The sequence below is a fragment of the Adiantum capillus-veneris genome, chromosome 15 (assembly GCF_014529385.1).
Source record: "Adiantum capillus-veneris isolate H3 chromosome 15, ASM1452938v2, whole genome shotgun sequence".
NCBI lineage: Eukaryota > Viridiplantae > Streptophyta > Polypodiopsida > Polypodiales > Pteridaceae > Adiantum > Adiantum capillus-veneris.
The window spans coordinates 16,167,739-16,311,917 of record NC_140945.1 but is presented as its reverse complement, the minus strand read 5'-3'; the positions used below and the strand labels follow the sequence as shown (position 1 = coordinate 16,311,917).

General features: G+C 42.7%; 1 protein-coding gene across 1 annotated transcript; it reads right to left on the bottom strand.

Moving 5' to 3' along the window:
* Positions 1 to 53,214: 53,214 nt before the first annotated feature.
* NRPC1 (nuclear RNA polymerase C1) lies at positions 53,215 to 135,858 on the bottom strand. Its single transcript, XM_086530108.1, has 27 exons — positions 135,389 to 135,858; positions 95,265 to 95,397; positions 94,692 to 94,847; positions 94,202 to 94,361; positions 93,841 to 94,043; positions 93,618 to 93,730; positions 93,407 to 93,506; positions 93,027 to 93,245; positions 92,788 to 92,933; positions 92,542 to 92,686; positions 92,275 to 92,415; positions 92,000 to 92,188; positions 68,459 to 68,657; positions 68,287 to 68,380; positions 67,871 to 68,105; positions 67,525 to 67,716; positions 67,343 to 67,441; positions 67,062 to 67,265; positions 66,661 to 66,936; positions 66,430 to 66,577; positions 66,134 to 66,285; positions 65,897 to 66,052; positions 65,589 to 65,705; positions 65,415 to 65,482; positions 65,139 to 65,343; positions 54,139 to 54,341; positions 53,215 to 54,012 (listed from the first exon to the last, which is right to left on the bottom strand). The coding sequence occupies exons 1-27, from the start codon at positions 135,487 to 135,489 to the stop codon at positions 53,961 to 53,963; spliced, it is 4,206 nt and encodes a 1,401-aa protein (XP_086386234.1). The 5' UTR covers positions 135,490 to 135,858; the 3' UTR covers positions 53,215 to 53,960.
* Between the last annotated feature and the right edge of the window lie 8,321 nt (positions 135,859 to 144,179).

Below are 144,179 nucleotides of genomic sequence, written 5' to 3'. Positions count from 1 at the left end.
CATCATGACACCAATTATAGGAGATGGGCTACAGAGGATGGTAGACAAATGCCTCAATCCCCACAAATAAACAAGGATGAGTATGTTGAAGAAGCAGATGTCAGATAATGCTTGTCAAGATACTTGAAAAGAAAGAAGTGCACACTCCAATATCATAGAAGGGGTTGAAAAATATATATACAAGGAGACTTATTATGTAGGCTCTAAAACAAAGCATCTTGTGCTGACCACATGGAATCTTTTATAATGCTTTGACTATAGGTATGGCTATCGGATGGACTCGTCTGAGCTGTGTCTATATGGCTAGGGGGAAAAGACACAAGTTATCCAAATTGAGGCTTATCTACAATATGGTGAGCTTGATGATGTCCTTGAGTTCCTAACATCCCCATTACAAAGTTGCTAAATGTCTTCTTTGGGGGGAGCCCAACATGGTTAAAAATTTAAATATTGATCAATAGATAAGGACCATACTTATTTATGTAAAGCCAAAATTAGTAATGATGGACCATAGTTATTTATTTCATGATGGAACCGATCATTAGCAAGGCACTCCACTGATTTAATTGTTCATTACAACAACCTCACAATGTGTGCCTTGTTGGCATCCATAATGTAGGCAATCCCAATCATGTCTAGCTTCTCCTATAAATATAAATGTGAGCACTCAATTCATGCCATGATAAGGATGGCATAGCACACCAAATCTCTTTCCCATTTGTGAGATCTGCACTCTTGGCATAATTTTGAGAAATTCCTCCTATAGGTGACCTTTGTCTTCTTGATTACTTTGTCTTTGTATGTCGCATCTAATCCCTTGGTAATATCCTCAATCTTCTAAGCCATCTCGTCTTCAAACACTAGCCATGTCATGATTTGCTTAGGAAATGTGTGAACCAAATCCTCAACTGATCATTATAGAAAGTGTGAACCAACTCCTCTTATGCCCTGCTCTGGTACTACTTGCATTTAAATCTCAATACAGGATATATCTTCGACATCCAAAAAATCAAGGGAGGTTGTCTTATTAGCCCCTCCGAGTCTTCTTAGTTGGAATAGTATGTCTCTCTAGATGTGGTTGGCACACATGTATAATCATTCATCCTAAAAGGCAATAAAATAACAACACATTGAGCCCGACAAAAATAAAAACCATTATGTATTGCTATCAACTTAATCAAAAGAGTCTCACTTATTCAATATGGGCAAAGAAACATCAACTCCCCCACATTATTCTTATTGAAGCTCAATAAATTTCAAAGTACTGATCAGGTCTCCCCAAACTCGAAAAAAGAAAATCCTTTCAAAACATCTTGGTCGCCTAAGTGAAGGGTGAGTTAGGAAATGAAAAGACCCATGAAGGTGGAAAGTCAAAAAAAAAAGTGTCCATATAAAGAGGTGGTCGAATTCACATTGGTACATTTGTGTTTCTCTTTTGCTTTATTTTCCGTTTAACATTTTTTTCTCTTTAAAGTGTCCTTGCCCTATGTCCTGGCACTATGTAGATTGTGATTTTTTTGTGTGGAAGCCATTATGAGTATTGAGTAGTGTTTGACATATCAATCTAAAACCCTACATCAAAGTATATGAAAAATTATGATAAAGAGAGCTCAAAAAGCAACAAATCAATGGGTATCGATATATTATCTTGCCTAGTGCAAACCCCTACATCAAAGTATATGAAAAATCATGCTAAAGAGAGCTCAAAATGCAACAAATCAATGGATATAGATATATTATCTTGCCTAGTAGTAGCAAGATCATTTCTTCCCATCACCGATAGTTAGGTCTCATTGAAAATGCTATGTGAAGGATATTGATCCATCGGTGACATACTTCTACGCGTCATGTCACTCCAATCATCAATGCTTGCATTATATCCACAGAGTTTGGATGTTTCAATTACGTGAACATAGACACAAAAATTTTGATATTGAATTTGATGCTGATAAAGAGAAGCTACAATTTGCTGAATCTAAACCTGCATATTCAACTTGAAGGTGCTGAATCAGACTTTGTTCCAAATTTGTTGAGATTTGGAGCAATCTCGGATAGAGTGCTTGCTATCATTATTGGTATGTTGATTTCTGTTTAATTTTCTCCATATTGCTAACATGGGGGAAAATAAGAGATGTGAGTTTTGTATGAGCATTAATCATGATAGTTATGGGTGTACATGCATGGTTGATGACCGCTCAAAGCAAGAGAAATGCAAGAAATGGTGCATGGTCACATTGTCTAGAAAGCTTTAGAAAGTTATCAAAAATTTGCATAAAGCATCATGTTTGGAGGAGATGGAGAGTGCATTAGACAAGTTAGATGACTTTGAGTATGAGTTGGAGAGTGTATATGAATGGCTTGAAAATCATAAAGGGAAGAGTCGTAAATCATATGCAAGTAGGAAGAAGGTGTGTCGATTGCGTAAAGCATGTGGAAAATCAAAAGATGTTTTTGAAGATAAGTTTGAGTCAAGTAAGGAAGAGGATAATGATGCATGTGATTGCATGGTGATCATAAACCAACAAGAGGTGACAAAAAAGATGGTGGAGAAGGAGGTGGTTCAAGCGACCACACAAGAGGCTTTTCATTCTGTTATTTTGCCACTAGAGGGTAATAACCATGGAGTGATTGAGGATCATCCATTGGTAAATTTCATGCCTGTTATGTCTAATGCATATGCAAGGTCTTGTTTTACTCATGTTGAGAAGAGGCATAGTACATTCATGGGGGATATTTCCAATAAAAAACATGTGGGGAGATGGATGATGTGACTGATATCTCTACCCTGGGACATGAGATAGGAGAGAGGATGGAGATTGGGCCAAGAGAGCCAAAAGGGTACCCCACATAATCTCATACTCACACCTACCACTATTCATCCATTGGTTGAGAGTCATACTCACAATACTCATGTGAGCAGTGTGTTTGAATTTGATGTGCTTTCACTTATGTCTTATGGTATGGATGATGATGATGATGTTAATGGAGAGTTTCTTCATTTTTGTGATGATATGGATGGATCTAATGTTGATGTGTGTGAAGAAAGAAATATTTCTTGCTTAAATGAGGAATATTTGGTTAAAGAAAATCAGGTTCTTTGTGATGAAGCTCATGAGGAGTTAGCTTACATTCTAATTTCTCATGGTGTTTTGCTTGATGATATATTATGTGATGGGATAAGTGTATCTATCCACACAATGAATTTTTTGAAGCATGATGGGGCTTGTTTGCTTATCCATGCTATGATGTTGATTGTCAAGTAATGCTGATCCTGATTGACAATGTAAATGCTTTTATTCTCATTGAAGCATGTTATTTCAAAGCTAGTGATTATATTGAAGTTGAAGCTTATAAGGGATACGGATATGTATGCAATATGGAGATGAAGTCCATGTTTGTTAGCTATTCTTTTTCTAACAAGGTTGAAGTATGCTCATGGAAGATGGTGTCTACTCATTTCTCACGGAGTAGCAATATGCTTGTTTCTTTGTGGTTTTACAAGTATATTTTGTATGATTTGAGATGGTTGTATCTCTTTATGATTTTCTCTCAATCTTGGCACAATGATCTATATTGGCTCACATATATCTCATTAACCTTTGTACTCAAAAGCTTCATGAATTTGCACATTGATGTAATCCCTTGGGGAAATTTTGGACGATGTTTAGTTTCTCTCTATGATGTATTTTGTGTACCTTTTTTAATTGGGTTCTAAGCACTATAGTTTATGCTATGTAGTAACGAGATATTTTTGTCAAATAGAATAAGGCACTTGACTTTGTTATCAAGGAATGTGTGGATACGAGTCGGATTTCTACGAAATCCACCACCAGGACGTGCCATGTGACTGAGATATTGCTGAGTTGGATATTTGCTAAGTCCGATCATTTGCTGACTCTGATTATTGCTGAGTCTGATATTTGGTCAGTCAGTTATTGGTGAGTCTGATATTTTAAAACCTTATAAAATGTCAAGTTATTTGTACTTGAATGGGGCATACTTTCTTAAAGTGAGAAGTTACAACTGCTCTCTCTCTCTCTCTCTCACACACACACACACACACACACACACACACACACACACACACACACACACACACACACACACACACACACACACACACACACACACACACACACACACACACACACACACACACTATGTCTGTGTGAGGAGTGTGTGTTTCCCATAACACATTGGCGATCCTGTTGGTTTCTCTCTTCATGGGAGAATTGTGAGAGTGCCTAGGTCTTTAGGGAAGTGGCTGACAGCCATGTAACAGGGATCAAGAGGAGGTTTGATAAGGGTCCTCACCTGGCCTATGATTTTTTTCAACACGGTGATTGGGTGGCTTCCTTATGCGGTAGGCAATGCTTAAACACGAGAATCTGCTATTGTATGAATGTTTTGAGAGCATTGGATGAACAAGCTCTACTTGTGGGCAACACGACACAAGCGTAAGAGAGGGACGCTGAATTAGAAGTGCACGGGCAAAAGACGCGGTATGTGTATCTTGCGAGGGGGTGCTATCCGCAAATGCGAGGGCTGGTGAAGGTTGATTTAAGGACACTGCAGAGATCTTGCCCTATGTGGAGAATATATCATATGAGTGGAAAATGCAAGTGAAGTAGAGGAGTGGGTGCTCAAAAAAGTTATGGTATGGAGTGAGGGACAGCGGGGAAGAAGAAGGCAGCACAACTATTGAAGGGAGAAGCAGAATCTTGTGCAAGTCATGAGGAGGGCAAGCACACATTCAAGCTGATTACTTAAAGTAAGATTAGGGATATTCGTCTAATTTAATTATTAAATCGTATTAAGACTAAAATTAATCTTTTAGTCTTAAATTAAGGGTAATTATACTAATTAAACTTAGATTAATATAAGATAAATATTAGAGTTATATTAGACTATTAAGAAGCTAAAAAAGTTATATCATAATTTTTTGATTAGTTAATATAATTAATTAGGTAAAAATTAGCCATTTTTGAAAAAAAATTAATGGGAAAACTAGTTAATTAACTGAAATATTCTTAAGTTAATTATCAAAATAAGAAAATACTATTAGGAATAGCGAGTAATTATCTTATTAACAAAAAAATAAATTTAGTATTTAATTAGCTAAAATTAACTATTTTTAGCCACAATTAAAAGGGGAAATTAGCAAATCAATTTAGATAATTATGTGCAATTTATCATACATTATAAGTAAGTGGTGATAATTATCTTAAAGTCAAAAAATTAATTTAGCTATTTCTCTAAGCCAAAATAAACTAATTTTAGTTGAAATTAAAAGAAGAAAATTAGCAAATCAAGTTAGATAAACATTTACTATTTATATGAGTTAAATACATTATAAGTAAGCCATGGTAATTATCTTAAGGTCAAAAATTTAATTTAGCTATTTTTCTAAACCAAAACATACTAATTGTAGTTGAAATTAAAATGAGAAAACTAGCTAATCAAGTTAGATAACTACGTTCTTTTTATCAAAGTTAATATACACCATATGTAAGCCATGATAATTATCTTAATGTCAAAAAAGTAATTTAGCTAATAATTTAAGTCAAAATAGATCAATTTGAGCTGAAATTAAAGGGAGAAAACTAGTTAATCAAGTTAGATAATTATTTCATATTTATCAAAGTTAAAATACATAACAAGTAAGCTGATTTAATTAGCTTAATGTCATAAAGTTAATCTAGCTATTTATTTGAGCCTAAAATATGAATTTTAGTTAAAAATGAAAGAGAAAAATTAGATAACTAACTTTGATAATTCTAAGGTAATTACCAGAGTTAGGAGATATCATTATATACTTGTGATAAATATACCATAATTAGTTAGTTAGTTTAAGTAATTATAATTGATCAAAAATCCTATTTTGATCTAAAGATTAATTATGATAAATAGAATCTACTATCAAAAGTCTCTAGAAAAATTACTGTAAGTGTAAACCATTGGTTGAAAGATGACGAAATGCAATTTTTAAGAGAAAATGAATATAATAAATATTAAGCTTAAAACAAGCAGATTTCAAGCTTAACACTAGGTTGGTAACCTAACAGGACATAAAAGTGTCCTTTCAGGGTTTTGAAAAAAACCTCCAAAACCATAGTAGATCCACTCATTTTGTAAAATCCTTTCATGAGGTTATAGTTCAAGGCCTACTTCACATGGAAAAAATAAGAAACTTGTAAAATTTGTCATCTTTTGGTCACACCAAGCCTCCAAAGTTGATGGACCAGTACATTTTCATCAAAACAGTCATTTCTTACGTTTTGTTGCATAAAAATAAGATTAGGGATTTTTGTAGGACTTGAGATAAATTCCCTAGTTAACTTCAATGGGTTGGTGATCAGAACATATGATTGCTTCTCACTCACTATTTTTTGTTTTGCCAAAAGAAATAGGTACAAAAAAGTTGAATTTTTACCATTCTACAAACCTATCATCAAAGTTTCTATAGCCACGCTCAATACAAATAATATATACATGTTTTCTTAGTTCCCTATTGTCCTTTAAGTTCATAAGGAGCCATGAAGCATGTCAAAAGCATAATACATCTCTTACCAAGGGGAATCTTGGGGACAAAGATGAAGTACTAAATACAACAACCATGAAAAATCTGGGCTCAACATTATGAGTTGTAGAATCCCATAGAAACTATTCAATATCTAGCCAAATTTGATCCTTATGACTAGATATGGTTACTACCTACAAAATGCATGTAGTTGTCACAAGAAACTAACAATATTGAAAAAGCTATACTTGATTTACTAGAATGTTTCGTTTTCTTCTATAATTGAAAAAATCAACCATCGTTGTCTACTATGCAAAATAGGGTATTAGGTGCCCCAAAAATCAAGGAATATTAGCTTTATGTTACAATATGCGACATAGAAAATCAAAACTACATTTGGATATCATGAAAGCCACCAAAAAAATAATAGAAGAGCTAAAATTGGCTAAAAAACAGGATTTGACAATTTTTGTAATTTGGTCATAACTTACAACTTTAACATTTATTTCTCCCTAGAAGCATCAAGACATGTTGAGGACTACTAAAGATAGTTTTCTAGCATTATAGACCTCAAAAAAATGAATTCGAGAGTGCTATAGTTGCAAAAAGTTGAAAAAAGCCAAAAACAGGACCCGTTTTTTCACACAGTTTAGGTTGTGAAATGTTGTGCAAGGACAAGGTTAAAGATGGAATTGATATTCCAAAAAAATTTCAAGTTTTTTTCAGCTCATGAGACAACTTTCTCGACAGATAGCACCTCAAAATCCATTTTGAAACTCTTGACATAATTCAAGGAAAATGGTCACTAAACAGAACATAAAAGTGTCCCAGGACATAAAAGTGTCCCATTACCAACCTAGTGTTAATAGAGATGGGGAAATTAGGAAAAAGATGTATAAATTTATAAGAAAATTATGGGAGCTTAGAAAACCCTTAAGAAAGCTATGATAATGTTATCTTGTCCATATAAGTAATTAAAAAATTACTAGGTCAAGAAATTATCCTCTAGGACTACAAATTTTAAAGTTGATTGAGTTAGAAGAGGAATTAGATTGAATATGAAGGTTAAGTTTAGCTTTTGGATGATTTACCCAATAAGTAGACGTCCTATTATAAGAAGTCATGGAACCCAAAAGGATCCTAGTCAATCCTCCTTTTGATAATGAGGGTAGTGTTCCTAAAAGAGCTAGAGCGTCGCACGACGACGAAGCCAGGCCTAGTACTAGGCCCACTGATTAGAGCGTTCAGGCCCCGACGCTACAACAAATGCATGATCGGTCCCAAGGGGGATCTTCGTTATAATTAAGTGTAACTAATTCAAGTTTTTCTTGAAATTTTAACCTTGCAAATGTAAGGAGGGAGTAAGGAATTAGAAAAAGTAAAAGTGGCTAAAACGGAAGACATCTTTCAAGAAACCTATGAGCACTTGTTTGTAAATTAAGAAGGAAATGTTTGGGATAAGGCTGGTTGAATTAGGAAAGAATGATTGGTCATCTTTAAGAGAGCTTGTCTCAAGACACCTCTGATTCTTTGGAATATTTTCACTTCAGGTGATGAGTAATGATGGCTGGTCATCCATGGATGGGTCGGTTTCCCCCATGTACGTGGAGTATGTACCTTCTACATGTGTATGTTTGTAGATACTACTTAGGATACCATTTTTATCCTAGGGGAACTGCCCAATTGTATGGGCAACTGGTTTGGCATATGGGCCTCCCGAACTTTTGGGTATGAGTTTCCACCCTGTTCATAAATAAGGAAGAGTGTTGTTGTTCACCCAAGGTGTGCTTGAGACAAGTGGAATACGTGTCAGGATTTTCAAGATATGTTATAAGTGACCGTACCTTGTCTTAAGTCTAAAGATGTTTGTTTTCTAAAAGACTGTTTTCAATGCTGATTTCAATGACTTGCCTTAATGAATAACACTGACACAAAGTTAAAAAGGAATCCATTATTTTAAGTGCTAAAACACATGTGGTAGTAATTAGGAAACAAGAGGATCATGCGGAGTGAGGGGTGCTAAGTAGGGATTGACTAAGGTTGTCAATCATGGATGGGTGGACCTGATTAGTCAGGTAACCATCCATTCCCACACACTAAAATCATTTAATAAACTTCTTCAATTGGAAGAGGAGTTCACGATCGGCTGTGCCCTCACATTTGTTAGGGGGAAAAAAAGCGTTGAGTGAGAATACCTTAGCCCAATTTGCGAAAGTTATAGAGTTGAAATAGTCTTAGATTTTTAAGAAGTCCCGTTTTCGCTGTGAGATAGGACTAGGTCTTCTTCTAGGGCTATAGACCCAAGCCATTGTCAATGGTAAAGGTCTATTCCTTGGATTTTTCTTGTTTATAGACTCTGACTTTTAAAAGTCCTAGAGACTTGTCAAGGATCCCCATCCCAATCTGGGTATTGGTGGGTTGGGGATCTCACAAGTGGTATCAGATCAAGGTTAATAAAGGTCTTGGACCTAAAGGAAAAACATTAAGGTACTAGGGAAAACTGAGTTTTGACAAAAAGTGATTAAAAGTGTATAATTGAAATGTGAGAGAGAAAGAGAAAAGAGAAACATTGTCCCCATCTGTGCAGGAAGAATTCCATTAGGCCTTCCGCAAGTTTTTGGTCTTCAACCTCATGTTTATGGGAGCATGGACATCCCAAAAATACACAGTACGAAAGAGTGTAATGAAGCTATTGGATTACATGTTTTCCCCACCCACTTGGGGAATTAGCTGGGGAAGGTCTGGTGGTGTTTTTCTCATAGATGCAGGAGAGATGGAAGGGTTTGCTTTAAATCTCAAAAGACTCAAATGGGAAGAGGAGAGTCATTGAATATGAATTGAGCCTTATGATCATGCTCCCAGCAAGCAAGATGCACAAAGAGGAAAAAATTTCATTCCATGAGTACTCGCTATAGTCCTAATGTGAGCCACAGGTGAAGGTATTCTCACCCTCGCCTTTCCCAACCTCTCCTCTTCGAGCATACCATCCTCCTACAACCAGCGTTTTTTTTCCTCCGCTCCAGGTGGTCACTCTTCTTCTCTCCTTCGACTAGCGACTGATTATTGGCCAGCTTTTTCCAACCCCTCACGATGACGGTTAGCAGGCGCCTCATTGCATCAACAACCCATGTTTGCTCCCGCCCTAGTCATGCCGCATCACCCACTTCCCCCAGATTTCTCTCTCGAAAAAAGGGCCATTCACTACTCCTCCCACTCTCTCTTGCATGGTGGTGCCCAGTAAACTTGTACTCGACTATCTTTTTGGCTTTCCCTCTCCCTCTCAACCGCACCCATCATCCATTCTGTGGCCAATAATTCAGTTGTATCTCCCTCTCTTCTTTTAGTGAATCGCCACCCTATCCTTAGCCAGCTCCTGCTTGCTGCCTAGGCTGCTTGAGGGACTCCCACCCGCCTTTTCTCAACTAATCTTGCCCTTAGTTTTCCCATACAAACTTACTTCACTATAGCACACTGCAGTGCCTTATCCCAAGCTGCACCTCCACTCTTGCATGCTTTCGTTTTGGTGGTGGGGCTATTGGGGCTCTACCAGATGGTGCACGTTTTTCTTCGGCGGGCCCCCTTTCTCAACGTGGTTGGGAAACTTCCACCACCAGGAGTCGCACAGCCTGTGCTGAAGCCGCTTTCCCCACCTCCTTAACTGCCCGAACCACACGCACTCATGCCATCACGTTCTCCCACATGCTATTAAAAACTAGTCTTGCTTGGTGGGCCTTTCTCGTACATAATCTGATAGATTCTGGAACGCATCTGGTTACTTACTTAGTTGGTTGTGATTGCTATCGCCTTGGGTTTATTGTGGGGACACGAGAAAATGAGTAGAACCAATTGATAGGCACCAATAATAGCTTAGCTTGGGACTTGATGAGTATTGGGAAGAAGCAAGTTGTGTCTCATAGTGCTCCATATACAACAAAGGGCTACTAAAGAGGGTAATTGAATGGAGTAAAAGGGTTACAACTTAATCTACTTTGGTAGTTGTTTGTAGATTGCACCATTCAACCTAGTAATATCGCTCATTTAGTCTCTAAACCATGGAACCATCTTTGAGACACACATATTATTCTCAATCAAGCGTAGTTAATTTTCCTATATTTCAATATACACGTTGAATTTCCAAACCGTGAGAAAAGAAATGCATGTCTATTTGATATATAGATACGATGATTGAAATTGTGCATGCACTAGTGAGGAAAATACATGGCTAGACTACTTTGACAAACTTAAAAATACAAAAAGCACAAACAGACTATAAACATTGAACTACACTACCGACCTGATAATCATGTACGAATGTCATCCAATTGTGCAAGCTGGAGGACCATGTCTGAATCAAGCTACAAAAAAGCAATGTGAATAGTTAAACATATCGTCTTGCAATGAAACATCACAGACTAAAGCTGCAAAGTATACAATGCACATTATGCAGAGGTGCCATACAAAAGTATGGAGCTGGCACTGTGGTCTCTCCAAAAATTATAAGAAACGGAAGCCGTGCCCCGCCCCGTAGCGTTTATGTGTTGCGCCAAGCAAACGCATAGTCATGGGGTGCCAGATATAGATAACAAACCTTGTAGTGTTGTTAAGCTGGAGTCACGGTTGTGCAATTGAAACATCGATTTTTGTGAATATATGTCCGAACTGTTGCCAACAAAATATATTAATGGAAAAGAACACATAATGCTGCCAATAGTGCACTTTAATTACGTCAAAGAAGACGACAGGGGAATGGGGGATGTCGTCTGTTGATCCATGGATCTACGTCTATCCGTGTGCAGGTAGATGTTGAGACTCAACTCCATCTCTCTAAGCACACTGCTCACGTAGCTCTGTGTGTACCCTAGTATCCCTCGTAGCCATGATATCCTTTTTCAGTCTCCCTCGCATGCAGGTGTTATCCACCATCTCTGTTTGTCAAAAATGCTATGAACATAAAACTCCTTTTTCCATATCCAGAGAGAGAGAGAGAGAGAGAGAGAGAGAGAGAGAGAGAGAGAGAGAGAGAGAGAGAGAGAGAGAGAGAGAGAGAGAGAGAGAGAGAGAGAGAGAGAGAGAGAGAGAGGTCATACGGTGCTTGTTGATTGAGAAGCCAAAGCCAAGGTGAAGCAAGGTGCAGCCGGTGCTTTTTCAGAGTGCTGGATACTTTTTCACAACATTGGATGCTCTTTTCACAGTACTTGTTGTCGCCTTGGTGGAAGCCACTACAAGAGGTACTTAATAGTAGCGACGCTCGCAGTGCGACGCTCAAATGTGAAAAACCACGACGTTGCTAAATTACAAGTAACTTAGCGACGCTCATAGCGACGCCGTCAGGGCTAAAAAAAATAATTGAGAGCGTCCGAAAACTCAGATCTCAGATTTGAGTTTTCGACGTGCGCTCAAGCAAGCAAGGTAACGCGCGCTCTCCCTCTCTCTCTCTTTCTTCTCCACACACACAACACACACACACACACACACACACACACACACACACACACACACACACACACACACACACGAGGAGAGGAAGGAGAGCCAGGTATGCTCCTTCCCTCTCCTCACTCTCATGTTCCCTTCCCCTCTTTCTCTCTCCCTCTCTCTCTCTCTCTCTCACACACACACACACACACACACACACACACATTGTGTTTTTGAGAGAGAGAGAGAGAGAGAGAGAGAGAGAGAGAGAGAGAGAGAGAGAGAGAGAGAGAGAGAGAGCACAAGCACAAACAAAAAACGCACACACACATGCATAAACAAAGAATGCACACACACATTGAGAGAGGAAAAGAGAGAGAGAGCATGCATAAACCAAAAAATGCACACACACATGCATAAACAAAGAATGCACACACACATTGAGAGAGAGAGAGAGAGAGAGAGAGAGAGAGAGAGAGAGAGAGAGAGAGAAAGAGAGAGAGAGAGAGAGAGAGAGAGAGAGAGAGAAGAAGAAGAGAGTCTTAACATCGTAGGAAACTATCCCAAGAGACCTTAAAGATCTAGTCGACAGGAGTTGAACTCAAGACCTGTTATTCATGAGGGAAATGGCATAACCAATCTATCACACTTCGGTGATAGAAAAGTTATACCATTTTTCTCCTTTTTTTATTGGCGTGAACACACACCCCCACCCCCCACCCCCCGAGAAGAAGAGAGTTTAATTTAACGTCGTAGGAAACTAATTAAAGAGACCTAAAGATCTAGCCGACGAGGAGTTGAACTCAAAACCTGTTATTCAAGAGGGAAATGGCATAACCAATCTACCACACTTGGGTGATAGAAAGGTTATACCATTTTTCTCTTTTTATTGGCGCACACACACACACACACACACACACACACACACACACAGACACAAAAGAAGAAGAGAGTTTTAACGTCGTAGGAAACTATTCCAAAAGACGTTAAAGGTTAGGTTAGATGTAGACTTAGGTTAAATTAGATTTAGGTTTATTTAAGTTAAATTAAATTAGATTTATGTTTATTTTTAGTTAGATTTACGTTTGATTAGATTTATGTTTATTTACATTAGATTTAGATTTACGTGATATTAGATTAGCTTTATGTTTATTTAGGTTTATTTACGTTAGATTTAGATTTACGTTATATTAGATTAGATTTAGGTTTATTTAAGTTATTTACATGTTATTGAAGAGGGAAATGGCATAACCAATCTATCACACTTGGGTGATAGAGAGGTTATACCATTATCCTCTTTTTATCGTTTAAGATAAGGTTAGATTTAGATTTACGTTAGATTAGATTTATGTTTATTTAAGTTAGATTAGATTAGATTTAGGCTTATTTTGAGTACACCGAAGGATTATACTGCCTACGCGGTTGAGAGTGGCCGGTGTCTCAGTCTTCACTGGGTCGGAGATACTTAGGAGTGGCTCGAACACTGCGTCGGGGTCACCTAGATGCCTGGATGATGAGCATTCATCGGACATGATTGCTATAGTTCACGGGAGGGACATGCCAAAGTGATACGCCTACCTCATCAATCGTATGTCCGATGAGACCATTATGACAACAGCATAATGGTGTAAAGGTCGACATTTTAGGGTGGAACGGATCGACAAAAAGCGTTTTACTCAAGATTGTGGAATCATGGCAAAATTTAAACAGTCTAGTCGACGACGGTCCTCTGATGCAGATCATGTGGTGGCGGAACTCACTTACTTCGGCACGCTACAAGAGATTTTGAGGATCGATTATAGAGGATTTTTTGTCGACTTGTTCGACGTGCAATGGTTCAAGATAATCATGGAGGGTCACAACGCTATTGTGCGTAGAGGAGAGTCTGGTTTTCTTGAGGTGGATTCAAATAAGAAATGGATTGACCTAAGAGACACTTTCGTACTACCCGAGCATTGTGAACAAGTAAGTATGTAAATAATTAACATCCCATTTTAGAATTTATGTGCTTGGAAGCTCTCATGTAAGTTATGTGGCTCTGGCAGGTGATATTTCATCCTACAAAGTCTGTATCAAACTGGTGGTACGTCATAGAGGTAGCCCCTCGTAGTGCACGGATGTATGAAGGCTACCATGTGCCAATCACAGCCGCATCAATGGAGGAGATCGGAGGAAATGCTCTGTCAGAAGCCGTTGAGGTGGTGCCAGACGAACATCAAGCTACTACTCTCTATGGGGTGCATGTAGAGGATCTACAAAATGAAACGGAGGACATCTGTTTAAACGGAGAGCTCTATATAGATATAGGAAGTTATGCTGAGCTATGCGATGATGAGAGAGAGATCTCTTAAAGCCATAAATATTGTATTTGAATAATTTTGCTACGTTTTGTAAAAACTCTGGCTCTCTAAGTACCTTCCATGTTGTATAACGCTCTTTTGATTTTGCGCGGCTGACTGCCGTCTTAACGGCTACACACCACTAGCTACTCCTCCAGGAGTCACTCCAGTGGACACTCTTTGCTTCGGGGCTCAGACACTTGACGTCCTTACCCCCGTTGACACGCCGCTAGAGACCCCTGCCGGGACACCCAGGTTCACGCGTCAGCGGCGAGAGGGCTTACCTTACTCCGTCGACTTCAGCGACGGCATCATCTTGGATGATGAAGGCAAGTAGGTGATTTCGCGCATGCGCGGTCTTTGCTCTCAGGTGTTTAGACGCTATATACTAAACACATGGAGTGAAGTACCGAATGATTTAAAAGACAAAGTCATCAACATGCTTCATGACGAGTTTCCCATTCCAACATGGGATGACCGCTTCAATAAAGACGCGATGAAGGTTCGAATGCGCGAATATTGCAAGCACAAGCGTTCCGAAGTACAAAAAGCAATCAAGCATGGGTGGAATAGACCAGATTGGCTGGCCAAAGAAGATTGGAAGAATGCGAAGAAAGCAGCACGTGAGAATCCTGACAAGTGGAAGCAACAAAAGGAGGCAGCCAGAGCGCGAGTAGAGGTAGGGAGCTCGCACCACTCGGGGAGCGGCGGGTGGGCATCATTTGAGGCCGATTTTGTAAGTGTTTTCGCATTGCTCTCTATGTTTGATAGTTTAGGGTTTATGGGTTTTTAAATTCTAACATAATGGGTTCTTTGTATGTTTTGACAGTGGTCGATGACAGGACATGATTCCACACCGTACGAGCGTGAGTACGCAGGCAAGAAGGGCTTAAACGCTCTTATGGACATTCTGAGTTCTCGCGGTGGCATGGTTAGTATTAGGGTTTATTCTTTTCTATTTGTTGTATTGTTTTATAAATGTCGCTATATGTTTATACTTACAAAAAGCTGTCTTATTGTTTTTTTTTGTAGAATCCAACAGATACGCCGCTTGGACGCGATGAGACGTCTGATTAGACGACGTCAGTTTAGCCATAGCTAGATAGCATTAATTTATTTTTGTCATAGCTTATGTATCATGAGACGACTTGTATACGTCTTTTTGAAAACCATGCATATTTTTTAAATAATGACAATGGTTTGTAACTATTACATTTGCAAAGTTTAACAATCAAGTGATTTTGCCTATGTGTACAATTGTCATTGATTTACTTTCATCAATTCACGCTTGTCAGTTTTGTATCTTTCTTTTGCAAACAATACGCACTATGGATGATGGAATTAATGGTTATATTGTCTTGTGGGTGACTATTTTGGGATCTACCTTTGCACTTTTTTTCAAAGGTGAATCAATTAATGAAACATTCAATATGGATGCCCTGCCACCAAGTTTTTTTTCTCTCAGGCGTCGCTATGAACATCGCTATATAAGGCTCTGTAGTGTTGCTATAGATGGCTCTACAACGTCGCTATAATCGTCGCTGTTATAGCGATGCTTATAGCGACGTTCCCTTATCGACGCTCTTAGAGACGTCGGGGGTTATAAAAACCTAGTGTATTTCCGTCGCTAAAAGCATCACAAGAGCACACAACCTCTTGTAGTGAGCCGAGGTACAGAAGGGCGCGCAACGAGGATCTAGGCTCACCAAGCGATAAGCAATAAGCAATAAAACAAAAAAAGTATCCAACATTGTAAAACTAGATCATCTAATTCCAGTGAAAAGCAAATGGCCTGGATTGTGCCAAGCGGCCTGCTTGCTCCAGCCCTCGATGTTGCTTGATGATGATGATGATGCCCTTGTTTCCTCCAGTCAGGTCCCTCTTGTACGTCCAATCAAGCAACTTAGCCATGCTTCAACAACGCCATCCCTCCTTGCAGCCATGCTTGAGGCCCTTCAGAGTTGCTCACCTCTTGGGCATGATCTCCTTTTGCCATTTGATGCCCAATGTTGACCTAATTTCATCCCTCTAGTGGCTAGCTATCATGATGATGACGCCCAATCTACTATTGCTCTAGTGTACCCTCTATTGTGCTGTCGAACCCTGTCCAAACGGGCCTACCTTGCAAGATGCCTCACCTTGCAGAACCTCCTCCAATAGACGAAATTGTGCCACATGGCCGCTTGCGAGCTCAAAGAGTCGAAATAGGACGTTTGGCTCACCAAGTAAATAAATAAATTAGCGCTATGCTATGTTCAACACTCTACTTTTGTCTAGAGCTCTGCTTTTTTCTTGAAGGCCTGATTAGATAGAATTTGGATGTCAATGTTTTGTTCTTGGACAAGCAAAAGAGAGGCAAAAAACATTTGTAGGAATTGAGGGGTCAAGGCCATGCCACATCAACCACGCAGCCCTCTACTTGGAGCTCTCTCAAAGAATTCTTAAGATGTGTCGACAAGTGCAAGTCTTTTGTAACTGAATGCCACTTGAAGAATTCTTCTCGTGCTAGTAGCATGCTCAAGCTTGTTAGTTAAGCTGATAGATGCATATGTGTCAAAAATACTCTGCAAATCAGGCTCAATGGATATGTTAATTTTCTATTTATCGTGTAGTATGACAAAGTATTCACGAAGTTCAATGCCATTCTCTTCAAGGATTTCAACAAACATTACCTGCTTCTAACTCTTATGAGCGAGGGCAATGAGATGAACGCTATTAACACTTTATCAAAACAGGCAATGTTGGCTTCGAGCTCTATGCTCAAACTGACCCAATGCTACATGCGCGGAGTGCTTTGCCATCCATCTTGTGCTAAGCTATCTAAGACCATGTAGATGTCACTATTTTTGTGCTCGAGGAATGCAGGTATAATATCCTCATAATCAACTTAAGTGGACTAGTTTTTGATGGGAAAAGTTTCCTGACATTGAGAGGGTAGCTCCACCGTGGAAGGTCGTGATCCTGGTTTGAATTTTAAAGGGGGTTCAAAGGGCTTGCAGGTGCATGCCGAGCGTGTGAGACTGCATCACTGAACAATGAAGAAGGTTATAAAGTGTATGCAGGAAAAGCGATCTTTGGTTTTAATTTTGAAGGGGGTTTAAAGGGATTGCGGGTGCATGCCGAGTAAATGAGGCTGCAGTCTGAACAATGGAGGAGCTGCTGATCTGAAATGTAAAGTCCTAGGGCTTGTTGGCCGTGCAACATTTGGCATACATGTCGATCAAGGCAGTGCCAAGCATAACATGTTTTTTTGACGGCCCAAAGCTTCCTGGCCCTATTACTGTTGAGCATATCCCGCAATCAGCATGTTCCAAGACATAACATTATTGACAGAAGCACTTTTTGTGTCTTCTCAAGCACGTCACATCTGGCATACATGTCCATCAAGGCAGTGCCAAGCACAAAGCTCCTGTCTAACAATACCATTATTGCAACATGATTTCAAGATGCAAACAGAGGTGATTACATCCTAAAATAGCCAGCCAGAGCTCCTGTATCCCTCGCTTCGCATCCTAAAAACAGCCAGCCATAGAAGTGCCCCCGTTTTGCATCCTAAAAATAGCCAACCAGAGCTCCTGTATCCCGCAATTAATGCATTTCAAGAGAAGATATTCCGGACATACATATCAACCAAGGCAGAGGCACATGCAATTAAGAGGAAAGCGTAGATGATTGCATCTGGAGAGATTCCCTCGCTTCACATCGGTTGAAAACACCCCAAGCTTCCTGGACTTGCCATGTTTGACGTACATGTTGGCCAAGGGAGTGCCAAGCATAGCTTTTTGTCGACAGCCCCTGACTAACACTATCATCGAGAGTTCTATTGCCCATCTCAACGTCTTTGAAATTGCCACATGCCTTCAAGATGCAAGTATAGATGATTGCATCCGGAGGGAGGCACTCGCTTCACATTAGCTTAAAACAATCCACAACTTCGTCTATAAGATGTTGACCAAGGTAATGCCAAGAACAACTCCTTTCGTTAACAGCCCCCTTGACTAACAATATCCTCATGAACTTGTTGCTCATATCAGATTCTTTCTCAGTGCACCATGCCTTAAAGTTGAAATGGTTGCTTCGCATCTGCTGAAAACAGCCCAGGGTTTCCTGGCCAAACACATTGGGCATACATGTCGACCAAGGCAATGCCAAGCATAATGTTTCTTCAGTCCCTGACTAGCACACCTCTTCAGGCATTCGGCAAACGTTTCCTGCTTCATAAGTCTGCAGGTGTTATTCCCTCCAACCTGTTTTCTTGCTTTTGTGAAATCTCTTGTAGCATTTCTTCCTTCTTTATCGGGTATGCTGTGCTGCACATCTCCGACCCAAGCATGGCCACATTCTTGCAGACAGACTCCGAACCAACCACATCTACTGGCGTTTGCTTTGCAATAGCCTCCACCTCATTCACAAAGATTGCATCCGATGGCATGTCTGGCATCTCCAGTCTGTCAAACAATCAGACGACCAAGGTTCTGCGCTCGCAGCTTTTGCCAGGCCCGCGGCTGTGTTGGGGCCGATTTCTTCTTTTTTATTTGATCAAGTTTCGATAACATGCTTTTATTAACTGCTTCCTATATTGTGGATGCGCCACGTGGTCAGTTGTGGGCTCAAAGAGTCCAAAAAGGACCTTTGGCTCACCAAGCAAAAAACACAGAGACACATAAACCACTACAAAAAATATATAAACCTTAAGGGTCCTTACACACACATACACTCCACTCTTGTGCCTTTCTATCCTCTATACACACTGAGGGGTTCTTACACACACACACACACACACACACACACACACACACACACACACACACACACACACACACACACACACACACACACACACACACACACACACACACACACACACACACACACACACACACACACACACACACATCCTTCATGTTGATTTCTTTGGAATGCTTCTTTGCCTTCTCTCCGGCACACCTTTCTTTGCGACATGAATCGACGCCATTGACAAAGCAACACTACGCATCGACTTCATTTGGAGAAACCGCAACCGCATCGCACTTCATCGATGCAATTTGAAGTAACCTAGCTGCATCGACACTTCTCAAAGACGGAGCAAATTTGCTTTGCATTGCATACACATACGACGTTGTGCATACCGTCACACACTTTTGAAGCGCTGCATCATGCCAATTGACGATTCTCTTCTCCTTGACCCACTTTCTATCGACCAACAGATCGAGCTTCTCTAACAAGATGTCCAAGAGCTCCAGCATCAACTTGCTGAACGTGACAAACGGGACCGTGACATAGAGCTCAACGATGAGAGACTTACCAAAATTCTCAAGACCACATTTGACAACCAAGTCGACCGTAAAGAACAAAAAATCAGTCGTCGTGCCTTCACTTTCTCCCGCTATGATGGCCGCAAAATTGGTAACATCGTCCTCTCTTGGCTTAGTCAATTTGATGATTACTTTGTTGAAGAATCCTTCTCCGAGAAGGACAAAATCAAGTGTGCCACGAACCACATGACCAGTAAGGCTTTTCTTTGGTGGAACATCACCCGCAACAATGCCCAATGCCCAACCACTTGGCTTGAATTTCAAAACCAAATCAAGCACAACTTTCTCCCACCCCAATTCCACTTGCAGGCTCGACGTGCCTGGTCCGATTTTTCTTGGATCGAAGGCGAGACAGTGAGCCGATACACTGACCCATTTTAGCAATGCCTACTGCTCCTACGCATGATGGAGGATGTTCTCAAAGATACACTTCAAATCAAGTATGCAGACGGACTTCAATGCGGTATTCAAGCCAAGCTACATTCTTTGAAGTCCACCACTCTCTACAAGGCAATATATTATGCACATGATGCTGAAAAGGAGATCAATTTGATAATGCATATGCTACAAGTTAATCCACCACGGCATCAACCACCTCCCTTTACCAATTTTTTGTGCCTCAACAAGAATCGTAGGTATAACCCCAATAATTATCAAACATTGTGCACTCACAATTTTGTACCTGCACGTGCTTTGACTGCTCCACATAATACCCCACATCCATGCATTGTCTTTAACTCCGGTCCACAATGCCCTACATTTGGGCAACCACCTCATAATTTTGCATCTCCACTATCTGCACCCATCGTTGCACCTTCCACACACAATCATCCTCGCATAGTGTGTCATTGTTATCACAAGATTGACCATGTCATGGACAATTGCCCTCTCAACCGCCAATGTCCCAATCAAATGGCTCAACTACACAATCTTGACACCAATACAAAACTCTACAATGATTGGACTACCGATCCCTCACCTGCTGATCTCAACGCTGCAGATGCAACATATATGGATTTTTCACATGCCTGGTTTGATTTAGTTGCCAATATTTACTTGCATGTCAGTGACTATTCTTTTGCAAATGGTTTTGTCTTTTATTGTCAAAAGCTTTGTGTCACTGCACACTTTAGAGAACTTGCTATTCACGAAATGCATGCACCAAAGTATATGTGTCACCGTGGTATTCAAAGCACTCTCTCTGCTTGCACTGACTAATTTTTTTGTCCTGACATGAAGCACGATGTTGCACAATTTGTCTCACACTGCATTGTTTGTCAACGTGTCAAGAGACACCATGGTACAACTCATGGACTTCTTATGCCACTGCCTATTCCAAAGGGCCCTTGGAAAGAGATTTCCATGGATTTTATCACAGGTTTTCCACCCACCTCTTTGCACAATGATATGATATGGACTATCGTAAATAGGTTTAGCAAGCAAGCATATTTTATTCCCTGTAAAAAGACTCTAATTGCACTTCAAGCTGCAAAAATGTTTTTGAATCTCATTTTTCCTCACCATGGTTTTATTAAAGTATTTATTTTTTATCATGATGGTCAATTTTGCAATCATTTTTTGTTTGCATTGTGCACTAATCTAGGCTCCAAAATGGACTTCACATATGCTTTCCACCTGAAAACAGTGGCCAGACCAAAGGTACCAATAGTACTATCCTTGACCTCATGAGGGCCTACACAATAGACAATGCAGAAAACTGGGACCAACACCTTCCTCTCCTCCAATTTTCTTACAACAACACTCCCCATTTTGCAACACACAAAGCTCCCTTCGAGATTGTGTATGGTAAGAAGTTGCATATCCCTATGACCACCATCACTAGTAATGTTTCTGTAAACCAACACCCTTGCACAAGATCATGTTCTCATTTTGCAAGAAGTCACTAAAGCTATCCAAAAAGCCCAAGCACACTACACCGCATAAGAAAACAAAAAGCATCAATTCATTGAGTTCACTTTAAATGATTATGTTTGGTTGCATATTGAAAAGCGTCGTTTGAAGAACAATGAAAAGCACCCCAAGGGAAAGTTAGCCCTTTGCTTTTAAGATTCCTTCAAGATCACCAAAATCATTAACTCCGATGCATATAGGCTTGACATTCCACATCACTGGTGCATACACAACTCCTTTCATGTTAGTTTGTTGCGAAAATTTAAAGGTACCCACCTATTGCACCTGTTTTTGATGACCCACCCTTACTCAAAGACGACGAAGAATTATTACTTCCAAAATCAATTATTGATAATGATTTCACTACTACAAGCTTCGGTACACAATATCATAGATATCTTGTTAAATATAAGAATCCCTATGTCAAAGAATGTCAATGGCTTCCTATAGCCACTTTAAGTCCCATGTAGCAGCACTTGATTTATACATACTACAATCACAGTAATGTATTTAGGCCTGACGAGGCACCATTAGGCAATGCATAGCATCACAATTTGGTGGAATGGTTGATTGTCTCTGAATGGAATGGAATACAATGACTGGACTTGATTGGTACATTGGTTGGTTTTTATGGAATTGATTCAAACGCTTGTTAGAGCTTGTACACCTTTGATAGGCAGGTCTCTCCATTATGCAAGTGATGTGGAAATTATAATTGTTACCTACATGTGTGTTAGAGTTTCTACGCCTAATGAGGCAAGTCTCTCTATGATTTTTACATGTGGAACTAGCCCACCACATATTACTTTGCTATTGTTATGAACAACTGAGGTCAGTTGCTTTTGTTACCCTGATTATATTATGGAATGGATTTTGAGAAGTTGGACATTAACATTTATGGTATGTGAGCGTGGTGTAGCAGGTCAAGGTAGCTGAGTCGTGGGCAAGTGGCTAACAGCAGATAGCAGGACATGGAATAATCCAATAAGACTTAGGGTTTTTAGTTAGTTCAATAAAGTCCTCGATCCCCAAATTGGAATTTAAATAGCCTCATTTTATGAGCTGTCCCTTTTTGGAATTAATATAAATACGTACCTAGAGGAAGCCAGCTCACTCTAGGCATGGGGGATGATTGTACCCAATGCTCTCTTTCTCTCGCTCCCTCGCTCCTCTCTCTCTCTCTCTCTCTCTCTCTCTCTCTCTCTCTCTCTCTCTCTTTGTCTCTCTGTGTGCATGGCATCCTTGATTTAAATGAGCATGTATGCAAGTAATATGTGTGTTGTTGTCATTACGACGGTCCAGTTCACAAAAGAAGCAAGTTTGGCAGCTATGGAAATAGAGGATGAGTGCTACACTCAGTCAACTCGTGCCACAAAAGAACAAGTTTATTAGGCACCTCCTGATGCAACATCGGTTTACTTTATTGCAAACCAGCGAGCTAGGCCACCCATGATAAAGCCAATGTCTAAGCCAAGAATAGGGAATTACCACAATTGTGGCTCAGACGACCATTGGAAAAATTATTGTCATGAGTAGATAAGAATGCGAGACCAGTCGAGGCTTATTGCATGCAATGTGGTTGCAAGGGTTGACATTTTCCAGATGATTGTCTTAGGAATCTAGCTAATAAAGGAAAGGGAGCCATTTAAGTAGTTCAAGTCATGCCAATTGGCTCATTAGAGGGTGAACTATTATTCTGATTCAAAAGAATTTGTTCAATGATGCAACTCAACGAGCAAAAATGCCAACTAGAATCAATATTATGCCATTGCGACCTAAGATGGGAGCACACACATTACTAAGTGGGGTATAGACTTTGTTGGTCCAATACAACCACATGCATACAAGACTTAGGCACAATACATTATTGTGGCCACATATTACTTAACCAAATGGGCCAAAACAAAAGCCAGTAGGAAGAACAATGCTCAAACCACTGCAACATTCCTATATGAGTGCATATTTACGTGGTACAGCCTTCCTATTGAGCTTAAGTGATCAAGGAACACATTTCCTCAATGAGTGGATATAACATTTGTTGAATGAGTTCATGGTAATCCATAACAAATTTGCACCCTATCATCCTCAAGAAAATGGTCAAGCCGAACATACAAACAAGATCTTAAGCTCAATGCTTACTAAGGTTGTAATCATGGGAAGGACTGATTGGGAAATGAATCTTCATTTATCTTTGTGGACTTATAGAGTGTCATTCAAAGGGCTTTGAATGCCACTCCCTTTAACTTGGTCTATGGACATGACATTGTATTGCCAATGGAATTCTTATTGCCAACCCTCAAAGTTGCACACGTGTTAGAATAGAAAGGTCGTGAGTTGCTAGAATGACTTAAGGACTTGGAAAGTTTTACCAATCAATACCCTTCAGATTCACCATCACTACTTTACTCAGTCTTTAGCAAGAGATGAAGTGGAAATAGATGACGAATGGCTAGATGGACTAGACATGAGAATCACGGTTACCTTGAAAGATGAGTTCAAAGTCAAAACGCTAGCTGACACAAGTGCATGACTCAATGCAGTAAACTATTCAACTTACAAAAGAGCGTCAATCCAACCATTGGAATACTGTCGAGCTAAGGTCAAGAACTACCATAAAGAATTCACACCAACATTGGGGTTGATCAATCTCAATATCTTTGTGTGTGGATTTATGTGCCCACACAGGTTTATTTGCATTCCTGATGAGCATATGAATGAAGATATTGTATTAGGATTTCCATGGATGAGAACTTGTAAAGCTATCCAGGATTGGGATGATAAGGTTCTTGAATTAAAACTCAAAGATAGGCAATGACAAGTACCATTTTCTCGTAGCCGTGAAGAGTGGAAGGTCGCTCTCAAAACTCCATAGCTACTAGACCACATGATCAACTCAGCTCCAATGACCACTACTCAACACTGAATTTGTCTTGATAATACCAGCATGCAAGGAACCATGCAATTTTGGGTACCCAAAGCTCAACTCACTAACAATTCTAAGCAGATTTGGGTGCCTAAGCAATTATTGAGTACTCAAAAGAAATCACTACTAGCAACTCCCCATCAATCGCAACAAAGGACACCAAAGTTACAGCCAACTAAATGGATGTGGAAACCAAAGCAACAGACTGAGGCCAAACCCAAACCAAGGATGGTGTACAAATGGCAACCCAAAGTAGCACCAAGCAAAGTGAACTACAAATGGGTTCCAAAGCTTCAATCATTACCAACAAAACCATCTGCTACAGTGCCACCTGATTCAAGGATCACTGACTATTGTACACCAACCACTATCAAGGAACAAGAACAATTGCTTCAAGATCTACTCTTCAAGAGAGTCGATCAATAGGATGCTTCGTCATCGACAACCTTGATCTCACCGCTCAAGACCCACCTCTTGCACTGCATAGTGTTTTCAATTGCATTGACCTCAATAGCATGGTAAAGCCAGCCTCGTCTATGCCTAGACATGATTTGACTGCTAGTGGACTGCAAAACTGGAGCTACACTTTGTTATCCTGGAGGATTTGGGCAAGGAGGAGGGGAGACATTCTCAATGTGACCCAGATATTTGAAATAGATTAGAAAAAGGGTAGTGTTTTGAAGTACTTGTATGTTAATGCATGAATTTTTGCAATTTAAAAGTAAGATGCCTTTAGAAGTAAAGAGAATAGAGACTATGTAATATGATAACCCCCAGGTGTGTATAAAATATAAATATCATCAAAAAAGTAAAAAATAGTGTAGTTTTTAACCTTTTTGCGTGTTTTTCGACCAAAAAAAGTGATCAAGCTAGAGAAATCCACAAAATATACCCAAGTCTAGTGTTTATGCAGCTTTAGATAATTTTTTAGATTGGTTTTCTATTTTTTTGGATTACTTTAGTATTTTTCTTTTGATTTTTTAATAAGAAGGTTCAAAATTAGAAAATAAATAGTAAACACGGTCAAATGAAAAAACAAAAGATACCTTGATGATTAAGAAGGGGAGAATGACGAGCATGTCAAATCTTGTTTGATTTTGACCACGATGACAGAAAGCCTAAATTGGGTCGATAATGCCCGATTTGGTGAATTTCTCGAAAATGGAGCAATCAGAATTCAAACGACAATGTTTTTGAAAGGAAAGTGTACTATACAGTCTAGTAGGACTAAGTGGGAAGTTTGAGAGAAAATGAGTCGTGGAGCCCAGGTATGTATAGCCCAAGTAAGCCAAAACTAGTTTCATTTCTACTTTGACCTTCTTGGAGAGAGCTCTCAGAGCTAGCTTTCTGCATGCTTTCGCCCACTTCTACCAGCCTCTACGCTACACAGTTTTGCACGAGACATGAGGGGGTACATTCTTAAATTACTAACGAATCTGTTTGTACACATTTTTGGGGTTAGGGTAGCTCAGAAAAACCCTAGGCTAGTAGAACCTTCCCGGGAAAGAACAAAGAGAAAACTCACCATAATTCTCAGATCTATGGACTAGATCATACCAAACTTGAAGGGGAGCATATCGACCACTGATATAATATTCCCAATGAGTCGTATGACCATTTGCCTTAGGACTAGGGGGTTCTATAGACAATAAGTTGAAATTTTGCCCAGAGTCGGAATTGCATTATGACTTCATAGAGAGCTTCCCCATTATAGGTATTATGACCAATGTACCTAGGTGGAATCAAAAGGAAAGCTTAATTGAGGCTATGGGTATAAGAAATTGGCTCTGATTGCCACGAAGCATCATTTTTAAGCTAAGGCCTCAAAACTACTCCAAATCGGACCAAATTTGACACGACCACTCCTCGAGGCATATGGGACATTAATTCATTCAAAGTTTTGGAACAAATAATCTATTTCAAGTTTCAGGAGCAAAACTGCCAAACTAGAGAATCAAGGACTGAACAGACTCCAGGTGACCAAAATCAATTCCAATTAGGGCTAAAAGCTAGACATTAGGCTTATAGGACAAGTGCATGGCACTATAAGATGGAAAAAAAATGAAAATTTGCAACCCTAGATAATAAGCGCGTTGATTATCTCCTGATCTAAACTAGCCTATTTTCACCTTTTCTTTGCATGCATACTATCCTTATGATTCATCAAAGCCTTTAACTTCCTTACAAGTCAAAAATCACTCATTTCTTGTTCACAACACAAAAACATGATCTCAACCTGGCATCCATGCATCCAAATCCACCCAAAGTTCAAATTCTATCCATTTTCATTGCCTTTTAACCCATGTGCATAGCCAAAAGCTAGTTTTGATGCCAAAAATGTAGCCCCAGATAATAAGCGCGCTTAATATCTTGGGATATTCATACTTTGTTTTTATCGGTCAATGTAGTAATTATTTGGCTTTAATTGTGAATTTGGCTTGCAAAGGCTTGATTCCAGCTTAAAAGGAAATGTTTTGCTCTAAAATGCACCTAATGCCTATACATGTTGTAATTGCACCAAGATCAATGCAGAACCAATCCTCTAGCCCCAAGAAGAAGACTCAATAACAAAGATTGCTGGATCTTTCAGGGTATCATCTCGAGGAGGAATCCATCCGCGAAGCCAATAAGACTTTTGCTGGAGACCTCTTAGAGAAGAACCATGTTGCAATTTTCCAAGGGATATTTTGAACAACAGACAACCAAGCAGTAGAGCTCCGAATACCCCCTAAAGAAGTTCATAATGTGGTTCAAGCGCAAGAGTTACAAGCGGCACATAGAAAGCTTGGACTCCAAGAGTTATACTAGATGGAACCATGTCGAGTCAATTTGCAAAGAGCTTATGAGATTTTCAACTCAATCAAGGAAGATGGCGTATCCCAAATCACAGACACAATTGGACAGCCCACTGAAGTGAATATCTCTAAAGAGATAGTGGCTGAAGCACTCAAGCCTCCTATAGAAAGCGAGTTTATGCACTCAAAAGAGAAGAAAAGAATGGGAGTATTCACTAGGAATACCGTTGCTGCCACATTCAAGGACATGATCCATAAACCGGTAGAGGAGCCTACATGGCTATTCCACCAACACTTCCATTTTTCTACGAAGCGGCCACCCTGCTATACATGTTCGAATCATGCAAGCGAGTTGATGTGCCAAAAGAGAAGAAAAGAACGGAGTATTCACCCTGAATACCACTGCCTCCACATTCAAGGACATGATCCATAAATTGACAAAGGAGCCTACATGGCTTTTCCACCAACACTTCTATTTTTCTACAAAGCGGCCACCCCGCTATACATGTATGAATCTTGTAGTGGCTTCTATATTTACAAACGCACTAAAATGCAGGCTACCAATGCATATTGAGCATGCATCTTATATGCTCAACACACTCAAGAGCACAAAGAAGACCAAAGGAATCAAGTACCTTAGAGCTCCAGAAGTTCTCACTAGGATTGCCTATCATGCGGTGGGAATGGCAGACAATTTTCCATTGGCTCTAGAGAAAAATTGTGGTTAGAAGCCGGCCTGAAGAATGAAGAGAGAGTGGAGGAGGAAGAAGATGAAGAGGAGCCACCTCTTCACTTAGAAGATAAAAAAGAAGGCAACCCTAAATTGCCCAAGTAGAGAGCGAGGAAGAGAGTGATGAAGGGCCAATGGAGGAACCAGAAGACAAAGAGTCTGAAGAGAATGAAGCAGACTTAGAATTAGAAGAAGGAAAGAGAAAGAGGGCAAAGGGAAAGGAAAAGGTAGAAGAAATACCATCAAAGCGAGCTCGCCACCCCACACCAACAAATCTATCACTCTTGGATTCGGAAACCTGCCTATGTCCTATGTCACTCCATTCAGTCATCGACACATTTTAGCACTTGAACAAAGTCCAAATGTTGCAAAAATTTGAGAGGAGGTCTAAGACACTTGGGGGCACTAACCGACCAAGTTTGGTCTCAATCCGGTGAGGTACCAAAATCACGATCCATCATGATCAAGGGCTTGGAAACTGCAATATAACATATCAAAAAGGTTGCCCTAGGGTCTAGGAACACTCTCCTATGGTCAGAATGTCAAAAAAGTCATTAACACACTCAAAACAACAGATTTAGCCTACTTACACGTAGTTGTAAATCACACCAGAATCAACAATGATTGTACTTGAATGAAAGAGCAATAAACAAGGAACACATTGCAAGCTTTGAAATTGAAATGTGATTACTAGAGCTCAAGATATGAGGATTACAAGGTGCATGAGAGTAGCCGCTCTTAGTCGTACGCTCCAAAACTCAAAATTTTGATAAAGATAAGTGTCCCTTTCTTGTTTTACAAAATGAGTTTTATACCTAGGGCTCTCTTGGTCAGTGACTGCTGACTTTACAAGGCTCACACTCGTTTATAAATTATACAACTTAGATGTAGCACAGACAGACTCAGGGTGATCTGAGTAAAATCAGAGACTCATATAATTACAAAAGCTTTCCAAAAAAAAAAAGAATATCACAATTTGGGGTTCAAAATGAAGAGGTCGACTTGAAGGGCACCCTTCTGGTTTGACTACCATCATTCCTCCCTTCTTAGTCGTTGCACGTCCTCTTGCAAACTGTTTTGATCTTCATCTAGATTGCTGTGATTCTATTTTTGCTTATGCTTTGGCGACTGCTTGAGTTATCTATTTGTGGGAGTCTTTAATAATCTAGTGTGTGCTTCTCTGGTGTGCAGGTGAGTAAGTTGAACTTCTCAGCCCTTGCTTCAATTTCGATCTTTGTTGCTAGTTCTCTGAAGGGATTATTACATAATGTACTTTGGTAGGCTATATGGCGGGCATACATATTTTTTGTCATTGGGTTGAAAATTAAATAATCAATTTCAAAGAACCGTGTTATGAATGCCTCCTCGAATGTTTGCATGTACTGAGAGGGCAAAAACATGATTAGGGCATACATCCCCATAATTACATTGTAGCGTGGAATCTCTGTCTCAAGGTTCTAGCATAAGCCTTTGGTTCCTTCCAGGAACACTTGCCAAGGATGTTCCACTGCCTATATATCCTTAAATGCAGTGATGTAGGTGGCTATCTATGTCCGTGTGCGCGTGTACGGAGTGTGCAAGAGAGGGGAGGACAAGGGGGAAGGGGATGAAGGAGAAGCTCTGCACAGGGACTTGGGTTAGTGGAGAGGAAAGTGAGAGAGTGGTCAACTCTCTCACTTTCTCTCCCTATATTCATTAGGTAAAAGAAAGTGGGTAAGTGTGGTTTCCCACGGCCACCTGCCCAACAACCTCCCACTTGAAGGTCATGGTGGCCAATAGTGGCATCAGTATAGTTAGTCTATACAAAGGTAATGAAGCATTGCCTAGGTTTCATCCTACACCCATAAGTTCTATGCAATGTGTAAATTGCTCCGAGGCTAAGATCTTCGTGAGAGCATCCACGGGTTGTCGTTAGTGTGAACCTTGACAAGTTCGATGTGCTTGCCAGCCAATGCATCTTGTATGACATGGTATTTGCGCTCTATGTGTTTTGACTTTGAGTGAAACACCGGATTCTTTGTCAAAGCAATGGCACTCTGACTATCACTATGCAGTACTGGAACCTCGTGAATGCCCAAATCTCCCACTAAACGAGCTAACCATATGGCTTCCTTGCTTGCGTCAGACGCAGCAACATATTCTGCCTCAATGGTAGATGAAGATGTGCAATCTTGGAGACACAATCTCCAAGAGATAGCTGCTCCTGCAAACATGAACACATAGCCAGATGTTGATCTTCTACGATCCATGCAACCAACCTGCATAATCCGCATCCGTGTAACCTACAATAGATGCATCACTGTTTTTGAAGTGTAAACACTTGCTAGCTGTACCCTTCAAGTATCTAAGGATTTTCTTCACTGCTTTCCAATGCTTCTTGCTAGGGTTTGCCATGTACTGACTAACCACTCTCACTGCATGTGCAATGTTTGGTCTTGAGGCTACCATAGCATACATCAATCTGCCAACTGCTGAAGAGTATGGCACTTTCGCCATTTCCTCTTTCTCAGCCATTGTCTTGGGAGAATTTTCCTTGCTAAGTTTGGAATATGCTTGCATTGGGGTACTCAGTGACTTCCCCCCCTGCATACTAGAACGTTGCAAGACTTTGTGGATGTACTTTTCTTGAGATAATTCAAGAATTCCATGTTGCATGTCTCTCTTGATTTGCATACCAAGAAAGTGATTAGCATTTCCCAAATCCTTCATGGAAAATTGAGTGCTTAACATCTTTTTCAATTGATTGATCTCATTAATTGATTTGCCTGCGATAAGCATATCATCTACATACAAGATCAAGATGATTTAAGAACCACTGTTCAATCTTTTGGTGTATAAGCAGTGATCCTCTTGACTTCTTATGTAACCCTGAGACTGCATGAATTTGTCAAATTTTTTATACCATTGCCTTGAACCTTGCTTGAGGCCATAGAGTGCCTTTCTAAGTCTACAAACCAATTTTGCCATCGTTGGCTTTTGGGTTTCACATACGAAGCCCTCTGGTTGTTTCATGTAGAAATCTTCATCTAGATCCCCGTGAAGGAATCTGTGTTCACTTCCATTTGGACAAGTTCCATGTCCTGGATAGCAACCAAGACAAGCACAGTGCGAAGTGTAGTCATCTTGACTACTGGAAAGAAAATCTCATCAAAATCCACACCTTTTTGCTGCTTGAAACCCTTGGCAACTCGACGAGCCTTGTACCTAGGCTCGGGATCTTTCGCTGTATACTTCTTCTTGCATACCCATTTGCAAGGTAAAGCATTTTTTCCTTTTGGTAATTCAACCAAATCCCATGTCTCATTAGCCACAATCAAAGTGTATTCTGATTGCATAGCCTGCTCCCACTTCTTCTTTTTGGCTCAATGTTGATCTTTCGCTGTATTCTTCTTTTTGCTACTGGATCTCTTCTTCTTTTTGGCTCTGAATTGCTTGATGTCTCATAATCAATATCTGACGGTCATATATTTCTTGGGCCAAAGCTTCCTTGATAGTTTTGAGCTCTTGCATTGTTGATGTGGGAACTGATGAAGTAGAGGCGGGGGCTGGTGTGTCATGCATTGCTAAAAGTTGCATTAGGGTGCTTTTGACTACAACATACGACTCCCCGAGCTTAACATTTCTTTGGCGTTCTTGTTGACATCCTCTTCCAGCCATTATTGATCAACTTGTAGCTGGGTATTCGCCTCGTTGAAATCTTAAGCTTCTTTGTAAAAGTGGGTAGCATTTGTTTTTTCTCTTTCTAGTTCAGCCTGTAGCTCTAATTGCATGCTTTGAAGCTCTTCAACCTTGTGTTGTAGCCCTTGATTTGCTTCTTTTGATTTTGCCTCTTTAGCTTTTGTCTGTTCCAAATCTAATTCTCTGATGTTATTGAGAGCCCTTGACATTGGAATTGCAGTTTGCTATGCTCTAGATGCTCATCAATGTCAAAAGAATGGATGAGATTATTTCCCTCTTCCATTATGGCCTTTGTGTGAGGAGATGAGCATGAATTACAAGAAGATGTGGAGAGGAAGGATAGATAGAATTGGAGATCACCACACAGAATAGATAGAACAAAAGTGCAAGCTCACCTGAAAGTTATGTGTAGTGGAGGTGGATTCCAGCATGAAAGAACAATGGGAACACAGATGTATCTATCAATAGTAGTAGCATTTATTGACATATTTTTGTCTCCAACTCTCTCTTTGTATGAGAGAGTGAAATTTATCGGCAAGGTTTCTTTCTTTTCACGTACTCCTAGTGCTAGTATCAAGGTACATTTCTTCCATACATTACTTAGCATGTTTGTAGCTAGGTCTATGTGAACCACAAACTAAATTTTTAAGTTTTTCGTGTTGTCCCTTCAAGATTTGGCGTATGTGGATCATGAAGCAAACCACACACACTCTAAAGGAGAACTTCAATTGCAAAGAGACATTTGTAGATATCCACCTTCTTGCCACTTTGTCGTTCTTTTGCTAAAGTATTTAGAGAAAAGTTTTATCACCTAAAAGTTCCCCTCTCTTCAACGCGGTTAGACGCTTGTTAGAATTTCCCAATAAAGTTGGGAGTGTGACTAGGAATGAAAGGTGCGATGATGGGACTCATCTATTGAGTATTGCAAAGACACTGAGATGCAATTTTGTTCAGCTCTTGTTTTTCTAGCAGCTCACTCCCAGCAAGAAACTGTATGGGGTACTATGAATCATACCCATGGTGTATCCGTGGCTGATTGTGGTGACTATACGTCCGCCTTTAAAGATGAGTATATAATACATGAATTAAAAGCAATTTTTTTCTGAAGCAATGAGTGTTTGTGAAAAGCTAGGCATGAAAAATGATTCTTGGGGTCGTGCTTTATGGGAGGAGAAAGATCTTCTCAATCTCTTTACTTGTAATACGGAGGACGAGTTTACTAGTGAGGAATATCTTGATGGCATTCCTCTAGGGATGACCAAAGATTTAAGTGAAGACAGAACATTTGAGGATCATGAGGTAGTTGTGGCTGAGTGTGAGTTATGTCATGTTGTGGACCTTGTTGTTGATGAAGAGGAAAAGATCCACAACTCAATATCACCTTTTGTAGAGGTTGATGGAAAAAGGATATGCAAGAGTACTCTTGTGATACTATTGAATGAAAATCACACTCTATCCAAGGACATACTCACAAGGGTAAAAAGTGGGGTGTATTATACATTGGATAAGAAGCTCAAGATTCAAACAAGAACTTATCTTGTAATAGGCTCTGATTGTGATGTTCTATTTGAAATCTCATCTTTAAAGAATAACTCAAGGTGTAAGAGGAAAGGAAAGGTGGGAAACATGAATGAAGGTGTAGCTAAAGGTCCTTGGTACTTAGGAAGACTTACTTGTATAAGGATAAATTTGGATTCACTAGCAAGGACATGACAGGGCACTAGATGGTGGCGTTCCAAAGGAAACATTGAGTGGAGAAAACCTTTAGATAATACTTGGAGAGTGTTTGGCTATGAAGAGTTTGTATATGTGCCAAAGAACCTTTGAAAGAAGCTAGCTGGAACTAAAGTCATGGAAGTGTGTTTTCCTTGACTATGGAGAAGAAGACAAGACAGTCTATCGTTGTGAGACCCACTTTCCTGTAATATAATCCATGCCTTTGATGTCATAATCAATGGAAAGAAAATGGAAAAAATCCTCTCACCGAGATTGAGGTGAGGAAGATTACTTATCATGAGGTTATGCCACCCATTCATGAGCAAAGACCAGAGGTAGTCCATGTACCATAGGGTGAAGAGAGTGTGTAGATTGATGCTCCCATGAATTCTAGGATTCACAAAGTGAAAAAGAGAAAGGATAAAGGAGGGAGGTAGGGAATACGTCTTTCATGTATGGAATTTACTAATGTCAAAAGGGTAATAAAAGCGAGAAAATGGTTAATCTATGAAATCATTCAAAACCTATATAGGTTGCACTTGTGCCTCATTCGGACTTTACATTTATAGTCCCACCAATAAACAAAGGCAAAACTGTATCATATACATTTTATGAGCTCGTCTATGTCTCCTTGGTACATGCTAATAAGGGGTGAGCTACATCTTCCACAAACTCAACATCTCTACTAATCAAGATGTGCTTTGCTTGCGGATGATACAACCAATTACCTTTGCCTTCAAGATTGTAGCCAACAAAAATACATGTCATAGCCTTGTCATCCAATTTTATGCATGGTTGCTCAAGCCAAAGCATCAGCGAAGAAACCAAACACATGCAAGAGACAAACAGATGGCTTCTTGCCATGCCAAGCCTCATATGGAGTGATAGAGTGCAATGCTCTAGTGGGACACTTATTTAGTACATACAGCACGCATAATAGCCTCAAGGTAAAACACGTGGTATAGCTTGGGCTTTTGACCACACATCATGGTACAGCTTGGGCTTTTGACCACACTTGGTGCCATCTCTATCAGTGACCCTTTTTTCCTCTTAGGGAACACCATATTGTTGACGGGTATACAACACTATACATTGGTGTTTTATCACACAACTCGCTAGAAACACATTGAATTTTTTAGACATGTACTCCTCCCCTCGATTAGAAAAGAAAGCACCCACAATACAAAAGAAAGAGTGAATGAAGGAGGAAGAAAAGGTGGTTGTCTTGACTACTGACATGCATTGCCATGCATGCCAAGAGAAGATCAACAAGTTCTTAAATGATTTTCGTGGTATTAATCCTTGTGTGTGTGTGTGTGTGTGTGTGTGTGTGTGTGTGTGTGAGAGAGAGAGAGAGAGAGAGAGAGAGAGAGAGAGAGAGAGAGAGAGAGAGAGAGAGAGAGAGAGAGAGAGAGAGAGAGAGAGAGAGAGAGAGATTGTTTGAGTAAATTTCTCTTGAAGGTTTTAATGCATATGATGACCACACCCCACATAACAACCAGGTTTTGAAGAGATTGTACTTGTCATAACATTACTTTGATCCATCGGCAACAAGGATTTCAGCTGCATGATACTAGAATCAAGTCCTTTCCTTTGATCTTGGATTTTCTTCTATTGCTAAAGCTCCTTAGGTGGACCCTCTATGTTTTGCATAGCAAGTGTCACTCCTCCGGTCAGACTTCACTACAGGGTACATGGATCGCGATCCATGGTTTGATCTAGTCTTCAGATTTTGGCATCGGTTAGTGTACTAAAACACACACACACACACACACACACACACACACACACACACACACACACACACACACACACACACACACACACACACACACACACACACACACACACACACACACTCAATTCCTCCTATACAACCCTGATGCATTGAAAAGGTCAACTTGACAAACTTAAGTGGAAAGTGCTATGAATCCATAGATGGGTTCTTTTGAAAAGAATCAAACTTTGGACTTCGTTCTTTGCCAAAAGGAAAAGATATATTATTGGATAAATGGGCCTACAAGTTGATCACACCCAATGATGAGAGAATGATGAAAATCCCAAGTACAAACTCAATTGATGGCCAACTATTTCAAGTGCAAGCAAGGAATAAATTTTGATAAACAGTGCTTGCGTTGGTTGCCATGGAGTTGGTCCAAATGGATGTTAAAACGACATTAATACAACTTCCTCGTGGTTGAGCTACTCCTCTCTAGCAACCATCAAATGGGCCTATTATTGTCTCTCAAGGGTATGAATTTTGGTTTTTTCCCCTATAGAGAGATCTGGGAATCCTTGTTACTCATGTTTGTTTAGTGCATGTATTATAACCTACTTGTCGTTCGCTATCCCCAATGGCAGTACTTGTTCAACAACTTTGAGGTGCCCATCTTTCACAGGCTACTGAGTGTCCCTTCTCTATCCTAGCTAGTCAAGGGGGGTTTCCATTTCCCGAGCTAAAACCCATGAGCTAACGAGCTGGGAGTCAAAATATATGTGAAATATATTTGATAATTGTAAAAAATATCAAAGGTGGTAAATCATATTTTGAAGAGAAAATATCTTTGAAAATTATTTCTTATTATTTGCAACAAAAAATTCTACTGAGTGTCCCTTCTCTATCCTAGCTAGTCAAGGGGGGTTTCCATTTCCCGAGCTAAAACCCATGAGCTAACGAGCTGGGAGTCAAAATATATGTGAAATATATTTGATAATTGTAAAAAATATCAAAGGTGGAAATCATATTTCAAAGAGAAAATATCTTTATTTGCAACAAAAAAATTCTAAGTTTCACATGATATACATAATGGATCTACTAGGTTGGACAACTAAAAGGAATTGAAACTAATCCAACATAAGGTCTCTAGAAAAAGATGATTGTGTTGAAAGCTAATTTCTCCAAAGAAATATGGTTTTGAGCTAGCCTAGAACATGAATCTATGGAAAAATATGGTTGTGGCATGTCTTGAAATTCAATTCCTCCAAAGAAATATGGTGTGAGATAAGATTATACACAGTGTCTATGGAAAGGTATGATTGTTAGCTTAGAAGACAATATCATATTTTCTTTGGCAAAAAATGGCACTGAGTTAAGATGAGATATAATTTCTCTAGAGAAATATAAAGCTATAATCTTCATTTCATAATTTTAACATATTATATGATTTTTAATGTAGCTTTTAACCCAAAAAACGTGTTCAAATGTCATTTTTCCTTTGATTTGAGTGGTTTTTGGACCTTGAACATGAAAGTTACGACACTATTAAAGTGCAACCCATAGTAATTTTGCTAGTATATTGGCTCCAACAAAGCCACATTTCAAGTGGTATATGGCTCTAAACATGAAGGTTTTCATTTTGGAGAAAATACTTTTGGTGGTGAGTTGGTATGAGATTCGATTTCTCTTGAGAAATATAATTGTTTGTGGGTTGGATTGAGGCTTAATTTCTCCAATAGAAAAAGACGTGCTTAAAATCTAGGGTTTTTATTAAAAAATATGAAATTTTCCTAGACTCCAACATAATTTTTCCAAATAAATATAATTAAATTATTGGACTTCCCAAGAAACACATAGCAAGCAAGACCTCCCAAATATTATTTCTCTAGGAAAATATATCTTTTTGCTAAGCTCCAATACAATTTCTCCAAAGAAACCTAGTTGAATGCTTATAATTCTTCTAGAAATATATAGCAAGTAGTATCCCCAAATATATTGCGCTAACAAATATTAACTTCTTAACAAGTCTCCATCTCCGTCCACTATAATAAGCTATCATCCTCTTAACCTTATCAAGCCTAATTTCTCCAAAGAAAGCTTTTTGCCTGGATTTGAGCTTCATATGTTTGCAAACAACTATGGTTGTAGCATGTGTGGAAACATAATTTCTCCAAATAAATATGTTTTTTTCTTAGATTTGAGCTTCATCTTTGCAAACAACTATGGTTGTATCGTGTGTGGCAACATAATTTATCCAAATGAATATGCTTGTGAGCTAGCTTAGAAATTAGTTTTTCTGAAAAAATATGGTTGTGGTATGTCTTGCAAGATAATTTCTGCAAAGAAATACAATTGTGAGTTATGACTTATATACACTTTATTTGAAAAAGTATGATAAAAATAATTCTTTTTTAACTTGATAAGAAGGATGCTATGTCTTCTTCTTATAGTATATAATGGTTATGCAATTATACAATAGTTGAAGTACTTACACATCTTTCTCAATAATTCATATTTCTAAGGGAAATATGTATCTTGTCAAGATGATTTATTTGAAGCTCTTCATTCCTAGCTCGAGTGTTTTAGGTCATGAAAATAACATACCCCTAGCAACGAAGACACTTTTTAATCTCTTCAAGGAAGGTTTTTTCTCTGGTCCAATTTCCACTTAATAGTCTCTAGCTGAATTGAAACAGTTTTAACAAATTTTCGACTTCTATCGTGTGGGCATGTAGTTGAGCGGCCAAGCTGGATGGCTCAATAAAAAAGGATGCCCTAATAAGGCTGTGTATGGGTTGCTTGTGGTGGGCCATCCTAAGTAGTGCCTTTGTAAAAGTAGTGATCTGCCTTTGGATGGATCCGTATAGGTCCTCTGCTTCTGATGGTAGTCTTTTGGAGTCTATAGGCCTCCAGCAAGAGAGAGAGAGAGAGAGAGAGAGAGAGAGAGAGAGAGAGAGAGAGAGAGAGAGAGAGAGAGAGAGAGAGAGAGAGAGAGAGAGAGAGAGAGAGAGAGAGAGAGAGAGAGAGAGAGAGGCCAAAGTCGGCCTATCAGACAAATCAAATATACATCGGTGTGTGTCCTCCATCTATTGAGAAAGGACAAAAGTACAAAGTAACAAAATGTGGTCTTGTACTACAGGGTAGGGGGGAGGGACTGATTGGGAGAGGATACAAGATACATGTCGTATGAGGAGGGAGGGTTTTTCTTTTTTTTGGGGGGGGGGGGGGGGGGGTAACTAGTTGTATTCGACGTCTCCCATGCCAACACATCCTCGCGAACACATCCTCTCCATCCTCCCAAAGCTACATTTTCTCTCATCAATCTGGTCTCTATTGCTCTCCTCAAAGAGAACACTGGAACAATGAAGACCACTCCCAAGTAAGTGTATGTGCTTGTATACTCAATAGTTTCCTAACCATATGTGAAGATTGGTGCAGATCGCCCGACTGCTTTGGTGTTGAACACCATAACTTTGATCTTGCCAAGGTTCACCGACAAGGCGCTATTGCTAGCAAATGTGTGCAATGCATCCAAGTGTTGCTACATCCCCTCGAGCGAATCTAAGATCAACACAATATCATCTGCATACAGTAGTAATGAAACCCATGCCCCTGTTAGTTGTACTCCTTTGTTGCCTCCCCTCTCAATGTATTATGAAACCAAACCAAATAATGTATGGAGAGTGGGCGTCAATATATGATCTAGAGTAAAAAAAACAAATTCTAAAACATGTATGACAATGTGCCCGAATGCCTGTTCTCTCTACCCATCTACTTAAGCTATTGCTCAAGAATGGATGCATACAACCGTGCTAGTGTGTGCCCAATCATGATAGTACGGTAATTCCCTCATATCATGGGGTCTCCTGCCTTGAAGATAGGCAAAATAGTAGACATGCTCCAAGTATCCAGAAAACCCTCATACATGGCTCAATTGAACATTACTACAATAAGCCTTGCAAGCACACCTCTAGTATGTATAAAGTGCTCTGCCACCAATCCATCATGATCACAATCTCTCCTCGTCCTCATCCTGTCAAAAGCTTTCTTTACCATCTCAAGGGTAAAGAAAGTGTATATCTGTGGGAATGGCTCCAAAGTATCGTGAGGACTGCTGCTATCACAAAGTGATGATGTGGCATGGTCGTCTGGACGCACCCTAGTGCTCACAAGACAAGCTGTCAAAGGAGTGTATTTTGGTGCGAGGGGCTTTTATGAGGTTGGCAGATATGGAAGCTCGCTCGCAACTGTTGGAAATGTTGCCTTTGTTTTTCAATATGCAAATGACGCATGTATTTCAATGGATACTCACTAAGGATTACCAAAGTTTGATCCGTCATCACAGGTGTCCAGTTTGGGTGGAAATAGTGGTATTTCCACGTACTTGGAAACATTTTCTACCTCTTTTGGCAGCACAATTAGGCACAATCATATGCCGTCCTAACTGGGAAACCTATTCCAATCGATTTTGTGTGCTTTGGAATACAGACACACCTACACCTACTAGAATAATGGTCAATTCTGGGGATCTTGTGGTAGGCAAAAGGCCTTTTAAACTCAAATGGGGCAAATTTGTGGGTGTTTGTTTTGGTTGTGGTAAAGTTGGACATATGAAATCTAAATGTCCAAAGCCTCTGTTGAAACTACCATCTTCTGTTGTTCCTTTATCTATAAAGAATGATGTTCCTCCTTCTGCTTCGTCTGTGAAGACAGAGTTGGGTGATTCCATGCAATCTCCTTTCAGATGTTTTACATACAATCCCCTCCCAGTTGTTCTCTTGTAAATATTGTACAGATGCATTCTCCTCTAAGATGTTTTACATACAATCCCCTTCTAGTTGTTCTCTTTAAATACTAAACAGATGCATTCTCCTCTCAGATGTTTTACATACAATCCCCTTCTGGTTGTTCTCTTGTAAATACTATACAGATGCATTCTCCTCTCAGACGTTTTACATGCAATGTGTGTAGGTTGTGCAATCACGATAAGTGGAAGCTAACCTGGCTCTGTGTACATATACATAAAGCAAATATTGTAGTTTTGTAGGATTTGCACGTATATGGGTTGGTTGTTGGGATTCATGTAAACTCTCAAAAATCTAAGCTTTTGCCATAAAACCTGTCATAAAATCTAATATCTAACTAACCCAAATGATTTTCTCATATTAAATTGATCACTTAATGTGGGAGAATAAACGGGAACAAGTGTTAAGATATAGGTATGTGCTTTTAGATCTATCTCAACACGGGGCCAATGTAAAGGGGCCCAAAAGGGAGATGGTCTATCAAAGAGCAAGGCTAACCAATGGAGCATAAGACCTTAGGGTTAGCTTCATTGAAGACCTCCAATAAATGTGTGTAAAAGTCCTTTTGACCTTAAGTAAGCTAGGGCTGAGCTTGAGGTGGGGGTGCCCAAGCTCGAGGTGCTTGTCATGCTTGAGGTGTTTTTCATGCTTGAGGTGCTTGATTAAGATGCTTGAGGTGCTTGACTGGCTCCATGCTTGAGGTGCTTGACTTGCTGCATGATTAAGGTACTTGAGGTGCCTTGAGAAGCTTGCCTGAGATGCTTGTGGGAACACCCCCTAGTTCAAGTGCTTTGTCATGCTTGATGAGTAAGGTGCTTGATCACCTAAAGTCAAAATCATTCCTACAAGAGGGGGGGCGAGCCCTTTTCCTAGGAGCTAGAGAGAGAACACCCACTCACACACACAAGGGAAGCCCCAACTTGAAGAGGCAGCAAGGACACATGTCAGGCCCCTACCCATGTTACCTTCATGTGTTGCTTAAAGCCTATTGGCTAAGCTTCAAAGGGGTCCAATGATAAATTACATGAATTATCTAATTGTTTTAGCATTTATCAAGTCCTCTCTCTCAAAGGGGAAAGGGGGACACTTGTCCCAAGGCTACCCATGTTGCTTGTAATGGCTCCTGCTTGTGATTGGCTAGGCCTGGAGGGGTCCAATGAGCTTCAGGCATGAGCTACAAGGGGGGGTCGACCCAAGCAAGCTAGGGGGGTGCCTAGGGGGTATACTCACCCACACACACTCACAATCACTCTCATTGTGTGCTATGCAAAGTGCAAGAGCTCCCTCTCCAAGCAAGTAGAGGTTGAGAGCCTACACCAACACTCTTGGCTATGGAGTGCAAATCCAACCAAGAGCCATGCTTCAATGCTTAAGCTTGCCATCTCCTTCTTCTTCATTACTATGCTATTATGTATGCTAGCAACAAGAGTATGATAAGTGAGGAACTAATTCTTTCTCTTACGAAATGTTTCTTCTTCCTCTTCCCTACCCTCATTCCCTGCTAGCTCTCTCCACCTTCGAAGGTGTTTGAGGTCTTGGGACTGAGGCTTGGGATAGTTAAAGCTTTCTTCAAGTTTATGTTATGTTTGTGGTGCATGAAGCCTTCCATCTTCATGGCATCACCTAGGTCACAAGGAACACAAAGACTGTATTGTAACAAGTCTCTCTTTATGGGAGAAATCATAATACAAATGCCTATTGGAGGGGGGACCGGCTCCACATAAATCCGGTCCTCAATTGTTGTCATGTTCTCTAAACTCTCTCTCTTGCAAAAGTATTGTCTATGCCAAGTTAACTAATTGCTATGATTATGTTGCTATCTTCAATTATGTCTACCCGCTATGCTCACAAAATCATTTCTTGAAAGTACTCTCATTAAATTCCGCTATTCTCAAATTGAATAGGCAAATTCCATTACATTGGTATCAGAGCATTTGGTTTCTCTTTTCTTGCTTAAGAAGAGAGGTCCTTAAGTAGCCTATAAATGGTTGATGTTGTTAATTATAATAGAGTAAGTGGAACTGGGATCTAATACCGGTTTTGTTAAGCCCACTATGTGGGGGATGGTGCACACCTCGGGAGCTTTGGACTTCATAATGGAGTCTTTTTAGACTTGCCTACGGCTTTACCATTATTGAGCCATAAGAAGTCCGAAAGGAGCTAGCCCTTGGCAACTCTGCTATGTTAGACCTACTCCTCTATTCTCTATAATTAACCACTTTGAGCCGTGGGTGTAGATACTTAAGAGCCGATTTTCAAAGGCTAAGAGGAGTGGCAACTAAGGTTTTGAATTGCCAAAGCATACACTAAGTACATACATAAAATTTTGTTATCATGGCTGACAATAATCAAGAGAGTAGAATGAACATTGATAGCTTTGATTTTGCACATGAAGGTGCTAATGATGATGCTCCCATGTTTGTGAATTATCTTGTGACTAGGTTGCAACAAGCTATGGGCAACCCTACCTTGCAAGCCGAAGTTACTCAACAACTTCGTGCTTATGGAATTTCCCTTCCTCTCCAAGAGGAGAGAGAGCTTAGGAGGCCTCTTGAAGAGACTCCCAAAAGAAGACTCTCTCCCATTCGAGAGGAGGAATCCAAAGAGAAAGAAAGCAATGAAAGTCTAAGTTCTTCTGAAGATGTGGCTCCACGAAGAAGGCGGTCTAGACGATCGCCTACTCCTCCCAAGAGGAAAAGAGCAACCCACAGTCCTTCTCCTCATCACTCTCAAAGGCAAGAGAGGAAACAAAGGAAGAAAAGGGCTAGGAAGAGGTCACCCTCTTCTCCTTCTTCTTCACCTTCCTTCTCTTCCGATGAAAGTTATGGCTATTCTCCTAGAGAATACAAGAGGGGAGGACATCGCAAATCATTTCCTGCATGGCGAAGGTCACAAAAGCTAAAGAAGTTCAAGGAGGGAGGAAAGAGTATCTCTTTTCTCACCTACGATGGCACCTTTGGTGCTACCGACAAAGTGTTGGCCTTCATCCAGCAATTTGATGCGGCCTTTGGGGACGAGGGCTTCACAGAGTCCTCCAAGCTACGCCATGTATCTATGCACTTCCAAAAATCAGCTCGTCAATGGTGGGCTAGCCTTCGTGGCAATGGAGAAGCCCCAAAGACATGGAAAACTCTACGAGTTTCCATCATGAAGCAATTTCTTCCAAGCGATACTAAAGATAAAGTTCTTACCGAATGGCGCGGCTTGAAGCTCCTCTCTCATGAGTCTATCAACAAGTATGTAGATAAGTTTTGGGATTTACATCTCAAAGCTACTGTCTTTCAAAAGATAGACTTTGCCGAGCAAAGACAACAATTCTGTGCGGGATTACCTGAAGAGATGGCCGAATATATCAACTCTCAACGGCCCGGTACTATTACCGAAGTAATCCACCACACCATGGTTGCTTCACGCATCAATTTCCATCAAGGGGCTAGACGTAATGTCAAGCCCATGGAAAACAAAGATAAAAATGATGCAAAGGGGAAATCCAATGCTCAAAATAATTCCCAAGGCACTTCCAACAACAACAACAACAATCGGTCCAAGGAGAAGGGAGTTTACAAAGGTAAAAACAAACTCTCTCCTGAAGAGCTTGAAGCTTTTCGCAAGGACCATAAGTGTTTCAAGTGTGGGGAGCAAGGACATGGCTATCGTTCTTGCCCCAAGAAGAATACTCGCAATGAGACTCCTAGGGCTTCCACCATCGAAGCTCCAAAAGAGGATGCTCATTGCAAAGGATCATCACTCTCCTATGCTTGGGGAAAGGTAAGAGAGTATGATGCCTTCATCTTGTTTGATCCTGGCTCTACTCTCAACTTCATATCAATAGAGTTGGCCACCAAGTTGGGCATTCAAGCTTTTGAGATGGGAGATATAGTAACAGCTGATGCAGCTTTCAAGGGACAACAAGCCTCCGTTACTCCCTTGATTGGGAAGTTGAGGCTTCATGTCCAAAGCTATGTCGACAAAGAAGACTTCTTCATCTCTCCCCTCCAACATCAGGATGTTATCCTAGGGGCACCATGGTTTGATCGCATGGCTGCCAACATGAAGTTCCCTGAAAGGAGAATTTACTTCACCTACAGGGGAAAGAACATGTATATAGATGCTAGTGAGCGTGGTCGCACTATTCCACTTGTAAATCCTCTTTCTTTTGATAAATCAATGAAGAGCTCAGTTTCTGCGTACATGATTTATGTCAAAGAGTCTCTAAAAGCTAATAATGTTTCATCAAATGAAAATGATAGGAATCAAGAAGAGTTAGACTTGTCTACTTTTCTAAAAGGATTCCAAGATGTGTTCATCGATGATATCCCTATGGACCTACCTCCAAAACGAGGGGATGATGACCATCGTATTGAGCTCCTTCCAGGAAGCTCACCGCCTAACAAACCTCCTTATCGAGTCTCACAAGCTCAACAAGAGGAGATCATGAGGCAAGTACAAGAGCTGGTAGACAAAGGGATGGTGAGGCCTAGTTCCTCTCCCTTTTGTTCTCCAGTCCTTTTAGTGCAAAAGAAAGATGGTACATACCGTATGTGTGTGGACTATCGAGCACTAAACCATATCACTATCAAAAACAGATTTCCCGTACCTCGGGTAGAAGATCTGTTTGATAAGCTACAAGGCTCTACCTACTTCAGTAGGATTGACCTTAAGAGTGGCTATCATCAAATAAGGATAGTGGATGAGGATATCTTAAAGACCGCGTTTCGCACAACATTTGGTCTTTATGAATATCTAGTCATGCCTTTTGGCTTGACTAATGCACCAGCTACGTTCAATCGTTTGATGGAGAAAATTTTTAGACCATATCAAAAATTCACTGGAGTGTTCTTCGATGATATCATCATCTACTCCAAGTCTTTGGAGGAACATAAGCAACATCTCCAAGTGATTTTTCAAGCCTTGAGGGAGAACAAACTTTTTCTCAACCAAAAGAAAAGTGAATTCTTCCTTCAAGAGATTCAATATCTAGGCCATATTATCTCTCACGATGGTATTCGTATGGATCCATCAAAGTTAGAGGTAATAAAATCATGGCCTAACCCAAGGAATCTACATGAGCTAAGAAGCTTTATTGGTATGTGTGCATACTATAGACGCTTCATAGCAAAATTCTCTCAAGTAGCAGGACCACTACACGACTTAACCAAGAAGAACGTTAAGTTTGTATGGTCTGCTAAGGAGCAAAATGCTTTTCAAAAACTCAAAGAGAAGCTTACTTCCCAACCAGTCCTCGTGCTTCCGGATCTCTCAAAGCCATTTGAGGTCCAATGTGATGCTTGTGGCGATTGCCTTGGAGCAGTTTTGCTTCAAGAAGGGCATGCCATAGCATATGAGAGCCGAAGGCTCAATGGTGATGAACGAGTCTTGGGCATTTATGAGAAAGAGCTTTTAGTTGTTCTACATGCCCTAGACACATGGAAGCACTACCTATTGGGGACTCCATTTATCCTACGAACCGACCACCAAAGTCTCAAGTATTTCATGACGCAAACCAAGCTTTCCGACAAACAAATGAGGTGGGCAAATTTTCTTTCGCAATTTAATTTCCATATTGCTCACATAGCTGGTAAGCACAATCAAGTTGCCGATGCACTTTCACGACGACCAAAAGTTAATGCGGTGTCTATAGCTACTCACAATGATCTATCCTCTATGATAGATGAGTATGCTACTGACCCTGACTTTAGAGACATAATGTCAGCCCTTGCTTTGGGGAAGAAAGAGGAACCATTCACCTTGCAGGATGGTTATCTTCTCCACGGCAATAGGCTATGTGTTACCCATTCCCTTCGTGAGAAGGTTATGTATGAATCCCATGCTCCTCCATATGCAGGGCATAGAGGTATTCAACCTACTCTCCGAGGAGTAGAGACGTATTTCTATTGGCCTACCATGAAAGTGGACATACAAGAGTATGTTTCAAAATGTGTAGTATGCCAAAAGACCAAGTATGATAGAGGGAAGCAACCTGGATTACTCCAGCCATTGCCTATTCCAAATTCACCATGGGAGAGTATATCCATGGATTTCATCTTTGGATTACCCAAGTCTATCCATGGGAATACAGGAATATGGACAATAGTCGACAGGTTTAGCAAGCAAGCACATTTTATTCCTGTCAAAAAGACTATTAAGGCACATCAAATGGCAACTCTCTTCATATCTCAGATTTTCAAACACCATGGATTACCCACATCCATCGTGTCAGATAGAGATCCTAGAATGACCAGTAATTTCTGGAAAGGTCTCTTTGAAAATCTAGGAACAAGATTGAATTTCTCTTCGGCCTATCACCCACAAACGGATGGCCAAAGTGAGATAGCCAATCTTACGATACTCGATCTACTCAAGACTTATGTTACCGAAGTAGATCAACGCTCACAATGGGAAAAGTATTTACCGCTAGTAGAGTATGCCTACAATAATACTGTACATACTTCTACGGGCAAAGCACCTTTCGAGATCATAGAAGGAAGACCTAAAAGTCCCTTGCTACTGAAAGTACATGGGAAGATCTTCGCCGCCGATGAGTATAGCCGTGACCTACAAGAATCTTTTCAAAAGATTAGGGAGGCTATAGCCATCTCTCAACAAAGGCAAAAAGCTGCTGCTGATAAGCACAGAAGAGCCTTAATGTTCAAAGAAAATGATTGGGTCTTACTCAAGTTTCCTAAGGCTCGATTAAGGCAAACGACGGGCAAAAATCCTACGGGCCATCAAAAGTATTATGCTAAACTAGCAAAAAGATACTATGGTCCTTTCCAAATCTTGAAGCCTATCAATGAGACGGCTTATCAACTCAAGTTGCCCAACCATTGGCTTATACACAATGCCTTTCATGTAAGCTTACTTAAGCCCTACAAAGGAGAGCCACCAATTGAACCAATTATTGAAGACCCTCCCGAAGTTGAAGACCAAGAAGAGGTGCTACAACCCGAAGCTATCCTTCGGCATGAAGACAAGGTACTACGACATGGTAAGATTATCCGACGGTATCTTATTAAGTTCAAAAATTATCCTTTTGAAGATGCTAAATGGATGCAAGGAGTACAACTTAAGGATAGTATGAACCTTGTCAATGCTTACAATGCTACATTAGAGTAAGCAAATGTACAAATTTCTTTTAAATAACTCATGTTTTTGTCTTATATGACTAGTCCTCTTTTTAATTGTGCACAAATTTAACTAGTATGCATGCTTAGAATCATGTTTGTGATGACGACGTCTCTCAAACACCAAGTAGAATTTGTCACTCTACTTTGGGAGAATGAAATGGACTAAAGAGCAGACATGCTTGCGGCAGCTATGTCTCCCAAGCACCAAATGGATTAGTCATCCATCTTGGAAAGATGTCGTAGGGTAAAAAGGGATCCTTTACCCGCTAAGTACGATTGACTAATGACTAAGACTTTATCTCTTCTACCTCATAGTCGAGGACGACTATGATTTCAAGAGAGAGGTAATGTCATAAAATCTAATATCTAACTAACCCAAATGATTTTCTCATATTAAATTGATCACTTAATGTGGGAGAATAAACGGGAACAAGTGTTAAGATATAGGTATGTGCTTTTAGATCTATCTCAACACGGGGCCAATGTAAAGGGGCCCAAAAGGGAGATGGTCTATCAAAGAGCAAGGCTAACCAATGGAACATAAGACCTTAGGGTTAGCTTCATTGAAGACCTCCAATAAATGTGTGTAAAAGTCCTTTTGACCTTAAGTAAGCTAGGGCTGAGAGCTTGAGGTGGGAACCCGGCCCAAGCTCGAGGTGCTTGTCCTGCTTGAGGTGCTTGTCATGCTTGAGGTGTTTTTCATGCTTGAGGTGCTTGATTAAGATGCTTGAGGTGCTTGACTGGCTCCATGCTTGAGGTGCTTGACTTGCTGCATGATTAAGGTACTTGAGGTGCCTTGAGAAGCTTGCCTGAGATGCTTGTGGGAACACCCCCTAGTTCAAGTGCTTTGTCATGCTTGATGAGTAAGGTGCTTGATCACCTAAAGTCAAAATCATTCCTACAAGAGGGGGGGCGAGCCCTTTTCCTAGGAGCTAGAGAGAGAACACCCACTCACACACAAGGGAAGCCCCAACTTGAAGAGGCAGCAAGGACACATGTCAGGCCCCTACCCATGTTACCTTCATGTGTTGCTTAAAGCCTATTGGCTAAGCTTCAAAGGGGTCCAATGATAAATTACATGAATTATCTAATTGTTTTAGCATTTATCAAGTCCTCTCTCTCAAAGGGGAAAGGGGGACACTTGTCCCAAGGCTACCCATGTTGCTTGTAATGGCTCCTGCTTGTGATTGGCTAGGCCTGGAGGGGTCCAATGAGCTTCAGGCATGAGCTACAAGGGGGGGTCGACCCAAGCAAGCTAGGGGGGTGCCTAGGGGGTATACTCACCCACACACACTCACAATCACTCTCATTGTGTGCTATGCAAAGTGCAAGATCTCCCTCTCCAAGCAAGTAGAGGTTGAGAGCCTACACCAACACTCTTGGCTATGGAGTGCAAATCCAACCAAGAGCCATGCTTCAATGCTTAAGCTTGCCATCTCCTTCTTCTTCATTACTATGCTATTATGTATGCTAGCAACAAGAGTATGATAAGTGAGGAACTAATTCTTTCTCTTACGAAATGTTTCTTCTTCCTCTTCCCTACCCTCATTCCCTGCTAGCTCTCTCCACCTTCGAAGGTGTTTGAGGTCTTGGGACTGAGGCTTGAGATAGTTAAAGCTTTCTTCAAGTTTATGTTATGTTTGTGGTGCATGAAGCCTTCCATCTTCATGGCATCACCTAGGTCACAAGGAACACAAAGACTGTATTGTAACAAGTCTCTCTTTATGGGAGAAATCATAATACAAATGCCTATTGGAGGGGGGACCGGCTCCACATAAATCCGGTCCTCAATTGTTGTCATGTTCTCTAAACTCTCTCTCTTGCAAAAGTATTGTCTATGCCAAGTTAACTAATTGCTATGATTATGTTGCTATCTTCAATTATGTCTACCCGCTATGCTCACAAAATCATTTCTTGAAAGTACTCTCATTAAATTCCGCTATTCTCAAATTGAATAGGCAAATTCCATTACAAAACCAAAAGGAATGGTATTCTATATTATGGCCAAGTGAAATAGTAAAGCCTGATCAGATAGTGAGGCCTCTTGGATACCCCTTGGCTTGGTCAATGAACAATATTAAATGTTTGGATTGGGTTGCGCACAAGATTAAGATCCAGTTACAGTATTGGAAATTGTCTACCTGGCCATTACATGTGCATTTCAGAATAGTGCAATCCATCTTGATAGCATATATTCAATTTTTCTTACCATTGTTGCATTAGCCAGCTCATTGACTTTGGGCCTTGATGTCTCAAATCTTGGATCATTTTTTGTCTACTTCCTCTCATAAAAAGAGGTTGCGATTGCTTGCTATGGATAAACTTCGTACTCAAAAGAAGTGTGGTGGTCTGAATATCTTGCATTGGTATCCGCATGTTATTGCAAGGAAGGCCACGTTGTTACTAGTAGCGATAGAAGAAAAGCAGCCTTGGATGTTGATGTTTGTTTTTTTGTGCTCTCATGCGGTTTCTACATCCGCCTTTGGCCGTTTGTTCCCTTCTTATTGGGATGTTGTTTTTGAAAAAATTCAAGCTACGATTCCAAGTTGTCCCCTTGGTTCCAATCTGGTAGCGGATTGGAAACAAGTCACAAAGCAGTTGTCATGGCATGGTAGGAATGCTGAGAGTGGCAATTTGCCTAGGCTTGAGAGTTTGAATTAGAGTTTGGTTTTTTATCAGAACATATTGATACGATAACAGATGTTATAGATGTTGATGGGCATGTGCTCTCATTTCAACAAGCGGCTCTGCTTTTGGTGTTGGAATGCATTATAAAAACGCATGGAAAATCATCAAGGACATTAATGATTCCAGATTTCCCATTCCGCCGCTTGTTGTGGAGGATCGACTTTGTGATTGGTATTATGCAGGATCTTCAATCCTCTCTTTAACTGCAAAAAAGAAAGTCATTTACAGTCATCTCTCAAGCTAGAGGAACATTGTAATAAAGTATGGAATATGGATAAAGGTGTTACATGGTGGCACAAAAGAGTTATGAAAGCTGGCATGCTAAACTTCCATTGAAAGAGCGATTGTTCTTGTGGAGATGTATTATTGGGGTTTCTTCCAAGTGGTAAATTTCTTTTGCTCGAGAGGAGTAGCCTCCTCGAGATGTGTTCAATGTGGGGGTAATGAGAATATTCCACAATTGTTGTGGTTATGTTCTCACACGCAACGGTTTGTGGATTACATCTCTGCATGTCTTCGCAATCATTTTACTAGGGTACATTTTGGCCGTTACTTCTAGATTTTTGGAGTGATTCTGTCGTTGTTTCAAGTGTATGCATACTTTTTGATAGGGCTAGATTTTGGGTGCTTTGGACAATTTGGAAGGCACGTAATTATCTCATGTTTCAGTAGGTTCAGGTGGATTATGTTTTCAAAGCTTCTCTTCACCAATCTCTTACATTTGGTAGGGATTTCGATGAGCTCTCCCCTCTTCACTATAAGCTCTACTTTGATTGTTTTATATTTAGAGCATATAATGTTTCCAATGGGGTTTCCTTGCCTTGAGGTTTCCCATTAGTAAATCAAATGATATTACTAAAACCAAAAGTGTGTGGGTGTGTGTGTGAGAGAGAGAGAGAGATAAAATAAAATGTTATATTAATGTCTTCAAAAGGCCAAAGTGACCTATGAGACTAGAAAGTTACAGAATGGTGGATCTGATACAAAGTCTTGAGTATCAAAATAAAAATACTATAGAATCCTAAACTGCTAGATGTGAACTAAGCAGTTGGGGGGGTGAAGCGAATGGGGGGCTAATAAAACACAATGTGGATGTGTCCTTAGAAAGAGCTAAATCACATGAGATCTAGCATCGATCGCTAGCGGATCTCATCAATCTCCTCCATGGTCAGTAGTCTCACCGGGCGTTGTGCTTGTCAGGCCAAAGTGATCCAAATTCTCTGATGCAGCCTCCGTCGATGCTCTATAGTCATGTGCAATCGCGGCCATCTGGATCTTCCCAGCTTGATCGCTCGATCGATGAGCGTGCCTCTGGTGTGAGGAGAATGTGGACTCTGTTATGGTAGTAGCTTCTTCTGTTGTCCAATGTATGCTCTAAAGAAGTTAGTGATCCGTCTCTAAGACAGGTTAGCCTCTCCTCTCATTAAGGTCTCTCTGTGTCTCCGCAGCTCGAGCAAAAACAAATCCAAGCATCTCCGGTCCTCGTATCCCATGACTTTGGACAGTGGTCCAAAGCCTCTCCGAACAAGCAATGGAAACAGCCTCGTATCTCATAGTAGACTGGGCAGTGGCATGTGTAGTGCAACTCTGTCTTAGGCTCCATGTGACACATGGGGCATATATTTGCCTCTGCTAGTACTCAACTGTATCTCCCAGCGTCGACCCAAAGTTGGTGTGAAAATGTGCGTATCTGGCCAATAGCACATTGTATCCCATGAGACAAGTGGGTGTCCATGTATCTGGGTCTTGTCACAAAGCCGTCCTCCATAAGCTAGAGAAGATGCTCTCTATAGAAAGCCATCCTCATACCCAAATCATGTGTTAGTTGTGTCCATGTCCTCTTGGTGATTTCAAACTATGTAAGAGTCGGCGAGAGTGCATTGGAAGGGGAGCAATCTGCCTATGCTGAACCTATGTGCCTAAAACTAAGATGTCATCTCCCCATACCAGCATGATGTACCTCCTTGCATGCCTAACTATCAAGAGGACTCAAGTGCTAGGCGGGCATATCTGTCTCTGGGAAGTTCCCACAAACGGTGTATGAAGGAGACTCATCTTGCGACCACTAATGGGGGGCAGCTAGCTCTGCTCGAATAATGTCTTGTGGTATTGAAGCCTTGGCTCTAATAAGCAACGAGATCATAAAGAGTGGAGGCTTCTCCATGTCCCCCCATCCATCAGTGCGACTTGACCTTCCATGATGATCCAATGAGAGTTCCCAAATCTCAACTCCATAGAGCAATGCAGAAACCACCGAAGTGTCAAAGAGCTAGAGGTTCGTCTGAGACTCTTGAAACTGAACATGTGAGCACATCCTCTCCAATCTACCAATGCTGCATGGGCCCTTATCAATCTAGTCTTTGCTGCTCTCCTCAATGAAAATGCTAGTCCACTAAACAACACCCCAAGATAAGTGTAAGCACATGTATACTCCACTATCTCCTCGTCGCATGTGAATGCGGGTGCTAACCTCCTAATCCACTGTGGTGTGGTATTAAACACCTTAACCCTGGTTTTTCCAAGGTTGACAACCGAACCACTTTCATGGACAAACCTATGCAAAGCATCTAGGTGACGTTGCATCCCCTCCGGAGAGTTGGAGATCAACACAATATCATCAGCAAATAACAATAGTGGAATCCATGTCCCTGCCCTCTATGCACCTCTATCACCATCTCTGTCAATATAGTCAAAAACCTCATCCACATGCATACCAAATAGAGTAGGAGAGAGCCAACAGCCCTGCTTCACCCAATAGTGGAGTGAACCAATGTAGATAAATCCTCTGAGGTACATACATGCCCCACTACTGACTGTATAATGACTTGATTCCCCAAATGAGCTCTGTGGGTACTCCCATCTTCTTTAGTCTATGCATCAGTCTAGCTCTAGGTACTGTGTCAAATGTTTTGCGGAAGTGCACAAAGCTACGATAGATCCGTCTCCCATGTGATCTGCCCCCCTGAATAATGGCTCTAAGTGTCATGATATGGTCGAGTAGAAAAACCTCTCCTGAACCCTGCCTGCCCAGCTACGCGTATCCCCTCCCATCTACTTAACTGCTGCTCAAGAATGGATGCGTACAACCTTGCCAATGTGTCCAATCATGATAGTGTGATAATTCCCAAGCTCCATATTGTCTGCTGACTTGAAGATAGGTACAAAAGTAGATAAGCTCCAAGTATCATGCAACCTCTCACACATGGACGGTTGAACATAACTGCTAGAAGCTCTGCTAGTAGATCTCTCGCATGCCTGAAATGCTCAGCCACTAAGCCATCATGATCATATGCTCTCCCAGTCATCATTCTGCCAATGGCCTTCTTCGCCATCTCAGTGGTGAAAAAAGCATGCCGGGGGCATGGATCAGGGGTCAGGAAGGGGTGGCTGTCCAAGAATTGTGTACAAAGATGATGTACAGAGAGAGACTTTATTCCCTACCCATCGCAGTTAAACACTCTTCAATCCAACCCATCGCAGTTAAACACTCTTCAATCCAAGGAGTACCACTACACCTTTCATGTACAACTGGATGTAGGAGCACAGATATTTCTTTCCACTAATAGATGTACAAAGCAGCTCTGCTTCCCACCTTTTTTACATGTAGCGAACACCTACATTGACTAATGGGACTTGCACCAACTTGCGGCAAGACCTCTACTTTACAAAAATGCACCATATTGATGCAGGGATGTTCATGTCTAATTTTTGAAAACAATAATGTCACAAATAGAGGAATTTATTCTACATTAGTAGCTGCTCCACCACCGCCTCTGGTCATGTGGGCCTCAGAACTGCAGCTTCCTAGTAAAAACAGAGCCATGATTTGTTTTCATTGATGTCCAATGAATGAATGAATAGCTTGGTGAATTTGATTTTCATTGATCTCCAGTGAATGAATGAATAGCTTGGTGAATTTGATTGGCCCTTTTACCACCATTAGCCGATTCAATCACATGCAATCTGATGTTTGCATTGGCTCACGATCATAAGTCATATCGTTGAGCTCCAAAATCAGAGGAGACAAGCCCACTCCTCAGATCCATCACCTGACACAATTCTCTCGAGCCACTTTTTCCAGGGTTGAATGGACAGCCAGGCTATCATCCTTTTCCTCTACGATCTCAAAGATATCAAGCAATACTTCTCCATGAGACGATATCAAAGACATCAAGCAATATACATCTCCATGACCTGTGCTGGTCAATTTACTCGTATGTCCGAGTGTAGGACCTGTAATCCACCATCCACTCCTAAAAAATTCATTCCTTGAGAGAACCCTTATGATAACAACGTTGGAGGCCCATATTCAAGTTTTGGAAGAGTGTCCACCCTGCAAACAATAGATATAATTAATGAAGCTCAATTGAAATGCTTTGAGTAAGAAGATATGTGTGAGCATCTGCACACACGTGTGTGCATGCATGCTTTTAGAAGTAGATATTTTCAAGATGCTTACTTCTGCCGTATCTTAAGAAGACCCGTTCCAATGGGCATGGGTATACCCATGATGATGCATTCACTAACGCCCTCAATTTGATCCAGTCGTCCATGAACAGCTGCATCAAAAAGATGATCCGTAGTTTTCTCGAATGACGCGAGCATTAAGACGCTGTCCTTCATTTTTGCTATTCCAAAACGTGTAATTCCAAGGACTTCTCCCTGCACAGACAAAATGTATGCTTAGACTCAGGATACACCATTGAGCATGAGAGTAAACAATCGCCAAAGGATTATTCAATTCGGATTTTCTTTTCGATAAGACAGCGCATAACACTTGAATTTTAAGAAGATGCCCGGCTACACACTAAACTAAAAACACAATGGCATTCTCTATCATACATGAACATGGCACGTAAATGTTGTTCAATCTGTTCTCACAGTCTACAACCTCAAATCAATTTATTTGTGTCGGCGGCACTACATATCCAAACAAGATAAAAAAAAGTTCATCTGCTCTTAATGGAAAATCTCTGCTCTCCACAAAGTGACGGCTGTCATTATTCTCATCATTTGTATGCATTGTCACATAGAGCTACTTTGCCAGTTCAATTTGAAACAAGAAAAGCCCTGGTCACAAACAGATTGCTGATTTGTGTCCACATCTGAACACTGTCACTAACTTCTGATGGAAAAAAAGCAACTGAGCATCTGGAGAGGACAGTCTATGGAAAGGATAGACTTCAAGGTATTTCAGTTCGCAAAAATGATCAATGAATGTTGTTCAAAAGAGTAGAGCGCTTATCTCTGTGCAACGAATCCAGCTGCAGCATCTGTCACAATGCCGGAAATCCATGACTTAGGGACAAATCATCACGGATTGGCCACCACTCAGGAGCAGCTCTCTGCCATATGTCATCCAGCGTTGGATAAGACGAGACAGCCATATTGTGGCTAACATTTTTGGAAGTTTGCAGAATGGGGAATCAGTACCTGGTTTTGTTCTCAAGGAGGGCTTTCTGATCTGACACGCCAAGTTATGTCATCAGTCTTCTGAGGCAAAACATGTTGCCTGTCGTCACCCATCATTTGCCAAACACACAGGTATTGAGGCGACCCTCAAGGCCATGGACTCTCATTTCTATTGGCCACAGCTCAAGACTGCTGTGGAGACTCATGACAGGACTTATGTGGAGTGTTAGAAAGCCAAGTATGACCGACATAAAGTACCAAGACTTGTGAGAGATCTGCAAGGCTAAGGGCTGAAAACTGAAAACGCTAGGGCTGATCTGGCTTGGATCTGCAAACTGATGACAAGGCTATGGCTGAAATCTGCAGTCAATGGTGCTTGAGAGCCAAATTGTGAAAACGCTGGGCTGATCCTCTCCTGCGGTGTGGATCTGCAAGCGCCACGGATGCTGGTGCTGATTGTAAAAACGTTGGAAGGCTGAGGTTGTTGATGCAAAAACGCCAAGGTGCTTGATGGATCTGGAACTGCTAGGGGTGCTTGATGTGTACTATGGCAGTAAGTGCCCATAAGTGCTTGGTACTGACCTCTGATGATCAAAGGGTATGCAACTACTCTAAAGTGCCTAGACACCCTATGTGTCCTGCGTACAAGCTCACAAGGGTGCCAAAACACTTACTAGCCTATCCTAAACCCTAGAAGTAGTAGTCACAGCTTGTCCACAAGTACATAGAATTGAATGTGCACATTACATCCCACCCTTTTTAAGGTGAGATATTGGTACCGAGTTGCATGGCTTCTTTGTAGTCCACCAACAACTCTAGGTAATCCGTGAATAATTCTTCGTCGCCCCACATTGCCTCGTGGGTTTCTCAATCCTTGAACTTCAGAAAGTATTGTCGTGCTTGCTTCTTTGCGCCGTGTCAAAAACGATGCGGTAAAATCTGCTCCGGCTCCATGATTTTAGCTTCGTCTACAATCTTCCTCTTCAAAAATCTCCTTGACCTTCCTGAAATAGCTTCAACCAAGAAACATGGAAAACGTTGAGCATTGACCATGAATTAGGAAACTGCAATTTCATAGACACACTTCTATTCTACTTGCTTAAGACGTTGCTTCATGATTCTAAAATACACCCAATCCCCTTCCTTGACAATAACATCCTCACGATGCTTGTTAGCTTGTCGTGAATAAGATTCTTGAGTCTTGCTTAGCCGAAGCTTCACACTCTCACTGATCTCGTCCACCGACTGGCTCTCAACATTGGCATCAGACAAGTGACTGACAGATCTAGTCAATAAACACCGGAACAGATGGCCAAATGCTACCTCATACGGAGTCCTACCAATATAGGAGTCACTCAAAATTGCTTGTACTGACGGGAGATAACGCTCCCAATGAGACTGTTGATGTCACAAACTAGCGACATGGCTGCCCTGTACACACATGGCTGTCCGGTACACACACACCCTCCCCGGCTGGCATGGACAGTCCCAAAAAATGACAGAAACGTTGACGTGCCACTGCCGTACGGACATCCGGAAAATGCGGCGCTTTTTGCGGAAGGTTGTACGGACAGATGACCTGGCAGCAACGTACGGAACTCTTGCTTTTTGGCTACGCAAGGCAGGGCTGAAATCCTATGCAAATTAAGGGGCAGTTTTTGGGAATAATATGCTTTATTTTAAGAGGCTTTTAATTTTGAAGCTTTTTGGGCTCTGCTTTTAGCATCCCTTGTAATCTCTTTATAAGTGTTGTTGGGCTCTCACTTCTCAGAGCATCTGGATGCAGAATCTGAGAGTGAGTCCCAACCACTCCCTAGTACTTCGAGTTGCAAATTAATACAAAAAGAAATACCGAAGGGGGCGCCAGTCTTTGGGGCCAATATCTCTAGGCACGGAACTCCGCCGGGCCAGAGTCGAATCAATTGGAACTGTGAACTGTTTTGAAGTGAATTCTTGTCGTCTCGCCGTAAAATCTTGACTTGGAGTCTCCAAGTTTGTTACAGTGGTATCAGAGCGCGGCCGATTTCTCTTCTACTGGGAAATCCGATCCTTTTTACGCGGCACTTATGGATTCAAGCAGATCCGCTGCATTCGAAGATGCGGGAAGAGATCACGAAGAGGATTCACGCGAGTATGGCCCGCCTTGGCCTACTCAAGCGAAGCTCGAAGAGATGGAGCGTCGACGATTGATCAACGATGCAACAAGATGATGCTAAATTTTGCAAAGGACCTGAAATTTGCAAAATTTATGAGCCAGACCTCCTTCGACGAGGTGCACTCACAGTGGCGGCAAACCACAGAACCACCCATCAAACCGGCACTCAAGAAACCTCCTACTCCAAGGATGTATACAGAGCAAGAATCAGAAGAGGTGGTTGATGCACGAATTTCTCAGCTTTTTGACACGCAGAACAAAGCAAAAAAGCACGACAAAAAGCAGAAGAAAGGAACTGACTTTCCGGGTTGTTTGGGTCGTCAGTCTACATTTGCATCGGCAAGAAAGCAGAAGAAGCGTGTTTGATTTGAAGGAGTACCCAATTCTTCTTCTTCTTCTTCGAGTTCTTCTAGCTCCTCTGACTCAAGCGAAGAAGACAGAAAAGAGAAAAAGCGAAGCAAAAGATAGCGTTGGAAAGGGCAAGAAAAAGGCAAAGAAGTCTAAATCTCGCCCAGTTGTTGACAGTTCTACAGAGTACTCGTCTTCGGATAGTTCGGACTCTGACGACAGCAGCTTTTATGCAAAGAAGAAGAATTTTTATAAAGCCAACCAGTATGACTTTCTGGATATAGAGATGCTTCGAAGGCTTTGGCTTTTATACAACAGTTTGACATAGCTTTCTTTGGAGGGCGTTACTCAGAGCACTCCAAGATTTGGAGGGCTACCTCTTACTTCAAGGGAAATGCTCGAACTTGGTGGTCCCGCTTTTATTGAACAAGACAGCGCCAGTTAAATGGCTGAAATTAAAAGGCTTTTTATTTCTTCTTGGCTGACTCGAGAGTACGAATGCAACATACGAACTGCTTGGAACCATCTTCGGATGACCAAGAAGAATACATTCGACGCATATTGGGAGAGATTCTGGAGCTCTTTTCTACTAGCCTCTTCATTTAAGAAGATCTCATTCAAAGAAGACTTCCTATAGAGATCCGAGATCATTGCTTAGAGCAAAAGTCAGATTCCATTCAGGAGCTGATGAGTCATGCGGAACGGGGTTTTGCCATTCACTCAGGCAGTTTGACCTACCCCACAAATGAAATCATGATGCAAAGGACTAAATAGACTTCGAATAATGAAAGTAGACAGAGGAAGAGCAACCCAGAAAAGAAAGAAAAGGATGCACGACCCAAACTCACTCCTCAAGAGAGAGCTCTTTACATCAAAGAGGGGAAGTTCTTTGGATGCGGAGAAACTGGGCATATCTCCACGAAGTGCCCTAAAAAAGGCACCGAAAGAACAGAGCGACAAGGATGAAGACAGGCCAGAGGGTTCGAAAGCAGCTGAGGAACGTGAACGAAAAGGCAAGATGAATATAGGACTGGTTCCAAACTACATGGGTATTGACCCAAGCGCGATGGACGAGAGTACAGAACTTTGCCGAGCATAGGGCAAAGTGAAAGACCAAGAAGCCCTGATCTTCTTTGATGGAGGAGCCAAGGCCAGCTTCATTTTACCTGAATTGGCAGCGCGGCTCGAGATCACACCCGATCGGATGCGACCACTAGTAGAGGCAGTTCTAGCGACACCCTGCAGGGACGTAGCCATTACACTTGTCATTGCCAAACTTCCGTTGCATTGTCGGGGGTATTTAGGGCATAAGGACTTCTACATAATGCCTTTGGAAGGTTGTGATGTCATCTTGGGAATTCCCTAGTACCACAAGAACAACACCGTGGTCGACTATCGGGCAAGAATTTGACTACAGAGAAGGGCCGAACTATTGTGCTTGATGTAAAACTTAGGGGTGAGTCTATCCCTATTGTATCAGCTTCGGCCGTTTCAAAATTAATGAAATCCAGTCTGTTTGTTTACTGAATCTTTTTGAAAGAGTTGAATGATCTAGGACAAATATGTATGAACTTGATAAAGAACACCAAGATTTCTCCACACTCATGCCAATTGCTTTTCAGAGGGCCTGCCAGGCGAGTTACCGCTAGCTCCACCTAACGATCATACCATTGATCTAATACCTGGAAGCACGCCACCGAACCGGCAACCTTACCGTGTGAGCCGAGCCGAGAACGAAGAAATTATGAACCAAGTGAAAGACCTCTTGGAAAAGGGTCTTGTCCAACCTAGTACTTCACCGTACTACTCTCTAGTGTTGTTGATTTTGAAGAAAGATGGATCTTGAAGAATGTGCATCGATTATAGAGCTCTCAACAAAATCACCATCAAGAACAGATTTCCGATTCCTAGGTTCGATGATATTCTTGACCAACTACAAGGATCCTCGTGTTTTCGCAAGATCGACTTCAAGAGCGGATATCATCAGATCCGAATCGTGCAGGGAGATGTCTACAAGATAGCTTTTCGGACGACTTTTGGGTTATTTGAGTTTTTGGTGATGCCTTTCGGCCTAACCAATGAACTTGCGACTTTTAACCGGATGATGGACATGATTTTTACCTTGAAGCTTTTGGTTTAGCATAGTCTATTCCAAATGGAACCCCGAATTCAGCTTGGCCAGATATCTAGTGCAGCGGGTATGCACAAGAGGGGAGTTACTCCGCTCCTTTGTCAACAGATGCCTCGATTTTTTTACTAGAGTCACTGATGTCTCTTTGAGCTTCAAGGATACTGAGAGCTGACAGTATTCTGCTGTAATGAATTTATGAAATGGAATTCCCAAACATAATATGATACTGATATGTTCTTCACTTGTTTAAGTGCAGGAACTGATAGACGAAATGACTGCAGCATTTTGGTTTGAATGATCTCGATAGACATGGTTGCAATAGGGATTAGTCAATCGGGCATCTATGAGGTCCTAAGTGGATCTAGATGCGATTGCTAAATACATTGCCGATTAATCATCGTCTGAGATTCGAATGAATTTTTTAATGTGATTTGTCATGTGATGTCCCGTGATATCAAGTGATGTCCTGTGATGTGACTGTCGATTGGTACATGTGCTAGATGTGTGTTCCTAGTGCGTCGGTACTAACAGTTAGTGTTTGTAAGACAGTTAATGGCTTCTGTCTGTTTTGCAGGCGTAATCGAGGGCGATCACAATCCTTTCAAGAGGGGGGTATGTCACAAACTAGTGACGTGGCTGCCCTGTACACACATGGCTGCCGGGTACACACACACCCTCCCTGGCTGGCATGGACAGTCCCAGAAAATGACAAAAACACTGACGTGCCACTGCCATACGGACATCACCAAAAAATGCGGCGCTTTTTGCAGAAGGTTGTACGGAGAGATGACCTGGCAGCAACATACGGAACTCTTGCTTTTAGGCTACGCAAGGTAGGGCTGGAATCCTACGCAAATTAAGGGGTAGCTTTTGGAATAAGATGCTTTATTTTAAGAGGCTTTTCATTTTGAAGCTTTCTGGGCTCTGCTTTTAGCATCCCTTGTAATCTCTTTATAAGTGTTATTGGGCTCTCACTTCTCTTTTTAAGTGTTATTGGGCTCTCACTTCTCAGAGCATCTGGACGCAAAATCTGAGAGTGAGTCCCAACCACTCCCTTGTACTTTGAGTTGCAGATTAATACAAAAAGAAATACCGAAAGGGGCGCCAGTCTTTGAGGCCAATATCTCTAGGCACGGAACTCTGCCGGGCCAGTGTCGAATCAATTGTGAACTGAGAACTGTTTTGAAGTGAACTCTTGTCTCATTGTAGAATCTTGACTTGGGAGTCTCCAAGTCTGTTGATCATGACTTTAAGATATTGAAGGCTAACTGATTGTAAATCTTAGTTTGACCATCAAATTGTGGGTAAAATGAAAATGAGAAACTTAACTTAGTGCCAAAATTTTCAAAAAGTCCTTGTCAAAAATGTGATGTAAACTTGACAACTCTATTTGACACAATCGACTTTGGCAAACCGCAAAGAGGATACCAATGCTTAATAAACAAACATGCTATATCTTATGTTGTAATTGTGGCCTTTCAAGGAATGAGCATGCAAAACTTGCTAAAACGATCAACGATTGTATAAACACTAGGTATTCCTTAATGCAAATTAGATGGAAGATTAGTCACAAAATCCATGGAAATGTCCTGAAATGGGACTTCAAGAATAGCAAGCGGCATCAAAAGCCCTTGTTTCTTACCCCTACGGAATTATACTTTTTTGACAAATGAAACACTGTGAGAAAAAACTAAACACATCTTCTCGCATTTCAGGCCAATGAAAGAATCTTTCTACATTTTCTACAATGATATTCATACCTCTGTGCCTACCCGTGAGTGCATCATCTGCATCGTGCAATATGGCTTGCCTAAGAGAAGGTAACACATAAAGACGGTGACGAAACTACAAGAGATGAGATACTTGTTAGGCCCTTGTACGGCAAGACCCTGCAGCCATTGCTTACCAAATTCGGAATCTGCATGCTGATTTTTCATGATGTCCAAAGATACTTCCTCTATGTAGACAACGGAACTTGACTCAAGAGCCAAGATCTGTTCTTTGTGACTAAACACATCTGCAACGGGGTTAGCTTTACCAGGAACATATTCAATCAAACCACCAAATTGCTCAAAAAACCACCTTGCCTGGCGATCACTCCAATGTGCACTAGGCATAGACTAGAGCCACTTGAGGACTTGATGATCAACACCAATAAAAAAATATCTACCATATAAAAAATGCTTTCAATGTTTTTATGACAAAGAGAAGTTCCTTATTGTACATTGAGAAACTCCTTTTTGCACTGCTTAATTTCCTGCGAAGGAATGCAACTGGACGGCCATGCTATTGCAGCACACCTCCTGAGGCGACGTTGCTCGCGTTTGTCCATACCTCAAAAGAATCATCCCAAGAGGCAAGGATGAAACATGGAGTGGAGGTCACCACAACCTTGAGAGCTTCAAAAGCCAAAACCGTTGCCTCGAGCAAGACAACGTGCTGACGACAAGTCTTAACCCCTTTCAAAACATCATTCATTGGGAAAAGTTAAAACTTAAAACTTCAACATACCATGATACCGGAATCAAAATACATAAAACATCAAGAGTCAAGATTGAAAACTGATTATCAATCCTCATACAAAGATGGATACATCATCATACTATAGTGACCAGTCTAGACCCTACCATCAAAAAGACAAAAAAATGGGAATACACTATATAACACAATAAACTTTAGTCCATCGCCCAATGGCAAGATGCCCCTTAAAAAAAAAAAAAAGAACCCCGTACACTATCTATCCGTACGTACGGAACCGTACCGTATGGCTGTACCGTACTGTACGGATCAATACGTACGTACGGATGCAACCTTGGTGAAAACCTTAGCCCCATTGAGCCTATCAAGGATATACTCAATGTGAGGCATAGGAAACTTGTTCTTGACAGCCATCTTGTTGAGTGCCTTGTCATCTACACACAAATGAGAAGACCCATCTTTCTTGCGGGGACAAACCAAATAAGTGCAGCAAATGGACTTACGCTGGGTCGTATGAATCCCCTAGCCACAACTCGGTTAGCTATCGCTCTAACTCCTCTTCTTAAGATTTGTTCAAGCGGTAGGGCGCCTTGCTGACGGGTTGTGCTCCTTCCATGAGTTTGATGTGATGATCCTCTAGACGCTCAAGAGGGAGACATGGCGGGAGATCATCATGCAAGAAGAGATGCTCATACTTCTTGAACAAACTTGAGTACTGTTCGGTACTCTTAAGATCCTGAGCCATTGGAGTGGCATAAATGAACGCCGCTTCCTCTCCTCGACGTAGATTGTGCTTAACTTGCACATGAGAGAATAAAGGCAAAGAATGGATGCCCTACTCACCACGAATGACCATGGGAGAGGTATGAGCGTGCTTTCTTTCCAATTAACTTATGGATCAAGCTCACGAAACCACTTAATGCCTTAAATCACATCACATCCGGCTAGTGGAGACACCATAAACTTGCGACAAAAAGATGCTTGTTGAACAGAGACTATCACACTAGGATATTCATGCGTGATTGAAGAGTCCACGATAGGAGCCAATCCAAAAACCGCAATGGGAATTGCTAGGATAGCTTCTAAGCGTGTCCTCTTCACAAGAGAATCACTAATCACACCATGCACACTGCCTAAATCAAACAAGATAACAATGCATTGATCACATGACCATAACACTTAATACGAGACTCACCAAGATGATCCTCGAAAACTTGGGACCCACTACTTTGCTCATGCATGACGCTAACAAAAGATGCAAATTCTTTCTTAGGCGATTTCTTATAAAAATCTCTTTTCATGTGACCCTTAGTGTGACACTTGAAACATCTCCCTTCTTTTCCATAAGCGGTTCTTTCTTCAAGACTTAACTATCCTCCTACTTGTAGCAAGTGTCAACTTAGGGGTTTAGTTTTAGCCTTCCCTTTATTATCACTCTTCGATGAAGAGTTATGTGTCTTAGGAGATTGAGAAGAAAAAGAATTACCATTGTTCTTACCATTCTATAGGTTCCGAGGGTTTAGCAGGGTACTTAAAGATGCTTTGTTCTTCTCTTTCGGCTTACCTTTCGTTGTGCTTCATTTCTTGCTCGAGAGGGATCCTCACGACGTCATTGTAGTCAGTAGGGTTAACATCGTATTTGATTTACTAGTGTAAACCAAAGACGAAGAGACATCGGTGAATCTAGTATCTAAATCAAGGCATCTATTGACAAAGGAGCGGAGTGACTCCCCTCTTGTGCATCCCACTGCACCAGATCTCCGGCCAAGCTCAATTCTGGGTTCCGTTTGGAGTAGACTATGCTAAACCAAAAGCATCGAGGTAAAGTTTCACAATCTGAGGAGTATCTGCTAGGTCCCCCTCCTCCATCCACTTCGCATCCAATGCAGGATAGTTCTTGAACTTAACCAAAAACCGCCTTCGGACTTTACCTTTATTCTTCGTATCCTTATGTGCCAAAATCTGTTCAGGAACAAGGATCTCCTCATTTTCTTCCACTTCGGGTTGTTCATCAGGCTCCCCATCATCAGGCACATCACCCTTCAAAGGTTTCAAGAGACTCACTCCACGCGAGAGACATGGAGTGGCGGAGTTCCACTCCCAGAGTACACTGGCCCCAAAACCCTCGCGCCCCTTTCTATATTTCTTTATATTGCTTCAACAAAGTACAAAGTATGGGGAACTAAAATTCCAGAAGCAAAACCCAAGGTTGGTATTTAAAGGCCCTAGGCCTCCCAAAAGCAGACATGTGAAAAGTTACTAGCCCCAAAAACTAGAGCCCAAAACCATGCGCTGCCCTGCAGCTGCCATACAGCGCAGAAATCTGTACAGTTCTGCCACATCACCAGTCACCAGCAAATTTAGGGATTTTCGTATGGTGGTGCCACATCAGCATGATACGCGATTTGGGTGTCTTTTTCTTCTAGGTTTTAGGCCCCTCGGCCATAATCTGCAAGTTGGTCAGTTCTTTAGATTTTAGGCCTTGGCTTAGTTGGTCAGGGTTTAGGGTTCAAAATTAAAAACCCTATTCCTCCTGGTATCTGCTGCCACGTAAGCAACTTGTGACAGGAGGGGTACCGGCATGCTAAATACCATCACGACACAAGATTGTGCATTTGCATAGACTACGTTTAGTCTCAAGTTCAGTGATTTAATCTCTATAAATCTGTGCAGATATATAGGTACATGTAGTACTGTTGTAGGGATAAGGTGAAAATTTTCGTGCATAAGAGGCACACAGATGAGAATACTGAGTGACATGGTGTCTGCTCCAGTGCAGATCTATGTATGCATACAAACTGTTAAGTCTTTATATGAAACCAGTTGCATCCCTACAAATTGTGTTGATTTGGGAGGAGATTAACTTTTAAGTGATGTAGCACAAAAGCAAACAGAAACGCAAAGCCCTTCTGGGTTGATAGTTTGAGCACTCGACCTTGTACGTCATGACATCCGCTAGGAGCATCATGTGCCGAATGTCTATAGTCATTCCATGGCTTGCCATGGTGTACTGAATTTCATCAATGATGCATTTCCTGGCAGCCTCAATTCCCAGTGTGTGTTCCGCCTCAAACACATGGTTGCTCCTAGTATTCAAGCCATCAATGCCATCTGTACCCATAACCGCTGCCAGATTTGTCCTGCACAGCAAAGTGGTCCATCGCATCGATAATTCAACTTAAAATAGAAATTGACAGGTAAGGACACCAACCCTTCCACAAGAAGATTGTAAGTGCCTTTATCTTGACTAATGACAGCTCTCTCTACTGTGGGAATGCCCTGCTCAATTCACAGCAACATTGAAGGAGTGTAAGCGACACGAAGTACCTTTCAATTCACCACTTACTCCAAACATACTTAGTCCAGTGCTGACTGCAATACAAACCTTGACAATAACCTTTGGCAACATGTTCCTTAAGTTGAACAAAGCAAAATGAAGCTTCTTGCGGTCAGGCTCCGTTGGAAAGATTACGAGCTTTGAATGATCTAATATTCGAAGATGCTGTTATAGCAAAAGAAAGCTTAGCCAGACTTAGTAAATAGAGAAAAAGACATGCAAACCTTTTCCCAAAGAGCAGGAAATCATTAAGAGACAAAAGAGAAGGAGAGGAGACTAGAGATTGCAAAAGTGGAACTGATCCAAATTATTTCTTTAATACAACAAAATGGTCCTACAGAAAGAAAAGCACAGACCTGCTGTTTTAGCTTTAATTTTGAGGTCCTCAAAATCGAGTCAGCAACCGTGTAGGATGATATATCCAGCTGTAAAGCTTCTATCCTTTGTATATCTAGTTTAATAGAAATCAATGCCTGTCCTGGTCTCAATACGGTTTTGATACTTTTTGCGACCTACATATGCAGCAAGGTTTGCAGTGTGTGATTATAATGGACCATTGTAGACAATGCCAATGCTCTAATTAATATCCATACCTCACCCAGGACTGTTTTCTCAATGCGTGCCTTGACAATTCGTGCTGCTTTCAAATCTTTATCTGAAACAAGCTTTGCTGTAATAATTGGTGTACTTATATTCTTTGCTGCATTAATGATCTCCTTAATACGAGGGACACCAAGAGTTACATCTATAACACAGCTGTCAAGGAAAAGGTAATTTTTGTGATAAAGCCTGATAGTGAATGCACCATAGCGATATACATAATCTATTCCCAGGAAATAAAAGACGAGCGTATCTCTGCATTCGCAAGGAGAAAACAGCAAAAGGATACTCATACTTGCAACACCTGCAAAATGAAAGGTCTTTAAAGTCATTTGTGTCCCTGGCTCTCCTATGCTTTGAGCACCCACAGCTCCTACAGCAGATCCTGGCTCCATCCTTTTTAAGTGATAAGGTCCAATACAAGACTCCAGGAAAACCTATCAGTCAACACAGGTGCACCTTTCCTAAGAACTCAACAATTGAACCCTTCAAACTTTTTTAAAAACCTCCAGATAAAAACCTCAAGCTGCTTGCTTGTAAAACCAGAGATGCTTGTGGCGATTCTGTCCTTAGTAGGGTTCTCATCGGAATCACTGATGTTGGCGGGAAGACCTAAAAGAGATCTCGTCTTTTCTGCTGAGACTATATTTTTGTCTAAAAATGAAACCAGATTCTTTTTGAAATCCATGGAGCAGCCTCCTTCTAAAGTCATATCATGTTCTGAGACACGCTTTGAAACCTTATTGCGAGCCTCTAATGGAGACAAAGCCGGTGATTCAAAAACAGGACAAATAGCCTGCGGGGACAAGAAAAGGACCATCATGCTTCACTTTTGTTAAATTGAAGTTTCAAAAGGAAAACCTTCCATTTTCTGAAGCATTGCACAAAATGGACTTACACAAGGAAGACTCAACTAAATACCTTTGTCTTCATCAGTAATCGATCAAAGTTGAACGGAGTGCCATCTTTCCCTTCCATGTTCACTGGGTCCATTCCATCATCACCATACAAAAGCTGAACAATACCTCCACTAGAATTCCGAACTGTTCCATCGTAGTGCATGTACAGATCTTCTAATGACTTCATTAATCTGCGTGACATATAGCCAGTTTCTGCTGTTTTGACCTGAGAAATGCAAAGAAGAGGTTCAATAGAAACATTTTCACCTGTAAAAAACATAAAAGTAAAACTCCACTCTATACCGCAGTATCCACAAGCCCTTCTCGTCCACCCATTGTATGAAAAAAAAACTCTGTGGCAGACAAACCACTATAAAAGGAGTTGGCAACAAATCCTTTGGCCTGTACCAATCAGCACAACTTCAGAAATTAAAAATTGCCTTCTAGGAAAAGGGCTTCAGAACTGAATTTCATAGTATGAGCACCTGAGGCGTTTTATCATGTCTTGGAAAGTGTGGCAAACTGCGTTCAATAAACCCATTGGGTGCACGCTTGCCTCCTACAGACTGTTGTCCCACACAAGCAATCATTTGACTTATATTAATGGGAGATCCTTTGGAGCCACATTGAGACATAATAAGGGGACTATTGCGCCAATGCAGCTCTTCCAAACAAACCTGCAGTAAGTCTCTTATTACCTTAGTGATTAGCCCAGCAAACACAATCACAAAAGGCCAAACAGTCACACAAAAATAAATGAGGCTAAGACACCCAGATATACAATTGCAAACTCCTGTCGAATTGTACTCCTAAACTGAAGCAAAGTCATACCTTTCCAGCTAATTCACGAATTTTATTCAGCTCACCCATGACCTCAGCCTCCAAGGTTTGAACTAAGTCACACCCTGGTTGAAGAGCAAGCTTTCCCTTATTAAACAAATCTATATGCTTATCACATCTGCTATACCCTTCTCTTATACGTTCTTCCTTCTTTGCACTCAAACCTGCCCCAGGTTGCACATCATCAATACCAATAGAAAACCCGTGATTACCAATCCATCTAGCACTGAAAGCCAAATACAAAGTTAAAAGAACCATCATTAGGAAAAACTCAACTTTATAATGCACAGCATCTGCAAATCTTGCAATTTCTAACTATTAAAACTGAAAGCACACGGACTCTTGAATATAAGCAGCACAATTTTCCTTTTGAAATCATGCAATCAACAACACCAAAATTGCTTCACCTCAGCTTTGCCAAGCGATTCATGCATGTTGCGGCAGCGTGAGAGCTGTAATCTCTTAGCAGAACAGTGAAAAGACCATTCTTGTTTCCATTGCCTGCCATGGGATACATTCATACATGAGAACATGCCAGGTCAAGATACCGTATTAAAATAGACATGCAATATAACATACCCAGAGTTCCTTTGCCAAGCTGGCCCGAAATTAGCTCACTGTTGCGGAAGTGCACATATCCATCATTTGGGCACATAGTTTCACCACCCTGCTTGCTATAATTCTTCTCAATCACAACCAAGTTGACAAAGACCCGTGTTTTGGCGTTCGGCCGAATCAAAACACTAAATAACTGTTTTCCAGTCCAAAGTTCTACTGGCTGCAGTCAGACAATACATAATTAAATATGAAAGTTGCTAGAGCAAGAGAGTTGAGAAAATAAAAGATACAAAGATAACTCCAAACCCACATAAGCAGAGCCTTGAACATGATGAAAAGGTTGTGTTGAACTTTGTAGAAGTAAAAGGAGGTTTCAAACTTCAAAAGTGAAATATAATACATTTAATCATTTAAACCTCTGCCTCTGTTGAATCTGCCTTCTATAATGTAATGCAGTATGCAGACCATAATAAGCATGAATGCATGTGCCCGCGTGTGTTTCTCTTTGTGCACGTGCTTGTTTTGGGGGGTTTGTTGGGGGGGGGGGGGGGGGGGGGGGGGGGGGGGGGGGGGGGGTACTACCTTAGTAATTGTGGGAGCACCCAAAAATATTCTCATTAATGCTGGAAAGGCACAGACTAGATCTCGACCTAAATGGGGGCAAGTTTGTGCAGCTAGCTAATTTGCATACATGCAACCAAAGCGTTCTTTGCTGCTTTGCACCCACCTGGTTGCAATCACTGCTTCGGTTGTGCCAAAAGTGCGAATTGCTCCTCTTGCAAATAAAAAGAAACCAGCAACAATACAAGCAAAGTAATGATAAGACCATAGGCAAGTCTCGTCTGCTATGGGAACTTTCTTGAATACTGGCTGCTTATTTGGAAGAATGAGGACAGCTGGCAATGACGGGCAGCAATCTAAGGCTGACGTGAAGGGGCTCTATTCTTTAGAATAAGATAAGAGGACAAGAGCTAGACCTCCCATTTTTGGGGCTAGATGCAAGGATCCCATTTTTAGATCTCTTTGAGTCTAGAGCCTGTGTAATATTTTTAGCTACCGCTACAGATAAATGAAAATGATTTTTTGCACACAAAATGAATTTATTAATACCAATTTATTATTTAAAATATACGGGTAAATTTTTTGGTGCAATGTGCCATCTGGAAAATTATCAGTGTCCGGATAGTATGATAAGTAGCACATTAGCCAGATGTACTACAAAATAGTTCAAAACAAGCACATGAATAAGATGGTGTCCCAGTTCGCTCAGAAAAGTTATAATTTAGTATGTTTGCGGTGGCCGCCCAAGAAAGTGGTCAGCCGGATAGTGGAAATGCATCCCCGCGAGAGCCAGAGGCATGGAAACGGCAGAGCTAATGATGCCCCAGATTGGTCAGAAACCCAAAATTTAATGCCCACTTTTTAAGTAAAACGTTTGAAACTGTCACAAGACGGGGCACCACGTGCCAACAGAAAAGAACAAACTGAACAGACTTTTAGCACTTCAATAACAACTGAATTGAAAGTGAGAGAGCACACTCGACACGGAGTGGCGCAATTCCACCCCAGAGAGTATTGGCCCCAAACCTTGGCGCCCCTTTCGGTATTTCTTTATATTACTTGAGCTCACTACAATGCCGGTACTCGCGCTCTTTGAACACAATGGCCAAGTGATGCCTATGCTCCTCTTCATTCTTTGAGTAGACTCTCATGTCATCAAAGAATGTACCAACAAACTGCTGGTGTGGACAGAAAATTCTGTCCATCATCCTATTGAACGTAGCAGGAGCATTTGTGAGACCAAAGGGCATCACTAAAAATTCGTAAAGGCCAAACGTTGTTCTAAAAGCAGTCTTGTGCACATCCTCTGATCTAATGCGGATCTGATGGTACCCACTCTTTAGATCTATCCTGCTAAACATAGCTGCTCCTTCTAATTTGTCCATAATATCATCAATTCTAGGTATAGGGAACCTATTCTTGATGGTATTCTTGTTCAGTGCACGGTAGTCGATGCACATACGCCATGAGCCATCCTTTTTCTGCACCAACAACACTGGAGAACAGAATGGAGATGAACTAGGCTGAATCAGCCCCTTTTCTAACAACTCTTGTACTTGGCCCATTATCTCTTTTTGCTGAGCCGCACTAACCCTGTACGGAGGCTTATTTGGTGGGCTACTGCCTGGCACCAAATCTATCGCATGGTCCTCGGGTCTCTTTGGCGGTAATTGAGACGGTAATGAATCGGAAAAGCAGTCACTATACTGTTGTAAAAACATTGACCTTTCTTTATCTAGCACCGATAAATTTGATTCATCACAATCTGACACTTCACGTGCAAAAACCAAGTACGCAGAAAGATGCTTTTTCATTACAGAAGTAATAGCAGAAGCTGATACAGTAGGAATAGACTCCCCTTTAAGCTTTACATCCAGAATGTGAGTCTTTCCCCTGCTCTGTACAGTGATCTTTTTGTTGTAGGCATCCATGATTCCCTGTACACGAAATAACCAAGGAATACCTAACAACACATCACATCCGTCCAGTGGCATGATGTAAAATTCTTCAGCATCTACATAGGACTGGATATGTAGACGCAACTTTCCAATGATGGGTGTCACAGCCTCTGTATGGCCAGGACATGCCAAACCTGCCTCTGCTGTATACCCCATCTCTTCAGGTCTGATTCCCAACTTTGAAGCCAATTCTGGGGAAATAAAGTTGGCTTTGGCACCTGGATCAAAGAAGATGAGCACTGTTTGATCCCTGACCTTTCCCCATGCTCTGCAAAGCTCACTTGCATCTGAATTTGGCTTATTGCCCACCATATCTGGCACTAGACCAGCCATGGGCTTCTTTCCTTTCTTGTCTTCCTTGTCATCAGAATCAGCTGGCCTTTTCTTTGTAGGACAATTGTAAAGCAATGTGGCCAGGCTGCTCACATATAAAGCATTTGTTCTCTGTCCTCAGGACCTTCTTTTGCTCTTCAGACTTGCGAGGAAAACGTCTTTTCCATTTCTTCGTTGGTCCCTTTTCTGATTCAGTCGTAGCTTTATCTTTCCCTGCGTTGGCTGACTCCTGAGTCCCTTTAGGAGCCTCATTGGGAACGTGCTTCTTGGCTGAATTTTTCTTGCCTGATCCTGCCTTGACACACTAAGGGTCTAAGGAGGAAATCCGAACTGAGTAAGAAAATACGCGTAAGAACGCAAGCACAAGAATAAAGATGGGTTCAATGAAGCTTTTTACGAAAAGCAGGAACAGTCGCGGGAGGACAGATGTTTTCCCGCGAGGAGTCTGTGTCTGCATTGCATCTGTGTCGTGTCCTGCATCCGGGGACGCCTGGAATGTGTTCGTGTAGCATTATCTAACTGAGTGAGTTTTTAAAGTTTGAACAGGTTCACACTTTATTTTATAAAGTGACCGGTCACTTTTAAGTGACCGGCCCCTTTATTAATAAAATAAAGCAAGCAAGGCTCCTAATAAAAAAAGCCAGCGCTAAAACTAAGGCAGGGGGCTGAATTGCGATCTCTCTCTCTCCTCTTTCTAAAAAACACGATTTTCTCTCTCCTCTCTCTAGAAAACGTGATTTTCTCTCTCCTCTCTCTAGGAGCGCCCAGCTATTCCTGCCGGGTGTCGGACCCTATACAAGGGTAGCTAGCATTTCAGTTTGGGAGGGCCAGAAGCAGCAGAAAAGCACCAGCGCTAGTATTCTGGAGCAGAGTCTGGCGACGGAAAACTGCAAGTGTTCGCGTGACGACTGAGTACGGAGGTTGATTCTCCGAGCAAGGAGCGACAGGTATAAGGTGTTGATACGCACTGAGAATTGTTGCTTTGTGTGGTTTGTTTTGCAGGACTCTCCCGTCTCATGGGAAGGCCCTTCACGGGAAGTACGGCTTCACGCCTAAGTCCCTTACGGGAAAGTACGGCTTCGCGCCTAAGTCCCTTACGGGAAGGAACGGCCTTGTGCCCAAGCCCTTTACGGGAAAGTACGACCTTTAGGTCTAAGATTACAGAACGGAGGGGTTTCCTCGGGTTCTCGTGCTTGTATAAGAAATTCTCCCTGAATAAAAGAATACTCTTAACGGGGGGGGGACCAGCCCATCTTCTGGTCCCCAATACTGTGTCGATCTTCTCCCTTCTCACATGTTTTCAAAGAATTATAATTTTCAGATTTTTCTAAGTGCTCGTGTACGCTCCCGTTTTGTGACAGTGGTATCAGAGCATGGTCTCCTCTCTTTCTCTGTAAAGGAGGACGACTCTGGGAAGATACGGGAAGAAGCAATGACAAGCCAAGAGAGAAGCAGGCGGAAACCTAAGTCCTGCAAGAAAAGTTCGCAGAGTTCGAATTTTTTTTTTCTCTCTGCAAGAAGGCGACACAAGACTTGGGATTCTCTGAGAAGGCGACAAGAGCATGATGCTCAAGAAACTAGAGAATCTGAGGAGCGGAATGCTCAAGACACTTCAGAACCCAGAAGATATCCATGAACATCAATCGAGAACCATACCCAAGAAATCCCGTCATTTCGGGAAGTATATGAAGGTCTTTAGACCTAGGAACACTCCAGTCAAATTTGATACTTTTGACGGAAGGAAAGATGTCCTGAAAGCTACTGCTTTCATTGGACAGTTTGAAGTTGCCTTTGCAAACGGCAATTTTTGAGAAGCGTCGAAGGTGAAGCATGTGACCAAACACCTCAAGGGGATTGCAAGTACTTGGTGGTATACCAAAGCTCTGCAAGGAACTTACAACAACAATTCAAGGTTGAATTCTCCGACAAATTTTTTTCCTCTACGCTTTGAGGAAGGCATTCAAGAAGATTGGGATTGGTTTGCCCAATAGGAACACGAGCGAGTCAAAGCAAGTAGTGGTTCACTCTTGCCAAGGAAGGTCCATTCTTGATCCTCTCTGAGGAAGAAAAGATGAACAAATTTAACGAAGTACTTTTGCCCGAATTTTGTAAACCCATCTGCAAGATACTTTGCAGCAGATGGTGGAGCCAGCAATAAAAGCTGAAAGTGTACACCTTGATGTACATAGAATACAATCCCTGCAGTGGGACGAGAACCATTGAACACAGAAACAACGAATTTTTGTTACCTCTCCTCGAAGGATACATTGCTATCCGGGGAAAGTTTGGAGTAACGGAACTCAATCTAACTCCTGAATTTTTGACCCTCAAACTTTAAGTGAGAGGGCAAATCTTTGATCAAAGTTAAATCTTTGAGGAACTCATAAAATGCGTATTGCTTTTATGCACGACATATGCACGTGTCTAACCAGGACAATCACTCTCGAGTCTTTATGAGAGTAGGGCTGAGTCAGAACATTGTTTTATACGATGAACTGCTTTGCTTAACCATCCGGAAGGCCCATGATTGATTTGGTATTCGATAAAAGGACTTCGTGTCCAAGAAAGCGGAGTTATTCTGCAGGAACAAGACTCAGGAAACAGAGTCGGAAAAGAGTTGTAGGGATGCCATGCCCTGAGTAGGACGGCAGAAAGGAAGGAACCATTCCGAGATTCCAAGCAAAGAAAAGCTTTCATTAAGCTTGAATACTCTTTAAGCCCACACCCCCCTACCCGGTCAGGGAGAACATGGTAGTGCTTTTCGCACAAATGAATGAACACTCTCTTTATGAGAGAAGGAACAAGCGACGACTACGGCCTGTGCTCGAGAAATCCAAGGATTGAAATCCTAGTTATTTAATGAGCGGGTTTTGCTCTAAGATCGAGCCAAGGGATCGTCAAGTTGGGCGTCTTCGCTCTAAGGATCCTACGAAGGGAAGGTAATTTCCCAGGTTCACCAAAACTCTAACACAGCTTAAGAATTATGTACACCTTTGGGTACATGGATAACACACGAAGATGCAGACCTATGCCAAGGAACTAGACGAGAGTTTGTTATACTCTCTTGAGCGCCTTTTTATGCGCAAGGATATTCCGACACGAGAATCTCTATTTGAGATGTATTCGGTAGAAGGATTCTCTACAGAGAAGAGGTTTTCTGATGGTCGTTGATTATTGAGTACGCTATGTGCTTTTATGATTACAGTAGCAACTTTTGGTTGCGGTATATGTTTCTCCATGAGCAGGTCAAGTAGCATTTACACGCTGCTGGAATAAATTCGAACTATTATGTTCGTAAGAGTAAAATTCGCCAACCATTTTAAAATGGTAAGAATTACCTTAACCACATATGGGAGCACATCCTTGAGATCCAAAGCGGGTTCACCATTAAGTGGGCCAAGTTTGAACTTATGTTCACAGAATGATATGGCTAGAATTTTATCTGCCTAAGATTTTGCGAGGAGTCCTAGATGCTTGCAAAGATGGCGTCTGCAAGGAAGAGACGCTAATGGGCGTCAGGAAAACACTGCTCGTGATAATAACTTGGAGGAGGAAAAGATTGGAAGGAAGTGCCGCCGTGCACAAGGAATCTTCGGACTGGAACCATTCGCCTACGTTGAGCGATGGCCCAAAACAAGAACCTTCTTTAAGGTGATCGCAAACTTTGTTTGTGAAAGAAAGACATCGAGCTTAATGCTCTATGACTTGAACATTCCCTATGTGGGAGGACATAAGAGGTTTAATACCCTCTGGACTAACAGAGCAGGATTATGCGCAAGGACAGATACCTAGATTGATTTCTAGGAAGATTATTCTTCTCGAATTCGAGAAAACGGAATCAAGTTAACAGAGTCTCGGATAACGAAACTTTGGATCAGAACAATTGGCCTACCCAAAGCAAAGGCCCGGAATAAGAACTTACTTTGGTAAGGTGGCACACTTACTCTGCCAGAGGAAGATTCACATGAGCTTAATGCTCTCGACATGCCCTATGCGGGAGGACACAAGAGGTTTAATATCCTCAGGACTAATAGCGCAAGATTATGCGCAAGGACATAGACCTAAATTAATTTTTAGGAGGATGATTCTTCTCGGGATTGAGAAGGTGGAATTGAGTTAACAGATTCTCGGATAAGGAAACTTCCAATCTGTTGGAAAGACGCGAATGACGAGTTCTTACATGGCTCGTAAGTTTGATAAATGGTGAAGGATATCCTCGAGGTACTAGAGGAAGGACATGAACCGGTAAGGTAAGTATTGAATTCTTGAATTTGATTTACTTTTTAAGTTCTCCTTTGAGAAAGGACTAGCTCAACTCACCATTGAGTAAGATTTGGAATCTTTCCGGTTTCTCCCCGGCAGTTCAGTTGGACCTCTACAGTTGAGGACAACTGTTTATAAGTGAGAGGGATGAAACTAATTTGACTATTTTGTTCCTAATTTCTATTTTCTAGAATTAGGACTTTAATAAGAAATGTGCACAAGTTAACTAATAAGTTAAGGAATCACAGATCTGTAAGAAAAGCCATCAGGAAACAGACAACTCTGGTGTGTCATATGATGGGTGACAAGAAGCACCGTGAAGGAGTTGGCCTGTTAGTTCGGTGGAAGAAGACCAGGTAATGGTGGTCCCTGATGAGTCACAAGATGGGTGACAGGTTCATCGGTAAGGGGACACACTAAGGGTCTAAGGAGGAAATCCGAACTGAGTAAGAAAATACGCGTAAGAACGCAAGCACAAGAATAAAGATGGGTTCAATGAAGCTTTTTACGAAAAGCAGGAACAGTCGCGGGAGGACAGATGTTTTCCCGCGAGGAGTATGTGTCTGCATTGCATCTGGGTCGTGTCTTGCATCCGGGGACGCCTGGAATGTGTTCGTGTAGCATTATCTAACTGAGTGAGTTTTTAAAGTTTGAACAGGTTCACAATTTATTTTATAAAGTGACCGGTCACTTTTAAGTGACCGGCCCCTTTATTAATAAAATAAAGCAAGCAAGGCTCCTAATAAAAAAAGCCAGCGCTAAAACTAAGGCAGGGGGCTGAATTGCGATCTCTCTCTCTCTCCTCTTTCTAAAAAACGCGATTTTCTCTCTCCTCTCTCTAGAAAACGTGATTTTCTCTCTCCTCTCTCTAGGAGCGCCCAGCTATTCCTGCCGGGTGTCGGACCCTATAAAAGGGTAGCCAACGTTTCAGTTTGGGAGGGCCAGAAGCAGCACAAAAGCACCAGCGCTAGTATTCTGGAGCAGAGTCTGGCGACGAAAAACTGCAAGTGTTCGCGTGACGACTGAGTACGGAGGTCGATTCTTCGAGCAAGGAGCGACAGGTATAAGGTGTTGATACGCACTGAGAATTGTTGCTTTGTGTGGTTTGTTTTGCAGGACTCTCCCGTCTCACGGGAAGGCCCTTCACGGGAAGTACGGCTTCACGCCTAAGTCTCCTACGGGAAAGTACGGCTTCGCGCCAAAGTCCCTTACGGGAAGGAACGGCCTTGTGCCCAAGCCCTTTACGGGAAAGTACGACCTTTAGGTCTAAGATTACAGAATGGAGGGGTTTCCTCGGGTTCTCGTGCTTGTATAAGAAATTCTCCCTGAATAAAAGAATACTCTTAACGGGGGGGGACCAGCCCATCTTCTCGTCCCCAATACTGTGTCGATCTTCTCCCTTCTCTCATGTTTTCAAAGAATTATAATTTTCAGATTTTTCTAAGTGCTCGTGTACGCTCCCGTTTTGTGACAACGATTCCCTCAACACTCCTCCCACATAACCTGAAAAGGTCTAGGCCGGGAGATATACAGGACTTTTACAACCAAACGCCCCCCAGAACGCAACTAGCGTCGTTTGGAGGATCAAGCATACAACCAACCGCTCCCCAAACATCTCGTCTAGGTCGTTCGGAGGTTTTCCAACATACAACAAAACGCTCCCCAAACATCCCGTTTGCGTCGTTTCGAGGTTCAAACAATACCAAAACAACATTTTTCACTACTCCACCTGGGAGTAAATCACCAAGCATTGAAACCAGTATTGAAACTAGAGTCAAACAATTCAAATCGGCACCAAGACAGGTTTAAAATAGATACCATCCATTTGAAACAACTTCCAAACAGGATCACCAAACAAGTTCTCAAACAAAATTCAAACATAAAAAGCAATTTCGACATCAGTCGAGCTCAAAAAGACAACTGGCTTTCCATCCTGAAGCCTGCACCAAAATTTGGGTTAGTTATCTTCCATTTGTAGCCGACCGTAGCTCTTAAATAGTCGAAAGAAGCCTCGACAAACAATGTTCCTGTAGCGGTGATGGTAGTCCCAAGAAACACAAGCTTATTAGTTCGAGAAAAAACACCTATTGCAAGATGTTGAGAAATTCCAAGTTGTAATCTCCTAGGGTTTCCGTGGCAAGCCTTTCAAGATACCCCACTCTGCTAGAAGCTCTACCCCGAAGGAAGATGTCAGAAAGCATGTAACTTCGGGCAAAAATTTCTTGAAAGCTTGCCAAGTCCTTGGAGTGTGCCGCTTGGTAGCTATAGACTTCCGACATTGCATGACAATACTTCTCAGAAAAACAATGGCTTATGCCCCGTAAGACACAGCGATGAAGACGATAGCGCAATTTCTGGAAGCGCCATCTTACTATGTCAGCTCTTTGATAGGACCAGTATGCTTTCAGAAAAGCACACGCATGAAGCTTTGATACCATTGTAACGGGGACGGGCACCGCGTGCCAACGGAAAAGAACAGATTGAACAACTTTAAGCACTTCAAATAACAACGAAACTGAAAGAGATACACACACAAGAGGGGGAGTGGCCGAGTTCTACCCCAAGAGAGCACTGGCCCCAAACGTTGGCACCTCTTTTGGTATTTCTTTATATTACTTGAACTCAGTACAACGCCGGTACTCCAATCCCTGCACCTTCACGCTGAAGAGTGCCACAGAATGAGCCCTTGGCTCATATTTGAAGGCCCTTGGCCTTTCTAAAGCAGTTACATGAAAAGCATCAAACTCTTAAAGCAAGGGAATTTGTACAGCTGCCACATCAGCACGGTCAGCACGAAATCCGACTTCCGTACAGTCCTCTCACGTCATCAGTTGGTTGTGCATCTTCTGTGTGTGCGCGCACGCGCTAGTCCAGCTTTATTTATCTCTAGTCTCTTGGGCCCCATCGAACGGGGTCCCATAAGTTGGTGGGAACTCCTCTTTGAAAATAGGCCACTCGTCAAGACTTTGCTAGTGAAACTTCTTTTGTTGCTGCTGCTTGTGCTAGGGTTTAGGCCCCTCGGCTGGGATTTGCAAGTCGGCTCAGTTCTTCAGTGGCTTGACATGTTAGCAATTTGTGACAGTCAATCGCAAAGGCCTCGTTTGACGCCTCAACAACGAGACACCTTATTACAAGAAGGCTATTGCTTTGGATGCTTTCAAACAGGGCATCACTATTCTGGTTGTTGTCACAAGGCAGGCACCACGTGCCAATAGAAAAGAACAGACTGAACTTTAAGCACTTCAAATAACAACTGAACTGAAATAGAGAGAGAGAGTGAGACGACACGCGACACGGAGTGGTGTAATTCCACCCCAGAGAGTATTGGCCCCAAACCTTCGCGCCCCTTTCGGTATTTCTTTATATTGCATCAACACAGTACAAGCCGGAACTCCAAACTCTGCACCTTCTCCAGGAAGCATGCCAAAGAATGAGCCCTAACCTCATATTTAAAGGCCCTTGGCCAAAAAAGCAATTACAGTGAAAAGCCTTCAAACTTAAAAGCACCTGGTCCAAAAGCAAAGCCAAAAAACTGCCAACGTAAATCACGGAAATCCGTACAGCCTGCCACGTCATCAGTCAGCGCAATTTTTAGAAATCTCCTTGCTGCCCTTAGGGTTAGAGTTAGGGTTAGGGTTTCTGCAGTTTTAGGGTTCGGTTTTCCAGAATTAGGGCTTGCAGGTTTTAGGGTTAGGGTTTTCAGAATTAGGAATTGCAAGTTTTAGGGTTAGGGTTTCTAGAATTAGGGTTTCAACAGTTAGGGTTTTTGGCAGAAATTAGGGTTAGGGTTTTTGCTCTCGGGCAACCACATCATCACTTTGTGACAGTTTAGGCCCCTCGGCCACATCTGTAAGTTGGCTCCATTCTTTAGGCTTTGACACGTCAACAGTTTGTTACATCTCCCCTTCTTGAAAGAGAGTAATCGTCCGCGATTACAGCATATCTGCAAAACAACTCAAGATAGCTCAAAAATTTCCGAGGAACATTCCGAGGGACAATCAGTTTGCTCTTTTTATTAAGGAGTTAGCTTCTCCTTTCTGCTCTTTTGATCAAGGAGTTAGCTTCTCCTCTCGGCTGTTTTGATCAAGGAGTTAGCTTCTCCTTTCTGCTCTTTTGATCAAGGAGTTAGCTTCTCCTTTCGTCCAGATCGGAACTCTTGATATTCCAGCGTAGTGAAATTAGACATCGCACTGAGACCGTATTGATCTTCCACGGGTGTCTTGATGCACTAAAATTACATACCCACGCAATCTCATTCAATTAGGAATATTCAATAATTGGCACATCACAATGCAACACAAATGCTTATATATGCATATTACAAGACATAACAAACAGCGCCGCTCAGCACTCCCCGAGACAAACGGCCTGCGGTATGAAGCTACTCAACGACTACCTCGTCACTCCCCCTGCAAATAACCTAAAAAGGTCCGGGCCATGAGCTCAGAGGACTGTACAACCAAACGCTCCGCAGACCGCACTCTGCGTCGCTTGGAGGTTCAAGCATACAACCAAATGCTCCCAAGGCATCGGCCTGCGTCGTTCGGAGGTTTTCTAGCATACAACGAACCCGCCCCAGGCATCGGCTTGCGTCGTTCCGAGGTTTTCAAACATACAACGAAACGCTCCCCAGGCATCGGCCTTCGTCGTTCCGAGGTTCAAACAATACCAAAACAGTATTTCTCATTTCTCCACCCGGGAGTAAAAATCACCAATCATTAAAACCAGTATCAAACCAGAGTCAGATAATTCAAATCGGAACCAAAACAGGTTCAAAACAGACATCCATTTCAAACAAATTCCAAACATGATCACCAAACAAGATCAAACAGAACTCAAACTTAAAAAGAAATCTCGACATCAGTCGAGCTCGAAAAGTCAACTGACTTTCCATCTTGAAACCTGCACCAAAAATTAGGTTAAGGTTCCTTCCATTAGGTCGTAGCCGAGCACAGCATGGTCCATCAACTCTTGGACAAACAGTGTTTCTTTGGCGGCGATGGTAGTCCCAAGAGATAGCAATCACACCGAACCTCCAAGGACATCTGCTAGTGAAGAGACATTTGAGAGATGTCGAGAAATTTCAAGTTATAATCTGCTAGGGTTTCCATGGCAAGCATTTCAGGATACCCACTCTACCAGAAGTTGCACTCCGAAGGAAGATGTCAGAAACCATATAACTTTGGACAAATATTTTTCTTGAAAGCTTGCCAAGTACTTGGAGTGTGCGGCTTGGTAGCTATAGATATCAACATCTGCATGCCACTGCTTTTGAGAAAAACAGTGACTCCAAACAAATATCGGATCCTTCTTTGCAAGTGATCTTAATGGCTTATGCCCTGTAAGACATGAGCGGTGAAGACGGGAGCGCGCCCGATGCACGATGAAGTAAGGGTGGAAGTGGCTAATAAGTCCAGGTTGGAGGGCGAAGATACCTCAAATAAAATTCCAATATAGCTCTGTTTGCTCTTTTGTAGGACCTGTATGCTTTCAGAAAAGCACACGCCCGATGCTCTGATACCATTGTTACAAGGCAGGCACCACGTGCCAATAGAAAAGAACAGACTGAACAACTTTAAGCACTTCAAATAACAACTGAACTGAAATAGAGAGAGAGAGAGAGAGAGAGAGAGAGAGAGAGAGAGAGAGAGAGAGAGAGAGAGAGAGAGAGAGAGAGAGAGAGAGAGAGAGAGAGAGAGTGGCGGAATTCCACCCCAGAGAGTATTGGCCCCAAACCTTGGCGCCCCTTTCGATATTTCTTTATATTGCATCAACAGAGTACAAGCCGGTACTCCAGACTCTGCACCTTCTCCAAGAAGCATGCCAGAGAATGAGCCCTAACCTCATATTTAAAGGCCCTTGGCCTAAAAAGCAATAACAATGAAAAGCCTTCAAACTTCAAAGCATCTGGTCCAAAAGCAAAGCCAAAAAACTGTCAGCGTAAATCACGGAAATCCGTACAACCTGCAATGTCATCACCCAACACAATTTTCGAAAATCTCCCTGCTATCCTTAGGGTTAGGGTTAGGGTTTCTGCAGTTTTAGGGTTAGGGTTTGCAAGTTTTAGGGTTAGGGTTTCCAGAATTAAGGTTTGCAGGTTTTAGGGTTAGAATTTCCAAGGTTTCAACAGTTAAGGGTTTCTAGCAAAAATTAGGGTTAGGGTTTCTGCTCTCGGGTAGCCACGTCATCACTTTGTGACAGTTTAGGCCACTCGGCCACATCTGTAAGTTGGCTCCATTCTTTAGGCTTTGACATGTCAGCAGTTTGTTAGAGTTGTCCACATCGCACTGATATGCCAACGAAGCCGACGGTGACAGAACCCTAGGACCATCTCCAACCAAACGAGCTAAATCGGCCGTTGGACTTGTACTCAGCATCTATGGTATACGCCTTGAAAGTACAAATGAATTGTGTCGAGCATATGGGAAAGTCAATGGCTTCAAAGCCCTAATTTTCTTTGACCTAGGAGCTCAAGCAGATGGACTTTGATTATAATCCATAAGGTGACAAAACCGAACCCAAGTTAGCCACCAGTCAAACCCAGAAGGTGGTACCTCTCATATGTGCTCTGCCAGTGACCATCCACGGATATCACGAAAAAGCCGATTTTTACATCATGAAGTTGGGCAATTGTGATGTTCTCTTGGACATGCCTTGGCATGACAAGAATGACGCAACACTTCAAATCCAGAACCGTACTCTTGTAATGCAAAAGTACAAGCAAGTCGTCCTCAAATTTTGGCTGTCCGAACAAAAACCTGAATGAATTATCTAATTGTTTTAAATACTTTTGATTGGACTATCATAGACAGATTCAGTAAACAAGCTCGGACTTGATACCGCTTACATGCAAGTGAAACACGCTATCCTTAGATCTCAAGAGAAGCATAAGAAAGCAACAAATAGACATCGTCGTGATCTCAAGCTAACTAAAGGACAATTTGTTCTTTAGTTAATAGGCCAATCAGAAAAGGAAAGTTTGTAAAACATTCCAACGTATATTATGGCCCGTTTAAGATACAGAACAGATAAATGAACTCACTTTTCGCTTGGATCTTCCATCGACTTGGAAAATCCATAATGCTTTTCACACAAGTCTTCTACAACCTTTCGTTGGCGCACCTCTTGTAGAACCAATTAAGCAGATTTCCCTGAACTAGATAAAACTCAAGAAATACTTCTTCCAAGACATATCATTCACCATCAAGAGCGCCAACTAAATTCTAAAAGAAGTGCTTAGTAAAGTTTAAGAATTACGCCTCTCTCGATGCTCAGTGACTGACAGAATCAGAATTGCAAGATTTTCCAACCATCCTACATCTATATCATGAAGCCCTACAATTGAGGAAAAGTATTTAGAAGCCAGAGGGATGTAATATTTTTAGATACGGCTTTTATCCATGCCGGATAGTATGATAAGTAGAACAATATCCAGAGGCAGTGCAGAATAGTTTAGGAAAAAGAATATGAATAAGATGGTATCCCCAGTTCGCTCAGAAAGTTATAATTTAATGTGTGCGGTGGCTGCACAAGAAAGTAGCCGGTCGGACACAGTGGAAATACGTCTCGACGGGAGCTAACAGGCTGAGTTGAGAGAGGCATGAAAACAGCAAAGCTAATGAGTGGTTATTTGGGCTGACAATCTTCTTTTGCGAATGCAAGAAAACAGAAGAAGCATGTACGCTTCGAAGGATTGTCCAGTTTGTCCTCACTTCCTTTGGCAATTCGGATAGCTCTTCCTCTCCTGATTCGAGTGATGAGGACAGAAAGGGCAAGAAACGAAGAAAGAACCAGAAATTTGGAAAGAACAAGAAGAGCACAGATCTCGACATTTTTCTCACAGTTTTAACGTGGATATTTAGCGTGGATTCATCGTCTTCTGAGACTTCGGACTCCGATGACCACTTGTTTTATTCAAAGAAGAAGCACTTTTATAGAGCCAAGCAATATGATTTTCTCGAGGACAAGGGCAAAAAGACCAAGGAATTCAAGGAGGGTGGACACGTAGTAAAGTTTGAAACCTTTTCAGGGTTTCGAGATGCTCCTAAGGCTTTAGCCTTTATTCAACAGTTTGACGTAGCGTTCTTGGAGGGCGCTACTCAGAGCACTCCAAAATCAAGAGGGAAGCATCATTCTTGAAAGGAAATGCACAAACATGGTGATCCACTCTTCTCTTAAGGAAAGAAGCCCTGACAAAGTGGTTAAAGTTCAAGCGACTCTTTATTTCCTCTTGGCTAACTCAGGAGTACGAACGAGATGTGATTACCGCTTGGAATCATCTTCAGATGTCCAAGGCCGACACTTTGGATACTTATTGTAAGAGATTTTGGAATGCTTTTCTACCTGCCTCTTCTTTTAAAAGTCACTTTTAAGCAACAAATCGAGCGATTTTGTTGTGGACTTCCCAAAGAGATCCGAGATTATTGCCTTCAGCAGAAGTTCGAGTCCATACAACAACTGATGGACATGCTAAGCAATGATTTGCTATGCATTCGGGTAACCTGACTTACCCCACTGATCAAGTTTTGACACAAAGGACCGGACAGAATTCGAAAAATGATAATAGAAGAAGAAGGAAGTTTCAGAAAAAGAAGGATGCACGACCCCGATTGACCGAGGAACAGAAATTTGAATACCTCAAGGAGGGGAAGTGCTTTGACTATGGAGAACAAGGACACATATCTTCAAGGTGCACTAAAAAGGCACAGAGAGGACAATCAGAAGATAGGCCAGAATGTTCCAAAACAGCCAAAGAAGGTGGTAGAAAAGGAAAGATGAAAGCAGGACTCGTACCAGATTGTGTGGGGATCGACCCAGATCAGATGGATGATAGCACAGAACTTTGTCGCACATAGGGCAAAGTACGAGATCACGAAGCCCTCATCTTCTTTGACGGAGGAGCCAAGGCCAACTTCATTTCACATGAATTGGCGGCTCAACTTGGAATACCTTGGTTCCACAAAAACAACGACGTGGTTAATTATTGGACCAAGAAAGCTACTTTGAAGAATGATGAGGGCAAGAAAATTGTACTTCATGTAAAATTGAAGGGGGAGTCCATCCCACTTGTATCGGCTTCGGCCCTTTCCAAATTAATGAAATCCAGTCTTTTTGTTTTATTTACTAGATCTCCTTGAAAGAACTGAATGATGAACACCAATCAAATATGTCTGAATTGGAAAAGGAACAACAAGAATTTTTGCACACACAGGTTGATTGTTTCTCAGAAGGCCTACCAAGCGAGTTACCTACACCTCATCATGAGGACCATACGACTGATTTGATTCCCGGAAGCACACCACCGAACTGGCTACCTTATCGAGTTAGTCGAGCCCAGAATGAAGAAATAATGAACTAAGTAAAAGAACTTCTAGAAAAGGGTCTCATCCAACCTAGCACTTCACCTTTTTCTGCTCTCCGGTATTGCTAGTACTAAAGAAAGATGGATCTTGGAGAATGTGCATTGACTACAGATCTCTCAATAAAATCACCATTAAGAACCGATTCCCTATCCCAAGGATCGATAATATTCTCGACAGACTACATGAATCATCTTGCTTTAGCAGAATTGATATGAAAAGTTGATATCATCAAAGCCGAATTGCTCCAGGGGATGTCTACGACAGCTTTCCGGACAACCTTTGGTTTATATGAATATTTGGTTATGCCTTTTGGACTTATGAATGCTCCAGCAACATTTAATCGAATAATGGATAGGATTTTCAGCGAGTCTTTTGTGGGCACTTTCTTTGATGACATTATAGTTTTCTCCAAGAATGAAGCAAAGCACAGACATCATCTGCTACAGGTCTTTCAAGCATTGCGGAAGCATAGATTGGTTATCAATGCGAAAAAGAGCGAATTTTTCTTGCTCGAGATACATTTCTTGGGACACATCTTCTCAGCAAAAGGAGTGAAAATAGACCCGGCCAAAATTGAGACTATTCGCGATTGGCCTGATCTAAAGAATGTTCATGAAGTTCGAAGCTTTTTAGGCTTGTGCTCTTATTATCGGCGGTTCATTCGAAAGTTTGCAGAGATAGCTTCTCCTTAGCATTTACTGACTCAGAAAGGAGTCCCCTTCACGTGGGGACCGACAGAGGTTACTCCTTTTCGGACCCTCAAAGAGAAAATGACTATCTTACCAATGTTGGCTTTGCCAGACTTACAAAAGCCATTCGAAGTTTATTGTGATGCTTGTGGTCATAGTCTGGGAGCAATTTTGATGCAAGAAGGCCATGTCATTGCTTACGAGAGCAAGATGCTTTCACGTCCAGAGTGGTAGAACAGATTTATGAAAAAGAGCTATTGGCAGTTATCCATGCTCTTACACAATGGCGACACTATTTACTTGGAGCTGATTTCACTGTCTTTACGGATTATTAGAGTTTACACTACTTCTTGTCACAGAAGCAGCTTTCGGAAAAGCAAATGCGATAGGCTAACATCCTGTCACAGTTTCACTTCCAGATTGTCCATGTTCAGGGACAGAAGAACTTAGTGGCAGATGCATCGTCTCGGAAGCCCTTGGTTCTGGCTATTTCCACGATACATCACCAAAACTTTGAGGATATGTTGACCGGTACGCTATGGATTTCATTTTTTATCTTCAAAAGACTCACAAGTGGGCAGATTGGCATTTGGACAATAATTGACAGATTTAGGAAGCAAGCTCGCTTTATTCTAGTAAAGAAGACGGTCAAGCCTGATCATTTGGCGAGATTGTTCATTGCACAGATTTTTCGGTTACATGGCATGCCTAAGACGATAGTTTCGGACAAAGATCCCTGCTTCACGAGTTTGTTTTGGATTTGGGAGAACATTGGCGCGCGATTGCAATTCTCATCCTCATTCCACCCACAAACAGATGGGCAATCTAAGATAGCCAATTCAGTGGTTTTGGATTTATTGAAGTCTTACATTTTGGATCAGGAGACTCAATGAGAAAAGTACTTGCCTTTGGTGGAATTTGCCTACAATAACACGGTTTACTCTTTGACCAAGAAGGCACCATTTGAGGTAATCGAAGGTGCTAAGAAGGTCCCTCCATTGCTAAGCACCATGGACAAGATTTTTGAAGCAGATCGATACACGAGGGATTGGACACTGCTTTTGCCAAGGTTCACGAGGCTCTCAAAAAGTCTCAAGCACAGCATAAGAAGGCAGCAGATAAACATTGACGCGACTTGAAGTTGAAGGAGGATGACTAGGTGCTACTAGGTTTTGAGAAGGTGTCACAAACGGGAGCGCATAACAATATAAAATATACTCGGATAAATAGACTTTATCACTTAATACTGAAGCCAAAGGATATAGAGAGAAATAAATAGAGAGAGAGAGAGAAGATCGACACAGTACTGGGAACCAGAAGATGGGTTGGTCCCCCCCCTTAAAGAGTATTCTTTATTAGGGAGAATCTTTTTACAAGCACAAGAACCGGAGAAAACCCATCCGTTCTAAATCTCTGACTCGATGGTCGTTCCTTCCCGTAAGGGAAATCCGAGAGACAAGCTCTCAATCCTTTTTCCGTCTGTACTCGGAGTTGAGACTCCGCAAAACAATTTCCGAATTCCGTTTCCAGAATTCCCAAGCGTGGGCCGAAGACTTCTAGCTTCTCCTTCGCGATGAAGTACTTGCAAACACACACGACAACAATTCGTATGGCGAATCCACAATAGGTACCTGTCGCTCTTGCGCGAGAAAAGCGACTTCCGTGCTTCGTAGTCTCGCGATCTCTCGCGTCTTCTGGTGGCAGTCTTCTCTTGCTGGCGCTGGCAACCTCCCTTCAGTGAGGGCATGTGGTGCTTTTATAGCTCCTTCACCACAGAAGGAATAGCTGCTCGCGGAGAGATCGCGGCCGTTTTTTTTTTTTTTTTTTGTTCTACTCGAAATAGGGAGAGAGAATTCGCTGGCTGGTTTTGTTGCTTTGTTTTCTAAGTGGCTGCCCACTTATTAAGTGGACGGCCGGCATATTTTTAAAATTGGTCTGAACCTGCCCAAAAACTTAATAAAACCTTATAAGTTAAAAACAATGCTTTCATAGCACTTCCCAGGCGTCCCTGGATGCAACCACATGCACAAATGCAATGCAAACATAGATTCCTCGCGGGAAAGCGTTTGCTCTTCCCAGAAAACTCGTTAAAATATTCCGCTTTTTAAGAAAAGCTTCTCAGAACCCATCTTTATTCTTGTGCTTGCGTCTTTACGCGTATTCCTCTTTCCAGTTCGAATTTCCTCTCGACTATGGATATCCCCTTTCCGATGCACCCGTCACCCACCTTGTGACGCATCAGGAATACCCATCACCTAGTCCTTTCCTACCGAACTTACAGTACAATCCCCTTCACGATGCTCTATGTCACCCATCCTATGACACATCAGAGATGTCCGTTCCCAGATGGCCAGATACTTCTTCCCGATGCTCCCTGTCACCCATCCGATGTGACGCATCAGAAGTACCCGTTCTTGGTGGCCTTACAGATATTCCCGTTCACAGTGCTCCCGTCATTACTCTGAATGACGCACTAGGAATATTCTGTACTCGGATGTCTCCAGTGAGAAAAACCCTCTCACTTAAAATTCCAATAATTCATTTAGAATTATTTTTCCTATTGTTCCAAGCGAGAAAACCCTCTCACTTATAAATCCAATAATTCATTTAGAATTATTTTCTTGTCAAATAAAGTCAGTTTAGCAACAGAAGGCACGCCTAAGGAAACAAAAGGGAAAGGAGCGGTTTTTCCCAAACCTCAGCATTAGGTCTTATGGCCCTTTTCCAGATCCAAGAAAAGATAAATGTTACATCTTTCCGACTCAAGTTGCTGGACACTTGGAAGATTCACAATGCTTTTCATGTGAGTCTCTTGAAACCTTTTAAGGGTGAGGTATCAGTTGACAGGGAACCTGATGAGCAACCTGAAGTGGAAGACACCGAGGAGATACTCGTTCCAGAACAAATACTCGCTCATAAAGAAAGGAAAGTGAAAGGTAAAGTGATTCGGCGGTTCTTAGTGAAATTCAAGAACTATCCGGCATTAGATGCAAATTGGATGAAGGAGGACCTAGCATATACTCCTACGATATTGGAACTTTACCTTGAGGCTTTCGGCTCAGTTGCGTCTATTCCGAAAGATCCCGCAGATCAGCAGAGTTGGATCTAGTGCAGATGGGACTGCACGAGAGGGGAGTCACTCCGCTCCTTTCTCACAGATTACCTAGACGGAATAAAGTCACTGATTTCCCTTTGGACTTCAAGGATACTGTTGTGCTGATAGTATTCTATTGTATGACTTTATGAATAAGGAAATAGGAATTGGGAATTCTAGAACTTGAATCTAATTGATGTGTACTCTCACATATGATATAATTTTTTTTGAGTGCACGATTGAAAGACGAAATGACTACATCATTTTTTAGCTAATACGACATCAGTGAGGTCCGGTGTGGATCTAGATGCGATTGCTAAATACGTTACTAGGAATCATGGACTGATATCTCGATGGAATTTTTATGTGATTTACTTTGGATAAGATCTGAATGTGCACTGACTGAATAATCTTCGTGCAAGTGCTAGATTTGCGTCGTCTAGTGCGTCAGTACTTAGAGTCAGTGTCTACTGAACTTGTTTATGGCTTATGTCTGATTTTGCAAGCATAATTGAGGGCGATTACAATTCTTTCACGAGGGCGGGTATGTCACAAAATTATGACGTGGCACGCCCAACTGACAGGACAAAGACTTATAGGGTGCCGTCCGATGGGGCCCTAGGGACATTAGAAAGATTAAAAAAGGTTAACAGACAGCAATACGGACTCCGCAATTTACGCTGGCTGACATGGCACGCCATACGGACACTCCACGTTTTACGAACAGGAAGTTCCACTTTTCGCACTGCCAGCTTTTGAGAGATGTTGCTTTTGAGTTTGAAAGCTTTTCATATGACTGCTTTTCCATGGCCAAGAGCCTATAAATAAGACCCCGGGCCACTCTTTGGCTTAGAAGTGCTGACGAGCGTCCAAGCAGAGAGGACCCGCAGGCAACTGTACTTTGCTCAAGCATTAATATAAAAAGAAATACCGAAAGGGGCATCAATCTTTGGGACCAATCTCTCTGGGTGCGGAACTCCGTCGGGCCGTGTCAACTCGATTGAACTGTGATTTAAGAGTGAAGTACTTTAAAGTGATTCTCTCTCGTGTGCCGTGCCAGATTCTCGACTTGGGGTGCCCAAGTCTGTTACACTACACCAAAATTCTGCAACAATTTATTAAGAATATTAAAATTCTTTCATCTCTGATTTTCATAGAATCTATTTGCAACAATCTCCTTCGCTATTATTCATAGATTTATCTTCAAAGAACAACATGATTGAGAAGCTTAAAGGTGATAATTCTCATACCTTTTGCAATGACAAACAAAGATGTTTCTTATATAAAAAGCACTTTGGGGCTACGCTTCTAGAACAATCACTCGCCCACAACTTTGAGGAAAACTACCCACGTGGTTTGTTCAAAATGAGAAGACGGTTGGCAGAATGGGTTCAGATCTAGATACACTTTTGTTCATAACTGACTGCTAAAAAAGCTTGGGAACATTTAGAGCATAATTGATTAAGCCTAAAATTATTGGAAGCAAAAATACTTTAAGACTACCATCAAAGAAGATGAGTCTGTTGAAGAGTTGCTTCAAAGAATCAAGTCAATCTGCTCTTAACTATAAAATGTTAACTCAAAGACTGAAGATGATGATGTTGTTGTTAATCTACTTTCAAGAGTAGAATCCTGATTGCTAGAGCTTGTCAAGACACAATATATTTTACCAGAAGTATATCCATATACACTAGGTGAAACCTGGTTTGATGAAGGTCCTACTATGCATGCTCGTAAAAATATACTTTCTTTTACTTTTGTTCTCAGAAAAAACACACACTATTAAAAATTGTCAAATTAAAGCAACAAAGTCCAAGTCTCAAGTCAAGTTTGCTGAAGCAATGCACACATAAGTGTACATAGAAGTTATTGAAGATGCTGGGGTGGCTAACTTTGTATCCATAGATGATTCTTACGCCTTCCACGGCATCCTCTTAGCTTTTAAATGACGTTCTGACCTTGTCATAATAGGGTTTAAACAATGTTCATACCGTATATATGTGGTAAGACCGCACACCAAATTAAGTCCCCTATCATAAAAGCACTAAATACAGGAACCTAAGGTACTTGAATCATACGGGGAGATGTCAGTAGCAACTTAGTCTACTGTATGCGATCCAGAGTATAAAAGTAAGTAAACCCATGCACATGCTACATGGATTTCGATCCTAGAAGATCGCACCCCATACTCTTTAAATGTTTTGAGTTACCCTCAAGGGGGAATTTTGGCTACTTAAGGCTAACATGATAATATGTGGGTGCATGTACCTTGGATTGAGAGGTTAAGAACTTAACCTCCCAATTTAGAAAAGAATCCCTATGTTAGGATCTCTTTTGAGCCTACATTTGTAATCTCTTTCATGATGATAGATCTCTTTTTTCTTCAAATCCATCTATTTAAAGGGTCTCTCAAACTCTAACAGGCAGTCCCCTAAAAGGCCACCTCAAGCAATTAATTATGGTACCTTATGCAAGAAAAAGAATGGGCACTTACACTAAAAGAAGGTTTTGTTAAATGTAGCACCTTCCTCTATGTTATTAAATATAACATTAGTTAAAATTTGTTATATTTGCTCTTTGTCTTTAATTAAGCCCTTCTTACAAACCTTCTCAAGAAGGTAAAGAATGTAAGAAAAGGTGGCAAAGGTGTGTTCTAGAGTAGGCGATGAATATCACAACAGCAGCATGGATGTCTTCAAGTGGAAGTCACTCTGTAAACAACTATTCCAGCAAAGAACACTCACATCTGATGAAATAATTCAAAAAGAGTTTTGCTACCTTTTAAAAGCAACTACCATCTAGTCTTTGGGCGCTAGATTACATTTGATCCGGCAATTTTCTTATTTGTTATTTTGTAAGACTACGCGTCCCCGATCCCTTTCTATAATGGCAGATATGGAGATTAGCTAATGCAGGCTTTGAAAAGTTTCACTTCACAGAGGCCCCTAGTTCATATCCCACTATAACCTTTTACGCTGGCATAACGTTAATGACTCATTCAAAAGTCTTTGTCTGATGATAGATACTGGACATTTCCTCAAAGAATGGATTAGTTTTATATTGTTATTTTCAAGGTATTTCACGTTGAATAATAGAGTGAGAAGTTGTCTTATTTTGTTTTAAAAAATATATGTGCAGGATCATAACAGAGAGCTAGTATGCCACAGAAAATCGAATAGGTTGAGAAGTATTTCATAAATTATCAGATATGCAGGATTATAACACACAAATGGTGGTCAGAGTGACTGTGAAGTATTGAATAATACGGTATTCCAGATCAAAAAAGGCCAGCAATCGATTACCTTTAATATTGTAGGTGTTGGCAAGTCTATGTGCTCAACCCCATCTCCCATAAACGAGCACATCATACTAAAAGCACCGCGATCATAGAAGGTATCCTTCCTTGTGATCAAGAATGAGGAAGTCAAAAAATCCTGCGTGGAGGCCACTAAAATCTCTCCATTTTTTGGCGTACACAAGTTGTTTTGAACCTACATCACCATCAGAATTGCATTCACAAAACTCATACATCAAGACCACATGCTTTTGAGAAAAAGGCTGTAGACAAAAGTCAGACCCCCATAAGCATCAGAGCTTCTGTTCGAGCCTCTTCTGTTTGAGGAACATGTAGATTCATCTCATCTCCATCAAAATCTGCATTATAAGGATTGCATACAGATTCATTGAAACGAAGAGTCCTCCACGGTTTGACTCTTGCCTGTTAATTAGTTTTTGCGAAAACAAAAAGTCAGCCTGAACTCCAAGGCTCCATGCATCCAGGTGAAGGTACATGCAGAGAGTAATATAAAGTCAACAAAATGACATTAAAAGATCAGAGACCAACCCTATGGCACATAATAGACATTTTATGGAGGCTAGGCTGCCGGTTGAAGAGTACTATGTCCCCATCTTCCAGATGTCTTTCTACAATGTCACCAAATTTAAGCTCGGCTGCCAAACGTCTCCGATCGCGTGCATATTTAATGAAGCTGTACCAATGTAATTCAGAATCCAGAACTCATGTTGTTCTTCTATTTATAAGCTTCAACTAGCATAATAATGAAGGCGACTCAAAAAATTCACGTATTACATTTTAGTTCCAGAACTGTCAACAAGGAAATTCGCCCCTGGGTACTTCTCCCCATTAATGATTCTCTGCCTGAGCTTCTCAATATTGTACCTTGAAACCTTCTCTGGATAAGTGAGGTTTACAGCCATCAAAATGGGAACAGCAACCTGTCATTATCACTGTTATTAAGTCTCAGCCTCTGACATGTCAAGTCTTTCGATGCAAACTAAAGGCCTCCTTGAGTGGTTTGGAACCCTCACCTCTGTTATTTTGAGATTAGGATCGGGTGAAATAACTGTACGACCAGTAAAGTCTACACGCTTTCCTGACAAATTTCCTCGAAACCGACCCTGCTTTCCTTTTAAACGCTGTACAAAACCGCGCAATGGCTTTCCTGGAGGTTGCATGCTAGGAGGAAGCCCTGGCAACTCGCTGTTTATGTACATTGCCACCTGAATCTGAAGAAAATCCCATGTTTCCTGTACAAGAAAAGATATCAAACATGTGATCAATTTCAAAGAAAACTGTCACTTGGATACAAAGAACTACATTTCAAGACATGACATTCTTTTCCTGCAGAAACATCCATGACATGTGAACACCCGGAAAAAAAAGAGAAACAAAGAGAAACAACACATACCATGCAGTTTGCCAAAGGGTTTCCATTTTCCAAATTAGTTCTTAAGGAGAGATTGCTCTCAATTATGGTTAAAAGCTTCACCGTAATGTCATCCTCATTGCTGCATCACAGGCATCATGTTACTTGTGATCATTATGCACAGTTTCGTCAAAGTTTCATTTTTCGAGAGAAGAAGCAAATAAGCGGCCGAGGGAGGGAAAGGGATAAGCACCTTCCTGCAGCAGCATCCATTTCTACAGATGGCCGGATTGCACAAGGTGGGACTGGCAAGTGTGTAACCAGAAGTTTCTCTGGCCTACCATGTATGTCAAGAATCTCGCAGTCCTGGCATTTGAAAGCATTAAGTGGCAAAAGAGACACTGTAACCACTTTATCTTTTTCAAAGAAGACATCAAATATTTTCAATCTTGTGCGGAGCCCAAAAAAAAAGGTACCTCCTCAGAAATCTTCTCAAACAACCTCAAGACCCTAATAGGATTAAGATCATCCTGAATACGGTTTAAGTATGATTTGATCTCCTTGTTATGCTTGATAGCTTCCTCTAGCTGCCTAAAATATTCATCTCGGAAGTTCGCAGCAGCCTTTAGGTATTTCTCATGAGCAATCTTTAACGTATAGCCAATCTTTTTGACAGTTCCTACATTGAAAAGTTACTCCATCAAGTTATGTTTGACAACTGCAACAATCCTCATATTTGTGAATGCTGAAACAATTTGTCAACCTTACGAGAAGACAGAATCAAATTGCAATTTGGAAATTCCTCATTTTCCTTGAGGTGAGCAGAGAGTTACTAACCATTGACATCACCACAATTCGGGCAGAACTTCACACGCTTGCATAACTCTACAACCTTCTTAAACACTGCTCTTCTTTGAAGAACTTCAATTTTTGGATTCCGCATGCGCTTCAAGCTTTGATGCCTGTCCTTCTCAGATAATAACACCGAACCACATGTCTGCCCAGCAAGATCACAATGCTCAAAATATGAAAGATTTTAAACTCACCAATGTGCACTTGAAAAATACACAAGACACTTCCAAACTGGCCACCTTGTCCCCGAAGAGGCTTATAAAGCTAATCCAATGGGCCATCAAATAGCATTAGAGAAAGCTCAATAGTAGATATATCTCTTGCATTGAGAATGCTATGAGCAACTGAACACAAGCCTTGTGAGGTACCATGCCAAACCCAATAGTACGAAGCAATTGTTACCAACAAAAAGGTGAATACCACTCAAAACAAAACTTTTCTTTTATGTCAGGATAACTTATAAACTGGAGCTTACCTTGCATATGCACTGAAGTATTTTCACAATAGTTTTGAAATATCCAATGTGAAATACAGGTAGCTCTAGCTTCAAATAGCCAAAATGGCCTGGGCATGTTGTCAAAGTCCCATAACACGTCAAGCACTGGGCATCGCGCTTCTTCCTGGTAGTACCCTGTCATAATGAACAGGAATTTGGTATTTTGATGGAAAATTCAAGGGCCTTTGTAGCAGGTTCAGAATCATTCAATCAAATAGGCTGAATGATAATACGGAAAAATGTATATAAACCAAGCAATCTTAACAGCCTTAGAATTATTAAATACACATGCTCAAAAGGATTAAGTGAATCCAAACACATCTTGATGTAGGGGAAGTGCAGAATTCTTAACAGTTAACTACTTGGCTGATTTTAAAATTCAGGTTTCACTCGCAAAAATTGAATGTGTGACGAGACTGAATCTATTGAACATCCATTTTAAGGACATTTACAAAAAAATACTCCAAGCTGAACAAGCTAGTTCTATGAGAACACAAAAATGCTAACATACAGCTTTTCTGATATGAGAAAAAAAAGATGGTTCAGGATTACCATGCGAGTATCCAAGACACCATAAGGAACTGGATTGCGTTCTGGAAGCTGGTAGAGGGAGCGCTCAAAGACTTGAAGCTCAGCAGCCTTGACAATCTCATGGGCAGCCATGGTGGTGAAGCGAATGCTCTTACTGAACCTCACAATCAACGAATAAACTTCTTGTTAGAATAAAAAACCACTTGCACCATAGCAGAAAACTATTCATAAAGAAAAGTGAGTCAAACAGTTCTGTTTCTTTCAATCACACTTATTCAAGGCTTTGCTGATTAAGAGAGTAAAGAGAGCTCATATCAACCAATACAGGATGGTAGCATGCTTTCCCTTGAGAACATAATTTCCCTTTACACAAAAGATTACCAATTAAACTTTGGACGGCTTCCTGACCCTCCACTGCCCTACCTTTCTCCCTCAAATTATCCCCGAGGTCATGCCACTGGGTCAAAACTCAAGTCACTCAATTTTGATAGCCATTGCCATTTCATGCTGCCCATCCAAATACAAGCTTTGTGTATTACATGGCATTCTGGAAATAGAACTGTTGACTTCCAGGTCCCACTGGCTTTGAGTATGTCTCCTGTAAACATGTTTTAGGGGTAGGGTTTGTGTGTCTAGATTAAAGACAAAATTGGCCATTGCCTTTGTCTGGCCAGTCACAGATTCTCTCTCTTTCTAGAAGGGTGGTCCATGCCAAACTCCAAAACTCAAGTCAGAGAAAGAATCCTCCTATGCTGCACAATGACCTCCTCTCTCTAAACACTCTCTTCCCTGCCTAGATAGCGCTTATTTTCTCTCAAACTGATCTTCCTTTTTTTTCACAGAGGAGCTGTATTTTAGTACTTGAAATCCCCTACTACCTCGCATACGACCGAGCACAGCCGCAAAACAGCCCCCACTCCCTAACCTACACCTGGAAAACACTAGAGCCACCACCGGACAGGAGGTGTGAGAATGAGGGGCACAGGTCATGTATATACTGATAGAGACTGCAGAAAAATAGGGTGCCCAGACTGAGCAGTCAATAACACTGCCACATAATCAAAACAATGGAACATGGTCAAAAAGCTAATAAATGTGCCATAGCATCTAGAAATAAGGCAATTGGACAAAAAAAGGGTCAATTTACTAATAAAAGGTCCAAGCAATAATGATGGACCAAAATGAGCTAAAAATGCAGATGCAAGGCCAACGTGGCCTACAACCATGAGAACAGCATAGGATGGCACCACCTAGTGGTTCCATTTCTCCAATGAGCAAAGAACCAAAGAACTAAGCAGTGGCACAACTGGGCAAGAAAGAGACAGTTGGATTAGTGACATCGAATTATGTGTCAAGCTTATAATCCCCTGTGCCTGACACATACGGAGCATTCAAGACATCCAGACGACTTGCCGAGACCAGGCAGCAGACAGAGGACTATGTTACGCACAGATAACACATTGGTTTGCACAACATGGACTAGACATTGACTGGCTGCCATCATTACAGCAGTAGCACAGCTGGGCAAGAAAAAGATAGTTGGATTAGTGAGATCTGATTCTGTGTCATGTTAATAATCCCCTATGCCTAACACATACAGAGCATTCAAGACATCCAGACACCTTGTCGAGGCGAGGCAGAAGACACTAGACTATGTTACGCACAGGAAACACAGTGGTTCGCACAACATGGACTAGATATTGATTGACTGCCACCATTACAGTACACCCGGATGCCCTACACATCATAGTTACAAGGAATTGCCATTTTCAGGTCTCCATTCCCCGTTCCCATTCCAACTTCCCATTTCGAATTTGCGTTCTCTGTTTCAGATGTGAGTATCCATAACAGAGAATAGCATTCCATGTCCGTTGCCGTTCCCCATTCCGATTTCCCATTCCGGGTAACTATGCTGCTCATCCACTTCTCACAAAGTGAGAGGAACAGAATTTTGAGGCAGGCTCCTTGGCAGCTCTCTAGAGGAGGGACATGGATTTCACCCAGGCAGCCTCTACGACCAAAGACGATATACTACACACACCAGCTCGTGAGCATCTCGGAGAATAAATTCATATCACTTGATGCCAAGGTGGCAGTTGCTCGACTCAAAAGTATCCTCACACTATTGTCATAGAGGTGGATAGAGAAGCCCAGGTCCTCAGGGCAAAAAGTAAAAGCAAACTATGTTGAGAGGAGGTGGAGCTGATGTCACGAGGACGTGGCAATTGCTAACTCGAGTTATTGGTTTCTTTCTTATGGTTTTTGTTTTATTTTTGGGACCCTCTTTTTGAAGTTGCAAATGCCCGGACATTGTACGGCCACTGTGAAACAGTAGTTTCACCCGCAGACGGGAAGTTGGTCGGCACTAGAATTCGGGTAGTAAAAGGGTGTCTAGGCTCAGTTCAAAGTCATCTAGGTCCCCTTGCTGCACTTAATAAGTTGGTGGATACTAGGAAACTATATATACCTAGATGTATCCAAGAGAAGCCCAGATTCACCCTTAAGGACAGTGCAAGGTATAGACCCATGGTAGTCACCCACAAGACAATATAACCATCAGCTCCATCATGCATAGTATTGACAAAATACCACGACATCCCCACTAACGTCGTCAGTGCCCAATAGTGGGTGTAGAACTAGGTACTAACATATGCTCCCCAACACAACACACACCACACGCAGACACAAATGAGCATACATCAACACAAAGTTCAGCATGCTGAGTTTCTGTCATGACTCCGGAGATCAAGGGCAGACTCAGAGACTCGGCCATAATGAAGCCTAGCACTAAAAGAAGCATTAAATCAGAAAAATTAGCACAAAAATGAGGTAGTTGATAGGGCATACGCACTACAGAAGATAGAAAGAATTAGCACAATATCAACTGGTGGTAACTCGGACAAAAATTTCACAATGTGAAGTCTGCATGTCCGCTATACAACTAAAAAATATACCTAGATGAATCCAGGATAAGCCCAGATTCACCCTTGAAGGAAAGTGCAAGGTATAGACCCATCGTAGTCACCCACAAGACAATATAACCATCAGCTCCATCATGGATAGTATTGACTAAATACCACGACATCCCCACTAACGTCGTCAATGCCCAATAGTGGGTGTAGAACTAGGTACTAACATCTGCTCCCCAACACAACACACACCACCTCGCACACACACATGAGCATACATCAACACAAAGTTCAGAATACTAAGTTTCTATCATGACATCAAGGGCAAACTCAGAGACAGCCATAATGAAGCCTAGCACTAAAAGAAGCATTAAATCGGAAAAATTAGCACAAAAATGAGGTAGTTGATAGGGCATACGCACCACAAAAGATAGAAAGAATTAGCACAATATTAATTGGTCGTAACTCGGATGAAAACTTCACAATGTGAAGTCTACATGTCCGCTATACGACTAAAAAATATACCTAGCACTAGGAAACTAACTCAAATAAGGCACGGTGCCAAGGTCAAATAAGGCACGGTGCCAAGGTGGGGTCACCAAGAGAAAATCACCCGAGAACTGGGCTACATTGCATTTTTGGACGTGGTCCCAGTGGTGAAAGATAGTCAGAGGACCACTGAGAGTTCATTTCCTAAAATTAATAGAACTGCTTTTTTGGGCCACAAAATCTGTTCGTGTCATTAGTTTCAAAATGACAAGGGAAACATTTTATTACTCTGTTGTAAAGACAACTGATGCACCAGTTGAGAGATTTTTTAAGCTTCCCATGACTTTACCTAGGACCAAGAAGCTCATTTTCAGCATTGGAAGGCATCAGATGCGTGTTTACAGGGCTGTTTTGCTACATTTTTAGCGATACGCAGGTTTTGGCAGCCATGGAACTCTTCCCTTTTACATCTATTTGATCACAGATGCATTACAGGTGAAGCGCAGAAGAGGAGGCGCTCGATTTATGTTGGGGGGATGCTTCATTGAGAACCTGTCACAGATTAAGAGCTATTGTGTGCAAGCTTTCCCTCTCATGTACAGTGTAGTGCAAGAAGTGATGTCGTGCACTCTCTACACTACTCTCTCTCCCCCCTACGTGCAATTATGTGATGCCCCACAAGAGGACTTTTCATTTGACCTATGTATAGTTGTGTGGTCTTATGCTTCTGTGCCGAGGCAAGAGCCTCTTTGAGCAGGAACAGGAGTAGCTAACTACTACTCCAAAAGCAAGCATCGGTGAGGGTGATAAGCTCCCCTTATAAGTGCATTTTCAGTGCCGGTTATGCGATGTTTTTGGGCTGTTTTGCAGCCGTATGGATGCAAAAGCATTGGGAACAGTGCCCCACTGTTAGAGGACAGTTCCGGGACTGTTTAGGGCTGAAAACAGGGTAAAAACCAGTAAATGCAACGAGCTGTAATTGCTGTTTTTGGGCTGAAAACAGAGGGTTTAAGTCCTTGGAAGTGAGTTCCAACAGGGGGATCTGTTCAGGGCGGGCGAGTTTTGGGGCTGTTATGCTGCCAAAATTTTGCCAGAACAGGTGTAATCTAGTAAAGACTGGTAACAATCCCTATGGTTTATGCCTGTCAAACTTGACCTTCTAGTATACTAAGCAACTGCGCACAAACTCTTGCACATCCTTTTTGAGTCTCGGCCAAAAGAAGTATCTCTCTACCCCCTTCATGGTGGTAGCAATGCCCCAGTGACCCGTGAAAGGTCGACAGTGGCATTCGGTCATAACCTTTTCCCTCAACGGCTGTGTAACGCACAACATGGTTTTTCTCATCAAGTAGCCTTCCCGAATGGAGTATCCTGCTATTGTCTCCTCATCCCGTATTCGTGTGAAAATATCTGCAAAATTTGTATCTGTGGCATACTGGTCCACCATATTCTCAAAGCTCCTATGATGTATCGCGGAAATAGCCAGAACCAACAGTTTTCGAGACAAAGCATCTGCCACCACATTCTTCTGTCCCTGCACATGGACAATCTGGAAGTGAAACTGTGACAAGATGTTCGCCCACCGCATCTGCTTTTCCGAAAGCTGCTTCTGTGACAAGAAGTAGCGCAAACTTTGACAGTCTGTAAAGACAATAAAATCCGCTCCGAGTAGGTAATGCCGCCACTGAGTAAGAGCATGGATAATCGTTAAAAGCTCTTTCTCATAAACCTGTGCTGTCATCTCCGGCCTTAAGGACAATCGGCTCTCGTAAGCAATGACATGGCCTTCTTGTATTCCAAGCAGCTTGTATATCGCGTTCATACTCTTGCGTCAACCAAGAAGAAATAAAAAGCTTCTTAAATTTCAGCCATTTAACTTGCGCAGTCTTGTTTAAAAGAAGCGTGGACCACCAAGTTCGAGCATTCCCCTTAAAGTAAGAGGCAGCTCTCCGAATCTTGGAGTGCTCTGAGTAGCCTCCTCCCGCGAAAGCGATGTCAAACTGCTGTATAAAAGACAAAGCCTTCGAAGCATCTGAGTATCCTGAAAAAGTATCAAATTTGATCGAGTGGCCACCTTCCTTAAACTCTCAGACTTTCTTGCTTTTATCTTCCAGAAAGTCATAATGGTTGGCTTGATAAAAATTCTTCTTGTTCGCATAAAAGTTTCCGTCATCGGAGTCTGAACTGTCAGTCTCTGGGCGAGATTTAGACTTCTTTGCCTTTTTCTTGCCCTTTCCGAAGCGTTGTTTCTTGCTTCGCTTTTTGCCTTTCCTATCTTCTTCGCTCGAATCTGAAGAGCTAGAAGAACTGTCAGAAGAAGAAGAAGAAGAAGAAGAAGAACTGGGTACTCCTTCAAAGTGAACACACTTCTTCTGTTTCTTTGCTTTGTCAAATGTCGACTGACGACCCAAATAGCTCGGAAAGTCAGTGCCTTTCTTCTGCTTTTTGCCGTGCTTTTTGGCTTTCTTTTGCGCGTCAAAAGGCTGAGCAATTCGTGCATCAACCACCTCTTCTAATTCCTTCTCTGAATATTTCTTGTGAGCAGAAGGTTTCTTAAGAGCGGGTTTCGGGGGTGGTGGTCTGGTTTTCTGCCACTGCTCATGCACTTCCTGAAAAGAAGTCTCACTCATATATTTTGCAAATTTTGGGTCCTTCGCAAAATTGAGCATCATCTTTGTTGCATCACCGATCAATTGACGATGCTCCATCTCTCGTTGCTCCGCCTGAGTAGAGCCGAGGCGAGCCATACTCTCTGCCCGAATCTTCGTTGTGATCCCTGCCCGCATCTTCAAATGCAGAGGGAGTCAACTGATCCTTGCGTGAAGCCATAGGTGCCGCGGAAAAAAAATTGGGGATTGGATTTCCCGTAGAAGAGAAATCAGCCATGCTCTGATACCACTGTAACAGACTTGGACACTCGAAGTCAAGAATCAGTCACCACAGCACCAAATAACCACTTCAAAACAATTCATAGATCACAATAGATTTGCACTGGCCCGGCGGAGTTCCGTGCCTAGAGATATTGGCCCCAAAGACTGGCGCCCCTTTCGGTATTTCTTTATGTATTAAATCAATGTCAAAGAGCGGTTAGGGTTTCACTCTCAAACTTTGCGTCCAGATGCTCTCTGTACAGTGAGCCCTAAACCACTTATTTATTTGTTTACAAGGGATGCCCAAAAGCAGAGCCCCAAAAGCTTCCAGTTCAAAAGCAAGTGCTCTCTCTCACAAGCTCTCTCTGTGGCTTTAATAAAATAAAGCAGAGCTTTCCCTCTCTCTCTCTCTATCTCCAATTTGCGTCGCCCAAATCAGCCTTTTTCAGTGCCGTAAAATCCGGAGGTCTGTACTGCTGCCATGTGGCATTTCTGCCACCTGTTATAGGGTTTCCAGCCACTTTAGGCTTTCAGCCAGCAGTTAGGGTTAGGGTTTCCAGAAATTAGGTTTCTGCAAATTAGGGTTTTTGGCAGTTTCTGCTCTTGGTAGCCACGCCATCACTTTGTGACACAATGGTTGCAGCTCTTCGCCGAAAGGATGTGTCTTTACATCTAAAGTCATGTCTCTTCACCAAGAGATGTGTCTTTTCATTTGTGTCTCTTCGTCTTCTATATAAGGAGCCCTTGTATCACACTTTCAATCAATCAAACACAGAGTCTTTTGAGTCTTTCTTTGAGTTCAGTTCAGTTTCTTAAGTCTTAATCATGAGTTTAAGTACTTAATAAAGGATTAGTACCTAGAATCATCACAGTGGTATCAGAGCAAAATTTTTCCAGGGACCCTACGCTTGTGAGCCTCTCACCCTTGATGCTACACTCTACCCCTTTCCGGTGTTGTATGGAATCTGAAGAACGGTGGCCTATGCACACATCTCGACATGAGGTAACATAATTTACTTATGTTCTCGTATAAAACATATTACAGTCCACCAGAGACAGCAGCATGGCTGTGTGCAAGCGTGATGCTCGTGCTGCTGCATGGGTAAGAGCGAAAGTGTGTGCCTTTTCAAGCTACAAGGTGTACCTCTTCAGTTGAGTACCCCTTCATGTGAGAAGCGGAAACTTTGGGAACGTTGGCTGAGTGCATCCCTTCGCTGGAGCCTTCTCGCGTCACATCCTCTCCCAAGCGGCACATGCTCTTATCCAAGCAGCACATGCACTGATTCACCAAGCGGCAGAAGTTTCCCCAAGCGGCAGCTGAAATATTTTTACGCAAGGCACTTTTCTTTACGCTGGGCAACTTAATACGCTGGTAGCCCTCCACTTTTACGTTTAAAAAAATAAGGAGCCTCAAATTCCCTGTTTTCAGTGGCCGCCCAAAGCCCCAATTTTTTGAACCCAAGTGTGAAGCCCTTTTACACCTCTTGGCCTCTTCTAACCATACCCAGCGTTCAAAATGACCAACAGACAACGTTACGTACACCCATCGCGACCCTCTACTCTCTGCTTTTGCGTTGACTCGGGGGGGAATTTGCGTGCGCGGGATTCTACGCCGTCATGGCCGACGATGCCTTCGACGTTCCAATCCTCTTTCTCTCGTATATAGAAGACATTCCGGACGAAATCCTGCCGGAACGCGAAGTCATCGTAATTCCCGATACTCCGGAACCCGAATTTATTATCATTCCCGATTCGCCAGAACCCGACCCTGTTCCCATGAACGCTCGAGTTTCCGACAGCACTCCATACCAGCAGAGATACCAGTTCCTGTACCCCAGGTTGTACCGGCTCCACAAACAGTACCTAATATACGTCACCCACCGCCACTCGACACAGTTCCAGACTTGGGTGGTGTGGCATGTTGTTCTGACGTGCAAGCCGCATCATCTTCAACTTCTACGAGTACTTCCTTGGTCAGAACCCTCGTCTCGCCTACTCACTGACAAAGTGCAGAGTGGACGTGATCAACAATATATTTCACTCCAGCCGCTGATGTGTGTTCACAGCGAGATTCTAATTCCAGATTATACACCTTTGACACCCGCTCCAGAAGAAACACCTCCATTAGACAAGATCGAGGATCTAGAGGATTCGGACCTAGATCCAGAGTTCCTGGCAGAGTTCGGCGAATCTTCGGTAGCGGCTTCTCCTGTCTACATGCCCCATACTTCTCCAGCTTCTCCTCGGTACTCTCTCTGAGGCAGAACTATGTCGACGTCCCAAGCAAAAGAAGATGGCCAACAGGCACCGATGCTTGCTCTCCTCAAGGAACAAATGGAAGCTTTACAACAGACTTTTACAACAAGTCTTGCTTCCCTCAACACTCGTTTGGAGCAGATGCAACACACACACTTCTTCTCGAGCAAACCCTTCTACTGCTACACCCTCTTCTTTAGAAGCTTCAGTGGACGCACACGAAGACGAACCAGATCCTACAACAAAGGTAGCCAATAATGAATTACAGCTTCTTTATAAAAATTTTAATTCCGCACAGAAAAAGAAGCTCGATGTTAAGCTGCCAGAACCATACAATGGTCGCCGCGACAAGCGCGTGCTAGACCAATGGATATTTAAGATGGAGGTCTACCTGTCCAATACGGACTTGGTGGAAAGTAAGAAAGTTGCATTAGCCAGTTCATTATTAAAAGATACAGCATTCTTGTGGTGGCAACGTAGAGTTGCTGACGGTAAACGCACCCCTTCATGGGACAAATTCCGACGCTCCATTCGCAAAGCATTTGAACCTGCGAATGCGGACTTTCATGCCCGGTCTGCTCTCCGCCGCCTGAACCAAACAGATTCCTTGGCCGCGTATATCACAGAGTTCCAAAGGCTAACTCTAGAGATAGAGACCCTCAGTTCCTCGGATAAACTACACAGTTTCATCGACGGACTAGAACCCAACCTAAAGGATGATGTGCAAAAGTTTAACCCAACTACATTGGATGCTGCCATTGCTTATGTCGAACGGCTTGGAGACAATCACCGTCCAACTCGGACCTCATTATGGACAATCAGTCTTCAACCAACGGCCGCTTTTCTCAATGTGGTCGCCCAAGCAACTTTAATCCTAATCGGCGCTCACTACACCAGCCTCAGTCTTCTGGACAACAATTTTCTAGAAAGCAGTCTTTTTGGCCTCAGTTCTTTGGACAAGCAGCAGCTTCATATAATGGCTCCTCTTCCAGCAACAACAATCGAAATCAAGGAAGGTTTCGGTCCGACCGCCGACGTAACGGCCATCGTAGTGGTTCAGTAGAGCAACAAGCCTCTTCATCGGCTCCCTCCACCTCTCAGTCCAACAACACAAGATTGTGCACAATTTGTGGTGGATCACACAGGTGGTATGAATGTCCGAAGCATCCAAACCCTTCAAATATACGGCAAAATTCAAATATGGAGTCATGTACTGATTCAGAACACTGTCCACCTCCTATAAAGGACAAAGGCAAACAAGCAGTTCGTGCGATTCGAGTATCCAAAGTGGTTAGCGCCTTAATGCTAAATGCCCACAATCGCACCTCAGTTCCTATTGATCCTTCTAACCAGGTGCTCGGTCTTCTTGGTTTCATTGGTCAACATCCAATCAATGTGCTCGTGGATAGTGGATGTTTCACAAATTTTGTCAGCACTTCTTTAGTCAGCAAGCTTCACCTACCAACCCAACAGAGTTTGGAAGCTTTTCAAGTGGAACTTGCAGATGGTTCATTTTTTAACTGCAACAGGAAACTTCAACAGTTACAATTTCAAATTCAGGATTACCAGGATCAGTTAAGCTTTACAGTAATGCCCTTATCGCACTACGACATGATTCTTGGTCAATCTTGGCTGTATCAGTATGATCCTGTCATCAGTTTCAGAGATCATTCCATTCGGCTTTATCATGATCATCGAGAAGTGGAACTTCGTGGTCTTTTTAATGCAAAGCCTATCACCTTGGTCTCAGCTTTACAAGCGTTTGGTTCGCAAACATGATTGTGCAACAGCCTTGGTTATGTTGCGAGAAAAAGAAGCAGAAACGGAAGAAACATCAAAATCCTCAACATCACCCACTGCTTACTTGCAACATCCCTATTTTAAACCATTCATGGACTTATTTCCTGATGAGCTCCCAACTACATTACCTCCTCGTCGTCCTGTGGATCATACAATCGATTTGATTCCCGGACAACCTCCTCCAGTTCGAGCTCCTTATCGCGTTTCATATTCAGAATCTCAAGAAATTCAGTGACAATTGGAAGATTTATTGGATAAAGATCATATCCGTCCCAGCAAAAGTCCTTTTGGCGCTCCAATCTTACTGGTAAAAAAGAAGGATGGCTCCATGCGTCTTTGCATTGATTATCGTACTCTCAATAAGCTGACGATAAAAAACAAATTTCCTTTACCTTGCATCGATGAACTCTTTGATCAACTATTGGGTTCAAGGGTCTATTCCAAGATCGATTTGAACTCAGGTTATCCCAGATTCGCATTAGAATTGGCGATGAATACAAAACAGCTTTTCGAACAAAGTATGGTCATTATGAATTTCTGGTCATTCCTTTTGGGTTAACCAATGCCCAACCTTCATGACCTTGATGAATGAAACTTTTGGCCCTTATTTGGATAAATTTGTGATTATGTACATCGACGACATCCTTGTCTTCAGTAAAACCATGGCAGATCACAAAGAACACTTGCAGATTGTCTTTGAGACATTACGTACAAATGTATTGTACATCAACAAAAAGAAAAGCGAGTCACGTGGAATATCTTGGACATGTGATTTCTGCTACAGGGATTGCTGTGGATCCAAAGAAGATTAAGGTCATTGTTGACTGGCCTTTACCTCTCACTATTACACATGTGCGATCTTTCTTGGGTCTTGCTAATTTTTATCACACCAAAGTCAATAAGTTCTCAGACATTGCTTCTTCTCTAACGGAATTGACAAAGAAGGATAAGCTACATTGGACTCCTAAAGCAGAAAAGTCTTTCAATGAACTCAAGCATGCTTTGACAACAACAGTTGTCTTAGCAATTGCAGATCCTACTCAACCATTTGACGTGATGACCGATGCTTCTGATCAAGCATCAGGTGGTGTTCTCATGCAAAATGATCGTGTCATTGCTTTTACAGTCGAAACTTTTCAGCAATACAAATGCAATACCCAGTATATGATAAGAATTTTTGGCTATCGTACATGCTTACCGTAATTGGAAACATTACCTTCTTGGCGCAGATTTAGTGGTTAAAACAGATCATCAGTCTTTGACGTATATTTTTACTCAACCAGTGATGAATCCTCGTCAAGGAAGATGGGTTGAATTCTTGGCAAATTTTCACATGGTGATTCAGTATATGCCTGGTCTACAAAATGTGGTAGCAGATGCTTTGAGCCGCATGCCTCAAGCAACCAATTTTGCCATAACAAATCTGCAGATGGAAATTCCTACGTGTTTCAAGAATGAATATTTGACAGATAAAGACTTTGGAGATGTTTTTCGAGCCCTCAAATCTCTAAGTCCCACTCCTTCAGAGATGAATATGTTTGCAGCATATACAATTGTGGATGAGTTACTCTACTGTAAGGATCGTATTTGTGTTCCACACAAAGGATCTTTGAGGAAGATTTTGATACAGGAACATCATGAAGTACCTTTTGCTGCACATCCTGGAGTTAACAAAACGTATCGGCTTTTGTCAGCAACATATTTTTGGCCGCAAATGCAAGTAGGTGTTATTAAGTTTGTGAAAGCTTGTCACTCATGTCAAATCATGAAAGCTTCTCGACAGTTACCTCAAGGTTTACTTCAACCTTTACCCGTGCCTAACGAAAGATGGGAAAGTATCAGCATTAATCTGTGTGCAAAGTACAAAGAGCCAGCAGCTGCTCACTCTCAGTCTCTGCGTCCAGATGCTCTGCAGAGTGAGGCCCTTAAACTTATTTATTCTTACAAGGGATGCCCAAAAGCAGAGCCCCAAAAGCTTTTAAAAATAAAAGCAAATTGTGCCAAAAGCTGCCAGCGCTAAATCAGCCAGCTAAAAGCAGCAGCGCAGATTGTGGAATTCCGTACAATGCCACGTCAGCATCTCTGCGCGTATTGTGGCCGTCCGTACAGTCAACGAAAATTGCGGAGAGTCGTATGACAGCCACGTCAATAGATCCTGCGTTTTAATTTTTAGTGTCCCTGGTATCCCCTCGTCACTTGACCATACGTTGGGACAACTTCAAAGGGCTGCCACGTCACCAGTTTGTGACAACATGCCCAAGTGGTCTTGGGTTACGTGCGATCACAAGAAGCAAAAAAAAAAAATTTGGTTCTTCATGATTCTTTCCATGAGTGATGATACCGAACACTACCAAAGAGCTTTGATACCAATGAAATGGGCAGCAGAAGTGAATGATGGTGAATGCTTCAAATGAGTGCCCAGTGCGTACTTGAGGTTCCTTTTATTTGCAGGGAGAGAGAGCCCCCCTTTACTTCATGAGAGTTGTGCAAAGACCAGAACAAAAGAGTGGAAACTGTAAGCAAAAGTGTTGTGAGTGATAGAGAGAGAGAGAGAGAGAGAGAGAGAGAAGATCGACACCAAATGTGGTCCCAAACGAGGGCCCCCTCCAAGGGGCCCCCTGTCACAAACTGCTGACGTGTCAAGCCACTGAAGGACAGAGCCAACTTGCAAATCCCGGCCGAGGGGCCTAAACCCTAGAAGACACAGAAGAAGTTGAAGTTCTCACCAATTTACAGATCCTCGCCGAGTGGGTCTATTTTTAAAGAAGTTCCCGACAACTTATGGGACCCCGTCCAATGGGGCCCAAGTGACCTAAACAGAATAAATAAAGTAGGACCCACATACACACAGAAGAACTTGCGTTTTCAGCTGATGATGTGGCAACAAGCTATATGGATGCCCGGATTTTGCGCAGACTTGCTGACGTGGCAGCCTATACGGATTTCCGCGTTTCACGCTGATTGTGCTGACATGGCAGCCTGTACGGATTTTCGTGATTTACGCTGGCTAATTTTCAGCGCCAACATTTGGACCAGTTGCTTTTGAGTTTCAAGCTTTTCATGTAAGCTGCTTTTCAAGGCCAAGGGCCTTTATAGAAGTACAAAGGGCTCAGTCTCTGGCACACTTCGGTGAGAAGGTGCAAAGTGCGAGTACCGGCATTGTACTGAGTTCAAGTAATATAAAGAAATACCGAAAGGGGCGCCAAGGTTTGGGGCCAGTACTCTCTTGGGTGGAATTCTGCCACTCCGTGTCACGTGTGCTCTCTCTCTCTCTCTTTCAGTTCAGTTGTTATTGAAGTGCTAAAAGTCTATTCAGTCTGTTCTTTTCTATTGGCACGTGGTGCCTATCTTGTGACACCCCCTCTCTATTGCTAGAGAGGTATTTGCTTTACATTGCACAAATGGTGGTACAATGATTCTAGATGCTGAGATGCTTGACGGGAATTGCGGTAGATGCGAGGTATGGCAAGGCTAAATGCTAAGATCTGAAAACGCTATGGATGCTAATGACCGAAATCTGAAACACCAGTGACGCTGAGGGATCTGCGATTGCGACAAGGCTATGGACTGGTCTGTTACCGCCGGGGACAGCGATGGGCTGAAAACTGAAAAACGCTAACTATTTTGAGTGCTGAAATCTGCGATGGCTGAGGTGCTGAAAATGCTAGGGTTTCGGAGACTTGATGGCTGTAATCTGCGACTGGCTGAGGGCCGAATGCTGAGGGTACGGTGAGGCTAAGGGCTGAATTCTGAAAACGCTGGCACTAGGTGTCACAAGGCGGGCACCACGTGCCAATAGAAAAGAACAGACTGAACAGACTTTTAGCACCTCAATAACTGAACTGAGAAACTGAGAGAGAGAGAGAGAGAGACAAGGGACACGGAGTGGCGGAATTCCACCCCAGAGAGTATTGGCCCCAAACCTTGGCGCCCCTTTCGGTATTTCTTTATATTGCATCAACACGGTACAAGCCGGTACTCCAGACTCTGCATCTTCTCCAAGAAGCATGGCAGAGAATGAGCCCTAACCTCATATTTAAAGGCTTTAGGCCCAAAAGCAGTTTACAGTAAAAAGCCTTCAAACTTAAAAGCATCTAGTCCAAAAGCAAAGCCAAAAAGACGGAATGGCGGAATTCCACCCCAGAGAGTATTGGCCCCAAACCTTGGCGCCCCTTTCGATATTTCTTTATATTGCATCAACACAATACAAGCTGGCACTCCAGACTCTGCACCTTCTCCAGGAAGCATGCCAGAGAATGAGCCCTAACCTCATATTTAAAGGCCCTAGGCCCCAAAAGCAGTTTACAGTAAAAAGCCTTCAAACTTAAAAGCATCTGGTCCAAAAGCAAAGCCAAAAAGCTGCCAACGTCACGGAAACCCGTACAGCCTGTCAGGTCATCAGCCAACGCAAAACACGGAAATCTCCTTGCTGCCCTTAGGGTTAGGGTTAGGGTTAGGGTTTTTGCAATTTTAGGGTTTTTGGCAACAGAATTAGGGTTTGCAAGTTTTAGGGTTAGGTTTCCAAGATTAGGGTTTGCAGGTTTTAGGGTTAGGTTTCCAAAATTACGGTTTCAATAGTTAGGGTTTTTGGCAGAAATTAGGGTCAGGGTTTTTGCTCTCGGGCAACCACATCATCACTTTGTGACAGTTTAGGCCCCTCGGCCACATCTGTAAGTTGGCTCCATTCTTTAGGCTTTGACACGTCAGCAGTTTGTTACATCTCCCCTTCTTGAAAGAGAGTAATCGTCCGCGATTACAGCATATCTGCAAAACAACTCAAGTTAGCTCAAAAATTTCCGAGGGTCATTCGGAGCCATTTTGATCAAGGAGTTAGCTTCTCCTCTCGGCTGTTTTGATCAAGGAGTTAGCTTCTCCTTTCTCCAGATCGGAACTCTTGATATTCCGGTGTAGTAAAATTAGCCATCACACCCAAACCGTACTGATCATCCACAAGTGTCTTGATGCACTAAAATTACATACTCAGGCAATCTCATCCAATTAGGAATTTTCAGTAGTTGGCACATCACAATGCAACACAAATGCTCACATATGCATGTTACAAGACATAGAAACATAAAGCCGGCGATGAACACTCCTCCCGCATAACCTAACAAGGTCCGAGCTGGGAGATATTCAACGACTCCCTCATCACTCCTCCCGCATAACCTAAAAGGAGATTATTTTAGTAGCATACAACCAAACGCTCCCCAAGCATCGGCCTGCGTCGTTCCGATGTTCAAACAATACCAAAACAGTATTTCTCACTTCTCCACCCGGGAGTAAAATCACCAATCATTGAAACCAGTATCAAACCAGAGTCCAACAATTCAAATCGGCACCAAAACAAGTTCAAAACAGATACCATCCATTTCAAACAAGTTCCAAACAGGATCACCAAACAAGATCAAATAGAACTCAAACTTAAAAAGCAATCTCGACATCAATCGAGCTTGAAACCTGCACCAAAAATTAGGGTTAGGTTCCTTTCATGAGGTCGTAGCCGAGCACAGCACGGTCCATCAGCTCTTGGACAGACAGTGTTTCTTTGGCGGCGATGGTAGTCCCAAGAGATAGCAATCACACCGAACCTCCAAGGTCATCTGCTCGAGAAGAGACATCTACTAGGAGATGTCGAGAAATTTCAAGTTATAATCTGCTAGGGTTTCCATGGCAAGCATTTCAGGATACCCCACTCTGCCAGAAGTTGCACTCCGAAGGAAGATGTCAGAAACCATATAACTTCGGGCAAAAATTTTCTCAAAAGCTTGCCAAGTCCTTGGAAGTGTGCAGCTTGGTAGCTATAGACATCAACATCTACATGGCACTGTTTCTGAGAAAAACAGTGACTCGAAACAAATCTGGGATCCTTCTTTTGCAAGTGATCTTAATGGCTTATGCCTTGTAAGACATGAGCGGTGAAGACGGGAGCGCGCCCGATGCGCAATGAAGAGGGGGTGGGAGAGAGAGGGCGAAGATACCTCCAATAAAATTCCATCAATAGCTATGTCTGCTCTTTTGTAGGACCGGTATGCTTTCAGAAAAGCACACGCCTGATGCTCTGATACTACTGTCACAAGGCGGGCACCACGTGCCAATAGAAAAGAACAGACTTTTAAGACTTTTAGCGCTTCGATAACTGAACTGAGAGAGAGAGAGAGAGAGAGAGAGAGAGACGACACGCGACACGGAGTGGCGGAATTCCACCCCAGAGAGTATTGGCCCCAAACCTTGGTGCCCCTTTCGGTATTTCTTTATATTGCATCAACACAGTACAAGCCGGTACTCCAGACTCTGCACCTTCTCCGGGAAGCGTGCCAGAGAATGAGCCCTAACCTCATATTTAAAGGCCCTAGGCCCCAAGAGCAGTTTACAATAAAAAGCCTTCAAACTTAAAAGCATCAGGTCCAAAAGCAAAGCCAAAAAGCTGCCAACGTAAATCACGAAAATCCGTACAGCCTGCCACGTCATCAACCAGCACAAAACGCGAAAATCTCCTTGCTGCCCTTAGGGTTAGGGTTAGGGTTAGGGTTTCTGCAGTTTTAGGGTTTCTGGCAGCAGAATTAGGGTTTGCAGGTTTTAGGGTTAGGGTTACCAGAATTAGGGTTTCAGCAGTTAGGGTTTCTGGTAGAGATAAGGGTTAGGGTTTCTGCTCTCGGGCAGCCACATCATCACTTTGTGACAGTTTAGGCCCCTCGGCCACATCTGTAAGTTGGCTCCATTCTTTAGGCTTTGACACGTCAGCAGTTTGTTACACTAGGGGCCAAAAACTCTGAGTTTCTGGTGTAAAAATGCTGGTACTGCTGGGAGAAAAATGTTGGAGATGAGGCTGATGCTGCGGGTACTTGCCTTCTTCTCCTGCCTCTTCTGCCCTTCACTAGCGCCCAAGGGGCTGCTTATATATGCGCTACAGGCTGGGTATTAATTCAGCCCCACGATTTGCTTTAGAAGCCAAAGGTCACTTAATTATTAAGTGCACCTTTAAGAGGTGGTTCACATGCGGTAAGCTGGGCCTCATATGCGAGGTAATGCTTATGCTGGGTGCTAAACTGCTTATGCTAGGTACTAATGGGTTGTGCAATCAGAGGGTATGCAACTACTCTAAGTGCCTGGACATGCACGTCCTACGTACAGGCTCACAAGGGTGCCAGGACACTGCCAAGGCTGACCTAAACCCTAGAAGTAGGAGTTACAGCTTGTCCACATGCACATAGGGTTAGATGTGCACGTGACACAACACGGCACGACGGAGTTCTACGTCAAGAAGCACTAGCCCCAAAGACTGGCGCCCCTTTCAGTATTTCTTTATTATTGCTCACAGCAAAGTACAACTCCCGAGGGTCCTCTGATCTCAAACTCTGCGTCCAGATGCTCTGCAGAGTTAGGCCCCAAGGGCTCCTTATAAACAGTACAAGGGTTGCCTAAAAGCAGAGCCCCAAAAGTACTAATCCCCAAAATCATCTGCTTCCAAAAGCCAGCGTGTGACTACTATCTATCCTTTTTGTTGATTTCTTTCTTATTATCTATTTACTTTCACTTTTTGGAAACACCCCTCGGGAAATCTAACTGCCCTGCATTGCATAGCTAGTGTGGAACTGTCCAGAGGGAGTCCAGGCCTGAGGACAAGAGAGCACTAAGGTTGGACAAGGACTATGGTTAGCCAAGTGGGGTCATTGACTAGCCAAAGTGGAATCCTTTGCTACAGAGGCTACATTTCAGTTCTGGATGTGGCCGCAGTGTACAAAGAGGGTCGGATGACCTAGAAAGATACAATGGCAGCATCTCCTAAAATTTAGGGAACTGCTATTTTGGGACCTGAAAATGTGTTGACGTCATTATCTCCGGAATGACAAGGGGAACATTTTCTTACTTTGCCGTGAAGTCAACTGGGCAACCGGTTGGGATATTTTTAGACGGCAACCCCGAAACGGGAAAATGCTTATAAATATGCCAAGTGGCACCTTCTGGTGCACTTTCCTCATGCAACAAGAAGTGGCGCTGAATTTGAAGGAGAGAGAGCCTTATTTTCAGATTTGTCACAGGTTAAGAGCTATGGAGTGCTTGCTTTCCCTCTTATGCACAGTGCGGTGCCAGGAGTGATGCCTTGCACGCTACGCACTGCCCTCTCTCTCCCCTTTGGCAGTATGTTATGCCCCTCTAGTGGGTTCTTCATTTGACCAATGTACAGTTGTGTGGGTTCATGCGCGATTGCCGAGACAAGAGCCTCTTGCACAGGTACTGGATTAGCTAGCAGCTAATCCCCCCGCAGGTACAGGTGAATTCGGAGAGGTTTCACGCCAGAAATCTCGTCCGATTCAAAGGGCAAGTAGCCCTACACGTGCGGGAGCTCGAGGACTTGCTACGGATGCGACCGGCACGCGAAACGGAGCCCGAAACAGTAAATTACAGCCTGCTGTGTATTTTTGCAGGTTTAGGGTTTTGGCCCTAAACAGACCCTAATACCCCCAGAAGGTTCGGGGACGCAAGGGGACCGCTGTACAGGTGATTTGGCGCATTTTCAAGGCTGAAAACAGAGAATTCAGCGTGCTGCAGATTCTCGCCAGGTTTTGCAAAGCGCCCGTATGCATCGGGAAGGTCAGTCAATGCGTGGGAATACTGACTGTGAAGGGTTCTAGTACAGTTATGCTGCCGAAATCGGGCTGGAATAGTGGAAATTCAGCCGAGTTTGTGCGGGGCAGCTTGTAGGGAACTACAGCGTTTATTCCCTCTTTTGAACAATAAAGAAATACCGAAAGGGGCGCCTAAGTTAGGGGCCAATCTGGTGTCGGTCTACTCATACAGGTGCAATCTAGCAACCTGTATCCCTCTCCCCTTTGTTGTGTCTTGAAAGTACAGGTAAAATAGACGACTAATAATGGGTAAAAGCTAAACCAAGGTTTGAAGTAAAGTCTACCGGCCTTTTTGGATTGAACAGGCCAGTTTCATGGTTCCATCGACGGGATTAAATGACTTTTTCCCATAGAAGTGAGCCTTGGTCAGTTTTGGGCTTGAAGACACAGGGGATCATAGACCAGACACAGGGAATTGCAATTATGGCTAACAGACCAGATGATGTGACTGAAGAGGTTTCCTCTTCACAGGGTCAACAGACACATGAAGTGGGTGAGTCCTCAAGACCACCACAAACGGATGATGATATATTCAGGACCCAGTTGGCTACTGTTGTGGCTATGTTCACACAAGTAATGCAGAACCCGAGGTTTTTAGCCTTTCTGCAACCTCCTGTTCCGTCTCAGCAAGTTGGGTCACTGGATCATATTCAAAAGCCTGTTAAGGCTCGAGCACAGGTGATTCATACCGCACAGTCAATGGAAACACCTGTACACTTGACGGAGAACATGCAGTCTCCACAACCTATGCCTAAGGTGCAAGAACAGGTGGCTAAGATGCCAGTCTTTCAGGCTGTACCAGTTCAGCCCGCCACCTTTCAGCAGCCTATAGCTGGTTCTAATGGGCAGGGAAGTAACTTACAGGCTATGCAACAGGTCTTCCCACCACCTTCAATACATCCTGGCTATTTTGGAGGTGGATCCGTATTCCAGAGCATGGTTGGTCATGCACCTGGAAATCAGTTTTACACGCCAGGAACAGTGTTCGGGGGTGCTCAAACGATGATGCCTAACCCCATGTACAGTGTCATGGGTATGCAACCAGGGTTTCAGAGCACTCAGGGCCAATTTGGGATGCCACAGGCAAATTTTGGTATGGCTGGAATTACAAATCAGCAGCCAAATATGGCATTTCCAGGTCAAGTTAATAGCGGCCAAGGAACACAAATGAACCCTAATAGTGTTCCCATGTTTCAGTCACTTCCATATGACAATTTAACGCCGCTGGAGAGGCCAACTCCATACAAAGAAGGTGGCAAAGGTGTGTCTTTCACGACCTTTACAGGGTTTGATGACAGGAAGAAGGCTCTCTCATTCCTCCAGCAGTTTGACAAGGCCTATGCAGGGGGAAACTTTAGAGGCTTCAAAGGTCCATAAGGCAGCCACTTTCTTGACAGGGAATGCGGGACAATGGTGGACAACTTTATTGCTTCAAGGGCAAGCTCCGTCCACATGGATTTACTTCAAGCAGATTTTTGCAGCAGCATGGTTATCTGATGATTTCGAAGCAGATGTCATGACAGAATGGCACCAGCTTAATGCTGCCACTTGCAGAAATCTGGATGATTACAATCGGAAGTTTTGGAAAGCTCTACTTCCAGTAACTTCCCATACGTTTGTGCCATTGACAGAACAGATTGAAAAATACTGTTGTGGCCTACCCAAAGGATTGAGAAAATACTGCACGAAGACAAAAGTCACTACTTTGACGCAGCTCATCGAGGTAGCAAACACTGGCAATGGTTTGCTCAAGGGAGAAGATTGTGAATTTAACACTGGCGTCAAGGCAGGATCAGGCAAGAAAAATTCAGCCAAGAAGCACGTTCCCAATGAGGCTCCTAAAGGGACTCAGGAGTCGGCCAACGCAGGGAAAGACAAAGCTACGGCTGAATCAGAAAAAGGACCAGCAAAGAAATGGAAAAGACGTTTTCCTCGCAAGTCCGAAGAGCAAAAGAAGGTCCTGAGGAATTAAATGTCACCAATGTGTGACTACTATCTATCCTTTTTGTTGATTTCTTTCTTATTATCTATTTACTTTCACTTTTTGGAAACACTCCTCGGGAAATCTAACTGCCCTGCATTGCATAGCTAGTGTGGAACTGTCCATAGGGAGTCCAGGCCTGAGGGCAAGAGAGCACTAAGGTTGGACAAGGACTATGGTTAGCCAAGTGGAGTCATTGACTAGCCAAAGTGGAATCCTTTGCTTCAGAGACTACATTTCAGTTCTATATGTGGCCGCAGTGTACAAAGAGGGTCGGATGACCTAGAAAGATACAATGGCAGCATCTCCTAAAATTTAGGGAACTGCTATTTTGGGACCTGAAAATGTGTTGACGTCATTACCTCCGGAATGACAAGGGGAACATTTTCTTACTCTGCCGTGAAGTCAACTGGGCAACCGGTTGGGATATTTTAAGACGACAACCCCGAAACGGGAAAATGCTTATAAATGTGCCAAGTGGCACCTTCTGGTGCACTTTCCTCATGCAACAAGAAGTGGCGCTGAATTTGAAGGAGAGAGAGCCTCATTTTCAGATTTGTCACAGGTTAAGAGCTATGGAGTGCTTGCTTTCCCTCTTATGCACAGTGCGGTGCCAGGAGTGATGCCCTGCACGCTACGCACTGCCCTCTCTCTCCCCTTTGGCAGTATGTTATGCCCCTCTAGTGGGCTCTTCATTTGACCAATGTACAGTTGTGTGGGTTCATGCGCGATTGCCGAGACAAGAGCCTCTTGCACAGGTACTGGATTAGCTAGCGGCTAATCCCCCCGCAGGTACAGGTGAATTCGGAGAGGTTTCACGCCAGAAATCTCGTCCGATTCAAAGGGCAAGTAGCCCTACACGTGCGGGAGCTCGAGGACTTGCTACGGATGCGACCGGCATGCGAAACGGAGCCCGAAACAGTAAATTACAGCCTGCTGTGTATTTTTGCAGGTTTAGGGTTTTGGCCCTGAACGGACCCTAATACCCCCAAGAGGTTCGGGGACGCAAGGGGACTGCTGTACAGGTGATCTGGCGCATTTTCAGGGCTGAAAACAGAGAATTCAGCGTGCTGCAGATTCTCGCCAGGTTTTGCAAAGCGCCCATATGCGTCGGGAAGGTCAGTCAATGCGTGGGAATACTGACTGTGAAGGGTTCTAGTACAGTTATGCTGCCGAAATCGGGCTGGAACAGTGGAAATTCAGCCGAGTTTGTGCGGGGCAGCTTGTAGGGAACCACAGCGTTTATTCCCTCTTTTGAACAATAAAGAAATACCGAAAGGGGAGCCTAAGTTAGGGGCCAATCTGGTGTCGGTCTACTCATACAGGTGCAATCTAGTAGCCTGTATCCCTCTCCCCTTTGTTGTGTCTTGAAAGTACAGGTAAAATAGACGACTAATAATGGGTGAAAGCTAAATCAAGGTTTGAAGTAAAGTCTACCGCCCTTTTTGGATTGAACAGGCCGGTTTCAGTCTGTCTTGTCCATGCAACCATTTCTCTTCCAATTGGCCATGCAACATCATCACTTTGTGACATTCCCCCCTCTTGACATAATTGTAGTTGCCCTCGATTACACCTGCAAAAACAACCAAAGAACAAAAACTTTCTTCACTAGACACTGACTCTATGTACTCATGCACCAGACCAACCCAGCATTTCTACAAAGACATCAATCACTAATCAATTACATTTCTGTCGAGGGTCTCACATATAAATCATGATCATTGTAACCATTTAGCAATCACATCGAAACTGCGTTGATCTTTCATGGATGTCTTAATCTACTAAATCTTGTTACTACCAGATTCATATCCCCTCATTTCACATTTCAATCAAGCAAACCATGCCCATGATCATCCCCACAAGATAGTACATCCACATAGCATGCAATTCACAAAATTAGACACTTAGTTCATGCAAAAAACTTGTGTTTTCAATCATGAAATCTAGCCATCTCAATTTGTCTAGAATTCTTGATGCACCTAGATCACTATTCAGCCATCTCATCCTTCCAGAACTCTTGATGCACTCACAACAGTATCCAATCATCTCATCCAGATAGATATCTGTAGCGCCGATAGTGTGTCGTGCTCTCTACAATGGGTGCTCCTCAGTGCAATGTGCGTGACAATCTCACTCAAAACAGGCTGAAAACAGGAAACAATAGACAACGACTGAACTCACAAAGACACAACAGCAACAGTAGACCACAACAAATGACTCGACTATCTCAAAGACCTGATACAGACTCTGGCGTGGCAGCACACCCAGCTCCAGCCCAAGACTCTCAGGTACAATGGGGTGTCGAGGCTCAGATGTGCATGGATGGTGAAGACGTGCTCCGTGTATCGACTCACTCTAGATGACTCCGTAAAGATAATGCTAATGGCCCAAAACGACTACTCATATGTACAACCATAAAGAGCCATCAACGGCTCATAAATGACAGCACCAAAGTCTATCTCAACTGAGTGGTGGTGGTGACCTGGCCACGATGTCCACTACACCACCGTATCCCTGTCCAGCGAGTCCGTCTAGTGTGAACCGACCAACCAAAGACCAACTGTACTAACTGTCCTGTGAAAGTGACTATAGCCTACTACAGGTTGCCCGCCACAAGACCGCTCACCGTCTCGGTGAGAGGAAGTCTGAAAAACTGTGAACGAAAACTACTAGCTACTGCATATGTACAATGGTGAGCTCCTGAATCTGTCATCCAAGTCATCCAAGAGATAGAGTGGTGGCCACTGCTGCACCCGACGTATCAGCCTCTGGAGGTGGAGCCATCAAATCTATTGTGGAGCCCTGCTGTATGTGAGCTCTCCTGTCCGTAACTGGGCTCCCTGGGAAGAAGGGACCAGCCACCTGCTGCTGGGCAGATGGTAGCACCTGTCTTGTAGTGTACTAAGGACGTCGAGTAACACAGCCATGGCGATGTGCTCCAGCAATTCCGTCGCAGCAAGTCACACTCTGCATCTGCGGCAATGGTGACGACTGAAACCCCTGAGGAGGATACTATTGTTGTTGATTGTAGTACTGAACTGGAGTCTGTGAGTAAAGTCCCATAAATTGTTGAGAAGGACCCGTTGCTGCATGCTGCACTGGTGTACCTGCTCCAGTCCACCCATACCCCATACTCATCATCGTAGGCTGGGTAGGCTAGGTTGCCCTATTTTCATGTAAAAGCAATTTTCTAAATCCTTGTACTTGATTTTGAAGGTCACTAATCACTTGAGACTTTAACTTCAGGGCCTATTGGAGTGCGAAAATAGTGGCATCCCTATCGGCGATGGCGCTCTCAGCAACTCGCAGAGATCCCTCCATAGCTGCGTAAGTAGATGCGTGACGCTGGTGTGTGGCTGCTAATCGCTCTGCTCCAAGCTCAATGGTGGCAATGGATTGCTTAGACTCCTGCAATATATCCTCAGATAGCCGAAAAAATGATGTAGAGTCCGACCCTGTGGAAGGTCCTGTAGCAGTGTCAGGGTGAAGAGAGCTGGCAAGTGGTACAGTTGGTGGGACTGGTGTGGCAAGTGACACTGCTCGTGGTGGACTGGGAACATGCCTCTCTGTCGGAGTAGAGATGGTAGGAGTGGTTGCAGCAGGACTACGCATAGGAGAAGAAGCAACTCCCACTGGGACGTGGGAACTAGTTACTATGGTAGGGGTAAAAATAGCAGCAGTAGAGAGAGGAACACACTGTAGAAGCCACAGCTGTGACATGCATAGTGTGATCTGCAGCACCTGAACTTAGCATCGAATCAGTAGCGACACTATGCAAGGAACGTCGAACAGGTTGCTTCACTCGAAGCTGCTGGCTTTCCGAAACTGGCAGTGATACTAAAGATTCTATTGTGTCCTTCACTACCTTTGCCCTCTTTTTCTTTGGCTTCCCAGGGAGATCCATTGTCTGTTCAATATTTTTCCCTTTTGCCTTAGAGCTTTTACGCCGCATATCCGCATCCACATCCATAGGACTAACAGGTATGTTAATGACCCAGGCCAACATGGGAGCTGCAAAGCATTGAAAGCTAGATTGCACAGATTGCACCTGAGCTCTGAATCTTTTTGGCCGCGACTGTAAAGAGGTAAATAGAATTTGATGAAAGCCACACGGGATGGTGTGGATGAGGTAGTATAGGCCTTCGCAATGCGAGAATACAGTAGGCAAGTCACATCTGCCCTTGCCCTTGCCCTTGCTTACTTTAGTAGCTCTGACCAAAAAGTAGTACTTGAAAATGGCCCAAAGCTTTTTATTCCTTGCATAGTCAGCATGACTCGTACTAAGTAGCTCTTTGCATGCCTCGATGGTCACATCTTTAGAAAGTTGTGAATAGGTTCTCGTAGCCGGTTTTACTGCAGGAAAGGTTGTCATCCCCAAAGCATGACCAATGTGTGTAGTAGTCAGTGGGTGTCCTCTAACTTTGGGAAAAAAATTCATGCCCCATATCCATGGGAATATCAGAAGGCAGATCTGCCTCTGCTAATGCTGACAGACCTAGCGTATGTAGCTGATCTTTTGATAAGACTTCTCGAGGAGACGGATGAGGCTGCTGCAGATGGAAGTCCAAAGTGAACTTGGTTTGGGTTTTGGAAGAAGGAGGCCGAGGAATTTGATGACCCAGTACCTGCATGATGGTTTTCCTCTTCTTTTGATTTTTCGCAGCATCTTCATGTTCATCATCTTCCTCTTCCTCTTTGCTAGAAGACTCTGAGTCTGAGTCTGAGTCTGAGTCAGAGTCAAAGTCAGAAGTAGAGCCTGAGTCAGACGCTTTGTAATTCTCATCACTGTGATCAGTGGAGGACACATCTATGAGGCCATGGCTGGAGGTATCCACATCCTCTTCCTCTGCAGAACTATGGGATGTTTCAGTTGGCCTCTGTCGAGACAAGGCTTTCTTCTTCCTAGCTTGTTTGCTTGTACCAGCCATCGTGCAGTGTGAGATGTAACGCTCTCTGGCCAGTGTGCAAATGAACTCTACTCCCAGATCCCCAGATGTAGCGCTGCACTTGGAAAAAGCTTGATTATTTCGGGAAGAAGAGTCGGGTGGAGGACGAAGTTAAAATTAAACTCGGTAGGGGAGGCGAATATGCTGGGTAGGGTACGTCGAGTAGGGGCGAGGGTTATGTTGGATAGTGGCGAGGGGGAGTACGAGTAGGGTTGGTTAGGGGCGAGTAGGGGTTGGTGGGTAGGGACGAGGGCCAGAGAGGGTGGGTAGGGGCGAGGCCAGAGAGGGAGGGTAGGGGCGAGGTTTTGTAGGTAGGTAGGGGCGAGAGTGATGAGGGGTGGGTAGGGGCGACGGGGAGGGGAGTACGGGGAGGGTAGGGGGGAGGGAATGTTATGGGGTGGGTAGGGGCGAGGTTGGAGTAGGTAGGTAGGGGCGAGAGTGATGAGGGGGTGGGTAGGGGCGAGGGGGAGTAAGGGAAGGGTAGGGGCAAGGGCCAGAGAGAGTGGGTAGGGGCGAGGTTGGAGTAGGTGGGTAGGGGCGAGGGGAGTAAGAGGGTGGGTAGGGGCCACGGGGAGTAGGGGGTGGGTAGGGGCGAGGGGAGTAAGGGGGTGGGTAGGGTCGAGGGGGTGTAGGGGGTGGGTAGGGGCGAGGGAGTAAGAGGAGGGTAGGGGAGAGGAAAAAAGTGTGTAGGGGCGAGGGCGAGGGCGAGGGGAGGGGTTGGTTAGGACGGGGGTCAGATGCTTAGGCTCATCAGCAGTTCCCAGTAATCCAATGCTTAGGCTCATCAGCAGAAAGAGTTCGAAACTGAGCAGAAAGCGGCAACAACAAAAGGAAACTTTCTGGGTAGGCAGCACATATGGAGTTTTGGAATATTTAGGCCAGCAGTTGCAGCAGTAGCTTCAAGTTCTGTTCTCCAGAGATGCCTTGTGATACAATTGCAGTAACAGCAATTCGGAGTCGAAGGTAGAGAGAGAGAGAGAGAGAGAGAGAGAGAGAGAGAGAGGGGGGGGGGGGGGGGGAGAGAGAGTGTAGGACTTCCACACGGATAGAGACATAGTGTACAGAGAGGGAGTGGAAACATAGAGGAAGATATTAAGGAGCAGGAGCTTTGTTATGGAACTGTGATTGTGTGAGAAGCGACATTAGTGTGTGTAAGCACTTGTGAGAGAGATACGGTAAGGGACAGACAGAGAGAGATGCACCAGAGTAGTGCTAGGGACAATACCAAGAAAAATCCATATTCTATCCAATTAGAGTTGTACCTCGGACATTTTGAAGAAATTGACAAGGACAGAGAGAGAGTGCAGTAGAGAGAGAGTTGTAAGTTGTAAGGACTAGAGATAGAGATACTCAGGGGTACAGATAGACACGGATACAGAAACAGGAGGAAGACGATTATCCAATCTATGAGTGGATTCAACTAATTAAAAAGAAAAAGCTGGATTGTAGCTGGAGTCCAACCCGAATTATATCAATGAGATGAAATGAGATGAGAAGGAATTTGATGCACGCAGTAAAACAAGGAGAATTTTAACGATAACACGGATTACAACTGAGATGAGAACTTGACATAAGGTAAATCTGAGAAGAGGGAGAATGGAAAGCCGAAAAGAGCCGAGGATTGAGGACGGGACACAGAGGACGGGACAGTCTCATAAGGTTGTAGGTGGGAGTTATAACATAACCAAATTCTAAAGAGTCAGAGTCAGGCAAGTGAGTGATAGCACTTTATTCTTGATCCATTTACCAGTGGCAAAGGAACGCCTTCCAGAGTGACTAACTGGACAGCCCCCTGTGGCAAAATCTCCTGTACCCTGAATGGCCCTTGCCAGGTTGGGATCAATTTCTTAGCTTTCTTCAGATACTTAGCTTGATAGAGTAGCACCAGGGAACCCTGCGTTATTTTTGGCTTTCGGAGATGGCAATCATGCCACGCTTTGCGACAAAGTTGCTCCGCTTGGAGAGCATGTGAAGCGAACCTCCTGCTTTCTTCTAACATTGAGAGACGGGAAAGGTTTGCTGAAGCAATCCCCGTTGTGACACGAACACTTCCCACTCTTGCTAAACCTGAGTTGAACTCATATGGTGCAATTGCTTCTAGGCCGAAAGCTAGCTGGAATGGGGTGTAGTTAGTGGTTGCCTTGAAGGAGGTGCGATAAGCCCAAACTGTCCCGAGGATAGCCTGAGCCCAAGATGTTGGATGCAGGTGACAAGCTTTCTTGAGAAGCGCAATTAGCACTTTGTTAGTGCTTTCAGCCTGCCCATTTGCTCTAGGATAGTAAGAGCAAGACTTGCGATAAAAAATTTTGTAATTCGTGAGGAGTGTGGAGATCAGGTCGTTGACAAAATGACTACCTCGATCACTGGTGACTTCCAGAGGGCACCCAAACCTGCAAAAAATATTTTCATACAAAAATTTTGCAACAGTGGCGGCTGTACAGTCGATGGTAGCCACCACTTCGGCCCATTTTGTTGCATAATCTGTTGCTACCAAGAGATACTTACGATTACCTGGTTGAGCAGATGGAGTAACTGGACCAACAAAGTCCAAGCCCCATCTCTCAAAGGGCAACCACGCCATAGATACCTGCAGAGGGCGATTTGATTGCTTGCTAGGCTTGGGCGCACATCGCTGGGAGACATCACAAATCTTGACATGAGCAATAGCATCTCTAAATATATAGGGCCACCATAAGCCTGTCTGTAAGATTTTTTGCGCCGTGATGTGACCAGGGTAGTGGCCACCTGTACGACCACTGTGTGCATCCTCCAGAATGTGGTCTACTTCATGAGGGGAGACGCACCTGCGCAGCACACCATCTGGCCCAAATTTGTAGAGTTGTCCGCCAATCCAAGAAAACGGTCTGGACTTCAGCAAGAGTCTTCTTTTTTGCAAGGGAGAAGCATTCTCACGATATAGGCCAATAGAGAGCAGACGTAACACATCTCCATACCATTCTGGGGTTGTGTCCACCTTAAAAAGATGACTATCAGGAAAATCACCATCAACCCCAGTATTGGGCTCACCTGTGTGTATGCGAGAGAGATGGTCGGCCATGACGTGCCGCTTGCCTGGACTAAGAACTACTTCGAAGTCGAACTCCTGGAATATGAGTAGCCATCTCCACACTCTCCCTACAACTTGGGGTTTATTCAGAAGATAGCGTATTGCATGATGATCTGTGATGATAGTGAAATGAACCCCTAACAAGTAATGACGAAACTTTTGTAAAGAATACACCATAGCCAAACCTTCCCTTTCTGTGGTGCTGTAGTTGCGCTCTGCTTTGGCTAGCACGCGACTTGCATAGTGAACAGGGCGATCCAGGTTGTACTCTTTACTAGGCTGAGTCAGCACAGTCCCCCACAGCCAGTTGACTGGCATCCGTATGCACATGAAAAGAGAGAGACCGATCTAGAGCCACTAAAATAGGTGCTTCAGTGAGGCGCTTTTTGAGGTATTCAAATGCTTCAGCCTCAGGTTTTGACCATTTAAAGGGTACTGTAGCACTAGTGAGTCAGGTCAATGGTTGAGCCACCTGTGCATACATTCGTATGAACCTACGATGCTATCCTGTGTGGCCTACAAAGCTCTGAACACCTTTCGGATTGATAGGAGGTGGTAACTTCAAGATTGCCACGATCTTCTCTGGGTCTGGTGCTAAACCTTTGGCAGACACCACATGGCCTAGAAGTATGCCCTCAGTGACCAAAAAGTGACATTTGTTAGGATTGAGTTTTAGCCGTGCCTCTCTGCACCTAAGGAAGACAACAGAGAGCTGAGCGAGGTGTTCCTCTAGATTTTCCATTGGGGTTGAACATTGAGCACCTAAGAAGGTCGAAAAATCGTCCATGAAGATGCGAAGATGATCCGTAAGCACAGGACAAAAGATGAGATATACCGCCCGATTGAAAGAAGGTGGAGCGTTTTTCAACCCAAAAGACATTCTAGTGTAGATAAAAATACCCCAGGGAGTCACAAAAGCCGTTTTTAGTTGATCACCTGGATGGATGCCCAACTGTACAAAACATGCCCTGCTGTGGGAAAACCATCTGGAATAGTTACCTTATTCAGCGCGCGATAATCTACACACACCCGAATTTTATTGGACTGCTTCTTAGGCGCTATCACCATGGGTGATAACCACTCAGAGTGCTCCACAGGTACAATGATCCCTACCTCTTGCATTTTTTCGAGCTTTGACTTGACAGCCTCTGCATAGTTTGGGTTGAGCTTATAAGCTCGGCCTCTGACAGGCTTAGCTCCTTCAACCAGAGGGATTGTGTGGAGACCCAATTCTGGTGGGATCCCTTCCAAATCCTTGTAGGACCAAGCAAAAACATCCTTAAAAGAGTGAACAAAAGAAACTACCTGATCAAGTAATGCAGGATGCTCCCATAACCAAGCTGCTAAGAGGACGTGCTGAGGGTTGTCCGGGTCGCCCAGGTTGGCTTTTTTGACAGGGTCAGGAGGTGTAACTGTGGAGGGTACTTCAGAAGTTGAAAAATGAGCTGCCTTTGGAGCTTCGAGACATCATGTGCTGGCGTTTGATCGATTGGAAACTCCGCATACTCTTCTTGTAACCATCCTGGTGGAAGCTCATCAAAGGGTAAATCTTCAGACACAGACATAACAGAGTGCTTTTGAGTGGGCAGGGCATCCGACTTGGTAGATGTTAGAGGAAGGGGGGAAATCATTGGCGAGTTCATGCAGAGGAGATTTTTTCCCCCTTCAGTGATGTGTGATAGGTTCCCCGAGGCCGAGGGCTTCCATAGGAGGATCATCTGAATCATGAGAATTTGGGCTGACCCACTTACTTCTTCGACTGGTCCACTGTCTGCTGTAGGACTACTGTCTAGTGTAGGACTTGTGACATCTGTGTCCGCCTGAGGAGTTGGAAGAGAGAGTGTTACCGGCACATGTGAGTTTTGAATAGAGACCACATAGCATGGCATTGAGGCGGTAGCTTCCAACCACTGCAGCAGGTCTTCGTCAAACCCGTCAGGTGGGATAGGCTGCTCAGGGTCGGGGTTGGACTGTACTGACAATGAGCTGTGATGAACCACTGGATCCATACCTCCTTCGAACCGAATTGGTTGCATGGGGGAGCCAGGAGTATGTATCCACATGGCGTCGTTGCCTCAATCATGAAGTGCCTTAGTATGCCTCAACCATGGTCTACCAATCAACAAAGGAAATCCTCCCTCCACCTGAGGAAGACTGACCACCACAAAATCCAAGCTAAATGTGAAGTCTTGTATCATCAGAGGCACCTTCTCTACTATGCCCACAAGGTAGACTGTCCTCTGGTCTACCAATGTAACAATGAATGGAGCAAGGCGGGTAGGCTGCAGACCTAAGGCCAACATAGTAAATTCTAGCATCAGATTGATCCCAGATCCACCATCCACTATGACGCCTGAGAATTGATGCTCAAGAATAGACACAGTGAGACGAGAAATTTTGTAGTCGGTGAGGGGAGCAGCTGGATATGAAATCATGTAGGACTCCAAGGGCTGCACAGGTAGGTGCCCGCCACTAGGCCCTGCACCAGGGTACAGAGACTGGATGATGGAAAGGTGTCACTTCTAAAATTTGCATCAAGTCGAAGCATGTCGTACAGTGACACTTGCTGAAAAGTGTTTTTCAAGATAGACTCTGCTATGGGCTTGTTTCCTTTGATTAGATCTTGCTTTGGTATTTTAAGCTTCTGCAAGTCCTCTACTGCTTCGATGAAAGCACCATCAATATCTGATAGAAGCGAGGTAGGTTGACTCTTGACACTACCTGCTGGTTTGTCAGCTACTAATGGAGTTTGACTCATTTGTGTGACAGGAGATGGAAAGATTGGACCGCCAGGGAGGCTGAGGCCAAGAGCAGCTCTCTGTGCCCGTGTGAGCACACCAGCCGGCTCTTCCACTTGCTTCAACCCTGCTTGAGAGGCAACTACAAGAGAGGAAGGCAATGCCTGTGGAATGGAGCTTACTGAGATGAGGTTAAGCTTTGGAAATGTAAACTCCTGTTGGTTCTGGATTGTGCTTGCAGATATGGACGCTCGTTGTTTTGGGCAATCCGTACTATAGTGATCCTTAGCTTCAGGGCAATGTCGGCAAGGAGGAGACCCTTCTGGTAAGGGACATTTGCTCTAATAGTGTCCATACTCCCCGCACCTGTAGCACAAAATTGGCCTATTTGAGGGGCGAGGTGGTCTCGGCCCTTGCTGCATTGGACCGGATGCTGACATGTAGAAGCTTTGGGGAACTGAAGGAGTACTAGCATGATAAAAGCTGGTGGATGTAAAGTTGTTGTGCATACCTTGCATAGGAGGTGTTGTCAGCAGAGGTGGCATCGAGTTCTGATGGCTATATGGTGACACCATGTTTGATGCAGGTGCTAGCCCTTGTTGGAGAGAAGGACCTAGACTTTGTTGTATCTGCCGTAATCCCTTGATATAGTAGCAATCCTTGTCTTCATGCCCAGACTTCTCGCAGAAGTGGCAATAAGCCCGAAGGGGACAGTCCTGTGGAGGATGTCCTGGAGAGCGACACGAGCTGCACCATACCATAGCCTTAGTCTCCTGTTGAGACCGAAGCTCTTCTAGCTCTCTCTTGATTTGATCCAAAGCCTCAAGATGTGGGGGTTTCTCCTGGCGAAGAGAGATATTTTTCTCCTCTTGAAGGGCGCTTTGTAGTTTTAGGGCTTCAAGTTCTCTACGTAAAGAAGTCAATGGATCAGTAGAACTTTCCGAAAACACAGAGGGGGTCTCTATGTGAGGGGAGTTGTTGAACAGCTTCCTAGCCCCCTCTATCCTAGTAGCAGCTGCGATGAACTCCTCCAAAGTGGCGTCGGGTCGGAGACTCTCTCGGAGTTTTTGTTGAGAAGTTTTGGGAAGCGCCTTCTCTACCCACTTCTTAACCATGAATTCACCGGGTTGCTGAGGAAGCTTGGCAACCAGAGACTTCGTCTTAGTCATAAGCTCTGCAAAAGTCTCCTCTGGCTGGAGCACCATGTTGGCTAACTCATCCAACACCTTCTCCTGGTAGTCACCGGGCCTGAAAGCTGCACAGAACTGTTTCCTTAAGGCTGCCCAGGTTGCAAAATGGTTCTCTGCAAACTGGCTGTACCATTTGTCTGCAAAGCCATCCAAGGTGGATGGAAAGAGTACCAAATAAGCATCTTCCCTATTAAGACCACGACCCCTACAGAGAGATACAAACCTCCTTGCATGGTCGTCAGCATCTTCTGAAGAGAGTCCTTTGAATGTAGGGAACTTGATGTTTACCTTAGCCAAAATGCTAGCCAACGGCTCCATGCCTCCTTGCTGAGCCTGTTGCTCAGTAGCCTGCTGTAGCAGAATAGGAGAGAGCTTTACTGGAGAAGGTGATCTGGAAGATGTGGAACCAGATGAAGAAATGGGTTATGTATGTGGATGTATAGGTGATGAGGTTGATGGACTTCTACTAGGTACCAAAGCTCGTCTTCTGTTATAGTACTTCAAAGGGCTCAGTAGTGCCCTTTGACGCTCGACTGACCGCCTTGTATGTGTCATGCAGTGACCACCAATCCAACCAACCTTTGGGCAAGAAAACCTTGAATTGGTTGAAGACTGGTCTAGATTCTACTAGACCAGGCTAGTGACTAGACCAGGGGTGGACCATGGACGAGGAGGACTAGACAAGGGTCGAGAGGACTAGACCAGGAGGACTAGACCAAGACGAGAGATGACTAGGGCTGCTGGACCAGGGCGAGAGATGACTAGGGCGAAGAAGGACTAGAACAGTTGGACCAGGCGAGAGGTGAACAGTGCAAGGCAAGGGAGGCGAAGCTAGGCAAGGTAAGCAAAGCTAGATAGACCAACTAGCTTCAAGATTTGTACCTCACAGAGTGAGATTTCAGTTGAGGTCCCACCCTGATCGCCAAAATGAGAGCCCCTGTAGCGCCGATTGTCACGTGAAACATCCAACCCTATGTGTCCGTGGACAAGCTCCAGCATGACAAGGGTTCAATCAATCCAGTCAGTCTAGATTAGAAGTGATCCGGCACTTTCGTGAGTCTATTCGTAGACCGTGCATGCCCAGTCACTTAGCATAGATGAATATCCTCTGGTTGCACACAGCATGATCATCAGTATTCCCTTCAGAATCCATCAGATTCAATCAGGGGAATTTTCCAGTGCATTTAGCCTATTTTCACTCTTTTTGACATTTTTCACTTATTATTTTTAAGTGACTTCCCAACAAAAGTAGGTAGGGCAATTTTGCTAAGTTTGTATATAAGCAAACTAGAGTTAGCACTAAATGGCAGAAGAGGCAGGAGGAGCACATGCTCAACAGGCACCTTCTTAGCAGAACCCCCCAAGTGACTTAGCATTTTGGCTCCAACTGCAACAGCCTCGCGTTTTTGGACCAAATCAGTCAACGATTTGCACTTGCAGATTCCGGCGACAGCAGGACCTCATATCAGCCCTAGTGTTTTGCATTTGCAGAGCCACGACGACAGAAACACAGATTTTCAGCCCTAGCGTTTTTGCATCTGCTAGCAACCTCAACGTTTTGCAGATCTATCGCGACAGAATCAGCCATAGGACCAGCGTTTTAAGTTTTCAGCAGTTAGACCCGTAGATCAAGTCCCGAACCTCGCAGATCTCACCTTCCCACAGCAGTTCCTCGCCACACGGTCAGTTTCCGCAAGGTTTACAGTTTCAGCCCGGAAAACGCAGATTTCAGCATCTGCGTTTTCAGCACGTCGTCGTCGCATCGTCGTCATCGACATAGAGTTAGAATTCAGCAGATAGAAGATTTGCAGATTTCAGCCCATAGCGTTTTTGGACAGCAGTAGAAAGATTGCAGATTTCAGCCCTTAGGTCGACTTCATCATCACCGTCGTCATCATCGGCATAGTCCCAAGTTGCATCAGTCCATTGTATCCGCATTGTACCACTTTGTGCAATCAAAAGTAGACCACTCTCGCCGACGAGAGTGGGGCCTTCGGAGGAGGGTTTTACAACGTCTCTGGTGTCGTATCTCTCTTCTCTCTCTATCTCTCAGTCTCATACACTTGCACGCACAGTGTCCATTCACTTTGTTTGTGATCATTGCACTCTCTTATTAAGAACGGAAGGCTCTCCCTTCCATAAGAACAAAAGGAACCTTGAGCACAGTTCGGAGCATTCATCTTGAGCAAAGCGCAAACAATCATTCCGCTACACCTAACATTGGTATCAAAGCTTTGACAGTGTTCTGTATCACTCAAGGAAAGAACCACAAGAACCACAATTTTTTTTGCTTGTTGCGGTCACACGAACCCAAGTTCGCTTGGGCGTGTCGATTCCTAATCGTGTTTTTGAAGAGTGACAGGAGTCCCAAGAAAGAAGGGCTTGTCTAGCCTCCCCTTGTGCCTCTTTTCACTCATTAAGAGCGGACCGTGCACTTAGCGGCCGGCCAATCGACGTGAGGTGGGAAAAAGCAACCTTGGTGTGAGCGCAAGGCCGCCAAGGGGTGCGCCCGCGGAAAGGAGTAGAACTCGGGTGAAGAGAAGATCCTTCTCAAACACGAGTTGCAAGCGAAAGAAAACCTCAAGAACCTCAAGGACTTCAAGACCCTCAAGAACCCAAGACCCTCAAGAACCCAAGTTCCTCGTGAACTTAAGAGCCCAAGACCACAAGAACCCACAAGATGAAACCGGCCCGTAGGGCGGTAGACGTTGGCCTTCACCCGAAATTCTTTACTTTAGACACACACAGAGTACTTTGCAAAGGTGACCTGTAACGAGGATTAACACCTAAGTACACACATGGCTCAAGAGCTAGAATGCTCCGAGCAGACACCGACAACCTGTATTGGCACCCCTTTCGGTATTTCTTTATTCTTTAACAGAGGGAATAAAACCTGTGTTCTCCTACAAGCTGCCCCGCACAATCTAGGCTAAGAAACACCTGTTCTGGCCCGATTCCGGCAGCATAACTGTACTAGGACGCTTCACAGTCAGTATCCCCACGCAATAGGTGACTTTCCCGATGCATACGGACACTTCGCAAAACCTGGCGAGAATCTGCAGCACGCTGAATCCTCTGTTTTCTGCCCCGAAAATGCGCCAGTTCACCTGTACAGCGGTCCCCTTGAGTCTCCGAACCTCTTGGGGGTATTAGGGTCCGTTTAGGGCCGAAACCCTAAACCTGCAAAAATACACAGCAGGCTGTAATTCCCTGTTTTGGGCTCCGTTTCGCGTTCCGGTCGCATCTATAGCAAGACCTCGAGCTCCCGCACCTATAGGGCTACTTGCCCTTTGAATCGGACGAGATTTCTGGCGTGAAAGCTCTCCGAATTCACCTGTACCTACGGGGGATTAGCCGCTAGCTAATCCAGTACCTGTGCAAGACGCTCTTGCCTCGGCAATCGCGCATGAACCCACATAACTGTACATTGGTCAAATGAAAAGCCCACTAGTGGGGCATAACATACTGCTCGTAGGGGAGAGAGAGGGCAGTGCGTAGCGTGCAGGGCATCACTCCTGGCACCGCACTGTACATAAGAGGGAAAGGAAGCACTCCATAGCTCTTAACCTGTGACAGAATGCAAAAGAGGCCCTCTCCCAGCTTAAAATTCAGCGCCCATTTTTCCCTTGAGAGGCAAGTGCACAGAAATGTGCCACTTGGCGCATTTACAAGCATTTTCCCGTTTTGGGTTCGCCGCTTAAAAATATCCTGACCGGTTGCCCAGTTGACTTCGCGGCAGAGTTGTAAAATGTTCCCCTAGTCATACAGGAGGTAATGACGCGAACACATTTCTCGGCCCAAAATAGCAGTTCCCTAAATTTTAGGAGATGCTTCCGTTGGGCTCCCACTGGTCTTCTGACCATCTATCCTCATTGGGACCGCATCCAAAAATGCAATGTGGCCCAACTATAGAATACTTTCAGTTGGTAGTCACACCTTGACTTTAGGCCTTTATTGAGTTCACTTCCTAGTATCCACCAACTTGCTAAGTGCGACGGGGGGACCTATATGATCTTGCTCTGAGCCTAGACATCCTCTTACAATACGAATTCCAGTGCCGACCACTACTCATCTGCGGGTGAAACTACCGTTCACATTGGCCATGCAATGTACGACCGTTTGCTACTTCAAGAAGAGGGTCTCAAAAATAAAACAAAACCCCTTGGAAAGAAACCAACAACTAAAGTTAGCAGTTGCCACGTCCTCGTGACATACCCCCCTCTTGAAATCGCAAACGTCCTCGATTGCATACCATAAATACACGCCACTGATGATCTTGTGCTATTAACACTCTTTTATCATTGCATGTATCCGCAAGAAAGGTCATAACATATAGATACAAATGACTTAATGAGGCCTTCATACTTTTGTCATTTCCATCTATTACATTGAATTCATATGTACATTTGATGTACTAGCTCTATCATTAGCCCTCCTTTGCACACGTTGGGTTGGGGCATAAGTAGGCTGTAACCCAAAGGCTTCAAGGTAAAGCTGCAATACATTTGGTGACTCTGACAGTTCATGCTCTTCCATCCACTTTGCATCCATAGGCGGATAGTTCTTGAACTTCACCAAATAGCGTCTTGCAACTTGTCCTTTAACTTTTCTGTCCTTATGTGCCAAAACTTGCTCAGGTACCAAGATCTCATCAAGTTCCTCGACTTCTGGCATATCGTCTGGCACATCACCCACGAAGGGTCTTAGAAGACTCACGTGAAACGCATTATGAATCTTCGACGCCTCATGCAATTTCAACCTGTAAGCCACAGCACTGATCTTGTCAAGAACTTGAAAAGACCCATAGAAACGCATGCTGAGCTTAGGAAACAGCCGTTCCTTGCCCTTCATCTTCTTTAACCTTGTCTTTTCGAACCTTAACAGAACCCAATCATCAGGTGATAACAGCAATTCACGACGGTGACGATCAGCAGTCTTTTTCTGCTTTGCCTGAGTCTTCTCCAAGGCAATTTTAATCTTCTTATACATCTCATCCATGTTCTCAAAGATCTTGTCCTTTGTATGCAAAATGGGAGGAACCTTTTTGCCGCCTTCAACAATCTCAAAAGGTGCTTTGCCAATAGACGAATGCACCGTATTATTGTACGCATACTCAAGCATAGGCAAATATTGTTCCCACTTGCCCTTATTATCTGACACATAGCATTTTAGCAGATCTAAGACGGTAGAATTAGCCTCTTCTCACTGTCCATCAGTTTGTGAATGAAACAAAGACGAGAACTTGAGCATAGTGCCCATGTTCTCAAACAATCCTCTCCAAAACAAACTGGTCATGCGAGGATCACGATCACTGATAATCGATTGTGGCATACCATGGTACTTAAACACATTGTACATGAACAAGCGTGCCATCTGATCAGATTTTATCTTCTTCCTGACAGGGATAAAATGGGGTTGCTTGCTGAACCTGCAGATAATGGTCCATATACCATCACTCCCTGTTGGCGTCCTTGGAAGATCAAAGATAAAGTCCATAGCAATGCTTTCCCATGGCCTATCCGGAATCGGCAGTCGTTGTAACAACCCTGGTGCCTTTTGCCTGTCAAACTTGACCTTTTGGCAAACTATGCTCGCACAAAGGCATCCCCATCTCTCCTCAAGGTAGGCCAATAGAAGAATGTCTCTACCGCTTTAACTGTTGCATCAATGCCACGATGCCCTACATACAGTGGGACATGACTCTCTTCCATGACCTTATGTCGCAGTGGCCTAGTGACACAAAGTCTGGCATGCATCATCATAAAACCATCTCTGAGGAGGTAGTGCTCGTGATGTTGCCCCTCTTGTAACTGTTCAAAGATCCTTGCAAAATCTTCATCAGCAGTATATTGTTCCTTCATGTCATCTAACTCATGATGATAAGGAATTGACACAGCTGAAATTTGTGGCTTTCTTGATAATGCATCACCCACAAACATTCTTCTTGCCTTCCACATGCATAATCTGGAAGTGGAACATGGAAAGAATGTTTGCGCATCGCATATGCTTTTCGAATAACTTGGACTGTGTCAAGAAGTATCGCAAGGTCTGATGATCTGTTTGGACAACAAAATCAGCACCTAAGAGGTAGTGCTTCCAACTAGAAAGCGCATGAATCACGGCCAAGAGCTCTTTCTCATAGACTTCAAGCAAAACCGACATAAACCAAAAACTAGTTCTATCACAGTCTTGGAACAGATACTAACTTTCCAAGACAGGAAAGAGAAAGATAAAGTGAACGGTGGATCTTAAGTAAGAACCATCCGGTATTGAAAGCAAAATGAATGGAGGAGGAGGACCTAGCAAATACTCCTAAGATTTGGACCTTTACCTCAACGCTTTTGGTCTAGCAGTGGCTATTCCAAGAGTTCCCACAGATCAACGGGTTGAATCTGGTGCAGGCGGGATTGCACAAAAGGGGAGTTACTCCACTGCTTTGTCACAGATTACCTCGATGGAATAAAGTCACTGATTTCCCTTTGGGTTTCAGAAATACTGATGGGCTGATAGTATTCTGTTGAATGACTTAATGTGCTTTGACTTGGGATCCCCGAAAATGATTTCTCGCACACAAGAGTGCTTGAGGCAATTGACAACTTGCACACGACAATGCTTGAGTCGAAAATCTCTATAGACATGGTCGCAATATGGGATTAGTTAATCCGACATCAGTGAGGTCCGGTGCGGATCTAGATGCGATTACTAAATATATTGCTGGCAATCATAGTCTAAGATTTGGAATGATTCTATGTGATGTGAATGTGAATGTGATGTGATATGACTGTCGTCTTTGTACAAGTGTTGGAATGGTGTCGTCTAGTGCATCGGTACTTAGAGTCAGTGTTTGTTGAAAAGGTTTATGGCCTTTGTCCTCAGGCGTAATTGAGGGCGATTACAATTCTTCCAAGACGGGGGTATGTCACAAAGTGATAACGTGGCATGACCACCAAACAAAAAGAGAGCCAACTCTTGAATAAAAGGGTAGATGAAGATTTACCATTTTAAAGAAGCCTATCTGAAAGGCCTATTTTCAAAGATTTTAAAGCTTGCAAGTTGTACCAACTTATGGTACCCTTGCCGAGGGCAATCTCTCTCTCTCTCTCTCTCTCTCTCTCTCTCTCAAGCCTTCTTGCTTCTTCTTTTTTTTTTTTGAATCTTCGATTGATATTGTCAAGCAAGGATATTAAAGCATGGCGAGAGAGAGAGAGAACTCACGATGCACGCAGAGACACAATTCAAAAGACACTATTTGCAGGTGAAAGAAGCACTCACATCTTCCTGGGTCCAACATCTTCAATGTAAGGTTGCTTGGTGAAGTTGATGACGGACAGGCGCTGCTGGTTTGGGGGCGCAGCTGCCCCACCTGCGCCCATCTCTTCACCGCTCCCCCCGCGTCAGTATCGAGAGAGAGCAGCTGAAAGGAATGCGTTAATTGATGAGTGTCAAATTGTCCGAGCGGGCACACTAGGCCTAAGGTTTACTTTGCCCAAATTCAGGTTGTCGGCAAACCACCTTAGACCCAAACGAAAAGCGCAGGCATAATCCATTCATCGAAAATGAAGGACTTCTTTTCCGACCCACCGCCTACACGGGTGGCAGGACCACCCCCAAACCTGGTAAGATTTCATACGCTTTTCAGCAGGGAGCAGCGTTTGATCACACGACCAGACCATTCGCAGTCAATGATTTCAATCTGCAAATTTGAAATATAATCGTCGTTCTGCGTTGTGTGAATAGCAGCTATGGGGGCAAATGTAACGAATTGGTAAATATATAGACTATATTTCTTTTAGATATACTCGAGCACAGGTGCATGCCTCGAGGTAGCCACAACACGATGCAATTCAATTGGCTATCTAGAGAAACGACGCCTAAACTTTGGATGGCTTCCCTAGTCTGAAATATGGTAAGTCTTTTGTTACAAACAACCTGTTTTTTATAATTTTGACTTGAGTGGGGTGTGTAAGTCCTTCCTGCCCATTTTACACACACATAATGGTGGGCGCCTAAGTCTGTAGTCATCCATATTGAGCGCTTCCATGATCCATACGCTAGTGCTACGGATACGTTGCTTACCATTTTTGAGCATACCACTCTTTGAGCAATTGACAAATCCAAAACATCTAATAACTCTCTTCATCAAAACATGTTTTGTCTTCTTAGAAATCCAATTATATTTCCATGATCTTTGAATTTTCTTGGCAGGGTGCATGACAGGCACACGCTATCATCTTGGTATCCAAGACATCAGAAATGTTCTCTTATTTTGTTACGTCCAATTGACAACTTCTAATTTTTGTATCACATATAGGAACATCAATATATCCAATACATTCCACAAATGACTCTACTTTTGCCTTTTTAGATCGAGTAAAATTCTCACAATAGTAGGAAGAGCTACTCAAATCCTAGACCATGTTGTTCGGGTTTGAACCTCCAGCTATGGAAAACCTCTCTTACCTTGGGAAGAATCATGTGGCAGCATATATGCACCATGTAAAGCCATGCATCTTAATACCCCTAGGATTCATGGTCCATACTATGATGTAATATCCCATGATGTCACTTCTCTCTATGGTTATGTAAGATGCTCTTTCTATTTAATTTTCTTATTTCCACCATGACCTACAACTAGTGTTAGATATTAACAATGATCAACATTTTATAATCACTCTTGATCCTAATTAGCTCTCTAAACACTTTTCTTCTAGCTTAGTCTACACATTAATCCTTTGAATAATTGATGGTCCAATTTGGGATGTATTCTTGGGAACACCTCAAGCCATACCCCCTTGATTAAGCATTTGACTTGTGTGTGTGTGTGTGTGTGTGTGTGTGTGTGTGTGTGTGTGTGTGTGTGTGTGTGTCAATAACAATATAACATATACACCAAAGAATCCTTTCAGATTACAAAAGACACTAGAAATGTCAATGAAAGGAGGTAGAATTCCCATTCATAGTACAAAACATTCTTTATACACAAGTGCTGAAATCAAGAGCCAGAAGATATAATAGTCCGCATCTTTTAGCCAAGGAATTTTGAAAACCATAATTGAGAAGGTAACCCTCACCTGCACCCATGGAAACAACACAACATTTAGTTAGCATTGGTCTTGTATGCAAGTGATGCATGGGTATCCCACTTGTTATAGATGTCACCCAACTAGATTGCTTTCAAAGATAAATAATAAAAACGGTCAAGCTAATCATATATTCAAAGATGAAATCATTTACAAAGGGAAAACCATATGAAGCCCCTTGTGCTTTACAAGTTCTCATGAGATAAAGTTCAGCAGACAAGAAGCTATTCAAGTGCCTCTACCGGCATATGCATGAGGAATACTCACAACCATCAAACAGTTCGGACAGTAGTCCATTTCAATGCCAAAATTCACCTAAGAATGAGTTAGAGCAGCCAACTCCACAATAGTTTGCTTATCCTTGCCCTTTGCCATAGATCCGACACTTAACATACCCCTTTGCAAGTAAAATCCTCACAGTCCTAATGTACGGACACTTCTCCCAAATACGCACACCACCAATGCTAAGTGAGCATGTAAAGCTCACCTTTTTATAGGGTTTGGAACAAGTGGCCACCTTCCTTCTTAGCCATATGACGGGCCCGGCTTTAAGAGGGGGATGGTGTAGCAGCACCGCTTTGTACACACACACACACACACACACACAGCACTTAAGAGCGCAGTATTGCAAACCCGTCAGGAGGGAGCCACCTCGCTATTAAGCAGAAGATGAGATCATTTACAGAGCCGGGTAGCCCACCGCCCATAAACTCTTTAATAACTAAGGGTTATGTACCATTAAGGTACCACCTAAAAATATATATTCTAGTGAATTTAAGCCAATTATTCATCAAAGGTACCCCAGGCCAACAGTTCCAGTGAATTATACCATGAAAATGGCAACACGTAAAAACCAGCCATACAAGTGTATGTGCGTGTGTACCAGTACCAGTACCAGTACCAGTATAGTCCAGTAGTACCAGTAAGTACCAGTACCATTACAAGTATAGCAGTAACAATATCTGTAGTGTATAGTGCCATTATCGTAGCAGTATAGTCCAGTAGTACCAGTAAGTATAAGTACCAGGACAACCAGTACCAGTACAATCAATACTACCAGTACAAGTAGCAGTATCGTTATCTGTAGTGTATAGTGCCATTACCAGTAGCAGTATAGTCCAGTAGTACCAGTCAGTACCAACGATCCCCAAAGCCTAATAGTTCTAGCGAATTTCACAGCCTTGCATAGACACATTGTTTTCGCCCATGTATATCGCACAAACCTTTATTTGGGGCTACTCAAAATGGGAAGGAGGGAGTAATAGTGGCTACAGTAGCTGGAGCAGCATATTGCAAGATATTAGGCTACAAGATGTTGAGAGATTAAGTGTAAAATATACAGTGGTTTTGTAGACTTTTAGTAGAATTTTTGTCCTAACAGGCATAGAACTGAGCCATATTGACAAATTTCGACAAGTGAGATGCCTAGAGTGAGAGTTCTGTATACACAGGTGTAAGGAATAATTTTGGTAAAGTTTTCGGCAGATTAACAATAATTTCGACAAGTGAGATGCCTAGAGTGAGAGTATGTATACGTGGGTGTAAGGAATAATTTTGATAAAATTTTCGGCCGATTATCAATAATTTTTAGTAATTTTCTTTCCTTTTTCAACCTAATAATGATAGAAAATTAATAAACAGAGCCAAGAAATTTGGAATCAAGTTTTGAAATCAAACACCAAATCACAAAGTAAGATCTTTAAGCATGTCAAATATAGAAGGATTTGGCGAAAGACAAATTTCGAGCTACTTACAATGGACCAGAATTGCAAAATCAAGGGCAATTAACAACCAGGTGTCCAAATGATAAACCGTCTGATCCGCAGGTGGTATGAAATGAGAAATGTAACATTTAATGCACTAGTAACTTGTGTGTAGTGGAAATTGATAACATAGTGAGCATTTGATTAAGAATAAGTTCCTAATGAGCATAGAAAGAGTACTTAGTTTGAGAAAGCAACATAGCAATTTACACTTAGCTAATTTGGCATAGACAATACTTGAAAAGAGAGAGAAATAGAACAATTGGCAACATTTGAGGACCGTATTTACATGGAGCCGGTCCCCCCTCCAAAAAGGCTTTGTATTTTAGCTTCCTCCATCAAAGGAGACTTTTGTACAATACAATCTTTGTGTTCCTTGACAAAACTCGTTGGCGCAATGAAGATGGAAGCTTCATGCACCAAGTTATGCTTGAAAAACACACCTAGTGTCCCTAGTCTCATTCCCAAGACCTCACACACCCTCAAAAATGGTGAGAGGTAGCAGGGAATGAGGAAAGATTGAGAGGAAGAAGATGTATCTTACGAGAAAGAAGTATTCTCCTCACATAATCACTCTAATAGCATAGTTTAGCTGAGTAATTAGCATTGTAGAGGAGATGAGCATGCCATTGAAGCTTGGCTCTTGGTTGGATTTGCATTCCATAGCCAAGAGTTGTTGGTGTAGGCCTCTACTTCTCAATGCTTGGAGAAGGAGTTGAAGTTCTTGCTCAACACATGAGTTGTGTGTGTGTGTGTGTGTGTGTGTGTGTGTGTAGCAAAGTTGGTTAGACTAAAAATGCCAACTCTCTCTCTACTTGGTCAACCCCTCTTGCTTTTTGCTCTTGCTGGCTTCCCATTGGCTGCAAAGCTTAGCCAATCACAAATTAGAAGCATAATTGATGGCCTTGTGACATGTGTACCCCTTTCCCCTTTTGTGAGAGATTTAGGTAACTAAATTATTTAATTAAACTCTCATTGGACCTTTTAGTCTTCTGGCCAATAGGAATCAGGCAAGCCATCGGGTTGCTTGATGCTCATTGGACCTCTTGGTAAACTATCCAATAGTCTTCTGGTGAGCTTACTTTATATTGGTTCTTTTATCAAGAATTTAAAAATTGATTAGAGTAATTTTACTCTAGCCTAATACCTCTATGGCCATCCAATAGGATCTGAGGGAAGATTGGGGGCAACTAGGCTAGGAGTGCCATGTGTCCATTATTCCCTTTGGGGGAAGCTTTCGAGTGTGTGTGTGTGTGTGTGTGTGTGTGTGTGTGTGTGTTTCTCTCTCCTCCCCTACTCTTAGGGATCGCCCTCCTTGATAGGGATGTGGGAAGACTTTTGAGTCTTCCCACCACCATCTAATTTTCCCAGCTTTAACCATTTGGACTTTTTAATTAAAATTTTGGAACCTTAGCCTATGGAAGTCTTAACCTTAGGTCTTTGAAGCTCCAGTGATGCACATTGCTCTTTTGCAGACTGCCCCCCTTTGGATCCCTATTTTCTCTCCTTGATACGTGCAGAGACCGGTCTGACAGCCTTACCAATATTCTAGCTTTTACTCCCCTGGTACTTCCTCATATTAAATGATCAGTTTAATGTGAGAAAATCATTTGGGAGAATTAGATATTAGTTTTCATGGTATTACCTCTCTCTTGAAATCATAGTCGCCCTCGACTATGAGGTAGAGAAGATAAAGCCTAATCATTAGTCCATTTGCTAGCGGGTAGAGGATCCCTATTTTACCCTACAACACCGTTCCACAATGGATGACTAGTCCATTTGGTGCTTGAGAGCCTTAGCTGCCGCAAGCATGTCTACACAATAGTCTGTATCAATTTTCCATAGTAGAGTGACAAACTCTACTTAGTGTTTGGGAGACGTCGTCTCCACAAACATGAACCTAAGCATGCATACTTATTAACATTTGTGCACGATAAAGAAAAGAGAGAGTCTTATAAGACAGAAACTTTGTTCATTTATACGTATTTACATTTGCTTACTCTAGGGACTCATTGTAAGAAGGTTTAGGTTATCCTTTAATTGTATGCATTGCATCCATCTAGCATCTTCAAAAGGATAATTTTAAAACTTGATAAGATGTTGTCGGATAGTCTTACCGCCTCTCAATACATTGTCTTCGTGTTGGAGAATGGACTCGGGTTGCAACACCTCTTCTTGATCCTCGATCTCCGATGGGTCTTCAACGCTTGCTTCTTGAGGTGGCTCTCCTTTGTAAGGCTTTAGTAGGATCACATGGAAGGCATTGTGTATGAGCCAATGGCTGGGCAACTTGAATTGCTGGGCCATCTCATTGATTGGCCTAAGAATCTCAAAGGGGCCATAATACCTTTTTGCTAATTTAGCATAGTACTTTTGATGTCCCGTAGGATTCTTGCCTGTTGTGTGCCTTAACTGAGCCTTCGTGGAAACTTAAGCAAGACTCAATCATTTTGTTTAAAGGCTAGAGCTCTTTTGTGCTTATCAGCAGTAGCCTTTTGCCTTTGTTTAGAGATGGAAATAACATCCTTAATCTTTTGGAAAGATTCTTGTAGGTCTCGGCTATATTCATCTGCAGCGAAGATCTTCCCATGTACCTTGAGTAGCAAGGGACTTTTTTATCTTCCCTCTATCACCTCAAAGGGTGCTTTTCCCGTGGAAGTATGTACAGTGTTATTGTAAGCATACTCCAGTAAAGGTAAGTACTTCTCCCATTGGGACTTTTGATCTATTGTGACATAAGCTTTTAATAGATCAAGAATTGTTAGGTTAGCTATTTCACTTTGGCCATACGTTTGCGGGTGATAGGCCGAAGAGAAATTTAGCCTTGTACCTAAATTCTCAAAGAGACCCTTCTAAAAATTATTGGTCATTCTAGGATCTCTATCTGACACTATAGACATTGGCAAGCCATGGTACTTGAAGATTTGTGATATAACAAGGGTTGCCATTTGATGGGCCTTGATAGTCTTTTTGACATGTGTGAAATGTACTTGTTTCCTAAACCTGTCTACTATCGTCCATATCCGTGTATTCCCATGGATAGACTTGGGTAATTCAAAGATAAAATCCATGGATATGCTCTCCCACGGTGAATTAGCGATTGATAAATGTTAAGACAATCCAGGTTTCTTCCCTCTATCAAACTTCTTCTTTTGGCATATTTAACATTTAATGGCCTAGTAACTTGTGTGTAGAAGAAAATAGCATGAACATAGAGAGCATTTCATTAGAATAGATTCCTAATGAGATTAACAAGAGTGCTTGGGTGGAGAGAGCAACAAAAAGCATAACACCTAGTTAGATAGCATGAACAATACTTCAAAAGAGAGAGAAATTAAGCAATTGACAACAATTGAGGACCGAATTTGCATGGAGCTGGTCCCCCCTCCAAAAGGCTTTGTATTATGGTTTCTCCATCAAGAGAGACATTTTACAATACAATTCTTTGTGTTCCTTCAATACTAGCTAGTGCAATGAAGATGGAAACTTCGTGCACTAAGCAAAACACTTATCAAACACAACATCAATTCCCTCATGGTCTCAGACCCAAGACCTCACACACCTTCGAAGATGGTGAGAGCTAGTGGGGAATGAGAGTAGATTGAGAGGAAGAAGGAGTATTCTTACGAGAAAGATGTACATCTCCTCACATAATCACTCATATTAGCATAGCTTAGCTTAGTAATTAGCATGGTAGAGAAGATGAGCATGCATTGTCGCTTGGCTCTTGGTTGGATTTGCCTCACAAAGCCAAGAGTTGTTGGTGTAGGCCTCCCTTCTCACAAGCTTGGAGTAGGTGGTAAGCTTTCCATTAAAGCTTGAGAAGGAGAGAGAGTCTTCTTTGCTTCACACATGAGATTGTGTGAGTGTGTGTGTGTGATAATGCCTTGCAAAAATCAACCCCCTCTCTCTCTTGGTCGACCTCCCTTGCTAATTACTCATGCTACAGCCCTATTGGACCTCCCCAGCCTCAGCCAACGGAAATTAAGCAGCATACGTGATAGCCTTCTGACATGTGTCCCCCTTTCCCCTTTTGTGAGAGCTTTAGGTAATTAATAAATGCAACTAAAATCTCATTGTACCCCTTTGCCTACTAGCCAATAGGAATCAGGCAACCCATTGGGCTGTTCAATGCTCATTGGTCCCCTTGGGAGACTGTCCAATAGTCTTCTAGAGAGCTTAATTCTTATTGGTTCTTTTATTAAGTGTTTTTAAATTAATTAAACTAGATTTACTCTAGCCTAATTCTCATTGGTCCACCTCCATGGCCATCCAAGGATTTGAGTACACCTTGTGGGCATCTGGCCTAGGGAGCTGACATGTGTCCCTCTTCCCCTTGTGTACAAATGAAGCTTGTAAGTGTGTGTGGGTGTTTCTCTCTCATCCCTTACTTCTTGAGCTCGCCCCCTCCTATGTAGGGCTTGACAAAGACTTTTTGGGACACACTCAAAGCATCCAATTCCCCTAATGTTTGACCTTTGGACACAACCTTTGAATTTTGGAACCTTAACATTTTGAAGGTCTTAATGGGCTGAACCTTAGGGTCTTTTGAGCCCATTGTTGCACATAGCTCTTTTGCAGATGGCCCCCCCTTTGGATCCCTATTTTACCTCCTTTGGATCCCTACTGTGGCCGGTCTGCTAGCTTAACCAATATTCTAGCTTTTTCTCCCCTGGCACTTCCCCATATTAAATGATCAGTTTAACATAAGAAAATCATTTAGGAGAAGTAGATATTGATTATTATGACATTACCTCTCTCTTGAAATCATAATCGTCCTCTACTATGGGGTAGAGAAGATAAAACATATTCATTAGTCCTTTTCATAGCGGGTAGAGGATCCCTATGTTACCCTACGACATCGTTCCAGAATGGATGACTAGTCCATTTGGTGCTTGAGAGCCTCAGCTGCCGCAAGCATGTCTGCACATTAGTCCTATCAGTCTTCCATAGTAGAGTGACAAGCTCTACTTGGTGTTTGGGAGACGTCGTCTTCGCAAACTTGATCTAAGCATGCATACTACTTCATTTTTGTGCACAATAAAGAAAAAGAGAGTCTTATAAGACAAAAACTTTGTTCATTTTAAACATTTGTACATTTGCTTACTCTAGGAAAGCATTGTAAGCATTGACAAGGTTTAGGTTATCCTTTAATTGTATGCAATGCATCCATCTAGCATCTTCAAAAGGTTGAGTCTTAAACTTAATAAGATATCGACG

What these genes read in the sequence shown, in the direction of transcription:
- NRPC1 (XM_086530108.1), bottom strand. Translation starts at nt 135,489, where the DNA reads ATGGGCGCAGGTGGGGCAGCTGCGCCCCCAAACCAGCAGCGCCTGTCC. An exon ending in CAACACCTACAATATTAAAG is followed by an intron (nt 68,658 to 91,999) that starts GTAATCGATTGC and finishes GTCTGACTGCAG; the next exon opens with CCAGTAGAACTTTGGACTGG. An exon ending in TTACAAGCAAGCAGCTTGAG is followed by an intron (nt 66,578 to 66,660) that starts GTTTTTATCTGG and finishes GTTGACTGATAG; the next exon opens with GTTTTCCTGGAGTCTTGTAT.